The sequence below is a fragment of the Hyperoodon ampullatus genome (genome assembly GCF_949752795.1).
Source record: "Hyperoodon ampullatus genome assembly, chromosome: 2".
NCBI classification, from domain to species: domain Eukaryota; kingdom Metazoa; phylum Chordata; class Mammalia; order Artiodactyla; family Ziphiidae; genus Hyperoodon; species Hyperoodon ampullatus.
The window spans coordinates 148,361,670-148,499,597 of NC_136915.1; the positions used below are offsets into that span (position 1 = coordinate 148,361,670).

The following is a 137,928-nucleotide window of genomic DNA, read 5'->3' on the forward strand; positions in this document are numbered from 1 at the left end:
GCCTGTGTCATGGCCCCTGAGCCTGCACGTCCGGAGCCTGTGCTCCGCAACGGGAGAGGCCACAGCAGTGAGAGGCCCGCATACCGCAAAAAAAAAAAAAAAAAAAAAAAGTTTTAAATAACAGATTTGAAGATCATTTGTATAGTTTTTTCCTCTTAACAGGAGGTCAAACCTCGGACTAAAGTGGATTCCCTGTTATTGTTATTATCACCTCATGTAAATTAAAAAACAGGAAGGAGAAAATCTCGGAAAGAATTCTAGCTGAGGCCCCAAGTGTGCAATAAAATGTAAAGATCTTAATAAACAAAAGCCCTGAAGAAAAGCATTCAAGAGGCCTGCAAGTTTAATAAAACACGAGTTCAATTAATTTTGTGCAGCTGAACTAAACTGAATGGAATGAGAGCTGGCAGAGCTCCTACTCAACACACTAGAACGCTGATGGAGTAAAAATGAACGGAATCGCTGTTGGCCCCAGAGATACTACAGACACGCCCGCTCAAGCCACTCGCCTAGGCGCAGAGCCGGGCAGAAGGGGTGAGGCGAAAGGGTGCACCGCTCCGCGCAGGGATCCGCCCCGCCTTCTCCGGCCCCGCCTTCTCCGGCCCCGCCCCCCATGCTTCAGTTCACAGCCTTGCCACGAGGGCCGGCCGCGAAGCTGCGCGGCCCCGGTTTCCAGCCGGGCCCTTTTCCCAGCCGGGCCCAAGCATGGCTGCCCCCAGGACTGCGCGTTGGGAAGCTGCCGTGCTCGCGCTTTCCTGACAGTCCCTGGCTGCTGTGGTCTCCTTCTCTTCCCCAGGCCAGTCCAGCAGACATGTTTGCCAAGGCCTTTCGGGTCAAGTCCAACACGGCCATCAAGGGGTCGGACAGGTGAGGGAAAGAAGAGCCTGCTCTGCCCACCAGGGCACCCAGACATCTCTCAAGCTCGGCTGGCTCACAGCCTTCTCTGGGCTGGGTCATCCGACTTGGGGTGGAGGCCGAGGGGTACAGCCGGAGAAGGGACCCCGGGAGGCGGGCAAGGGTGAGTTAGACGTGTTTTGAGAGTGAAGATGGAGAGGAGGCCTGATTTACCTCCCAGGCTGTCTTTTGGATATTTTAGTGAGTTTACGAGAAAGCGTATAATTCAATCAGCGCGTATTGACTGCAGTCTGTTTAAGGTGTCGTGGAGGATGCCAAAATGAAGGAAAACGGGGTCCCTGCCCTACCAAGAGCTTTGAGTCCCTTGGGAGAGATTAGATGGGGCACAGAGAACTACAAGTATACGAGAAGAAGTGTCTAGTGATTACCACTGGCAGGAGAGACAGGTGGAGGGTGAGGTGAGAGAGGATAAGGCATATGTGGTAAGAACTGTATCTGTTCAGTTTTGCAAATGAAGGTGTCACCTTGGGAATTTTGGAGGCAGTGTTGTATAGTTGTCATTCTTGGTGCCCTAGCAGAGCTGTTTAATCATAAGTTGACAGATTTGGCAAGCATAGATGAGAAAGGAGTGGGTCCAGGAGCTCTGTGTGGAGTCAGGAAGGCAGGGCTTAGTTTCTAGTGGTAGGCTAACTTGGGTTGCTTACCGGATCTCAGTTTTTTCCTCTCTTTGTAAAATGGAAAGACATGCCCCAGGAACATGTGAAAATAGATGAGACATTGGATGAGAAAGAGAATGGGATGTTTTGGAAGAGTGAGAATAAGGCATCATCAACCAGTCTTTTTCTTGGGCCTCGTGATTTTATAGTAAGTCTTGAGTCCTCAATATTTATTAAAATCCATCCAGGCAGCATACATACGAGGTATGTGTGCTCTCTGCAGGAGAAAGCTTCGGGCCGATGTGACAGCTGTTTTCCCCACTCTTGGAACGGATCAGATCTCTGAGTTAGTACCTGGAAAGGAAGAACTCAACATTGTGAAGTTGTATGCTCACAGAGGGGATGCAGTGACTGTGTACGTGAGTGGTGGTAACCCCATCCTATTTGAACTAGAGAAAAATCTATATCCGACAGGTATGGCAATGGGATGGAGATGGCCATTACTATGGTCCTTGCCTAACATCTGTTTCTTCCATTAATCTGTCTTCCTTAAAACCAATAAATGCAAAATCTCCCTAAGAATCTTTTTGGATTTAGTGTCCCTAGAATTGGGCCTTTCAAGATCAGAAACTGCTATAGAAGTGAGGGAAAACAAGGGTTAACACAAAAAGAGGGTGTTTGCGAAGGGAAATTATGAGGTGCAGAAACACTGGTTTCTAGTGGGTTAAGTAGGGATTGGAGCCGAGGTCGTGAAAAGGGTGGAGTTTCAGGGCATGTAAAAAATGCTTCTTAAAACTTTCACCAGTGGAATTTTCTTAAGATACTGAAGAGATACTGTGATGGGAAAGAAGCTGGGTTAGTTAAACTCCATACCCAGCTGTCTTAGTGGTGAACTTTGGTTGAGATGTCTCACAGGGATTCTTTCTTAGGCTCTTGTCTGGCTCTCAGGATACTTTGCTTGCTTTCTTTGTCACAGATCTCAGAGAGGCAGTGTCCTTTTCTCTTTTCCATGGCTGCTGACACCTACTTTGTCATTTGGGGGCTTTTCTTCCTCCCAGCTTGGCTGCAGCAGTGCAGTGCAGTCTCCTACCCCAGGCCACCCCTACCCCCACCCTGCTTTGCTGCTGTACACATACAAGCCCTTTTTGATCTAAGGGTTTTACTGCTAATCCGTGTGGAAACAGAGAGAATAAAAATAATAAACATGGGAAAGTTTCAGAATTTCTTACAGGCTGGTGCCCTGGTTTTGGATTACTTGCTTCTGAGGACATAAAAGGAATCCTCGTTGGGGCTCTGTCCCTACTTTTATCCACTGTGGCCATTTTTGGCTGCTGCAGTGCAGGTGGAACAATAGGTGCCTCCAAGTCTCAAGTGACACCCAGTTTCTTAAGTCTCCGCCTTCTTCCAGACTGCAGCCTCTTTGAGAAGGGAGTCAGCCTGATGTAAACTATATGGAATGTGTTTCCCACAGGAAAAGGGGCACTCAGTTCCCAGAGAGGGGAAAAGGGATACTGGACAGGAAAAGCAGATGTTCACTTCATCACTAGTTTTAGCCTTACAGATAAATATCCAACTTTGGCAACTAAACAGACTCTTAGAGCTGTAGCTCACTTCATGTGTCTTCCGACCAGTAAAAGTGATAACTTCTCAAGATCATAGATTGAGAGAAACTACTGCAAAGAGCTCAGTATAAATATGTAAAGAATGCAGGTCTCTAAGGCTAAAGGAAGCAAGGATTCTCAAGTAAATAGCATATAACATATAAACCGCTTCACAAACTTGGGGTAACCTAATAAAAAAAAAAAGAATGCTACTTCTTTGGGCATCCCCTTACAACCTTCTCTCTAGCTTTGACTTGAGTTTCTTTTCTACATCCTGATTAATGTGGCCTTAGTGTTTGGCTTTGCCATTCCCCAGGGGGTTGACTTTTGGGCAGTAAGTGTTTTCTGGCTCTCTTCTTGGACAGTGTACACCCTGTGGTCTTATCCTGATCTTCTAGCAACATTTACAACATGGCCCCTGGTGCTTGAAAAACTGGTGGGGGGAGCAGGTAAGAGTATTTTCCTATATTCTGGATAGTGGCTGAAACCTACTTAGTAAAGGCCAACTACTTTAATAAATGTACCCATTTTGTGCATTCATATGATTGAAAAATAGAATTTTTCCCTCATGTCTGTTGCATCTCTTACTTGGCTGCTTCCATAAGCTCTCTGACCCTGCTGTAAGGCTTAAATAAGATAAGTGACATGAAAGTGCTTTGTGAACTGCCATATGCTATAGTTTAGATTAATAAACTGAATTTAGGAAACCAGAACAAGATAGATCATGGAACTGGACCCTCAGCTTGGTGCTTCAGTTTGACCACTAGTCTCCCAGAAGGAACAGGTCTGATCCTCAGTTTGCCACTTTTTATTTTCATTATGAATAATGTAGTTGATGCTTAACAAATGTATGTTTGTTGAGCACATGAATAAATGATGAAGTAAACTGTGGAGTTAGTTGCAATGCTTTTGTTTCCTACAGATTTGATGCTGCCAGGGCTAGTGGTGCCCCCTGCTGGTCTGCCTCAGGTACAGAAGGGTGACCTCTGTGCCATTGCCTTGGTGGGGAACAGGTACTGTGCCAGTCAGCTGTGCCTATGGGGAAAAAACTTAGGGAAAACTTGGGAGGGGTGGGAATGACAACTTCACAGCATATGGATAAAGGATTAAAAGAAAAAACATATTCTTCCTGAACAATCAGAGAGTGGGGAATGGCAGTGAGCCTGTGGGGTGTCCATACATCTGGGCCAAGTGTATTTGCTCCTGCTGCTGCTGCTGCTTTTTTAAAATTTATTTGTTTTTTTTCTCCTTTAAAAATCTTTTTCTTAGATTTACAGAAGAGTTGCAAGTATAGTACAGAGTCCTGAAATACTCCTTACCCAGCTTCCTGTAATGATAACATCTTGTATAACCACAGTACAGTTATCAACACTAAGGAATTAACATTGGTACAGTCCTTTTGACACTATTACAGACTTTATGCATATTTCCCCAGTTTTCCCACGATGTCTTTTTTTTCTTTTTTTGTGTTCAAGAATCCAGTCCAGGGTACCACATTGCATTTAGTTGTCATGTCTTATTAGTCTCCTGTCTGTGACATTTTCTTGGTCTTTCCTGCCTTGCATGACTTCAACATTATTTTTGTCGAACATCCACATCATCATCCTCATCTTTTAATTATTTTTAATAGATTTATTGAGATATAGTTTTCATACTATAAAATTCACCTGTTTCAAATGTACGATTCAGTGATTTTTTTTTAGTATATTTACAGGGTTGTTCAGCCATCACCACAGTGTCTCTTTTTTAAAATAAATTAGGAAGTAATGGTATGAACAGTTCTGAAAAATCAAAACCCTCTCACCCCATAATCCTTTTGTCCTAGAAGTAACCATTATCATTCTGATGCATGTCCTTGTCAGCCTTCTTCAATGCATATATACACGTGCATATAAAATGTATGGTTTGGGGTGTGTATGTTTAAAAATACAAATGAACAAACTTTATCCCTATTACTTTTTCACTTCAGGTAGTGGGGACATTTTCCATGTCAGCAAGCACAGATAAGCTGAATCTTTTTACCCACTGTGGGGTGATGGGAAAAGTCCTCTTCTAGTGGACATTGTGGTTGCCTCTACTTCGTCTCTATCACAAACAAGATCTTCCTGAGGCCTCTAGGGACACTAGTGCCAATATTTTTCTAAAGTTGATACTAGGAAGCAGAACTGTTTGGCTGAAGATCGTACATATTTTCTGTTGCCCTATAAAAATGCTGTGTCAGTTTTCCCTCCTACCTACAGGGTATATGGAGCCTGTTTCCTTACATGCTCACCGACACTGGATATGATGGGTCATTTTCATTTGTATCATCCTGAATGAAAAATGACATCTTATTATTTTACTCATTGGTTCTTTGCGAGGGAAACATGGTAGGCATGGGAGGGGTCAGTGTTTAAAGATCTTATTTTTGTTGCTCATATTCTCCCATTTTCCTTGAACCTTTGGGAACCAAGCACCTAGAAATGTTTCCTTCCTTGTTTACCTGTAGCAAAACTTGAAGTTGAAAAGAATGGTGAAATTATTGTTTTTCCCCCCAGTATTCTATCCAAGATAGGAGAAAACTACATAAATGTGTATATGGCCTCTCAGTTTGGCATTTAGAATGTATGTGGGAATGAATCCTAGGTGGTTTATGGAAGGGGGTGAGGGTACAAAGGAGTTTACTAAAACTACAAGACAGGTTCGAGACCGAAGTTCTTGAGCCATTGACGATTCCAAGGGTGGAAGACAAAGACCCGTCTTTTAGGAACTGGGAAAGAAGGCAAATTCAAAGATTCTGTGGCAGGAACTGACCCATGGGCACAGGAAGTGGAGCCACCGGATTAGCAAACGTTTTTTTGAAGTTCAGGTGTTGGGAAATCTGCCCTTGAATCGTCTCCCTTGGGTCCAGGCAACGTTGCCAGGCTTGTATATTCCCCTCCTGTTAGCCAGCTGGACACCGATCCTTACAGGCAAGGTGTGTGCATTGCTGAGTAACAGTGGGCTGACAGAGATTTCCCATTTGGGCTTTGGAAGTTTTTTGTAGTTATTGTAAATGTGGTTGTTTCTGATATTTTGGACACATCCAGTTCTTAGATAGATGTTATACAGAGCAAGCCCTGTTATAAAGAACCAACTCAGAAGGAACCTTTCGTTGGTACCACTGTATCTCTCTTCTCTCTTCCCTCTGGCATCCCTCAGCCTAATTTATGGCATATGAATGGCCTCCCTTCTGAATTTCCATATAGGATGGCTATGCCTTTTTTAAGATAGGGGAGATAATTTATATTTTTGAAATTAAAGAAAGGGAACTTTAAATATCCTTCTGAGTCCTGCCTGGGTTTGGTTCATAATAAGAATATAACAATGATAACATCAGTAGAGGAGTTACCTACACAGAAAGGAATATTTGGTCAAGGAATTTTTGAAAGTCATATGTGTAGGTAATTTGAATAAGATTGAGACTGCACCGAGTTTTAGCTCTGTGATACAAGTGGATGCATCAGATTTGCAACCGTGGTGCTTTGAACACATGTGTGGAAACCTGGTCCTGACATGTGCCCTCCTGGAAGACTTTCCCTGACCCTCGTCTCTGACTTCCTCCTTCTCAGAGCCCCCGTTGCCATCGGAGTTGCTGCCATGTCCACAGCCGAGATGCTGACCTCAGGTCTGAAGGGAAGGGGCTTCTCTGTGCTCCACACCTACCAGGACCACTTGTGGTGGGTTCCATGCTTTTTCTGTTTTATAGGGAGCTGGGTGGGTGGAGGGAGCACAGGGTCTGGATTGAGAAGCGAGAGTTTTGATCCCTGCTGTGTCCTTAGTCAAGTTGCTGACCCTAGACATTAATTTCCTTGCAAAATGTGGAGAAAAGATTTTTTTTTGGCCTGTTTAGAAAAGAAATTACAGAGAACTTTATTTCCTAGGTGAATTGTAGAATCCTAGGGCTGGAAGAAGGCCTTGGGGATGGTCTTCTCTGCCTCTCAGTACAGTGATGTTCTTTATTTTTATGGCACTGGTCGATCTGGCCTTTTCTGCCATGTACATTTAGGCATTTTCTGACCCCATGATGAGTGCTCGGCAATTCTCACATCTGAATCCAAATCAAAGCAGAGTACATCCTCAGGCACCACGGTGACAACCTGATGACTTTCATGTTCAAGTTCCACATTTCGGGTCTCCTCCTCATTACGGAACTGGCACTTTCTCACTGTGACGGTTGCTCCCTGGAGCTGTATGTGAGTTTATTTTCTGGGTATTTTCTTGTCATTTAACCAAAATAGTAAGTAGTGCTTTTCTCGAAAGCAGTATACCTGGTCTTCTGGCCAAGTGTTGTGGCCTGTTGGTATAGATTTACCCTTACCTTTTTAGTCAGTCTTGGAGTTACTTATTTTACAAGTATTGGCCAAGCCCTGCTTTGCTGGAGGTACAGCCTCATCAGTGTGGGTTTCAGCAGGCATTTGAGGGCTGCTTACTCACGTACTCCCAGCACCTTGTTGTCTGACTGTTAGTCTGGGCAGTTAAGGTCCTGTTGTCTAAATTGTTTTATCAGTGGCTGCCTCAGTCTCCCCTCCTCCCGCCCTTTGAAAACACTTATGGTATTTACCTGATCAGAGTAGCCTAAACATACGCTCTGGCCTCACTAGTAGCCATACTTAATAAGCCTTGCTGCGGCTGTTAGTAAAACTTTGTTGGACTTGCATAATGTTAGTTAACATAAAGCTTTTTGTTTTTACCGCTCTGCTATGTGGCATCCTTTTTTTTCCTGTCTTCATAAGGCTTAGTGGCATAAAGCCATTGTAATCTCTACTCTGCAGGTTAGATTGCATTCTTTTTTTTCAGTTGAGGTATAGTTGATGTACAATGTTGTGTTACTTTCAGGTGAACAGCCAAGTGATTCTAGTGACCATTAGTATATCTAGTGATTCTAGATATAGATATATACATATATGTTTTCTACGATTCTTTTCCATTAAAGGTTATTACAAGGTATTGAATATAGTTCCCTGTGCTATACAGTTGGTCCTTGTCATTTATCTATTTTAGATTGCATTCTGATTTAACACAGAAGCAGTCTTGAGCAGTCTTGAGCAGTCCAGGTGTTTGTAATTTGTTCCATACGCTCAACCTTGGGTTTGTATTTCACCAAACTGGCACTACAGATGCGTTTGCAATCTTCATTTGGTTATTTAATTCAAAATGGTTTTATTTTTAATTTATATGAAGGGAATACTTTGGAAGGGGAGCTCCACTTTAACTATGTTGTCTTTAATTTTTCTCTGTCCCTGAGTTTCTGTTTGGGTTAAGGAGGAGGCAAGAATTACTCTCCCCATTTCAAAGATGAGGAAACTGAGGCATGGGACTTCTCTGGGCCCAGAATTGGAAACAGAGTTGAGAGGCACACCCAGGTTCTCTGGCCTCTCCTGGACACCCCTGCCTGTGGGTCTTACTCTCTCTGGACCCCTGCTGACCCCCTGACCGGGGCTGGAGAGTGTTGTGGCTGCTGCTCAGTGTTTCTGACATGAGGTTTTTGCAGGCGATCTGGAGACAAGTCCTCTCCACCATCCATTGCTCCACTGGCCCTGGATCCCTCAGATCTCAGTGAAGAGAAGGGGTCTGTCCAGGCAGACACCACCTTGCAGGGAGACATGAGGCGCCTGACCCTGGAGGGAGAGGAGGAGGAGGAGGGGGAGGTTCAGCAGAGGTGTGGGGAGAAGTCCCCGTCGGAAGCTACCGAAGACCCCAGTGTCGGGGGCCTGAGTCCAGGCCCCACGGACAGCAAGACCCTTCAAGGTACAGCTCTGGCAGGAGCAGGGCGCTCGCCTCTCAGTGTAGGGACTGAAGCGCTCTGCTCTGCTTCCGACCAGAGCGGCGCCAGGGCTCCGGGAGGGGCGGGGAAAGGCCTTAGTTTTGGTGAGGGTGGTGCCACAGCCCTTTGCCATCTTACCTGGGAGTCTTGCGCATGTCGCGTTTCCCTGGATACCCGTCGACTCTGCTATTTGGACTGTTCCCAGCTACACGGCCCTCTTAGTTTTCTTCTGGCTCTGACTTCTCTATCAGAGAAGCATCTGCGCCTGGCTGGGTGGGACTTTGTGGCCTGACCCCTTCTGTGGGGTCAGACCTCGGTGAAGGCTCAGTGTTCTAGAGAGTCTGGGAGCTTTGGTGCCTGGGAATGGGCTCCTTCAGAGCTGAGGGGTGAGGTACGGATGTCACCGTGCGGGGAGTTATCTTGTGCTGCGCGGGCCTTCTGCGGCCTTCAGGAAGGATGTGGTTCTTGTCTTCTCCTTGCAGAGCAAATGGATGAACTGTTGCAGAGATGCTTCTTGCGTGCTTTGAAGTACCGCGTCAAAAAGGCTGACCTCCCTTTACTCACCAGCACTCTCCTGGGCAGCCGCATGTTCTCCTGCTGGTATGGAAGGCATGGTGTGGGCTGGGGGCCGGGCGGTGGGTCTGTTTCCTGCTCTTTGGTGGTAGGATAGGACAAGGCTGATGGGGGAATTGTTTTAGGGACATGATGTGGAAAGAGCGAAGTGGAGGGTTGATCTAGCAAATACTGAGTTTTAAAGACTTAAGTTTTAGCCAGTGAAAGGATGTCGAGGATATGAAGGTTAAAATGCGCAAGGCGCTTTGAGCACTACCTCTGCTGTGGTGATTCTGGGCTCTTTTACGGATTGGGCAGCATGTCCGGCCCCGGAAGGGCCCTGGGGCAGCCTGTTTGTTCTGGAGGCTTCAGTCCCCTCACACCTTTCTGAAGAGTAGGTGGGCCAGATTAGGTTGTGTCAGCAGGAAGAATCGGTGTGAACCCCCCCACCCGACCCGCACACACAGCCACCAGCAGAGGGAGTGTTACATGTGGGTTGAACCTGGACTTTGAAGACTGAGCCATCTGGGCTCAAAAGCCAGCTCCCCAGGGTGTTGGAGCAAAGGTGTATTTGAGCCCATTACCAGGCTTCTCTGAGCCCTGATTTCTAACACTTGTAAGATTGCTGTCAAGATCGAATAACCTGACATTTAATAAGCACCCAGTAAATATTATCATGTCAGGAGATTTGCTTATTGATTTTCACCTCAAGTCTGAACTTCTTTCTTTTTGAGAATTTTGCTCTGTTTTTTAAAAAAGTGGTTTTAATGTAATTCTCTTCCTCTACATGTGAGCTTCTTTAAGGCATTCTATACACATGTGGGGTCTGGAGTGCGCGGCAGATCTAGTTTTCAGTCTCATCTATAACTACGGCCATGTCCCAAATTAAGCCTCTGGAACTGATGCCGAGGGAGACTAGAAGTGAATGTTCAGGATATACTTTCTGGTATATCGTCTACCTTGAGAGAAAAGGATTTAAACCCACAGAATAATACACAGGTTGGTGAACACCTGACAATAATAACAAAAGATGCACTGACTTATAAAAAGTCTTTTACTATGTATCCCAGGATGGCCAATACAAGCTGGTTAGGTAATTAGCCCTTCAAGAGTTCTTTTTTTGTTTGTTTTTTTGTTTGTTTTTTTGCGGTACGTGGGCTTCTCACTGCTGTGGCCTCTCCCGTTGCGGAGCACGGGCTCCAGACGTGCAGGCTCAGCGGCCTTGGCTTACGGGCCCAGCCGCTCCGTGGCACGTGGGATCCTCCCGAACCGGGGCACGAACCCGTGTCCCCTGCATCGGCAGGCGGACTCTCAACCACTGCGCCACCAGGGAAGCCCCAAGAGTTCTTTTACAGTCATATAAAAATGCTTTGCCTTGTTAAAAAAAGATATCTAGTCTACCAAAAACATATCCATGAATGGGCTTGGTGTTGTTTCTTTTTTTCCATTTTCAGGTTTGCAAGATAATTAAAAATACCTACATATCATCTCTGAGCACACCAGCTGTCCATTAGTTAATCAGTTTTGGCAATACAGTGCACAGAGGTATACCACCACTGGTTTCTGACGTTAAGTTAGCTTTAAGCTTATTGGCTATTCGTACAATTGGAGGCAGCTTGCAACCCAGGCCCTGGAAAGCATTTGCAGGGTTTACTACCCTTTTGCCTGACACCTTTTCAATGGTGACAGGTCTGGGCACAGACTTGCTAATCCAAGGGTGTCTTAGTGCTTGAGCTGCGGTCAGGCGGGCAGAGGGGTCCCAGGTAAGACACCTTTTCAAAAAGTCTATGAAGAGGTAATCATCACACCCCTTCAGTGCTGTCCGCCAGTCTTTGCTGCCTGGGGGACCCCGCTTCTTACCCCTCCGTGAACGACCTCCCACAAACACAACCCTCCCATCTGCCTGACTGGTCGCAAAACAGTAGCGAGGTAGGCCCCTGGAGTTAATAAAGTACTTGGCACGTTTGGATTGCTCCAGGAGTTTTGGTGGTGGCATCCCTAGAAGCTCCATCATACAGGCCAGCTGGTCTCCTTCATCCTCTCCAGGGAAGAGAGGATGTCCTGTTAAAAGTTCTGCAAGGATGCAGCCAAAACTCCACATGTCAATGGACGTGCTGTAGCGGCTTCCTAAGATGATCTCTGGAGCTCTGTAGAACCGAGACTGGATATAGGTGTAAAGCTTCCGGTACTCAAAACAGCTGGACCCAAAGTCAATGACCTTAGTCGCACTGTGCCCATAGTGTTTCAGGAGAATGTTTTCTGGCTTCAGGTCACAGTGAATGATCTTGTTTCTGTGGAGAGCATCCAAGGATTGCAAGATGGATTGAGCAAACTTGCGAACCAACTGGATACTAAAACCCTGGAACTTGTTTTTTTTCATGAGCTCATAAAGGTCTACGCTCAGTAACTCAAAGGCCATGCAAACATGGTTCCGGAACGTGAAACTTTCCAGCATATGAATAACGTTCATGCTACCGGTTTTATCCAGCTTTTTAAGATGCTCCAAAATCCGGATCTCCTTGGCTGCTTGGCGATGGAAGTGCTTTTCATTGCGTACCATCTTCAGGGCCACGTACTGTCGAAGTTTGTGATCATAGACCCGGGCTACCTGCCCAAAACTGCCCTTGCCAATAATTTTCAGCACCTCATATCGATAAGCTAGATGGTCTCGAGGCACGTGAATGTAGGCCCCATCTGCATCATCATAACCCCCATTATTGGGACCACCGATAACTCCATGTCTTTTTTTGGCATTTGGACCCACAAAGTAAATTTCTGGATAATTGATGATTTCCAGCTTCTCATAAGCAGTGAGGTAGTGTTTATACTGCTTCAGTGCTTGTTCTGGGGTCAGAGGCAACACTTTGGATGCTTTGGATGAACTGCTGGATTTTACTGTATTCAAACGATCTGAACTTTTACCCTGAGAAACTGTAGGAGAGCATTTTTCAGAGTCGTTGATGCCATCTGACTGAAAAGTATCAGATCTCCTGTTGCCAGATTCTTGAAATAGTTGTTCTACCTTCATCTCACCTCCATTCAGGAAGCACTGAGTTGGACCTCTTGTTAAATGCTCAGTGGTGATCTACGGCAAAGAGAAGTGAATCTATGTTAAAGTCACTAAAAACGGTGGAAGAATGAAAGAATCGTCCCCCTGACTGAACAAAACAACAAAACATGCCAGTTGTGTAGTTAAAAGGCCCAAAAGTGAGATAAGAAAAGCAGGAGTCTCTAGAAACTCGTGTTATGTTAATCCTTAGGTTCCCTGACTGCTGTGGCCACCCCAGCCCCACTACATAGGCCTCCCTTTGTTCAAAACAAGACGGTCATCTTACCATACCCGAAACATGCTAGATTCCTTCTAACTGGTATGTCTTCCTACCGAGAAGCTTTTCACCCCATCCACTCAAATCCTACGCTCTTTCAAAGCCCAATGCTAGTCCTCCCTCTTCCACTTAGAAGTACTCCAAGCCCATACTAACTATGGCTCCACTCACATCTTAAGTGCAGCTTTTCGAGTCTACCACGTAATCTGGCCCTTGTTATATATATACTGTCCTATATTGTTCACAAACTGTTTCAAGTATCTTCCCAAATCTTAAGGGCATGTACCAGGAGCAAATGAATACACATTAAAGTGTTCTGTAAATGATAAAGGGACAGAGGCAGGATGTGATCCCCAGGTCTTCTGAATCTTGGTCCAGAACATTAACATAACCTGGTACCAGCTTCTCCTAGTGCCTGTACTATTCTCCAGTAGGGCTTAATGTTGACCTTGGCCTGGAATCAACCAAGGCCTCATCATCTACTCCTGGGTCCCCAAATAAATGATCACATCTTTCTATCTCTGTTCATTGAATCACAAAATTTCTAATGCAGAGAGAACTCTTGAGATCACCAAGGCCAATTCTTTAAGTATCTGATGAATAGCAGTGAGAATCTAAGGCCCCAGGGTGCTTCTTGTAAAACTCTCCGAAAGACAAAGAGTCTCCTTTTTCTCTCCTTCCCTTGCTCATAGACACATACACTAGTCTCCCTCAGCAAACGCCTACGTGACAAAGGCATACAACTCTTTTTACTTGATTTGGCATCACCTTTTCCTGCAAGGAACCATAACCTACAGAAGAAAACTCTACTTATTAAATACCTCTGAAATGAAATAAGATTCTTTGAAACTCGATGGAGGGAAAGACAATGAAAAAGCCAAACGCTAAAAAATATACTAAGAAAAATATAAGAATGTGCTAGAAGGAAAGAAGAAAAAAAGTGCTAAATCTGTTGTTTAAAAAAAAAGTCTGGGATACTTCAAAGAACAACTGTTTTTCTTAACAGACCCTGAAGAACTTTACCCCCGATCTGTATGATTGAGAGCCTCTATGATCAGGGGTAGATAATTCCAGAGAAGCTCTGAGCTATATTTATGATCTCTTAAAATATAACGCAAATTATAAGGTAATGATCCAAAGTGGCCAACCATTTAAAAAAGAGAATTTTAATATAACCTAAGCAAACAACACCTGACCCATCACCTATATAAATAAAAATATAAAAGATGTAAATATAAAAAACAAAAAAGGGATGACAAAAAAATTAAGTGTTGGCATACTTTAGACAGCCCCTAATTTAGTTATAAAAGCACGACATTACTTCCTGCCTGCTTCTTTTAGGTCATTTAATCAATTTACACATTTATATAGTACTACAGTTACAAAAATGAGGCACTGCACCATCTTACATATAAGCAAAGCAGCCAGTACAACGGTAGCCATACTTTGCCATTGAGTTCCTAAATAAAGAGGCAAGATACGGACCAGGAGAGATCTCTGATACCAAAATAGAGAACTATCACTAGTCAAGAAAATAAAACAGGCTGGCAGACAGAACCTAAATACCTTGCTAAGATGTAAATATAATGCAACATTTTGTTTATCAGCAATTAAGTCAAATAACCATTCCTGTTTTTAGGGATGGAAAAAAAAGGTCTCATCCATCCATCTAACATTCACATGAGCACTAATTGTTCACAATTATAAAAGTGCCAAAAACCAGGTTACCTCAAGGCACTACAATCTATTAGGAGATAGGTTTGGCTGAAGTAGGGAATTATAATTATTTGGGTTTAGGTAGATTTACATAACAAAACCAAATATTTGCATGCATCTAAACCAGTTTTCCTTAAATTTTTACTACCTAACCTAAATGCATCTAAATATTTACTGCTAAAATCTTGGGGACACATTCTGAAGAAATGTGAAGTCAGAAGGCCTAGGTTGGGGTCCTGGCTACACTGCTCAAAAACTGTAGGTCCCAGGGTAGGCTTAACCTTTAGCCCAGTTTCTTAGCCTCAATTTCTTTATCTTTAAAATGTGGATAATAATACCTCCTTGCAGGATGTTGTGTGAATCAAATTATAATTAATAATATATGTGAAAGACCCTCAGAAACTAAAACATGTTAAAAACACTGGTAACAATTAGGCAAAATTCTCAATATATTGTTTAAACTCCAATACACCCTCCCTTTCCCCTTTCAGCTTATCTTTTCTCTCTGTGGTGCCTTCCTCTGCAGTTCCAGACTCCCTCCACCAGACATCTGGCATTAACTATGCCTTCTGCTCCGTGAAGGCCTGCACAATCAGCCTTCCCTTAGGATGCATGGAAACACCTCACCCACTTTCTCCCCCACGTAAGACCTCCTTTCAACTTGCCATGCAATTTAATGGGTTATCTCTCCAGACATATTTGACCTTTAAAAAGATCAATGCTTTAACCCAAGGGAATGACTCTCTAGGACCCGCGGTCATCAATGACAAGCTGGTAGGAAAGGTATTTGTGGTCCAGGGTCCACCCCTGGGCATTTCACCTACTCTACCTACATGTAAGGCTGTGCTGGCTCTGGAGGTATTCATTTCTGTTTGTGGTAAAGAGAGGGTCTCAGGTACAGAATGTTAATAAGAACAGAAATTTAACTTCCACAGAACTATTACAGTAAGATTAAGGATGTCATTTGGATTTCCTGACTCATGGTTTTTCCTTAAAGTGAGCCTAAATCTCTCTCTCTGCAAATTAAGTCTTATTTTGCCCTCCGGAACTACACAGGAGTGTCCAAATTTCCATGTTAAAGCCCTTCAGATACCTAAAAGGGGCTGTCCTGCCTTCACCATTTTTTCTCGAGGCTCATCATCCCCATCACATCCTCCACCTCACACAGCCTGGGTCAGGCTGCCTTACTATATCCTATTCACGTTCTCAACACGTTATGGGCTGCACGGTATATCTCTCTGCAAGTGTGGCTTCCAGAACAGAACAAGACACTTCAGGTCTAGTCCCCTGTGGACTGTCAAGGTTTGAACCTCCAATGAATCTGAAGAATTCCAGAAAGAAATTTTTCCACACAGGGAGGGGTTCTCGCCTTAGCTTTCTTTCCTTTCCTGTAATAACTCAAATACTGGTCTGAATCAATTATGTATCAAGTCTGCTGTGCTATAAATAAAATTTTCCTTCCGTTGTTCTAGGAGAATCTAGAATTTTCACACATGTTAAAGTAGTTACAAAACACTATATATTTCTAGTCTAGGGTTATAATCACAATAACTGACCAATGTCTGCTATCGACTTCAAATATTTTAACTATGTAATTATATCCAGAGAGACAAATAATGCCAGATTAATCATGTTTTATTTAAGAATGCTTCATGTACATTGTTAATTTGGAGCACTCTTTTTTTTTTTTTTTTAACACCCCTGTATTGGAGTACAATTGCTTTACAATGGCGTGTTAGTTTCTGCTTTATAACAAAGCGAATCAGCCATACATATACATATGTCCCCATATCTCCTCCCTCTTGCGTCTCCCATCCTCCCTATCCCACCCCTTTGGATGGTCACAAAGCACCGAGCTGATCAATTTGGAGCACTCTTGACATTTCAAATAGAATCTTCAACTGCGTTAATCAAGTCTTAAAGATCTTGTTGAGAAATTCAGAAAAGGAATATCCTTCTCGTCCAGATATAAAACACCACCCCCTCCCTCGTTCTCGACCCTAAATCTCTGCAACACAAAGCTAACCCAATAAAAGCCTATGAGCAGATGATTTATAGTTTACAACAAGAATGTAAGGGCATCTTGGATAAACAATGAAGCCAAAGCACTTTGTGAAATGAGCAATAGCGTCTCGCAATGGAGTCATGGCATAATGAACTATAAGTGTTACTAAGAGGTCAAAAGCACTTTTTTCAGCAAAATTTGCAAAGACAGCATTGTTTTAGAATCTAAAGTCTTGTGTTTTGCAAGCTGTGTTACTCTGAATACCACGCAGTAAAAAAATTCATTTTGATCCTGAAACATACAATTTAATTGCCCTACTATATGGTGATTAGCACTGGCCAACTCTGAAGTAAAGTTAAAATGGACTTTAAGTCACATGATGACGGACTGTAAATAGTTTCCCAGAGAGATGTGCTAATTGTCAGCAAGTAACCACGAAATCTGATAGTCAACACACGAGTATATAGGTGGTTCTGGAGCTCTTAGAGGTTTTTACATATTAAAAACAATAAGCTTGTGGAGAATGGAAACTTACTGCACTTTAGAAAGGAGATTAAAAATAGGGTGACCAGCCTTCCAAATATATGTAGCCCGTATTTTGTAATATTATTAGCCTTGAAAGTAGTGAAGGGGTTGATTTTTAATGGCAAAAGCTGACAAACCGTTGGGAAGGACTATGAAAAATGCAAGCAGTGTTTTACATAGAAATAATTTTACGTCTTAAACAGAAATATGAAGGAGAATTATTGATAAATTAGTCTACTCAATTATTCAGCTTGTTCGTTGATGATATATGCAGCAAATTTTAAAGTCACAGGATAGATTCTCCCTGTCATGGAACTTGTCCAAAACCCTGCTCTCCCTACCACTCTATGAGTGCCGAGGGAATGGGAATTAATTTATTCTCTTAAACATAAAACGGTGTCAAAAGCTAAATGTCTGCAAGCTCCAAAATGATTAAATGCATCGAAACCAAAATGTATTGCTAAGTTTCATTTATGATCTATAAAATGGTTCTCTTAAGCATACTAATAAGCTAGGACTGCATTTCTACCGTGCAGGAAAAATCTGCAGATCTGTAAGTTCAGAGGTGTTTTCTGTTTCTTGTTCTTGTTAAAATGAGCCATCATAATATACTGTACATACCATTCTATCAAAAAAAAAAATAACCACTATCTAGGGCTTCCCTGGTGGCGCAGTGGTTGAGAGTCCGCCTGCCGATGCAGGGGACACTGGTTCGTGTCCCGGTCCGGGAAGATCCCACATGCCGCGGAGTGGCTGGGCCCGTCAGCCATGGCCGCTGAGCCTGCGCGTCCGGAGCCTGTGCTCCGCAACGGGAGAGGCCACAACGGTGAGAGGCCCGCGTACCGCAAAAAAACAAACAAACAAACACTATCTAGATAAAAGTAGCATGTCGTTTTTTTCCCTATTTACCCCAGTGATTGAAAGGAAGAGGTGGGCTCCAAATCAAAATCATTCTGAAAAGCTGAACTTGGACCACAGAAATTGTTATTTCAAAGTCAAGAGAAACCAAAAGTGAATAAAAAAGAGCCTGGGTTACCAGTGACATGTAACTGTACCTTGACCATTTAAAGTAGCACTTCCTCCTTTCCAGGCCCATTAGAGCTCAAAGAATTACTTCATTTACTTACATTTAGTCTTCTGGGTAGAGGTGGTTCAGAAGGATTGCGGAGTGCATTTGAACAGGGTGAGCCTTTGGTTTCATCTATTATCACGACGGTATCATTGACAAAATCATCCAATCTAGTTGAAAGGATTACAGATAAAATCTGTCAGTAACTGAAGTATATAAATTTGTATTTCCAAAACACCCTTTAACTGCTTCATATCTGCTACAAAGAATAATTAATACAAACAAATGTCCACACTGCATTTTGGCACTGAATACACACCACAGGGGTATTTGGCAGAGGAAGGGAGGAAACCCAACTTTTCCTCCGTTTTTTATTTTTAAAGAAAGGACAGCATTTCTAGGTTTATAGTTTGAAATTGTTAAAATAAGTCGTACTTTCTGAATGTTGTTAACAATAGGGACCATCAAAAGAATCTCATTTAACTTACTACTTGAAAACGAAGGCTAGTTGAAATCTGAAGCCTAAAAGCTAACCAGAACAAACAAACAAGACAGAGAACTGTATTTTCAAGTCGGAGACTTGGATTCTAATCTCAGCTCTACCACTGGCTACTCTACCTTCCTCTCTGAGCCGTTGGCCACATGTTGTAAAGGGAAGAATAGTTCCAGTCTACGCACTTCTGGGTCTCACAAGCAAGAAATAAAAGGCCTTCTTAGGGCTTTCTCTTTATTTATTTATTTACTTTCCTACTTAACATCTATCTAACTTGTAGAAAAATACAGTGAATTCTACAGCAAATACTATGGGGATTCTCTAAATTACAAAACGTACTGGATTTCACATCTTTACCCACTTAATTTTCGGGTGGATGGTGGAAGCTAAATGCCAAATGATAATTTCTCTGCTCTTTAACACTGTGCCTCCCTCCACCGCTGTAAGGGAACACAAAAGACGGAGAGGATTTATTTAATCCACAGGATGGCGCTGAATAATGTATTTCATCTGCCACCAAGAACATGGATTTCCCAGTAACACACATCAGCATTTCATTGTATCATTTTTACATGATATACTATGAATACAATGATAATGAGCCAGCTGCAAGGGAAGAATTTTTTTTAATCTTTAAAACTATGCTGGAATATTTTAGTGGCTTATGAAAACTGTTTTGTAAAATTCTAGAGCTTTCTTAATCGATGTGTTATAGGAATACAAAGAGAAAAAAAACCGAAAAACAAAAACCAAACAGAAAACCCACTACAAATTATTTTTGGAATGTTCTCTTTTTAAAAACCATGCTTACATTCTGATAAAATTATACCTTTAACGGGAACTGCTTCATTGACAAGAACCAAAAATTCTGGATGTGACTGATTCTTTGCCAACAGTACGAATAAAACAAAATGGGACAGACGTCCACATTTACAAAGAAAAAGACAGACTGAGGACCTACAAGATTTCCTAGAAATAGCCAAAGGAAATTACCCAAAGGTAGTCTCCATACAAATGAAGTGGGCAGGTGGTCCCTACTCTCCATTAAGGTGTAAAATCCTATGAAAGGTGGAGAATCTCTCAAAACACGATCCACAAAAAGTCCTACTCGGCAGAGCCCCTCACCTACACCCCTCACGGCAAAGCCCTTGGTTATCTGCTCTGAGCAACAGGGCTTATTTGAAAAGGTATTGCTCCCTGTCTCCCCCAGCTTGCTAAAAAGCCCCACCAAAAAAATCCCAGCTTCTCAAGAGTTCCTACCATATACCCGCGATGTAGGACTTCAGAAATAATCCCCAGGGTGGGAATTCTTCTTTCCCTAACTCCTTTCTAGCCCACTCCCGCGCTGGGCTGGGGGCAGGGGAGCTGATGGAGAGGAAGAGGGTGGGCCAGTCCCGGAGAGGGAGTCAGACCCCTTCCCTCGTCCTTACTGCTTGGGGGCTCGCTCAACCTCCAGCCCAGTCCATCCACGCCCCCCGACCTCGCCTGCCAGCTGCAGCGGCTCCTTCGGGAGCCCCAGCGCGTTATCCCCCGGCGCCGTTACCTCCGCGGCTGGGTCGGCAGTCCGTCTCCTGGCGGCCCCGCATCTTTCCGCCCGGACCCGCGAGCTGTGCCTCCCATCCGTTAGCTCCGGACCCCCCGGAGGGAGGGGCGGCGTTTGGACGGTCAGGCGAGCAGCGTCCACCTGAGCTGGGGCGGCTGCCTCCCGGGCCGCGACGTTTCCTCGGTAACTCTCTTCCACACAGTGCAGCTCCCAGCGCGTCCGCTCGGGACTGGCTGGGGTCGACAACTGCCAGAGGAGCAGCAGGGGCGGGAAGGGGAGTGGTGTGGTCGCCTAGCAACCGCGGCACGCCCCTTGAAACGCCTCGGCGCAACAATGTGGCCACGCACAGGGGCGGGGCCGCGGCCACTCCCCACTGAGCGGCGCGTGTCTCGGAAGCTCTCGCTGGCCCCGGAAGGTGGGAGGCGGGAGGCTGGGAACCCGCCGCCTGAGGTTGTCTGGTCGCTGGCTGAGGCCTGAGGGCCGCGGCTGGGGAGGTAGAAGGGCCCTGACGGAGGGTTTGTGAAATAGCAGCCCCCGATTTCTGCCTCAGAAGTGGCAGCCGGCACCTCACGGTCAGCTAGCTATCTCTTAGCAAGTTGCAGCCTAGAGTTCTAAAACCTCCCTTGAATATGAATAAACTAAGGACGAAAGACATGGGTAATTTCTCAGGCTTCTCCACTGAGGGGCGTCCCTCCGGAGGGTAATGAGTTAACAAAGGAAACCAATAATAATAAACCCATTTTGTGACACCACCGGCGCCACGAATCTTTTCATTTAACCTCGGTAACCATACTAGATGACATCCCTCTTTTATCTAGATTTAAGTAGGATCCGGAATTTAAGCTGAGGTATGTCTGACTCCCCTGCAATGGGATGCCACGGATGGTAGGGCTCAGAGCCATTTTAAGGATGAGGAAAGTGAGGCCAGAGGAGATCTGTGGTTGGCAAAGCCTGAACTAAATGTCTCCAAATTCCCAGCCTTCGTCCTGCTGCACCAGACCCCCTGGAAAGAAGGCTCTTCCTGTCTTCTTCCTTGGAATGGGTGGGGGTTTTCCCTTTACTTTTCTGAAAAGTTAAGATGCCTCGGCAACACCAAGGGTAAGCGGATTTGGATAGTTGGAACGAAAGTGAAAGGGAAGGAGGTTAAAACAGAAGAACACAAGTGTTGTTTTCTTGAGCGTAACGGCCAGTCGGATTATCTAAACCTACAAAACTCGAGGCAGGCTGTCTGACCCTTGAGGAGAGAACTAAACGTTATGGAAATGCCGAACACGGGCGCCACCTGGTGGGGCTTGGGGACTCATTGCCCCAAGCCTGCAGAGCATAGTCCAGAAACCTGAACATTTGCATCCAAGGCTCATTTCCGTGAGACTAAAAGTCAGAGTCCCTGTTCTCATGTCTTTAGTAAAAACGCCCTTAAAATCCAAAGGCTCTTCACTTTATAAATTACTAATGTGTCAGTTTGGGGAACTTTACAATCAATGTTTTCTTTAGCCTATGATAAAAATATAAATTCAAAGATTTTCTCCCATGATGATTTAAAATTTTTTTCTAATCTTATGAATAAGCTTTTTTTTCCTAACCTCGCCCAGCCCCTCCCCCACCCTTCCCCAACCAGAACAATCCTGCTTTCATGTGGGTTTGTATTTAGACTCCTATGGAAGATTTTGTTTGAAGGAAGAGTTCCATGGCAGCGAAAGGTTTGGACTAGATTGTTGCTGAGGTCCTTTCCAGCTCTAAGGTTGCAAAATTGTATGAAATAATCATTGTTCTTAGTACTTATGTGGACCCCTCAGAGCACTTTACTGCACTAAACGTTTCGATAGGACTTGCCCCCCCAAGTTTTCTTACCTCCTTCTGAATCACTGCTCTCTCCAAGTCTGCTTTAAGACATAGCTATGTAAGCCACCTTGAAGCATTCTGCTCCCCTTCCTGCCCCTGAGATAGGAAGCACAGAGGCCTCCTTTGTCTTTAGGCTATTGATCCCAAGGTCACGGGAGGGAGGATTACACGAGGATGCTGGCACTTCATGAGTCTCCGACCTTAGTGACCCAAGTAATTTCTTCAATGAGCCCCTGTTTCCTAACAGTGTGGCTGGATTAAAGCCCAATGAGGGATCTAGCAGGAGCCCCCACACCCCAGCTGAACCGCTGCCCTGTGCGCTCCAGCTCCTGAGCAGCTTCTACATCATTTACGCCCTTTCTTCCCTTCCCGTTACCAAAAAACTGGGTTTGCCTCTTGGTGGGTGTTGAGCCAAAAGATGCAATGAAATCAAAGAGTGAGAGAAGGAAGGATTTATTACTTGCAGCAAGTAAGGAGAACCCTGAGGATCTTGCCCAAAACAGTGTCTCCCAGAACTGTCAAACTGGAGAAGTTTTAAGCATAGTCATGATTGACAGAGCTCAAGCTTCAGTTGACTGAAGTCATGAAGTTCATAAAACGTCAACATCATTATCCCTTAGGTTCCAGTTGATCTGGTAGCTGAGCACTTGAGGCTAATCTTTGCCATTGAAAGAGAACTGGGACTCTTTAGAACTTCTCTTGCCTAATAACAGGTAATGTTTCTGCATTCTTTTCTTCCCTTAAGATCATTAATTACTGAGACCTGTGCAAGGGCAAGCATTGTGGCCAGGCTTAGATAACAAAATGGCTTCTGTCAAGAAAGCCATGCCTGGTTCTTTTTCTCCAAGGCTCCCCTACCCTATCTGCTCATGCTCCCTAGCCCCACTCAAGAGTAGTTCAAAATTTCCATTGTCTCTCTCAGTGCAGCTAAAGCCAGATTTACCTATCGTGGATTAGCCAAATATCCTGTAAGATACCTGCTTGCTTGTTGAAGCCAGTTCTAATAGATCTGCAAAATAAGGAACCCCTAAAAAATAAACAAGAAAAATGGAACTATTCCAGCCTCTTCAAAAATCATCAGAACATTCAGAATGTGATTATAACAGTTTCAAATGTAAAGGTGAAGAAAATATTCCTATGGCCACATGCACCTGGAATTTTGTGATGAAACACCTGTTGGTGGGTTAAGTTTCAATTCTTTTCAATAACTATAAATTATTCTTTGCAGCATGATGTGCCATAATGCATAGTATACCATATTAATCACAAAATTGGAATGCACTTTAAAAAATCATTTATAGAGAACCTATGAAACTCACCATTTTCCCCAAGCTATGTCGACCTCAAGTTCACCTGAGCTCCAGAAACATGTATAGCTATTTTCAGAAACAGAGATTTAACTCACTGAAACACTAAAACCAGGTCATTTTTCTGAAGTTTCAGAAAGCTGTCTCTCTTCTGAACCTCATGGACTTCTGTTACCAAACTCAGGTTCAGCTGTTCACCACTCAAAAACCCATAGTTGAGAGGCAAGTGTTGCTTGGAAAGGAAAGGTTGCTTTATTCAGGAGGCTGGCAACCTGGGGAGAAGGCAGACTTGTGTCCAAAAACCAACTCCAGAGATTCTGCTGGACCATGAAAGTTTTCAAAAGGAGAATCATTTGGGGAGGGAGTCAGAGTCTTCATTATCTTCTACCTTGTACAGACTTCTGATTGGTTGGTGGTGAGGTAAGAGGGTGGTGTTCCCAGAATCTAGTGCTTAGCCTGAAGTTACCATCCTCCACCTGGGAGGGTGCCTTAGTTCCTGCAGAAGAACTCAAACATATATTGTTATGTATATTCCTTGAAGAGGAACCAGGAACCTGCCCCATGCTGCACTACTGTTTCTTGATTGCTCCTCCTTTCTTTCTGCAATCCCTCCCTTCCCTGATAAGCAACTGTTTGAATCTGCCCTTTGGAACTCAGGAAAGGTCAAGGAGGCTGAATGAAGACTATTTCCTACAGAGAAGAAACAGGGGACATGGAAAGGATTTATACCTTGGAGGGCCCCACAGGGTCCTGCAAGGTTTCACTTCCTGTACTTCTTCCCTCTCTCTCTCTTCCCCAAGCTATGAAAGTTGCCCCATTAATGCTTCAGAATCTTGAAAACAACAACAACAGCAACAAATAAAATCCCTATGCTTCTTCCAATACTGTAGACACTTGGTTCTATGTCTCCTAAATCGTGAAGTTTGACCTTATTAATCCCTAACCCCAGAAAGATTTATCTTTTCCCAAAATATCTGTCACCTCTTCTCACTCTTCCCAAGTCAACATGACCAGTTCCACCGACAGACCTGAGGGGCCATGTGAAACTATGTTTCTGAAGTTTGAAAACCTAACCAGGACTCTTTCTAATAGAATTACCGTTTTTAAAAAATATATCCATTTATTTATTTTGGCCGCACTGGGTCTTAGCTGCGGCACGCAGGATCTTCGTTGAGGCATGTGGGATCTTTAGTTACGGCATGCAGACTTTTAGTTGCAGCATGCATGCAGGGTCTAGTTCCCTGACCAGGGATAGAAGCCGGCCCCCTGAATTGGGAGCGCAGAGTCTTACCCACTGGACCACTAGGGAAATTCCTAATTACCATTTATTAAGTCTATTATGTTCCAGGTACCATCAGAAGTGCTTTACATATATTTTCTCATTTAAAACTTATAACAGTCCTGTGAGACAGGTATTATCCCTATTTTACAATTCAGAAAACATTCTCAAAGATTACCAACTTGTCCAAGTTCACCCAGCTGGTGTGTGGTTCCAACTAAAAATGGTCACTTGCCATCTGGCACGACAAAAATGAAGTCTCAAGCCACTGCAGTTGCTGACCTTCAACACACCCTGAAAGGAGTTTAGGGTAGAGATCAGGAATGAGGCCTTCTGTGCTCTGGGAAACATTGGCAGAACAGGCCTTCAGATAGTTGGATATTTTCAGAAGGTTTTATGAGCCCAGTTTCTTGCATCTTCTCATATCTAGAGAATCACTAAAATCATAAATGGAGACATCTGCTCCTCATGAGTAGCAACAAGCTTCTGCCAAAATGTGTGCTTGACTGCATGTATCCCTCTTCACCAAAATCACATATATACTGACTTCCGCCCTTACCTCTTCAGAGCAGTTTATCAGAGTTATCTGAGAGGCTGTCTTCTGGGCTATAGTCCTCATTCGCCCCAAATAAAACTTAACTCACAACTCTCATGTTGTGCATATTTTTCCAGTCGACAGTTTTGGCGACCATGAAGGGACGCAGAGCAGACTTCTCTCCTTTACCCGAACTCTAGGAGAAACTGGAACATTGATACCAGCAGAGACCTCTTGTGCCCATCCACCTCCTTGGAGAGTCCAGACGAATTTGGGTGAATCTCTCCTGGTTCTTGGATCTCCTGTATTGGTTGATGATCCTGAGTTTTATTTGGCAGTGTATAACAGGTACCTGGCCCCCAGTTGAAACATTCCGGGGTGTGCGGGGGTGGGCTGGCTGAAAAACAATGGGGTTTGCTCAGTTTAAAGACACTGAGCGGTCTGGGCTGAGTAGTTTGGTAAGAAGCTGCTCTGACTGTTTTCCTCAATTTGGCTGCCTTCATAGAATTTGTCAGGATAAAAGTGAAGATGTTACATGAGAGCTTTGCTCCAAAGAAGAGGGACAAGACTCCTCCTGGTCAGTTAGAGCTTTCTCAGGCAACTGAGATATGTATGGGAGTGGTGGAGGAAGAGTCCTCATACCGTGCAATGGTCCCACAGGGCAATCCACACATTAATTAAAAGACTTGCTCATCCAGGAATCATGTATAAGAATTGGCCATTCAGTGATCCGAGCACTCACAGTGGTCTTAGACCACTGAAGGGTGAAACTGAGCCACATAAGAGGGCTGAAACGACTCTAGGGTGATGCCTGGAGGAGTTAAGCTCACAAGCCGCACACTGGCCCATCACACAATTTCATTAGTAAGTTTTACCCCTGACAAATTCAACTTTAAAATGGGAAATAGAGCCTCTCAAACAGAGGAATGAGGAGCATCAGAAAGCCAGCCTCTGACTAACACCCCTGCCAGGTTTATGTATGTACAAAACTTATATTTACAAGTACTTACTTATTTGGAATTAAAGGGAAACTTTGCCCTGAAAATAGCCAATATGGGCTCTTTTATTTTGTATGCAGTTGTTAGAGAAAGCTGGCTTAATAAAACATCTTTTCAGAATTCTGACCCTTGAGGGAACAGGTCCTTCTAGGAGAACACGCTTTTCTCTCCCTGTGCCTTGAGACCAGGGCTCTCAGCAACAGTTATCTAGACCATCTCTAATTCCAGAGACTGAGGACAAAATCAGGGAGGAAAGAGACCTTTTGAAATTTGACTTATTCTCACTGTTACAAAGTAGTGAGTTTTATATTGTAACACCTGATTCATGACTAAGTTTTAAAATAAAACTATGAGATCTCTGATTGTGTCTGTCTATATGTCCATGTGTGCACATATGTCTTTACCTTTGGATGGTATTATCAAAATTAATTTGTAAATGAGCTCTACTTAATTGGCTTAAAGTAAATTAAGCATTTATAAAAATTCTCAGAAATAAAAAAGGAAACTATCCAGAATGAATTTCAAGTTCATGTCAACTGGGAAATATTCAGCATTAAATTAATACCTGGTATTAAGGTTTGTCTGTAGATTTAATTAATACAGACATGTCTTAGAGTCATCAACATTAAGTATACTTTTATTGTACCTAGGTTTAATAAAAGTCAAATAAGATCTTATTATATCTGTTGCAAATTTGTCCACAAGAAAAATAACTTGGTATAATGAAATTTTTTATTAGTAAATTAAATGTAAATGAGAAAAGAGGTTTTGGGTGAACTCTTTAGGAAAATTGTTTTAGGAATATCTACTTAAAAATATTCTCTCCAGATACTTGGCAACTTTAAATTTTAGAGTTGTACTAAATTAAGCTAAATGATGGAAGTTTATTGAATGACTAGGTCATTCCCAAATAAAATAAGATAATGAAACCTTAGGTACTGAACACTGGCCTCCTTTTACAGGGAAACTAAAGGCATTAAGTACTATTAATAAACATGCCTGGGGCCACACTGAGATATTTTCTATAAAAAAACAAGTTTTTTAGAAATTATTACTGGTATTTATGTTTGCCAATCTACAGAATGAAAATGTAAACAACAGTTCATAATTGCATACTTCTTAGTCTTCACTAGAAGGTAAGGTTTTAAGAGTTGTGAATTCTAATTTAAATATGTAATTAAAGCTACTAGAAATAATAAAGGAAACATTTCAGCATACAGTAGCAAAGTAGGATGTGTGTCTTCAGTAAAAGAAGGTATGAGGAATGGAATTGCATTTCGTTAAGGGAAAAAAAGTAATTTTGTTCTAGAGCTGGTTGTTTATGGATGGTAAGAAATAAGGGACAAACTAGTATGGATACAGAAAGTTACAGAAGGTTTATGGAAAAGGAATCCTGAGAAAAGAGTTCTGTGCATGGTCAGGATTGGCAAAGTATAGAATAAATTTAATTGAGTAAATGAATTTTAGAAATAAGCTGGTGCAAAACCTGAATTTGGTTTTTCTCTCTGTTAAGATGACACAGTTTTCTTAGAATATTGATCCACTTTTGATAACAGATTATAAAGTTTCTTTTCCCTTTACCTGGTAACATGTTATAACTGTGTGTAATTGCCTTTGAAATCTTTTTGTCACTTTGGTTAAGTGGATAAGCATTGTTTCACAGTGACCTATGATCCTATTTGACCAAGAGTTTTAAAAACTTTTCGATATTTTTTGACAAAGTTCCCAAATCAAATTCTAAAGAAGTTCCTTTGACCTCTAGCTAACTTTGACCTCTAGCTAGCTTCAAAGGGCTCCCTGAAACATCCCAAAGAGAGGTATTAAACTAATTAGGTTCATTTGGTATGTTAAATTACATGGGAACTATTGTCAAATGAGTAATAAATCTTCTTAGGTTGTATTGCATGGGTAAATATCATTAATATACATAGTCTAGAAATTATCTAAAATTCCTAAAAATCTGGTATGTCCTGGTAAAATTTATCCGTCATAATTCTGGTTATTATCCTAAAATGTCACAGCAGTAACCAAGTTTCTTTGTCAATAACATTGTAATCAGGTCTTTAACTGTGCCTTCTTAAGTCTTTTGTCATTCATAGACAGTTATTGTCTTACACCTATGCCTTTGCAAAAATGCTTCCTCTTCAAGAAGATTCATAGCAAGGACTTTTGGACAAGTACAGATTTCTGATAACTTTTAGATCATTTTTCTGAACTGGGTAAGAAATTTAAAAATTCTAGTGGAAAACCGGATGGCTTCATGAAACTATTAACAGAAACGATTAGTTACATAGGACTGAGTGAACTGATGAATATGGTTATAATTTTTATGGTTTCTGTCTAAAACATTACTGGCTTTTAATCTGTGTTTTCCAGACATAAGCAGACCCTTCCCTCAAGCTAGTTATGACTTACAGCAATTTGGTAAGTTATACCTCTGTAAACAGAATTGAAACATTTATCTTTTCTGTCTACCTGATTCCTTCAGAAATTGGAAACTCATAGGTTCCCAGTAGCCTTATCAGGTAAATAAGGAAGGCAACCTCCTGGCTGGTGATATTGTGGGGATCTTGAAAAGGGAGTAATTCACCCAAGTCTGTAAGGCAAAATTTGTGACAAGCCTTTGGCATTGCTTTCCTTGACCTTGAGGCCCTTTTTTTTCTTAATATTCATTTACTTTATTTTATTTATTTATTTTCTTCATTTTTTTGGCTGTGCTGGGTCTTCGTTGCAGCACGCAGGCTTCTCTCTAGTTGTGGTGCGTGGGCTTTCTCTCTCTAGTTGTGGCGCTCAGGCTCAGTAGTTGTGGTGCACAGGCTTAGTTGCCCTGTGGCATGTGGGATCTTAGTTCCCCAACCAGGGATCAAACCCGTGTCCCCTGCATTGGAAGGCAGATTTCGTACCACTGCACCACCAGGGAAGTCCCTGAGAGGGCTTTTTTAAAGAAAACTGCAGTCCGAGACTCCTAATGAAAAGTTCCCCACGGCCAATATAAAAGAGCCTATATGATCAATTACACTTACCTAAGGAATCAGGCCAAGGTTATTGAAATGCAAACAAATTAATCTTAATTTGTCTATATTTGGTAAAAATGAGGGTAATTTTAGAGAGAAAAATGTATGTTTTAGTGGATATCAAATTCTAGTTTTGTTAATTGAGGTCTGTATTTACTGCTTAAGCCTCACTTCCGATTCAGCTCCTTCCTATTATGTTATATTATTGTAAACTTTAACTGAATTATTAAAAGGACACTCTAATTTGTTTCTGAAGATTATCTCATTAATCTATCTTTGGATGAAGATCAGATGCCTCATGACCTGTAGCCAGGGATTATGCATACTGGAAAAAACATCATTTAAAGGACTATCTCCAAGCTAGATGGAAAGACCCTTATCAGGTACTCTTAACTAGCTCATGCACAGCGAAACTGAAAGGAATTGACTCTTGGATTAATGTTTCCAAAAGGGTCCCTGCACTGGACTGGCCTAGAGAGAGGATTGCTGACCTTAAAATCACCTTAAAACAAGACTCAAACAGAGGAGAAACTTCCAGACTAGGATGAGAAGATGACATCTGAAATAGACATCTGACCCAAGATGCTGGACCAGGCCTGTCTACCAATTACTTTGATAATTGCTCACAACTTTGCTTATGAACCGAATGTATTTCACAATCTCATACTGCGTTTAAAGTTAATCCAATTGTTGGCATTATGGCTATTTACCTATATCCAGTTCTTCTGGACTACTTTGGTGGAGTTCTCCACTCCAAGGCTCTAATTGGATAGCCCTTAGGAAATTTATTCTAGAAGAAAGAAATTATAGTTCTCTTTAGGCCACTATTGATATTACTAGGTGATATCCCTCACCTGGCCAATTAATAATACCTGCTCCGACTCTGACCATAAATATGAATTTTCTTTTAGGGTCACTCAAGCTCAATCAGAGCACCAAGCTGAATCTCAGTCAAAAACCATAACCTCCTGTTTATGACAAGGAAACCTCACACAGTTCTGGTATGTATCTATGTGGCTAACACCAGGCTATGCTCAAGTTTAAAGGCTCCTTTAGTATATTAAATCATACGAAGGATAACCAGCTAATAACAGTAGGAAATTGGGTCGGGTGCCTTATAAACAATACCAATATATAATTTCCTTTAAAGATAAGAACTGGTATAGAACAGGCTAAGTCAGATGACCTGGGGATATACTGGGCTGCACCTAATAGAAGTTCTAGGCTTCAATTCTTATTTATAACCTTACTAATACTACTAGCTATATCATTTGTATTTTGCCTGTTTTACAAAATCTTTTTTTTAATAAATTTATTTATTTTTGGCTGTGTTGGGTCTACGTCACTGCTCGCAGGCTTTCTCTAGTTGCGGCGAGCGGGCGCTACTCTTCGTTGCGGTGCACAGGCTTCTCATTGCAGTGGCTTCTCTTGTTGAGGTGCACAGGCTTTAGTAGCTGTGGCACGTGGGCTCAGTAGTTGTGGCTAGCGGGCTCTAGAGTGCAGGCTCAGTAGTTGTGGTGCACAGGCTTAGGTGCTCCGTGGCATGGGGGATCTTCCCAGACCCGGGCTCAAACCCATGTCCCCTGCATTGGCAGGCGGATTCTTAACCACTGTGCCACTAGGGAAGACCTAAAATTGTTGTTTTTTGCATTATCAAATGTGTGACTGAGACTTTGATAAAATGATGACTAGGTGAACTTGAAACAGTTGACCAGATACATAGTTCTATATCACATCAATGACCATAATAGTGTAACTCTATATATGGGAAAAGGCAACAAGAGGGAATCATTTCCTGTACCATAACAGACTAGTGAGACTGTCTTGTGGTCCAGAGACTTTGGCTACTGTTAATAGGGCCTAGTCCAGTAACAGCACATTGAGTTGCCTATCGAGGAAATCCTCACCTGGCGCAGGAATGTCTTAGCACTCTGGGACAAAATGGTCATGAGGTGCCTCCCAAACCATGGTCGAATTTATGACCATGATCGGGCACTGCCAACTAAAAATTGTCACTTGCCATCTGGCACCACAAGAATGAAGTCACTGACCACTGCAGTGGCTGACCTTCAACACACCCTGAAAGGAGTTCGGGGCAGAGATCAGGGATGAGGCATTCTGTGCTCTGGGAAAAACTGGCAGAACAGGCCTTCAGAAAGATATTTTTAGGGTAAGATTTTACGAGCCCCATTTCTTGCATCTTCTCCTATCTAGAAAAACACTAAAATCATTAATGGAGACATTTGTTCCTTGTGACTAGCAGCAACCCTCTACCAAAATGTGTGCTTGATTGCACATATCCTCCTTCACCAAAATCACATATATACTGACCTCCCCCCTTACTTCTTCAGAGCAGTTCCTCAGAGTTCTCTCAGAGGCTGTCTCTTGGGATATAGTCTTCATTTTGCCCCCAATAAAACTTAATCACAACTCTCACGTTGTGTACTTTTCTTCAGTTGACAGTGGTGAACTGGAATTCAAACCTTGGTCTGCTTGAATCTAAAGCCCAGTCCTGGGGCTTCCCTGGTGGTCCAGTGGTTAAGACTCCATGCTCCCAATGCAGGGGCCTGGGTTCAATCCCTGGTCAGGGAACTAGATCCCACATGCTGCAACTAAAAGATCCTGCACACCACAATGAAGATCCTGCATGCGGCAACGAAGATCCCACGTGTCACAACAAGGACCTGGTGCAGCCAAATAAACAAATAAATATTAAAAAAAAAAATAGAGCCCAGTCCTTTGACTGCCTGTATGCTGCCTGAGCATGCAGAGCCTGTCAGGGTAACCCAGACTAGATCACTGGATCCTTTGAATTATGTGACAGTTTCCCTTGATCTAAGATTCCCAAATGTGGTAACAGAATAATCATCCTCCAAAGATGTCCGTGTCCTAATCTCCAGAACCTGTCAGTATGTCACCTTAAATGGCGAAAGGGACTTTGCACCGTGATTAAGGATCTTAAATTTGGGAGATTATCTTAAATTATCAGGATGGGCCCAGTGTAACCATAAGCGTCTTTATTAAATGGAAGAGGGAGGCAGGAGGGTCAGAGAAGAAGATGTGACAATGGAAGCAGAAGTCGGGGAGGTGGGGAGATCTGATGCTTGGTTTTGGTCTTAAAGCTTGAGGAGGGGGCTGCAAAACAAGGAATGAAGGTGGCTTCTAGAAGCTGAAAAAAGTAAGGAAACAGATTCTCCCCTAGCGCCTCCAGAAAGAACACAGCTCTGCCAACAAATTGATTTTAGGACTTCTGACTTCCAGAATTGTAAGATATTAAATCTGTGTTGTTTTAATCCATTAAGTTTGTGGTATTTGTTACATTAAAGCTTAAGAAGCTTGGGTACTATGGTAGATTAGACACGGCCACATATTCTTTGCAGCTACTCCTATTAGGTGGTGGAGATTAGTTTCCCAGTTCCTGACTTTGGCTAGCCATGTGACTTGCTTTGACCAATAGAATGGGATGGAATAGGTCTTGTGTGATCATGAGTTTAGGCCTCAGAGACCTTACAGTTTCTCTCTCTCTCTCTCTCTCTCTTATCTGTTGCCACCATATGGACAAGTTGCAGCTAGATTGGTGGAGAATCCTCAGCCAACATCAACTGCTAGCACTTGAGACAGGAGATGAGTTGCCACATGACAGCAGCCACATGAGGATCCCAAGCAAATCTAACAGAAGAACCAAGTCAGCAGCCCCTTGAGAACTGTGAGCAAATAGGTATTGTTATTTTAAGCCATTAAGTTTTGGGGTGCTGCAATAGATAAATGATATGGGTGCTTTTGAAAAATATCAATTTCTGCCTATCCTCCATTTCACCAGATATAGTGATCAAGAATTTCTTGGTAAGGAGCTCCACTGATATTTTTGTTGTGTCTGTTGGTCATCAATAAGGTTTGGAACTCACTAGTGTGGACCTTGGAGACTAAGTTCTACTGGGTCACCTGTACTTTGGAAGCCTACTAAGTCTGCTCTACTCATGGCACGTGGGCCAAGGAAACCAATTCTCTATCACCTAGTGTACAGGTCAGGACTTTTTCTATTGCAAGTATCAAAAAACCCAACTAAAACTGCTTAAAGAAGATGTATTATAAACTTTTTTCTTTTTTTTTTTTACAATTTTTAAAAGCAGTAGGGCTTAATTCAGGTATGGTATATGTTCTGTTCTCTCCCCATTGCTTGTCTCACACTGGCTTCATTCTCAGGCTTCTTCTGTGCAAACAAGATGCGTACCAGCGGTTCCAGGATCAACTCCGTGGAAAAGCTCTCTCAGTGGTTTCCACAAAGTCTCGCTATATATTGTGGGCTTTGATTGGGTCCATCCTTGAAACAAATCTCTGGCCAGGAAAATGCAGTACTCTGATTGGTCAGGCTAGAGCCACCTGGAGCAAAAAGCAGTGTCATCTGAAGTACATTAGACAAGGAGTTAGGGAGACAGCAATTCTCCAGAGAAAAATTGCTATAGTAGATTCCAGAAAAGGGATGAATGGATGTTGGGCAGCAAAACTCGCTGATACTTACTAGCTGGACGTTGGAGATTAGCTTTACTGGTGTCACTTAAATCCTGATAATCCACATTGAGTCACCTGGCTACTGGAAATCTTCACCTTCCCAATCTCAAATGCCTGGACACCAGGCTTTGAAATGCATCTCACCTGTCACCTGAATGAGGGAAGCAGGTTGCCCTCTCCATCAAAAATGCCCCCTATGCTCTGTAAAACAACTCGTGAAGTACTTCTCATGTGAGATAAATTAATCCCAACTCTAAGGGCCCTACCAATATGTCTCAATGTTCATAACCCTCTAATTTCATGTACCTCTTTGTATTACAGTAAAAGCTGCATTAAGGGATATTGTAGTCAAACATTTTCCCAGGGAGTTAGTCCATTAGGAGGGTTAAAATTAACCAGAAATGTACAAAGATGGAGAATATTTATCTTATCTGGATTTCTCTTATGGAGACAACCATACGTGCCTGGAAGAGATTCTTGGATAAGTGCCTTGTGGGGACAGTTGGGGGACAAAGGTAGGACTCCCAAGAGACCTTCAGGAAAACATGATGTCGAAACTGCCTTCTGTGGAGGGTGGGTTCAGTTGTCTGCAGGGATTTTAGGTCTGAAAGCTGTTCTTCTCTGCCCTTTTCCCTGACCAGCTCAGTCCCTCTCTCCTCTAAACAAATAAGCACATATCTGGGTTTGAGGAAAATCTGGGTATTTCCACTGGCCCCGATTATAATGATGTGTGCATGGGTCTGTCTCACTCCCTGAGACGGGAACTTTGTTTTATTGATAATCTTCATATTCCCCACATCAAGTACAGTGCCTGGCATATAGCAGGCTCTCAGCAAAGATGTCAATGTCACCAGAATTTTAGAAACCACTCCCTGAAAGATGGAAATCTGTCTTAATATCCACTACTCCCTTCAAAATAGTACTTGCTGGTCACCCTGATGCTGGGGAGTCTTCACTTTTGTTTGTTTGCTTGCTTTTTTTTTTAAAATTAATTAATTTATTTTTGGCTGTGTTGGGTCTTCGAATCTGTGCAAGGGCTTTCTCAAGTTGCAGCAGGCGGGGGCCACTCTTCATCGCGGTGCGCAGGCCTCTCACTGTCGCGGCCTGTCTTGTTGCGGAGCACAGGCTCCAGACGCACAGGCTCAGTAGTTTTGGCTCACGGGACCAGTTGTACCACGACATGTGGGATCTTCACAGACCAGGGCTCAAACCCGTGTCCCCTGCATCGGCAGGCAGACTCTCAACCACTGCGCCACCAGGGAAGCCCCTGTGTTCGGATCTTTTTGTGAGCATATGTTTTTACTCCTCTTGTATTAGTTTCACAGGGCTTGTATTAGTTTCTCTTGTATTTGTTTGCGGTTAACAAATTACCACAAATTGGGTGGCTGAAAACAACAGAAATTTATTCTCTCACAGTTCAGGAGGCCAGAAGTCTAAAATCAAAGTGTCAGCAGGGTTGGTTCCTTCTGGAGGCTCTGAGGGAGGCTATGTTCCATGTCTCTCTCCTAGCTTCTGGTGGCTGCTGGCAACCCTTGACATTCCTTGGCTGGTGGCTGCATTCCTCCAGTCTCTGCCTCCATTGTCACACGGTGTTCTTCCCTGTCATTAGTCCTGTGTAGCCTGAGGGACAGTGGAGTTGGTAGATAAGCAGGGCAATGGGGCATTGTGACTAGTTGTAACGGATACTTTTGGGTCAAATCCTGTCCCCACCCTTAATTTACAGGCTCTCTGAAGGCTGGACCTGAACCCTAGGCTGGGCTGACATCACTGACCCGAGCAAAGATGTTCATCTGCTTCTTTCCAAAGCAAAGGAAGCAGACATCAGCGCTTGCAGACGTGAAGCCCATGTTCCTGCCCTTCTTCCCCAGAGTTTCCCCTCTCTGGATATCCACCCCTAAACATCCAGCCTTCCCATACTCCAGAAGTGTTGCCCAATCCCAGATTCTAGAAATTCTCTTGCCTTCAAGTCCTCTAGAAATGAAATGATAGACAAAACCCAGCCTGTCTGGGCTTGGCTTTGCTGTGGACAGCACAAAACCAGAGGAACTGTGACATTCAGCAATATACCTGCAGCACTTGTCCCCTGAGCCTCTTTCATCTACAGCCTCTGCTGTGTGATCTGGGCAGTTCTAGCTCTAGGTTTGATCACAGGATCCAGAAGTTCATTAGGCATCGGTTACAAAGGAACATTTCTCTAAGGGTCTGGTACTATGTGAAATCCTGACTTTGAAGTTAAGGAAGCATCTTGACTCAGCCCCAGGGCTTTGCATCTAGACTTTGCCTGTGCCCTGCCTGGTCTTCCCTCTTACAGCCACAATAAGAAGCCCACAGCTGGCTGCAGGGCTTGCATTCCTCCTCAGTCACCCCATGCCCTTGGCTTTTCCTTCCTCCTCACCACAGACATCCAGCTCCGAGCTCAAAGGTCCCTGGGAATGCAGGTCATCTGTGGTGTTTTCCCAGAGTCTATTAGGTTCTGAGAGTTTCCAACGACAGGTTTCTGCAACAGAAACCTTAGATCAGTCCCTTCCAGATCTATCCCAGGCAAGGAAGTAACTGTAACTTTCTGAGATGTAAAAGATTTTACTTCTGAACAGCTATACAACTCTTGTTTTTGCCCAATTGCCAGTGTCTGAGGGTTCCTACAGGCCTCACCTGGGATCGCGCAGGTTCATTAGCTTTTGGGTGTGTGAGTTTGGGGGAGGCAATGAAGAGGAAAGGGGATTTTCAAAAGCCCAGCGGAATATCTAGTTTGAGCAGTCCCAAGAAAAGAGAACGGACAGGGGGGCATCAAACTCACAAAGAAAGTCCTCACCCTGCTGAAGCAGGGGGCAGCTCAGGGCTCCCAGGGCATGTGTGGCAGGCTGGCTGGGAAGTGGATGCAGCTGTTCTCAGACTGGGTGCTCTGGTCTTGGCTGGCACCCACCTATCCTGAATACCAGGCAACATATCAGTGCTGAGCTGGGCATAGTGGAACTCTGCCTTCTTCAAATTTGCCTTGTGGTTTTATTTTGCAAGTGCAAGCATCCGATGCGCGTACCTTTGCCTCCTGTGTCCCCCTTTTATATTGTGAGTTCAACATCTTAGGCTTTTAGGTTTTCAATTTCCACATCGTAAGCAAAAGAGCCAGTGGAGGATGATTTCCTGGGAGAACAGCTGGACTGTACACAGTTGTGGCTTCAATCACAGTGACATGGACCAACTGGCTATCTCAGGATGCACTGGGAGTGAGAAATGCTTGGGTTCCTGTATTAGTTATCCAGTGCATCATAACAAACCATCCCCAAGCTTAATAACTTAAAACAGTAATTATTTACCACCTCGTGACTTCTGTGGATCAGGACTTGAGACAGGGCATAGTGGAATGGCTAGTCTCTGATCCCTGGTGGCTGGGGCCTCAGCTGGGAGGCTTGAAAGCATGTGGGATGGGACGACTTGCCCAGGGCTGGAGGCTGTGCTTCCAAGGTGGCTCAATCACATGGCTGGCAAGTTGGTGCTAGGAGATGGGTTCCTCTCCACACGGACCTTTTGACAGGGCTTCCTGAGTGTCCTTTCAAGATGGTGGGGGGTTTCCCCCAGAGCAAGAAATCTAGGAGACCAAGGTAGAAATGGCAATGACTTAGCCATAAGGAGTCACACAATATCACTTTGGCCATATGCTAATGGTCACAGAAGTCAGCCCTGGTCTCATGTGGGAGGGGACCACATAAGCACATGAAGACCACTGAGAGCCCTCTTGGAGTCTGGCTACCAACATCTACCCTCTGCCCTTCAATGACACATGTGCCTCTGAAATGCAAAACATATTAACTTCTTCCCCAGGTCCCCTCAAATTTCACTCCTTTATCTGTTCAAAATTAAGGATCTCATCATCTAAATCAGGTCCAGCTGTGGATAATGAGCCTCAGGTGTATTTCCTTGAGTATAGCTGCTTGAGTACAGTTCTTGATCTGAAGATCTGTGGACAAAAGACACAAGCTTTCTGCCCCAAACAAATTCGACATACAGTGTTGGGACAGGCATATTATAACCACCTATAACCATTGTAGACACTCCTCAAAGGGGAGAAAAATGGGAGGCACACAGGAGTCACTGATTATAGCTAATACGAAATCCATCAAGGCATGTGTTGCCAGTTCCTTGATTATGGCTGAAGTCTTGTGAATGACAGTTCTTGGCTCTACCCTCTGGACTCTTAACTTCTACCTTTCCTTTTATACAAATCATAAATCAAAGAGAGCCTGTGTTTGCAGCTTACCCAAGAGTGGGCAGCAGGTTGGTAGCCCTGTGGGGCTGTACTGGAGCCACAAAGGGAAAGTTAAAGAATCTAGGCTTGCTGGACTCAGGGTTCAGCCAGCTTGCCTAGCAACAGGGCCACCGGCAGGGAGCACACAGGTCCCTGATGCAGGCAGAGAAGTTGGGATGGCACCCTCCTGGGGAAAGGGAGATCTTGCTCTGCCAATAGGGAGGCAGGATGCTGTGTACAGAATCCCCTTGGGTCTTGGCTCCTACTTGTCAACCATGAATTAATTTTTAGGCTGCTAATCTGTGCCTTCTTAGCCAGGACATATGGTGTGTACAATAGTTTTCACAGCTTGAAATTTCTAGTATGCCCTTGAATAACCTTCCTCGGCTCCTTGGTCAGAGACTGCTTCCATGGCTGTACTGCAATAGGCCTGGTCAACAGCACAGAGTCTGGCATCACCCCCCCCCCCCCGAGTGTGGCTGGGTGGGGGCCCAAGCGGACAAGGATCTGTGGCACTCTCCTCCTCTGGGCTCCTCTGACGTTGGCTTTATGGCTGGGGTGGTTCAGAATAAAGGCATGGTGGGTCAGAAGTGCAGGAGGAGATGGAGCTGTGGCTGACCCCAGATTAAGGGCAGAGATGGTGGTGGACAGAGACTGTGCAAGGCCTCATCTTTGTTATAGCCCAGATGGACTTCTCCTCTGTGTGACTGTATCACCAAATTAAAGCAATTAGGATATCTTTTCCTGGTGGATGGACACTCTGCTCTGAAATTTTCATTAGCAAAATTAAGTTTAGTAGGGGCCAGGACCCCAGGTGATTAAATCCTTGTCTCCAGGGTACACAGCAGTCCCTTTCAGGGAAACCCAATCCCTCACCCCTGCCTGAGACTGTTTTTTGTTTGTTTGTTTTGGACTAATATCTACCATTTATGGGAAAATTTCAAAGCACCCTGCAATATATCACATGCGTTATCTCAGTGGTTTCTCACAGAAGCCCAGTGAAGTAGGTATTACCTCCACATCTTACAGAGAATGTAAGAGTTTCAGAAAGGATAAGCCATTGGCCCAAGATCAAACTGCTAGGGAGAAGCCAAACCATAATTTGATTTTACTATGCCTCAAAATTATTTTTTTATAAGCACTCTGAGTTTTTAAAATTGCTTTGGAAACAAAATCCCCCCAAATAATGCCTGCATGCAAAAGGTACCTAAAAAGGTCTAAAAATGTGGGGTTTTTTAACCAAAAATGTTTTAGGGCTTCCCTGGTGGCGCAGTGGTTGAGCGTCTGCTTACTGATGCAGAGGACACAGGTTCGCGCCCCGGTCCGGGAAGATCCCACATGCCGCGGAGCGGCTGGGCCGCTGAGCCTGAGTCATGGCCGCTGAGCCTGCGCGTCCGGAGCCTGTGCTCCGAAACGGGAGAGGCCACAGCAGTGAGAGGCCCGCATACCGCAAAAAAAAAAAAAAAAAAAAAAAAAAGTTTTAAATAACAGATTTGAAGATCATTTGTATAGTTTTTTCCTCTTAACAGGAGGTCAAACCTCGGACTAAAGTGGATTCCCTGTTATTGTTATTATCACCTCATGTAAATTAAAAAACAGGAAGGAGAAAATCTCGGAAAGAATTCTAGCTGAGGCCCCAAGTGTGCAATAAAATGTAAAGATCTTAATAAACAAAAGCCCTGAAGAAAAGCATTCAAGAGGCCTGCAAGTTTAATAAAACACGAGTTCAATTAATTTTGTGCAGCTGAACTAAACTGAATGGAATGAGAGCTGGCAGAGCTCCTACTCAACACACTAGAACGCTGATGGAGTAAAAATGAACGGAATCGCTGTTGGCCCCAGAGATACTACAGACGCGCAGGCTCAAGCCACTCGCCTAGGCGCAGAGCCTGGCAGAAGGGGTGAGGCGAAAGGGTGCACCGCTCCGCGCAGGGATCCGCCCCGCCTTCTCCGGCCCCGCCTTCTCCGGCCCCGCCTTCTCCGGCCCCGCCTTCTCCGGCCCCGCCTTCTCCGGCCCCGCCTTCTCCGGCCCCGCCTTCTCCGGCCCCGCCTTCTCCGGCCCCGCCCCCCATGCTTCAGTTCCCAGCCTTGCCACGAGGGCCGGCCGCGAAGCTGCGCGGCCCCGGTTTCCAGCCGGGCCCTTTTCCCAGCCGGGCCCAAGCATGGCTGCCCCCAGGACTGCGCGTTGGGAAGCTGCCGTGCTCGCGCTTTCCTGACAGTCCCTGGCTGCTGTGGTCTCCTTCTCTTCCCCAGGCCAGTCCAGCAGACATGTTTGCCAAGGCCTTTCGGGTCAAGTCCAACACGGCCATCAAGGGGTCGGACAGGTGAGGGAAAGAAGAGCCTGCTCTGCCCACCAGGGCACCCAGACATCTCTCAAGCTCGGCTGGCTCACAGCCTTTTCTGGGCTGGGTCATCCGACTTGGGGTGGAGGCCGAGGGGTACAGCCGGAGAAGGGACCCCGGGGGGCGGGCAAGGGTGAGTTAGACGTGCTTTGAGAGTGAAGATGGAGAGGAGGCCTGATTTATCTCCCAGGCTGTCTTTTGGATATTTTAGTGAGTTTACGAGAAAGCGTATAATTCAATCAGCGCGTATTGACTGCAGTCTGTTTAAGGTGTCGTGGAGGATGCCAAAATGAAGGAAAACGGGGTCCCTGCCCTACCAAGAGCTTTGAGTCCCTTGGGAGAGATTAGATGGGGCACAGAGAACTACAAGTATACGAGAAGAAGTGTGTAGTGATTACCACTGGCAGGAGAGACAGGTGGAGGGTGAGGTGAGAGAGGATTAGGCATATGTGGTAAGAACTGTATCTGTTCAGTTTTGCAAATGAAGGTGTCACCTTGGGAATTTTGGAGGCAGTGTTGTATAGTTGTCATTCTTGGTGCCCTAGCAGAGCTGTTTAATCATAAGTTGACAGATTTGGCAAGCATAGATGAGAAAGGAGTGGGTCCAGGAGCTCTGTGTGGAGTCAGGAAGGCAGGGCTTAGTTTCTAGTGGTAGGCTAACTTGGGTTGCTTACCGGATCTCAGTTTTTTCCTCTCTTTGTAAAATGGAAAGACATGCCCCAGGAACATGTGAAAATAGATGAGACATTGGATGAGAAAGAGAATGGGATGTTTTGGAAGAGTGAGAATAAGGCATCATCAACCAGTCTTTTTCTTGGGCCTCGTGATTTTATAGTAAGTCTTGAGTCCTCAATATTTATTAAAATCCATCCAGGCAGCATACATACGAGGTATGTGTGCTCTCTGCAGGAGAAAGCTTCGGGCCGATGTGACAGCTGTTTTCCCCACTCTTGGAACGGATCAGATCTCTGAGTTAGTACCTGGAAAGGAAGAACTCGACATTGTGAAGTTGTATGCTCACAGAGGGGATGCAGTGACTGTGTACGTGAGTGGTGGTAACCCCATCCTATTTGAACTAGAGAAAAATCTATATCCGACAGGTATGGCAATGGGATGGAGATGGCCATTACTATGGTCCTTGCCTAACATCTGTTTCTTCCATTAATCTGTCTTCCTTAAAACAAATAAATGCAAAATCTCCCTAAGAATCTTTTTGGATTTAGTGTCCGTAGAATTGGGTCTTTCAAGATCAGAAACTGCTATAGAAGTGAGGGAAAAAAAGGGTTAACACAAAAAGAGGGTGGTTGCCAAGGGAATTCTGAGGTGCAGAAACACTGGTTTCTAGTGGGTTAAGTAGGGATTGGAGCCGAGGTCGTGAAAAGGGTGGAGTTTCAGGGCATGTAAAAAATGCTTCTTAAAACTTTCACTAGTGGAATTTTCTTAAGATACTGAAGAGATACTGTGATGGGAAAGAAGCTGGGTTAGTTAAACTCCATACCCAGCTGTCTTAGTGGTGGACTTTGGTTGAGATGTCTCACAGGGATTCTTTCTTAGGCTCTTGTCTGGCTCTCAGGATACTTTGCTTGCTTTCTTTGTCACAGATCTCAGAGAGGCAGTGTCCTTTTCTCTTTTCCATGGCTGCTGACACCTACTTTGTCATTGGGGGGCTTTTCTTCCTCCCAGCTTGGCTGCAGCAGTGCAGTGCAGTCTCCTACCCCAGGCCACCCCTACCCCCACCCTGCTTTGCTGCTGTACACATACAAGCCCTTTTTGATCTAAGGGTTTTACTGCTAATCCCTGTGGAAACAGAGAGAATAAAAATAATAAACATGGGAAAGTTTCAGAATTTCTTACAGGCTGGTGCCCTGGTTTCGGATTACTTGCTTCTGAGGACATAAAAGGAATCCTCGTTGGGGCTCTGTCCCTACTTTTATCCACTGTGGCCATTTTTGGCTGCTGCAGTGCAGGTGGAACAATAGGTGCCTCCAAGTCTCAAGTGACACCCAGTTTCTTAAGTCTCCGCCTTCTTCCAGACTGCAGCCTCTTTGAGAAGGGAGTCAGCCTGATGTAAACTATATGAAATGTGTTTCCCACAGGAAAAGGGGCACTCATTTCCCAGAGAGGGGAAAAGGGATACTGGACAGGAAAAGCAGATGTTCACTTCATCACTAGTTTTAGCCTTACACATAAATATCCAACTTTGGCAACTAAGCAGACTCTTAGAGCTGTAGCTCACTTCATGTGTCTTCCGACCAGTAAAAGTGATAACTTCTCAAGATCATAGATTGAGAGAAACTACTGCAAAGAGCTCAGTATAAATATGTAAAGAATGCAGGTCTCTAAGGCTAAAGGAAGCAAGGATTCTCAAGTAAATAGCATGTAACATATAAACCGCTTTACAAACTTGGGGTAACCTAATAAAAAAAAAAGAATGCAACTTCTTTGGGCATCCCCTTACAACCTTCTCTCTAGCTTTGACTTGAGTTTCTTTTCTACATCCTGATTAATGTGGCCTTAGTGTTTGGCTTTGCCATTCCCCAGGGGGTTGACTTTTGGGCAGTAAGTGTTTTCTGGCTCTCTTCTTGGACAGTGTACACCCTGTGGTCTTATCCTGATCTTCTAGCAACATTTACAACATGGCCCCTGGTGCTTGAAAAACTGGTGGGGGGAGCAGGTAAGAGTATTTTCCTATATTCTGGATAGTGGCTGAAACCTACTTAGTAAAGGCCAACTACTTTAATAAATGTACCCATTTTGTGCATTCATATGATTGAAAAATAGAATTTTTCCCTCATATCTGTTGCATCTCTTACTTGGCTGCTTCCATAAGCTCTCTGACCCTGCTGTAAGGCTTAAATAAGATAAGTGACATGAAAGTGCTTTGTGAACTGCCATATGCTATACTTTAGATTAATAAACTGAATTTAGGAAACCAGAACAAGATAGATCATGGAACTGGACCCTCAGCTTGGTGCTTCAGTTTGACCACTAGTCTCCCAGAAGGAACAGGTCTGATCCTCAGTTTGCCACTTTTTATTTTCATTATGAATAATGTAGTTGATGCTTAACAAATGTATGTTTGTTGAGCAAATGAATAAATGATGAAGTAAACTGTGGAGTTAGTTGCAATGCTTTTGTTTCCTACAGATTTGATGCTGCCAGGGCTAGTGGTGCCTCCTGCTGGTCTGCCTCAGGTACAGAAGGGTGACCTCTGTGCCATTGCCTTGGTGGGGAACAGGTACTGTGCCAGTCAGCTGTGCCTATGGGGAAAAAACTTAGGGAAAACTTGGGAGGGGTGGGAATGACAACTTCACAGCATATGGATAAAGGATTAAAAGAAAAAACATATTCTTCCTGAGCAATCAGAGAGTCGGGAATGGCAGTGAGCCTGTGGGGTGTCCATACATCTGGGCCAAGTGTATTTGCTCCTGCTGCTGCTGCTGCTTTTTTAAAATTTATTTGTTTTTTTTCTCCTTTAAAAATTTTTTTCTTAGATTTACAGAAGAGTTGCAAGTATAGTACAGAGTCCTGAAATACTCCTTACCCAGCTTCCTGTAACGATAACATCTTGTATAACCACAGTACAGTTATCAACACTAAGGAATTAACATTGGTACAGTCCTTTTGACACTATTACAGACTTTATGCATATTTCCCCAGTTTTCCCACGATGTCTTTTTTTTCTTTTTTTGTGTTCAAGAATCCAGTCCAGGGTACCACATTGCATTTAGTTGTCGTGTCTTCTTAGTCTCCTGTCTGTGATATTTTCTTGGTCTTTCCTGCCTTGCATGACTTCAACATTATTTTTGTCGAACATCCACATCATCATCCTCATCTTTTAATTATTTTTAATACATTTATAGAGAGATATAGTTTTCATACTATAAAATTCACCTGTTTCAAATGTACGATTCAGTGATTTTTTTAAGTATATTTACAGGGTTGTTCAGCCATCACCACAGTGTCTCTTTTTTAAAATAAATTAGGAAGTAATGGTATGAACAGTTCTGAAAAATCAAAACCCTCTCACCCCATAATCCTTTTCTCCTAGAAGTAACCATTATCATTCTGATGCATGTCCTTGTCAGCCTTCTTCAATGCATATATACACGTGCATATAAAATGTATGGTTTGTGAGGTGTATGTTTAAAAATACAAATACACAAACTTTATCCCTATTACTTTTTCACTTCAGGTAGTGGGGACATTTTCCATGTCAGCAAGCACAGATAAGCTGAATCTTTTTACCCACTGTGGGGTGATGGGAAAAGTCCTCTTCTAGTGGACATTGTGGTTGCCTCTACTTCGTCTCTATCACAAACAAGATCTTCCTGATGCCTCTAGGGACACTAGTGCCAATATTTTTCTAAAGTAGATACTAGGAAGCAGAACTGTTTGGCTGAAGATCGTGCATATTTTCTGTTGCCCTATAAAAATGCTGTGTCAGTTTTCCCTCCTACCTACAGGGTATATGGAGCCTGTTTCCTTACATGCTCACCGACACTGGATATGATGGGTCATTTTCATTTGTATCATCCTGAATGAAAAATGACATCTTATTATTTTACTCATTGGTTCTTTGCGAGGGAAACATGGTAGGCATGGGAGGGGTCAGTGTTTAAAGATCTTATTTTTGTTGCTCATATTCTCCCATTTTCCTTGAACCTTTGGGAACCAAGCACCTAGAAATGTTTCCTTCCTTGTTTACCTGTAGCAAAACTTGAAGTTGAAAAGAATGGTGAAATTATTGTTTTTTCCCCCCAGTATTCTATCCAAGATAGGAGAAAACTACATAAATGTGTATTTGGCCTCTCAGTTTGGCATTTAGAATGTATGTGGGAATGAATCCTAGGTGGTTTATGGAAGGGGGTGAGGGTACAAGGGAGTTTACTGAAACTACAAGACAGGTTCGAGACCGAAGTTCTTGAGCCATTGACGATTCCAAGGGTGGAAGACAAAGACCCGTCTTTTAGGAACTGGGAAAGAAGCCAAATTCAAAGATTCTGTGGCAGGAACTGACCCATGGGCACAGGAAGTGGAGCCACCAGATTAGCAAACTTTTTTTTTGAAGTTCAGGTGTTGGGAAATCTGCCCTTGAATCGTCTCCCTTGGGTCCAGGCAACGTTGCCAGGCTTGTATATTCCCCTCCTGTTAGCCAGCTGGACACCGATCCTTACAGGCAATGTGTGAGCATTGCTGAGTAACAGTGGGCTGACAGAGATTTCCCATTTGGGCTTTGGAAGTTTTCTGTAGTTATTGTAAATGTGGTTGTTTCTGATATTTTGGACACATCCAGTTCTTAGATAGATGTTATACAGAGCAAGCCCTGTTATAAAGAACCAACTCAGAAGGAACCTTTCGTTGGTACCACTGTATCTCTCTTCTCTCTTCCTTCTGGCATCCCTCAGCCTAATTTATGGCATATGAATGGCCTCCCTTCTGAATTTCCATATAGGATGGCTATGCCTTTTTTAAGATAGGGGAGATAATTTATATTTTTGAAATTAAAGAAAGGGAACTTTAAATATCCTTCTGAGTCCTGCCTGGGTTTGGTTCATAATAAGAATATAACAATGATAACATCAGTAGAGGAGTTACCTACACAGAAGGGAATATTTGGTCAAGGAATTTTTGAAAGTCATATGTGTAGGTAATTTGAATAAGATTGAGACTGCACCGAGTTTTAGCTCTGTGATACAAGTGGATGCATCAGATTTGCAACCGTGGTGCTTTGAACACACGTGTGGAAACCTGGTCCTGACATGTGCCCTCCTGGAAGACTTTCCCTGACCCTCGTCTCTGACCTCCTTCTCAGAGCCCCCGTTGCCATCGGAGTTGCTGCCATGTCCACAGCCGAGATGCTGACCTCAGGTCTGAAGGGAAGGGGCTTCTCTGTGCTCCGCACCTACCAGGACCACTTGTGGTGGGTTCCATGCTTTTTCTGTTTTATAGGGAGCTGGGTGGGTGGAGGGAGCACAGGGCCTGGATTGAGAAGCGAGAGTTTTGATCCCTGCTGTGTCCTTAGTCAAGTTGCTGACCCTAGACATTAATTTCCTTGCAAAATGTGGAGAAAAGATTTTTTTTTTGGCCTGTTTAGAAAAGAAATTACAGAGAACTTTATTTCCTAGGTGAATTATATAATCCTAGGGCTGGAAGAAGGCCTTGGGAATCGTCTTCTCTGCCTCTCAGTACAGTGATGTTCTTTATTTTTATGGCACTGGTCGATCTGGCCTTTTCTGCCGTGTACATTTAGGCATTTTCTGACCCCATGATGAGTGCTCGGGAATTCTCACCTCTGAATCCAAATCAAAGCAGAGTCGATCCTCAGGCACCAGGGTGACAACCTGATGACTTTCCTGTTGTTCAAGTTCCACATTTTGGATCTCCTCCTCATTACGGAACTGGCACTTTCTCACTGTGACGGTTGCTCTCTGGAGCTGTATGTGAGTTTATTTTCTGGTTATTTTTGTGTCATTTAACCAAAATAGTAAGCAGTGCTTTTCTCGAAAGCAGTATACCTGGTCTTCTGGCCAAGTGTTGTGTGGCCTCTTGGTATAGATTTACCCTTACCTTTTTAGTCAGTCTTGGAGTTACTTATTTTACAAGTATTGGCCAAGCCCTGCTTTGCTGGAGGTACAGCCTCATCAGTGTGGGTTTCAGCAGGCATTTGAGGGCTGCTTACTCACGTACTCCCAGCACCTTGTTGTCTGACTGTTAGTCTGGGCAGTTAAGGTCCTGTTGTCTAAATTGTTTTATCAGTGGCTGCCTCAGTCTCCCCTCCTGCCGCCCTTTGAAAACACTTATGGTATTTACCTGATCAGAATAGCCTAAACATACGCTCTGGCCTCACTAGTAGCCATACTTAATAAGCCTTGCTGCGGCTGTAGTAAGACTTGGTTTGACTTGCATAATGTTACTTAACATAAAGCTTTTTGTTTTTACCGCTCTGCTATGTGGCATCCCTTTTTTTCCTGTCTTCATAAGGCTTAGTGGCATAAAGCCATTGTAATCTCTACTCTGCAGGTTAAATTGCATTCTTTTTTTTCAGTTGAGGTATAGTTGATGTACAGTGTTGTGTTAGTTTCAGGTGAACAGCCAAGTGATTCTAGTGACCATTACTATATCTAGTGATTCTAGATATAGATATATACATATATGTTCTTTCTCAGATTCTTTTCCATTTAAGGTTATTACAAGGTATTGAATATAGTTCCCTGTGCTATACAGTTGGTCCTTGTCATTTATCTATTTTAGATTGCATTCTGATTTAACACAGAAGCAGTCTTGAGCAGTCTTGAGCAGTCCAGGTGTTTGTAATTTGTTCCATACGCTCAACCTTGGGTTTGTATTTCACCAAACTGGCACTACAGATGCGTTTGCAATCTTCATTTGGTTATTTAATTCAAAATGGTTTTATTTTTAATTTATATGAAGGGAATACTTTGGAAGAGGAGCTCCACCTTAACTATGTTGTCTTTAATTTTTCTCTGTCCCTGAGTTTCTGTTTGGGTTAAGGAGGAGGCAAGAATTACTCTCCCCATTTCAAAGATGAGGAAACTGAGGCATGGGACTTCTCTGGGCCCAGAATTGGAAACAGAGTTGAGAGGCACACCCAGGTTCTCTGGCCTCTCCTGGACACCCCTGCCTGTGGGTCTTACTCTCTCTGGACCCCTGCTGACCCCCTGACCGGGGCTGGAGAATGTTGTGGCTGCTGTTCAGTATTTCTGACATGAGGTTTTTGCAGGCGATCTGGAGACAAGTCCTCTCCACCATCCATTGCTCCACTGGCCCTGGATCCCCCAGATCTCAGTGAAGAGAAGGGGTCTGTCCAGGCAGACACCACCTTGCAGGGAGACATGAGGCGCCTGACCCTGGAGGGAGAGGAGGAGGAGGAGGGGGAGGTTCAGCAGAGGTGTGGGGAGAAGTCCCCGTCGGAAGCTACGGAAGACCCCAGTGTCGGGGACCTGAGCCCAGGCCCCACGGACAGCTAGACCCTTCAAGGTACAGCTCTGGCAGGAGCAGGGCGCTCGCCTCTCAGTGTAGGGACTGAAGCGCTCTGCTCTGCTTCCGACCAGAGCGGCGCCAGGGCTCCGGGAGGGGCGGGGAAAGGCCTTAGTTTTGGTGAGGGTGGTGCCACAGCCCTTTGCCATCTTACCTGGGAGTCTTGCGCATATGTCGCGTTTCCCTGGATACCCGTTGACTCTGCTATTTGGACTGTTCCCAGCTACACGGCCCTCTTAGTTTTCTTCTGGCTCTGACTTCTCTATCAGAGAAGCATCTGCGCCTGGCTGGGTGGGACTTTGTGGCCTGACCCCTTCTGTGGGGTCAGACCTCGGTGAAGGCTCAGTGTTCTAGAGAGTCTGGGAGCTTTGGTGCCTGGGAATGGGCTCCTTCAGAGCTGAGGGGTGAGGTACGGATGTCACCGTGCGGGGAGTTATCTTGTGCTGCGCGGGCCTTCTGCGGCCTTCAGGAAGGATGTGGTTCTTGTCTTCTCCTTGCAGAGCAAATGGATGAACTGTTGCAGAGATGCTTCTTGCGTGCTTTGAAGTACCGCGTCAAAAAGGCTGACCTCCCTTTACTCACCAGCACTCTCCTGGGCAGCCGCATGTTCTCCTGCTGGTATGGAAGGCATGGTGTGGGCTGGGGGCCGGGCGGTGGGTCTGTTTCCTGCTCTTTGGTGGTAGGATGGGACAAGGCTGATGGGGGAATTGTTTTAGGGACATGATGTGGAAAGAGCGAAGTGGAGGGTTGATCTAGCAAATACTGAGTTTTAAAGACTTAAGTTTTAGCCAGTGAAAGGATGTCGAGGAAATGAAGGTTAAAATGCGCAAGGCGCTTTGAGCACTACCTCTGCTGTGGTGATTCTGGGCTCTTTTACGGATTGGGCAGCATGTCCGGCCCCGGAAGGGCCCTGGGGCAGCCTGTTTGTTCTGGAGGCTTCAGTCCCCTCACACCTTTCTGAAGAGTAGGTGGGCCAGATTAGGTTGTGTCAGCAGGAAGAATCGTTGTGAACCCCCCCACCCGACCCGCACACACAGCCACCAGCAGAGGGAGTGTTACATGTGGGTTGAACCTGGACTTTGAAGACTGAGCCATCTGGGCTCAAAAGCCAGCTCCCCAGGGTGTTGGAGCAAAGGTGTATTTGAGCCCATTACCAGGCTTCTCTGAGCCCTGATTTCTAACACTTGTAAGATTGCTGTCAAGATCGGATAACCTGACATTTAATAAGCACCCAGTAAATATTATCATGTCAGGAGATTTGCTTATTGATTTTCACCTCAAGTCTGAACTTATTTCTTTTTGAGAATTTTGCTCTGTTGTTTAAAAAAGTGGTTTTAATGTAATTCTCTTCCTCTACATGTGAGCTTCTTTAAGGCATTCTATACACATGTGGGGTCTGGAGTGCGCGGCAGATCTAGTTTTCAGTCTCATCTATAACTACGGCCATGTCCCAAATTAAGCCTCTGGAACAGATGCCAAGGGAGACTAGAAGTGAATGTTCAGGATATACTTTCTGGTATATCGTCTACCTTGAGAGAAAAGGATTTAAACCCACAGAATAATACACAGGTTGGTGAACACCTGACAATAATAACAAAAGATGCACTGACTTATAAAAAGTCTTTTACTATGTATCCCAGGATGGCCAATACAAGCTGGTTAGGTAATTAGCCCTTCAAGAGTTCTTTTACAGTCATATAAAAATGCTTTGCCTTGTTAAAAAAAGATATCTAGTCTACCAAAAACATATCCATGAATGGGCTTGGTGTTGTTTCTTTTTTTCCATTTTCAGGTTTGCAAGATAATTAAAAATACCTACATATCATCTCTGAGCACACCAGCTGTCCATTAGTTAATCAGTTTTGGCAATACAGTGCACAGAGGTATACCACCACTGGTTTCTGACGTTAAGTTAGCTTTAAGCTTATTGGCTATTCGTACAATTGGAGGCAGCTTGCAACCCAGGCCCTGGAAAGCATTTGCAGGATTTACTGCCCTTTTGCCTGACACCTTTTCAATGGTGAGAGGTCTGGGCACAGACTTGCTAATCCAAGGGTGTCTTAGTGCTTGAGCTGCGGTCAGGCGGGCAGAGGGGTCCCAGGTAAGACACCTTTTCAAAAAGTCTATGAAGAGGTAATCATCACACCCCTTCAGTGCTGTCCGCCAGTCTTTGCTGCCTGGGGCACCCCGCTTCTTACCCCTCCGTGAACGACCTCCCACAAACACAACCCTCCCATCTGCCTGACTGGTCGCAAAACAGTAGCGAGGTAGGCCCCTGGAGTTAATAAAGTACTTGGCACGTTTGGATTGCTCCAGGAGTTTTGGTGGTGGCATCCCTAGAAGCTCCATCATACAGGCCAGCTGGTCTCCTTCATCCTCTCCAGGGAAGAGAGGATGTCCTGTTAAAAGTTCTGCAAGGATGCAGCCAAAACTCCACATGTCAATGGACGTGCTGTAGCGGCTTCCTAAGATGATCTCTGGAGCTCTGTAGAACCGAGACTGGATATAGGTGTAAAGCTTCCGGTACTCAAAACAGCTGGACCCAAAGTCAATGACCTTAGTCGCACTGTGCCCATAGTGTTTCAGGAGAATGTTTTCTGGCTTCAGGTCACAGTGAATGATCTTGTTTCTGTGGAGAGCATCCAAGGATTGCAAGATGGATTGAGCAAACTTGCGAACCAACTGGATACTAAAACCCTGGAACTTGTTTTTTTTCATGAGCTCATAAAGGTCTACGCTCAGTAACTCAAAGGCCATGCAAACATGGTTCCGGAACGTGAAACTTTCCAGCATATGAATAACGTTCATGCTACCGGTTTTATCCAGCTTTTTAAGATGCTCCAAAATCCGGATCTCCTTGGCTGCTTGGCGATGGAAGTGCTTTTCATTGCGTACCATCTTCAGGGCCACGTACTGTCGAAGTTTGTGATCATAGACCCGGGCTACCTGCCCAAAACTGCCCTTGCCAATAATTTTCAGCACCTCATATCGATAAGCTAGATGGTCTCGAGGCACATAAATGTAGGCCCCATCTGCATCATCATAACCCCCATTATTGGGACCACCGATAACTCCATGTCTTTTTTTGGCATTTGGACCCACAAAGTAAATTTCTGGATAATTGATGATTTCCAGCTTCTCATAAGCAGTGAGGTGGTGTTTATACTGCTTCAGTGCTTGTTCTGGGGTCAGAGGCAACACTTTGGATGCTTTGGATGAACTGCTGGATTTTACTGTATTCAAACGATCTGAACTTTTACCCTGAGAAACTGTAGGAGAGCATTTTTCAGAGTCGTTGATGCCATCTGACTGAAAAGTATCAGATCTCCTGTTGCCAGATTCTTGAAATAGTTGTTCTACCTTCATCTCACCTCCATTCAGGAAGCACTGAGTAGGATCTCTTGTTAAATGCTCAGTGGTGATCTACGGCAAAGAGAAGTGAATCTATGTTAAAGTCACTAAAAACGGTGGAAGAATGAAAGAATCGTCCCCCTGACTGAACAAAACAACAAAACATGCCAGTTGTGTAGTTAAAAGGCCCAAAAGTGAGATAAGAAAAGCAGGAGTCTCTAGAAACTCGTGTTATGTTAATCCTTAGGTTCCCTGACTGCTGTGGCCACCCCAGCCCCACTACATAGGCCTCCCTTTGTTCAAAACAAGACGGTCATCTTACCATACCCGAAACATGCTAGATTCCTTCTAACTGGTATGTCTTCCTACCGAGAAGCTTTTCACCCCATCCACTCAAATCCTACGCTCTTTCAAAGCCCAATGCTAGTCCTCCCTCTTCCACTTCGAAGTACTCCAAACCCATACTAACTATGGCTCCACTCACATCTTAAGTGCAGCTTTTCGAGTCTACCACGTAATCTGGCCCTTGTTATATATATACTGTCCTATATTGTTCACAAACTGTTTCAAGTATCTTCCCAAATCTTAAGGGCATGTACCAGGAGCAAATGAATAGACATTAAAGTGTTCTGTAAATGATAAAGGGACAGAGGCAGGATGTGATCCCCAGGTCTTCTGAATCTTGGTCCAGAACATTAACATAACCTGGTACCAGCTTCTCGTAGTGCCTGTACTATTCTCCAGTAGGGCTGAATGTTGACCTTGGCCTGGAATCAACCAAGGCCTCATCATCTACTCCTGGGTCCCCAAATAAATGATCACATCTTTCTATCTCTGTTCATTGAATCACAAAATTTCTAATCCAGAGAGAACTCTTGAGATCACCAAGGCCAATTCTTTATGTATCTGATGAATAGCAGTGAGAATCTAAGGCCCCAGGGTGCTTCTTGTAAAACTCTCCTAAAGAGAAAGAATCTCCTTTCTCTCTCCTTCCCTTGCTCATAGACACATACACTAGTCTCCCTCAGCAAACGCCTACGTGACAAAGGCATACAACTCTTTTGACTTGATTTGGCATCACCTTTTCCTGCAAGGAACAATAACCTACAGAAGAAAACTCTACTTATTAAATACCTCTGAAATGAAATAAGATTCTTTGAAACTCGATGGAGGGAAAGACAATGAAAAAGCCAAACGCTAAAAAAAATACTAAGAAAAATATAAGAATGTGCTAGAAGGAAAGAAGAAAAAAAGTGCTAAATCTGTTGTTTAAAAAAAAAGTTTGGGATACTTCAAAGAACAACTATTTTTCTTAACAGACCCTGAAGAACTTTACCCCCGATCTGTATGATTGAGAGCCTCTATGATCAGGGGTAGATAATTCCAGAGAAGCTCTGAGCTATATTTGTGATCTCTTAAAATATAACGCAAATTATAAGGTAATGATCCAAAGTGGCCAACCATTTAAAAAAGAGAATTTTAATATAACCTAAGCAAACAACACCTGACCCATCACCTATATAAATAAAAATATAAAAGATGTAAATATAAAAAACAAAAAAGGGATGACAAAAAAATTAAGTGTTGGCATACTTTAGACAGCCCCTAATTTAGTTATAAAAGCACGACATTAGTTCCTGCCTGCTTCTTTTAGGTCATTTAATCAATTTAAACATTTATATAGTACTACAGTTACAAAAATGAGGCACTGCACCATCTTACATATAAGCAAAGCAGCCAGTACAACGGTAGCCATACTTTGGCATTGGGTTTCTACATAAAGAGGCAAGATACGGACCAGGAGAGATCTCTGATACCAAAATAGAGAACTATCACTAGTCAAGAAAATAAAACAGGCTGGCAGACAGAACCTAAATACCTTGCTAAGATGTAAATATAATGCAACATTTTGTTTATCAGCAATTAAGTCAAATAACCATTCCTGTTTTTAGGGATGGAAAAAAAAGGTCTCATCCATCCATCTAACATTCACATGAGCACTAATTGTTCACAATTATAAAAGTGCCAAAAACCAGGTTACCTCAAGGCACTACAATCTATTAGGAGATAGGTTTGGCTGAAGTAGGGAATTATAATTATTTGGTTTTAGGTAGATTTACATAACAAAACCAAATATTTGCATGCATCTAAACCAGTTTTCCTTAAATTTTTACTACCTAACCTAAATGCATCTAAATATCTACTGCTAAAATCTTGGGGACACATTCTGAAGAAATGTGAAGTCAGAAGGCCTAGGTTGGGGTCCTGGCTACACTGCTCAAAAACTGTAGGTCCCAGGGTAGGCTTAACCTTTAGCCCAGTTTCTTAGCCTCAATTTCTTTATCTTTAAAATGTGGATAATAATACCTCCTTGCAGGCTGTTGTGTGAATCAAATTATAATTAATAATATATGTGAAAGACCCTCAGAAACTATAAAACATGTTAAAAACACTGGTAACAATTAGGCAAAATTCTCAATATATTGTTTAAACTCCAATACACCCTCCCTTTCCCCTTTCAGCTTATCTTTTCTCTCTGTGGTGCCTTCCTCTGCAGTTCCAGACTCCCTCCACCAGACATCTGGCATTAACTATGTCTTCTGCTCCGTGAAGGCCTGCACAATCAGCCTTCCCTTAGGATGCATGGAAACACCTCACCCACTTTCTCCCCCCATAAGACCTCCTTTCAACTTGCCATGCAATTTAATGGGTTATCTCTCCAGACATATTTGACCTTTAAAAAGATCAATGCTTTAACCCAAGGGAATGACTCTCTAGGACCCGTGGTCATCAATGACAAGCTGGTAGGAAAAGTATTTGTGGTCCAGGGTCCACCCCTGGGCATTTCACCTACTCTACCTACATGTAAGGCTGTGCTGGCTCTGGAGGTATTCATTTCTGTTTGTGGTAAAGAGAGGGTCTCAGGTACAGAATGTTAATAAGAACAGAAATTTAACTTCCACAGAACTATTACAATAAGATTAAGGATGTCATTTGGATTTCCTGACTCATGGTTTTTCCTTAAAGTGAGCCTAAATCTCTCTCTCTGCAAATTACGTCTTATTTGGTCCTCCGGAACTACACAGGAGTGTCCAAATTTCCATGTTAAAGCCCTTCAGATACCTAAAAGGGGCTGTCCTGCCTTCACCATTTTTTCTCGAGGCTCATCATCCCCATCACATCCTCCACCTCACACAGCCTGGGTCAGGCTGCCTTACTATATCCTATTCACGTTCTCAACACGTTATGGGCTGCACGGTATATCTCTCTGCAAGTGTGGCTTCCAGAACAGAACAAGACACTTCAGGTCTAGTCCCCTGTGGACTGTCAAGCTTTGAACCTCCAATGAATCTGAAGAATTCCAGAAAGAAATTTTTCCACACAGGGAGGGGTTCTCGCCTTAGCTTTCTTTCCTTTCCTGTAATAACTCAAATACTGGTCTGAATCAATTATGTATCAAGTCTGCTGTGCTATAAATAAAATTTTCCTTCCGTTGTTCTAGGAGAATCTAGAATTTTCACACATGTTAAAGTAGTTACAAAACACTATATATTTCTAGTCTAGGGTTATAATCACAATAACTGACCAATGTCTGCTATCGACTTCAAATATTTTAACTATGTAATTATATCCAGAGAGACAAATAATGCCAGATTAATCATGTTTTATTTAAGAATGCTTCATGTACATTGTTAATTTGGAGCGCTCTTTTTTTTTTTAACACCCCTGTATTGGAGTACAGTTGCTTTACAATGGCGTGTTAGTTTCTGCTTTATAACAAAGCGAATCAGCCATACATATACATATGTCCCCATATCTCCTCCCTCTTGCGTCTCCCATCCTCCCTATCCCACCCCTCTAGGTGGTCACAAAGCACCGAGCTGATCAATTTGGAGCACTCTTGACATTTCAAATAGAATCTTCAACTGCGTTAATCAAGTCTTAAAGATCTTGTTGAGAAATTCAGAAAAGGAATATCCTTCTCGTCCAGATATAAAACACCACCCCCTCCCTCGTTCTCGACCCTAAATCTCTGCAACACAAAGCTAACCCAATAAAAGCCTATGAGCAGATGATTTATAGTTTACAACAAGAATGTAAGGGCATCTTGGATAAACAATGAAGCCAAAGCACTTTGTGAAATGAGCAATAGCATCTCGCAATGGAGTCATGGCATAATGAAGTATAAGTGTTACTAAGAGGTCAAAAGCACTTTTTTCAGCAAAATTTGCAAAGACAGCATTGTTTTAGAATCTAAAATCTTGTGTTTTGCAAGCTGTGTTACTCTGAATACCACACAGTAAAAAAATTCATTTTGATCCTGAAACATACAATTTAATTGCCCTACTATATGGTGATTAGCACTGGCCAACTCTGAAGTAAAGTTAAAATGGACTTTAAGTCACATGATGACGGACTGTAAATAGTTTCCCAGAGAGATGTGCTAATTGTCAGCAAGTAACCACGGAATCTGATAGTCAACACACGAGTATATAGGTGGTTCTGGAGCTCTTAGAGGTTGTTACATATTAAAAACTATAAGCTTGTGGAGAATGGAAACTTACTGCACTTTAGAAAGGAGATTAAAAATAGGGTGACCAGCCTTCCAAATATATGTAGCCCGTATTTTGTAATATTATTAGCCTTGAAAGTAGTGAAGGGGTTGATTTTTAATGGCAAAAGCTGACAAACCGTTGGGAAGGACTATGAAAAATGCAAGCAGTGTTTTACATAGAAATAATTTTAGGTCTTAAACAGAAATATGAAGGAGAATTATTGATAAATTAGTCTACTCAATTATTCAGTTTGTTCGTTGATGATATATGCAGCAAATTTTAAAGTCACAGGATAGATTCTCCCTGTCATGGAACTTGTCCAAAACCCTGCTCTCCCTACCACTCTATGAGTGCCGAGGGAATGGGAATTAATTTATTCTCTTAAACATAAAACGGTGTCAAAAGCTAAATATCTGCAAGCTCCAAAATGATTAAATGCATCGAAACCAAAATGTATTGCTAAGTTTCATTTATGATCTATAAAATGGTTCTCTTAAGCATACTAATAAGCTAGGACTGCATTTCTACCGTGCAGGAAAAATCTGCAGATCTGTAAGTTCAGAGGTATTTTCTTTTTTTTTTTTTTTTTTTTTTTTTTGCGGTAGGCGGGCCTCTCACTGCCGTGGCCTCTCCCCTTCCGGAGCACAGGCTCCGGAGCACAGGCTCAGCGGCCACGGCTCACGGGCCCAGCCGCTCCGCGGCATGTGGGATCCTCCCAGACCGGGGCACGAACCCGCGTCCCCTGCATCGGCAGGCGGACTCTCAACCACTGCGCCACCAGGGAAGCCCCAGAGGTATTTTCTGTTTCTTGTTCTTGTTAAAATGAGCCATCATAATATACTGTACATACCATTCTATCAAAAAAAAAAATAACCACTATCTAGGGCTTCCCTGGTGGCGCAGTGGTTGAGAGTCCGCCTGCCGATGCAGGGGACACTGGTTCGTGTCCCGGTCCGGGAAGATCCCACATGCCGCGGAGTGGCTGGGCCCGTCAGCCATGGCCCCTGAGCCTGTGCGTCTGGAGCCTGTGCTCCGCAACGGGAGAGGCCACAACGGTGAGAGGCCCGCGAGGCCCGCGTACCGCAAAAAAACAAACAAATAAACACTATCTAGATAAAAGTAGCATGTCGTTTTTTTCCCTATTTACCCCAGTGATTGAAAGGAAGAGGTGGGCTCCAAATCAAAATCATTCTGAAAAGCTGAACTTGGACCACAGAAATTGTTATTTCAAAGTCAAGAGAAACCAAAAGTGAATAAAAAAGAGCCTGGGTTACCAGTGACATGTAACTGTACCTTGACCATTTAAAGTAGCACTTCCTCCTTTCCAGGCCCATTAGAGCTCAAAGAATTACTTCATTTACTTACATTTAGTCTTCTGGGTAGAGGTGGTTCAGAAGGATTGCGGAGTGCATTTGAACAGGGTGAGCCTTTGGTTTCATCTATTATCACCACGGTATCATTGACAAAATCATCCAATCTAGTTGAAAGGATTACAGATAAAATCTGTCAGTAACTGAAGTATATAAATTTGTATTTCCAAAACACCCTTTAACTGCTTCATATCTGCTACAAAGAATAATTAATACAAACAAATGTCCACACTGCATTTTGGCACTGAATACACACCACAGGGGTATTTGGCAGAGGAAGGGAGGAAACCCAACTTTTCCTCCGTTTTTTATTTTTAAAGAAAGGACAGCATTTCTAGGTTTATAGTTTGAAATTGTTAAAATAAGTCGTACTTTCTGAATGTTGTTAACAATAGGGACCATCAAAAGAATCTCATTTAACTTACTACTTGAAAACGAAGGCTAGTTGAAATCTGAAGCCTAAAAGCTAACCAGAACAAACAAACAAGACAGAGAACTGTATTTTCAAGTCGGAGACTTGGATTCTAATCTCAGCTCTACCACTGGCTACTCTACCTTCCTCTCTGAGCCGTTGGCCACATGTTGTAAAGGGAAGAATAGTTCCAGTCTACGCACTTCTGGGTCTCACAAGCAAGAAATAAAAGGCCTTCTTAGGGCTTTCTCTTTATTTATTTATTTACTTTCCTACTTAACATCTATCTAACTTGTAGAAAAATACAGTGAATTCTACAGCAAATACTATGGGGATTCTCTAAATTACAAAACGTACTGGATTTCACATCTTTACCCACTTAATTTTCGGGTGGATGGTGGAAGCTAAATGCCAAATGATAATTTCTCTGCGCTTTAACACTGTGCCTCCCTCCACCGCTGTAAGGGAACACAAAAGACGGAGAGGATTTATTTAATCCACAGGATGGCGCTGAATAATGTATTTCATCTGCCACCAAGAACATGGATTTCCCAGTAACACACATCAGCATTTCATTGTATCATTTTTACATGATATACTATGAATACAATGATAATGAGCCAGCTGCAAGGGAAGAATTTTTTTTAATCTTTAAAACTATGCTGGAATATTTTAGTGGCTTATGAAAACTGTTTTGTAAAATTCTAGAGCTTTCTTAATCGATGTGTTATAGGAATACAAAGAGAAAAAAAACCGAAAAACAAAAACCAAACAGAAAACCCACTACAAATTATTTTTGGAATGTTCTCTTTTTAAAAAACATGCTTACATTCTGATAAAATTATACCTTTAACGGGAACTGCTTCATTGACAAGAACCAAAAATTCTGGATGTGACTGATTCTTTGCCAACAGTACGAATAAAACAAAATGGGACAGACGTCCACATTTACAAAGAAAAAGACAGACTGAGGACCTACAAGATTTCCTAGAAATAGCCAAAGGAAATTACCCAAAGGTAGTCTCCATACAAATGAAGTGGGCAGGTGGTCCCTACTCTCCATTAAGGTGTAAAATCCTATGAAAGGTGGAGAATCTCTCAAAACACGATCCACAAAAAGTCCTACTCGGCAGAGCCCCTCACCTACACCCCTCACGGCAAAGCCCTTGGTTATCTGCTCTGAGCAACAGGGCTTATTTGAAAAGGTATTGCTCCCTGTCTCCCCCAGCTTGCTAAAAAGCCCCACCAAAAAAATCCCAGCTTCTCAGAGTTCCTACCATATACCCGCGATGTAGGACTTCAGAAATAATCCCCAGGGTGGGAATTCTTCTTTCCCTAACTCCTTTCTAGCCCACTCCCGCGCTGGGCTGGGGGCAGGGGAGCTGATGGAGAGGAAGAGGGTGGGCCAGTCCCGGAGAGGGAGTCAGACCCCTTCCCTCGTCCTTACTGCTTGGGGGCTCGCTCAACCTCCAGCCCAGTCCATCCACGCCCCCCGACCTCGCCTGCCAGCTGCAGCGGCTCCTTCGGGAGCCCCAGCGCGTTATCCCCCGGCGCCGTTACCTCCGCGGCTGGGTCGGCAGTCCGTCTCCTGGCGGCCCCGCATCTTTCCGCCCGGACCCGCGAGCTGTGCCTCCCATCCGTTAGCTCCGGACCCCCCGGAGGGAGGGGCGGCGTTTGGACGGTCAGGCGAGCAGCGTCCACCTGAGCTGGGGCGGCTGCCTCCCGGGCCGCGACGTTTCCTCGGTAACTCTCTTCCACACAGTGCAGCTCCCAGCGCGTCCGCTCGGGACTGGCTGGGGTCGACAACTGCCAGAGGAGCAGCAGGGGCGGGAAGGGGAGTGGTGTGGTCGCCTAGCAACCGCGGCACGCCCCTTGAAACGCCTCGGCGCAACAATGTGGCCACGCACAGGGGCGGGGCCGCGGCCACTCCCCACTGAGCGGCGCGTGTCTCGGAAGCTCTCGCTGGCCCCGGAAGGTGGGAGGCGGGAGGCTGGGAACCCGCCGCCTGAGGTTGTCTGGTCGCTGGCTGAGGCCTGAGGGCCGCGGCTGGGGAGGTAGAAGGGCCCTGACGGAGGGTTTGTGAAATAGCAGCCCCCGATTTCTGCCTCAGAAGTGGCAGCCGGCACCTCACGGTCAGCTAGCTATCTCTTAGCAAGTTGCAGCCTAGAGTTCTAAAACCTCCCTTGAATATGAATAAACTAAGGACGAAAGACATGGGTAATTTCTCAGGCTTCTCCACTGAGGGGCGTCCCTCCGGAGGGTAATGAGTTAACAAAGGAAACCAATAATAATAAACCCATTTTGTGACACCACCGGCGCCACGAATCTTTTCATTTAACCTCGGTAACCATACTAGATGACATCCCTCTTTTATCTAGATTTAAGTAGGATCCGGAATTTAAGCTGAGGTATGTCTGACTCCCCTGCAATGGGATGCCACGGATGGTAGGGCTCAGAGCCATTTTAAGGATGAGGAAAGTGAGGCCAGAGGAGATCTGTGGTTGGCAAAGCCTGAACTAAATGTCTCCAAATTCCCAGCCTTCGTCCTGCTGCACCAGACCCCCTGGAAAGAAGGCTCTTCCTGTCTTCTTCCTTGGAATGGGTGGGGGTTTTCCCTTTACTTTTCTGAAAAGTTAAGATGCCTCGGCAACACCAAGGGTAAGCGGATTTGGATAGTTGGAACGAAAGTGAAAGGGAAGGAGGTTAAAACAGAAGAACACAAGTGTTGTTTTCTTGAGCGTAACGGCCAGTCGGATTATCTAAACCTACAAAACTCGAGGCAGGCTGTCTGACCCTTGAGGAGAGAACTAAACGTTATGGAAATGCCGAACACGGGCGCCACCTGGTGGGGCTTGGGGACTCCTTGCCCCAAGCCTGCAGAGCATAGTCCAGAAACCTGAACATTTGCATCCAAGGCTCATTTCCGTGAGACTAAAAGTCAGAGTCCCTGTTCTCATGTCTTTAGTAAAAACGCCCTTAAAATCCAAAGGCTCTTCACTTTATAAATTACTAATGTGTCAGTTTGGGGAACTTTACAATCAATGTTTTCTTTAGCCTATGATAAAAATATAAATTCAAAGATTTTCTCCCATGATGATTTAAAATTTTTTTCTAATCTTATGAATAAGCTTTTTTTTCCTAACCTCGCCCAGCCCCTCCCCCACCCTTCCCCAACCAGAACAATCCTGCTTTCATGTGGGTTTGTATTTAGACTCCTATGGAAGATTTTGTTTGAAGGAAGAGTTCCATGGCAGCGAAAGGTTTGGACTAGATTGTTGCTGAGGTCCTTTCCAGCTCTAAGGTTGCAAAATTGTATGAAATAATCATTGTTCTTAGTACTTATGTGGACCCCTCAGAGCACTTTACTGCACTAAACGTTTCGATAGGACTTGCCCCCCCAAGTTTTCTTACCTCCTTCTGAATCACTGCTCTCTCCAAGTCTGCTTTAAGACATAGCTATGTAAGCCACCTTGAAGCATTCTGCTCCCCTTCCTGCCCCTGAGATAGGAAGCACAGAGGCCTCCTTTGTCTTTAGGCTATTGATCCCAAGGTCACGGGAGGGAGGATTACACGAGGATGCTGGCACTTCATGAGTCTCCGACCTTAGTGACCCAAGTAATTTCTTCAAAGAGCCCCTGTTTCCTAACAGTGTGGCTGGATTAAAGCCCAATGAGGGATCTAGCAGGAGCCCCCACACCCCAGCTGAACCGCTGCCCTGTGCGCTCCAGCTCCTGAGCAGCTTCTACATCATTTACGCCCTTTCTTCCCTTCCCGTTACCAAAAAACTGGGTTTGCCTCTTGGTGGGTGTTGAGCCAAAAGATGCAATGAAATCAAAGAGCGAGAGAAGGAAGGATTTATTACTTGCAGCAAGTAAGGAGAACCCTGAGGATCTTGCCCAAAACAGTGTCTCCCAGAACTGTCAAACTGGAGAAGTTTTAAGCATAGTCATGATTGACAGAGCTCAAGCTTCAGTTGATTGAAGTCATGAAGTTCATAAAACGTCAACATCATTATCCCTTAGGTTCCAGTTGATCTGGTAGCTGAGCACTTGAGGCTAATCTTTGCCATTGAAAGAGAACTGGGACTCTTTAGAACTTCTCTTGCCTAATAACAGGTAATGTTTCTGCATTCTTTTCTTCCCTTAAGATCATTAATTACTGAGACCTGTGCAAGGGCAAGCATTGTGGCCAGGCTTAGATAACAAAATGGCTTCTGTCAAGAAAGCCATGCCTGGTTCTTTTTCTCCAAGGCTCCCCTACCCTATCTGCTCATGCTCCCTAGCCCCACTCAAGAGTAGTTCAAAATTTCCATTGTCTCTCTCAGTGCAGCTAAAGCCAGATTTACCTATCGTGGATTAGCCAAATATCCTGTAAGATACCTGCTTGCTTGTTGAAGCCAGTTCTAATAGATCTGCAAAATAAGGAACCCCTAAAAAATAAACAAGAAAAATGGAACTATTCCAGCCTCTTCAAAAATCATCAGAACATTCAGAATGTGATTATAACAGTTTCAAATGTAAAGGTGAAGAAAATATTCCTATGGCCACATGCACCTGGAATTTTGTGATGAAACACCTGTTGGTGGGTTAAGTTTCAATTCTTTTCAATAACTATAAATTATTCTTTGCAGCATGATGTGCCATAATGCATAGTATACCATATTAATCACAAAATTGGAATGCACTTTAAAAAATCATTTATAGAGAACCTATGAAACTCACCATTTTCCCCAAGCTATGTCGACCTCAAGTTCACCTGAGCTCCAGAAACATGTATAGCTATTTTCAGAAACAGAGATTTAACTCACTGAAACACTAAAACCAGGTCATTTTTCTGAAGTTTCAGAAAGCTGTCTCTCTTCTGAACCTCATGGACTTCTGTTACCAAACTCAGGTTCAGCTGTTCACCACTCAAAAACCCATAGTTGAGAGGCAAGTGTTGCTTGGAAAGGAAAGGTTGCTTTATTCAGGAGGCTGGCAACCTGGGGAGAAGGCAGACTTGTGTCCAAAAACCAACTCCAGAGATTCTGCTGGACCATGAAAGTTTTCAAAAGGAGAATCATTTGGGGAGGGGGTCAGAGTCTTCATTATCTTCTACCTTGTACAGACTTCTGATTGGTTGGTGGTGAGGTAAGAGGGTGGTGTTCCCAGAATCTAGTGCTTAGCCTGAAGTTACCATCCTCCACCTGGGAGTGGGCCTTAGTTCCTGCAGAAGAACTCAAACATATATTGCTATGTATATTCCTTGAAGAGGAACCAGGAACCTGCCCCATGCTGCACTACTGTTTCTTGATTGCTCCTCCTTTCTTTCTGCAATCCCTCCCTTCCCTGATAAGCAACTGTTTGAATCTGCCCTTTGGAACTCAGGAAAGGTCAAGGAGGCTGAATGAAGACTATTTCCTACAGAGAAGAAACAGGGGACATGGAAAGCATTTATACCTTGGAGGGCCCCACAGGGTCCTGCAAGGTTTCACTTCCTGTACTTCTTCCCTCTCTCTCTCTTCCCCAAGCTTTGAAAGTTGCCCCATTAATGCTTCAGAATCTTGAAAACAACAACAACAGCAACAAATAAAATCCCTATGCTTCTTCCAATACTGTAGACACTTGGTTCTGTGTCTCCTAAATCGGGAAGTTTGACCTTATTAATCCCTAACCCCAGAAAGATTTATCTTTTCCCAAAATATCTGTCACCTCTTCTCAAGTCAACATGACCAGTTCCACCGACAGACCTGAGGGGCCATGTGAAACTATGTTTCTGACGTTTGAAAACCTAACCAGGACTCTTTCTAATAGAATTACCGTTTTTAAAAAATATATCCATTTATTTATTTTGGCCGCACTGGGTCTTAGCTGCGGCACGCAGGATCTTCGTTGAGGCATGTGGGATCTTTAGTTACGGCATGCAGACTTTTAGTTGCAGCATGCATGCAGGGTCTAGTTCCCTGACCAGGGATAGAAGCCGGCCCCCTGAATTGGGAGCGCAGAGTCTTACCCACTGGACCACTAGGGAAATTCCTAATTACCATTTATTAAGTCTATTATGTTCCAGGTACCATCAGAAGTGCTTTACATATATTTTCTCATTTAAAACTTATAACAGTCCTGTGAGACAGGTATTATCCCTATTTTACAATTCAGAAAACATTCTCAAAGATTACCAACTTGTCCAAGTTCACCCAGCTGGTGTGTGGTTCCAACTAAAAATGGTCACTTGCCATCTGGCACGACAAAAATGAAGTCTCAAGCCACTGCAGTTGCTGACCTTCAACACACCCTGAAAGGAGTTTAGGGTAGAGATCAGGAATGAGGCCTTCTGTGCTCTGGGAAACATTGGCAGAACAGGCCTTCAGATAGTTGGATATTTTCAGAAGGTTTTATGAGCCCAGTTTCTTGCATCTTCTCATATCTAGAGAATCACTAAAATCATAAATGGAGACATCTGCTCCTCATGAGTAGCAACAAGCTTCTGCCAAAATGTGTGCTTGACTGCATGTATCCCTCTTCACCAAAATCACATATATACTGACTTCCGCCCTTACCTCTTCAGAGCAGTTTATCAGAGTTATCTGAGAGGCTGTCTTCTGGGCTATAGTCCTCATTCGCCCCAAATAAAACTTAACTCACAACTCTCATGTTGTGCATATTTTTCCAGTCGACAGTTTTGGCGACCATGAAGGGACGCAGAGCAGACTTCTCTCCTTTACCCGAACTCTAGGAGAAACTGGAACATTGATACCAGCAGAGACCTCTTGTGCCCATCCACCTCCTTGGAGAGTCCAGACGAATTTGGGTGAATCTCTCCTGGTTCTTGGATCTCCTGTATTGGTTGATGATCCTGAGTTTTATTTGGCAGTGTATAACAGGTACCTGGCCCCCAGTTGAAACATTCCAGGGTGTGCGGGGGTGGGCTGGCTGAAAAACAATGGGGTTTGCTCAGTTTAAAGACACTGAGCGGTCTGGGCTGAGTAGTTTGGTAAGAAGCTGCTCTGAGTCTTTTCCTCAATTTGGCTGCCTTCATAGAATTTGTCAGGATAAAAGTGAAGATGTTACATGAGAGCTTTGCTCCAAAGAAGAGGGACAAGACTCCTCCTGGTCAGTTAGAGCTTTCTCAGGCAACTGAGATATGTATGGGAGTGGTGGAGGCAGAGTCCTCATACCGTGCAATGGTCCCACAGGGCAATCCACACATTAATTAAAAGACTTGCTCATCCAGGAATCATGTATAAGAATTGGCCATTCAGTGATCCGAGCACTCACAGTGGTCTTAGACCACTGAAGGGTGAAACTGAGCCACATAAAAGGGCTGAAACGACTCTAGGGTGATGCCTGGAGGAGTTAAGCTCACAAGCCGCACACTGGCCCATCACACAATTTCATTAGTAAGTTTTACCCCTGACAAATTCAACTTGAAAATGGGAAATAGAGCCTCTCAAACAGAGGAATGAGGAGCATCAGAAAGCCAGCCTCTGACTAACACCCCTGCCAGGTTTATGTATTTACAAAACTTATATTTACAAGTACTTACTTATTTGGAATTAAAGGGAAACTTTGCCCTGAAAATAGCCAATATGGGCTCTTTTATTTTGTATGCAGTTGTTAGAGAAAGCTGGCTTAATAAAACATCTTTTCAGAATTCTGACCCTTGAGGGAACAGGTCCTTCTAAGAGAACACGCTTTTCTCTCCCTGTGCCTTGAGACCAGGGCTCTCAGCAACAGTTATCTAGACCATCTCTAATTCCAGAGACTGAGGAGAAAAACAGGGAGGAAAGAGGCCTTTTGAAATTTGACTTATTCTCACTGTTACAAAGTAGTGAGTTTTATATTGTAACACCTGATTCATGACTAAGTTTTAAAATAAAACTATGAGATCTCTGATTGTGTCTGTCTATATGTCCATGTGTGCACATATGTCTTTACCTTTGGATGGTATTATCAAAATTAATTTGTAAATGAGCTCTACTTAATTGGCTTAAAGTAAATTAAGCATTTATAAAAATTCTCAGAAATAAAAAAGGAAACTATCCAGAATGAATTTCAAGTTCATGGCAACTGGGAAATATTCAGCATTAAATTAATACCTGGTATTAAGGTTTGTCTGTAGATTTAATTAATACAGACATGTCTTAGAGTCATCAACATTAAGTATACTTTTATTGTACCTAGGTTTAATAAAAGTCAAATAAGATCTTATTATATCTGTTGCAAATTTGTCCACAAGAAAAATAACTTGGTATAATGAAATTTTTTATTAGTAAATTAAATGTAAATGAGAAAAGAGGTTTTGGGTGAACTCTTTAGGAAAATTGTTTTAGGAATATCTACTTAAAAATATTCTCTCCAGATACTTGGCAACTTTAAAATTTAGAGTTGTACTAAATTAAGCTAAATGATGGAAGTTTATTGAATGACTAGGTCATTCCCAAATAAAATAAGATAATGAAACCTTAGGTACTGAACACTGGCCTCCTTTTACAGGGAAACAAAAGGCATTAAGTACTATTAATAAACATGCCTGGGGCCACACTGAGATATTTTCTATTAAAAAACAAGTTTTTAAGAAATTATTACTGCTATTTATGTTTGCCAATCTACAGAATGAAAATGTAAACAACAGTTCATAATTGCATACTTCTTAGTCTTCACTAGAAAGTAAGGTTTTAAGAGTTGTGAATTCTAATTTAAATATGTAATTAAAGCTACTAGAAATAATAAAGGAAACATTTCAGCATATAGTAGCAAAGTAGGATGTGTGTCTTCAGTAAAAGAAGGTATGAGGAATGGAATTGCATTTCGTTAAGGGAAAAAAAGTAATTTTGTTCTAGAGCTGGTTGTTTATGGATGGTAAGAAATAAGGGACAAACTAGTATGGATACAGAAAGTTACAGAAGGTTTATGGAAAAGGAATCCTGAGAAAAGAGTTCTGTGCATGGTCAGGATTGGCAAAGTATAGAATAAATTTAATTGAGTAAATGAATTTTAGAAATAAGCTGGTGCAAAACCTGAATTTGGTTTTTCTCTCTGTTAAGATGACACAGTTTTCTTAGAATATTGATCCACTTTTGATAACAGATTATAAAGTTTCTTTTCCCTTTAACTGGTAACATGTTATAACTGTGTGTAATTGCCTTTGAAATCTTTTTGTCACTTTGGTTAAGTGGATAAGCATTGTTTCACAGTGACCTATGATCCTATTTGACCAAGAGTTTTAAAAACTTTTCGATATTTTTTGACAAAGTTCCCAAATCAATTTCTAAAGAAGTTCCTTTGACCTGTAGCTAACCTTGACCTCTAGCTAGCTTCAAAGGGCTCCCTGAAACATCCCAAAGAGAGGTATTAAACTAATTAGGTTCATTTGGTATGTTAAATTACATGGGAACTATTGTCAAATGGGTAATAAATCTTCCTAGGTTGTATTGCATGGGTAAATATCATTAATATACATAGCCTAGAAATTATCTAAAATTCCTAAAAATCTGGTATGTCCTGGTAAAATTTATCAGTCATAATTCTGGTTATTATCCTAAAATGTCACAGCAGTAACCAAGTTTCTTTGTCAATAACATTGTAATCAGGTCTTTAACTGTGCCTTCTTAAGTCTTTTGTCATTCATAGACAGTTATTGTCTTACACTTATGCCTTTGCAAAAATGCTTCCTCTTCAAGAAGATTCATAGCAAGGACTTTTGGACAAGTACAGATTTCTGATAACTTTTAGATCATTTTTCTGAACTGGGTAAGACATTTAAAAATTCTAGAGGAAAACCGGATGGCTTCATGAAACTATTAACAGAAACGATTAGTTACATAGGACTGAGTGAACTGATGAATGTGGTTATAATTTTTATGGTTTCTGTCTAAAACATTACTGGCTTTTAATCTGTGTTTTCCAGACATAAGCAGACCCTTCCCTCAAGCTAGTTATGACTTACAGCAATTTGGTAAGTTATACCTCTGTAAACAGAATTGAAACATTTATCTTTTCTGTCTACCTGATTCCTTCAGAAATTGGAAACTCATAGGTTCCCAGTAGCCTTATCAGGTAAATAAGGAAGGCAACCTCCTGGCTGGTGATATTGTGGGGATCTTGAAAAGGGAGTAATTCACCCAAGTCTGTAAGGCAAAATCTGTGACAAGCCTTTGGCATTGCTTTCCTTGACCTTGAGGCCCTTTTTTTTTTAAATATTCATTTACTTTATTTTATTTACTTATTTTCTTCATTTTTTTGGCTGTGCTGGGTCTTCGTTGCAGCACGCAGGCTTCTCTCTAGTTGTGGTGCGTGGGCTTTCTCTCTCTAGTTGTGGCGCTCAGGCTCAGTAGTTGTGGTGCACAGGCTTAGTTGCCCTGTGGCATGTGGGATCTTAGTTCCCCAACCAGGGATCAAACCCGTGTCCCCTGCATTGGAAGGCAGATTTCGTACCACTGCACCACCAGGGAAGTCCCTGAGAGGGCTTTTTTAAAGAAAACTGCAGTCCGAGACTCCTAATGAAAAGTTCCCCACGGCCAATATAAAAGAGCCTATATGATCAATTACACTTACCTAAGGAATCAGGCCAAGGTTATTGAAATGCAAACAAATTAATCTTAATTTGTCTATATTTGGTAAAAATGAGGGTAATTTTAGAGAGAAAAATGTATGTTTTAGTGGATATCAAATTCTAGTTTTGTTAATTGAGGTCTGTATTTACTGCTTAAGCCTCACTTCCGATTCAGCTCCTTCCTATTATGTTATATTATTGTAAACTTTAACTGAATTATTAAAAGGACACTCTAATTTGTTTCTGAAGATTATCTCAGTAATCTATCTTTGGATGAAGATCAGATGCCTCATGACCTGTAGCCAGGGATTATGCATACAGGAAAAAACATCATTTAAAGGACTATCTCCAAGCTAGATGGAAAGACCCTTATCAGGTACTCTTAACTAGCTCATGCACAGCGAAACTGAAAGGAATTGACTCTTGGATTAATGTTTCCAAAAGGGTCCCTGCACTGGACTGGCCTAGAGAGAGGATTGCTGACCTTAAAATCACCTTAAAACAAGACTCAAACAGAGGAGAAACTTCCAGACTAGGATGAGAAGATGACATCTGAAATAGACATCTGACCCAAGATGCTGGACCAGGCCTGTCTACCAATTACTTTGATAATTGCTCACAACTTTGCTTATGAACCGAATGTATTTCACAATCTTATACTGCGTTTAAAGTTAATCCAATTGTTGGCATTATGGCTATTTACCTATATCCAGTTCTTCTGGACTACTTTGGTGGAGTTCTCCACTCCAAGGCTCTAATTGGATAGCCCTTAGGAAATTTATTCTAGAAGAAAGAAATTATAGTTCTCTTTAGGCCACTATTGATATTACTAGGTGATATCCCTCACCTGGCCAATTAATAATACCTGCTCCGACTCTGACCATAAATATGAATTTTCTTTTAGGGTCACTCAAGCTCAATCAGAGCACCAAGCTGAATCTCAGTCAAAAACCATAACCTCCTGTTTATGACAAGGAAACCTCACACAGTTCTGGTATGTATCTATGTGGCTAACACCAGGCTATGCTCAAGTTTAAAGGCTCCTTTAGTATATTAAATCATACGAAGGATAACCAGCTAATAACAGTAGGAAATTGGGTCGGGTGCCTTATAAACAATACCAATATATAATTTCCTTTAAAGATAAGAACTGGTATAGAACAGGCTAAGTCAGATGACCTGGGGATATACTGGGCTGCACCTAATAGAAGTTCTAGGCTTCAATTCTTATTTATAACCTTACTAATACTACTAGCTATATCATTTGTATTTTGCCTGTTTTACAAAATCTTTTTTTTAATAAATTTATTTATTTTTGGCTGTGTTGGGTCTTCGTCACTGCTCGCACGTTTTCTCTAGTTGCGGCGAGCGGGCGCTACTCTTCGTTGCGGTGCACAGGCTTCTCATTGCAGTGGCTTCTCTTGTTGAGGTGCACAGGCTTTAGTAGCTGTGGCACGTGGGCTCAGTAGTTGTGGCTAGCGGGCTCTAGAGTGCAGGCTCAGTAGTTGTGGTGCACAGGCTTAGGTGCTCCGTGGCATGGGGGATCTTCCCAGACCCGGGCTCAAACCCATGTCCCCTGCATTGGCAGGCGGATTCTTAACCACTGTGCCACTAGGGAAGACCTAAAATTGTTGTTTTTTGCATTATCAAATGTGTGACTGAGACTTTGATAAAATGATGACTAGGTGAACTTGAAACAGTTGACCAGATACATAGTTCTATATCACATCAATGACCATAATAGTGTAACTCTAGATATGGGAAAAGGCAACAAGAGGGAATCATTTCCTGTACCATAACAGACTAGTGAGACCGTCTTGTGGTCCAGAGACTTTGGCTACTGTTAATAGGGCCTAGTCCAGTAACAGCACATTGAGTTGCCTATCGAGGAAATCCTCACCTGGCGCAGGAATGTCTTAGCACTCTGGGACAAAATGGTCATGAGGTGCCTCCCAAACCATGGTCGAATTTATGACCATGATCGGGCACTGCCAACTAAAAATTGTCACTTGCCATCTGGCACCACAAGAATGAAGTCACTGGCCACTGCAGTGGCTGACCTTCAACACACCCTGAAAGGAGTTCGGGGCAGAGATCAGGGATGAGGCATTCTGTGCTCTGGGAAAAACTGGCAGAACAGGCCTTCAGAAAGATCTGTTTGGGGTAAGATTTTACGAGCCCCATTTCTTGCATCTTCTCCTATCTAGAAAAACACTAAAATCATTAATGGAGACATTTGTTCCTTGTGACTAGCAGCAACCCTCTACCAAAATGTATGCTTGATTGCACATATCCTCCTTCACCAAAATCACATATATACTGACCTCCCCCCTTACTTCTTCAGAGCAGTTCCTCAGAGTTATCTCAGAGGCTGTCTCTTGGGATATAGTCTTCATTTTGCCCCAAATAAAACTTAATCACAACTCTCACGTTGTGTACTTTTCTTCAGTTGACAGTGGTGAACTGGAATTCAAACCTTGGTCTGCTTGAATCTAAAGCCCAGTCCTGGGGCTTCCCTGGTGGTCCAGTGGTTAAGACTCCATGCTCCCAATGCAGGGGCCTGGGTTCAATCCCTGGTCAGGGAACTAGATCCCACATGCTGCAACTAAAAGATCCTGCACACCACAATGAAGATCCTGCATGCGGCAACGAAGATCCCACGTGTCACAACAAGGACCTGGTGCAGCCAAATAAACAAATAAATATTAAAAAAAAAAAATAGAGCCCAGTCCTTTGACTGCCTGTATGCTGCCTGAGCATGCAGAGCCTGTCAGGGTAACCCAGACTAGGTCACTGGATCCTTTGAATTATGTGACAGTTTCCCTTGATCTAAGATTCCCAAATGTGGTAACAGAATAATCATCCTCCAAAGATGTCCGTGTCCTAATCTCCAGAACCTGTCAGTATGTCACCTTAAATGGCGAAAGGGACTTTGCAGTGTGATTAAGGATCTTAAATTCGGGAGATTATCTTAAATTATCAGGATGGGCCCAGTGTAACCATAAGCGTCTTTATAAAATGGAAGAGGGAGGCAGGAGGGTCAGAGAAGAAGATGTGACAATGGAAGCAGAAGTCGGGGAGGTGGGGAGATCTGATGCTTGGTTTTGGTCTTAAAGCTTGAGGAGGGGGCTGCAAAACAAGGAATGAAGGTGGCTTCTAGAAGCTGAAAAAAGTAAGGAAACAGATTCTCCCCTAGCGCCTCCAGAAAGAACACAGCTCTGCCAACAAATTGATTTTAGGACTTCTGACTTCCAGAATTGTAAGATATTAAATCTGTGTTGTTTTAATCCATTAAGTTTGTGGTATTTGTTACATTAAAGCTTAAGAAGCTTGGGTACTATGGTAGATTAGACACGGCCACATATTCTTTGCAGCTACTCCTATTAGGTGGTGGAGATTAGTTTCCCAGTTCCTGACTTTGGCTAGCCATGTGACTTGCTTTGACCAATAGAATGGGATGGAATAGGTCTTGTGTGATCATGAGTTTAGGCCTCAGAGACCTTACAGTTTCTCTCTCTCTCTCTCTCTCTCTTATCTGCTGCCACCATATGGACAAGTTGCAGCTAGATTGGTGGAGAATCCTCAGCCAACATCAACTGCTAGCACTTGAGACAGGAGATGAGTTGCCACATGACAGCAGCCACATGAGGATCCCAAGCAAATCTAGCAGAAGAACCAAGTCAGCAGCCCCTTGAGAACTGTGAGCAAATAGGTATTGTTATTTTAAGCCATTAAGTTTTGGGGTGCTGCAATAGATAAATGATATGGGTGCTTTTGAAAAATATCAATTTCTGCCTATCCTCCATTTCACCAGATATAGTGATCAAGAATTTCTTGGTAAGGAGCTCCACTGATATTTTTGTTGTGTCTGTTGGTCATCAATAAGGTTTGGAACTCACTAGTGTGGACCTTGGAGACTAAGTTCTACTGGGTCACCTGTACTTTGGAAGCCTACTAAGTCTGCTCTACTCATGGCACGTGGGCCAAGGAAACCAATTCTCTATCACCTAGTGTACAGGTCAGGACTTTTTCTATTGCAAGTATCAAAAAACCCAACTAAAACTGCTTAAAGAAGATGTATTATAAACTTTTTTCTTTTTTTTACAATTTTTAAAAGCAGTAGGGCTTAATTCAGGTATGGTGTATGTTCTGTTCTCTCCCCATTGCTTGTCTCACACTGGCTTCATTCTCAGGCTTCTTCTGTGCAAACAAGATGCGTACCAGCGGTTCCAGGATCAACTCCGTGGAAAAGCTCTCTCAGTGGTTTCCACAAAGTCTCGCTATATATTGTGGGCTTTGATTGGGTCCATCCTTGAAACAAATCTCTGGCCAGGAAAATGCAGTACTCTGATTGGTCAGGCTAGAGCCACCTGGAGCATAAAGCAGTGTCATCTGAAGTACATTAGACAAGGAGTTAGGGAGACAGCAATTCTCCAGAGAAAAATTGCTATAGTAGATTCCAGAAAAGGGATGAATGGATGTTGGGCAGCAAAACTCGCTGATATTTACTAGCTGGACGTTGGAGATTAGCTTTACTGGTGTCACTTAAATCCTGATAATCCACATTGAGTCACCTGGCTACTGGAAATCTTCACCTTCCCAATCTCAAATGCCTGGACACCAGGCTTTGAAATGCATCTCACCTGTCACCTGAATGAGGGAAGCAGGTTGCCCTCTCCATCAAAAATGCCCCCTATGCTCTGTAAAACAACTCGTGAAGTACTTCTCATGTGAGATAATTTAATCCCAACTCTAAGGGCCCTACCAATATGTCTCAATGTTCATAACCCTCTAATTTCATGTACCTCTTTGTATTAGAGTAAAAGCTGCATTAAGGGATATTGTAGTCAAACATTTTCCCAGGGAGTTAGTCCATTAGGATGGTTAAAATTAACCAGAAATGTACAAAGATGGAGAATATTGTTTTTATCTGGATTTCTCTTATGGAGACAACCATACGTGCCTGGAAGAGATTCTTGGATAAGTGCCTTGTGGGGACAGTTGGGGGACAAAGGTAGGACTCCCAAGAGACCTTCAGGAAAACATGATGTCGAAACTGCCTTCTGTGGAGGGTGGGTTCAGTTGTCTGCAGGGATTTTAGGTCTGAAAGCTGTTCTTCTCTGCCCTTTTCCCTGACCAGCTCAGTCCCTCTCTCCTCTAAACAAATAAGCACATATGTGGGTTTGAGGAAAATCCGGGTATTTCCACTGGCCCCGATTATAATGATGTGTGCATGGGTCTGTCTCACTCCCTGAGACGGGAACTTTGTTTTATTGATAATCTTCATATTCCCCACATCAAGTACAGTGCCTGGCATATAGCAGGCTCTCAGCAAAGATGTCAATGTCACCAGAATTTTAGAAACCACTCCCTGAAAGATGGAAATCTGTCTTAATATCCACTACTCCCTTCAAAATAGTACTTGCTGGTCACCCTGATGCTGGGGAGTCTTCACTTTTGTTTGTTTGCTTGCTTTTTTTTTTAAATTAATTAATTTATTTTTGGCTGTGTTGGGTCTTCGAATCTGTGCAAGGGCTTTCTCAAGTTGCAGCAGGCGGGGGCCACTCTTCATCGCGGTGCGCAGGCCTCTCACTGTCGCGCCCTGTCTTGTTGCGGAGCACAGGCTCCAGACGCACAGGCTCAGTAGTTGTGGCTCACGGGACCAGTTGTACCACGACATGTGGGATCTTCACAGACCAGGGCTAAAACCCGTGTCCCCTGCATCAGCAGGCAGTCTCTCAACCACTGCGCCACCAGGGAAGCCCCTGTGTTCGGATCTTTTTGTGAGCTTATGCTTTTACTCCTCTTGTATTAGTTTCACAGGGCTTGTGTTAGTTTCTCTTGTATTTGTTTGCCGTTAACAAATTACCACAAATTGGGTGGCTGAAAACAACAGAAATTTATTCTCTCACAGTTCAGGAGGCCAGAAGTGTAAAATCAAAGTGTCAGCAGGGTTGGTTCCTTCTGGAGGCTCTGAGGGAGGCTATGTTCCATGTCTCTCTCCTAGCTTCTGGTGGCTGCTGGCAACCCTTGACATTCCTTGGCTGGTGGCTGCATTCCTCCAGTCTCTGCCTCCATTGTCACACGGTGTTCTTCCCTGTCATTAGTCCTGTGTAGCCTGAGGGACAGTGGAGTTGGTAGATAAGCAGGGCAATGGGGCATTGTGACTAGTTGTAACGGATACTTTTGGGTCAAATCCTGTCCCCACCCTTAATTTACAGGCTCTCTGAAGGCTGGACCTGAACCCTAGGCTGGGCTGACATCACTGACCCGAGCAAAGATGTTCATCTGCTTCTTTCCAAAGCAAAGGAAGCAGACATCAGCGCTTGCAGACGTGAAGCCCATGTTCCTGCCCTTCTTCCCCAGAGTTTCCCCTCTCTGGATATCCACCCCTAAACATCCAGCCTTCCCATACTCCAGAAGTGTTGCCCAATCCCAGATTCTAGAAATTCTCTTGCCTTCAAGTCCTCTAGAAATGAAATGATAGACAAAACCCAGCCTGTCTGGGCTTGGCTTTGCTGTGGACAGCACAAAACCAGAGGAACTGTGACATTCAGCAATATACCTGCAGCACTTGTCCCCTGAGCCTCTTTCATCTACAGCCTCTGCTGTGTGATCTGGGCAGTTCTAGCTCTAGGTTTGATCACAGGATCCAGAAGTTCATTAGGCATCGGTTACAAAGGAACATTTCTCTAAGGGTCTGGTACTATGTGAAATCCTGACTTTGAAGTTAAGGAAGCATCTTGACTCAGCCCCAGGGCTTTGCATCTAGACTTTGCCTGTGCCCTGCCTGGTCTTCCCTCTTACAGCCACAATAAGAAGCCCACAGCTGGCTGCAGGGCTTGCATTCCTCCTCAGTCACCCCATGCCCTTGGCTTTTCCTTCCTCCTCACCACAGACATCCAGCTCCGAGCTCAAAGGTCCCTGGGAATGCAGGTCATCTGTGGTGTTTTCCCAGAGTCTATTAGGTTCTGAGAGTTTCCAACGACAGGTTTCTGCAACAGAAACCTTAGATCAGTCCCTTCCAGATCTATCCCAGGCAAGGAAATAACTGTAACTTTCTGAGATGTAAAAGATTTTACTTCTGAACAGCTATACAACTCTTGTTTTTGCCCAATTGCCAGTGTCTGAGGGTTCCTACAGGCCTCACCTGGGATCGCGCAGGTTCATTAGCTTTTGGGTGTGTGAGTTTGGGGGAGGCAATGAAGAGGAAAGGGGATTTTCAAAAGCCCAGCTGAATATCTAGTTTGAGCAGTCCCAAGCAAAGAGCAAGGACAGGTGGGCATCAAACTCACAAAGAAAGTCCTCACCCTGCTGAAGCAGGGGGCAGCTCAGGACTCCCAGGGCATGTGTGGCAGGCTGGCTGGGAAGTGGATGCAGCTGTTCTCAGACTGGGTGCTCTGGTCTTGGCTGGCACCCACCTATCCTGAATACCAGGCAACATATCAGTGCTGAGCTGGGCATAGTGGAACTCTGCCTTCTTCAAATTTGCCTTGTGGTTTTATTTTGCAAGTGCAAGCATCCGATGCGCGTACCTTTGCCTCCTGTGTCCCCCTTTTATATTGTGAGTTCAACATCTTAGGCTTTTAGGTTTTCAATTTCCACATCGTAAGCAAAAGAGCCAGTGGAGGATGATTTCCTGGGAGAACAGCTGGACTGTACACAGTTGTGGCTTCAATCACAGTGACATGGACCAACTGGCTATCTCAGGATGCACTGGGAGTGAGAAATGCTTGGGTTCCTGTATTAGTTATCCAGTGCATCATAACAAACCATCCCCAAGCTTAATAACTTAAAACAGTAATTATTTACCACCTCGTGACTTCTGTGGATCAGGACTTGAGACAGGGCATAGTGGAATGGCTAGTCTCTGATCCCTGGTGGCTGGGGCCTCAGCTGGGAGGCTTGAAAGCATGTGGGATGGGACGACTTGCCCAGGGCTGGAGGCTGTGCTTCCAAGGTGGCTCAATCACATGGCTGGCAAGTTGGTGCTAGGAGATGGGTTCCTCTCCACACGGACCTTTTGACAGGGCTTCCTGAGTGTCCTTTCAAGATGGTGGGGGGTTTCCCCCAGAGCAAGAAATCTAGGAGACCAAGGTAGAAATGGCAATGACTTAGCCATAAGGAGTCACACAATATCACTTTGGCCATATGCTAATGGTCACAGAAGTCAGCCCTGGTCTCATGTGGGAGGGGACCACATAAGCACATGAAGACCACTGAGAGCCCTCTTGGAGTCTGGCTACCAACATCTACCCTCTGCCCTTCAATGACACATGTGCCTCTGAAATGCAAAACATATTAACTTCTTCCCCAGGTCCCCTCAAATTTCACTCCTTTATCTGTTCAAAATTAAGGATCTCATCATCTAAATCAGGTCCAGCTGTGGATAATGAGCCTCAGGTGTATTTCCTTGAGTATAGCTGCTTGAGTACAGTTCTTGATCTGAAGATCTGTGGACAAAAGACACAAGCTTTCTGCCCCAAACAAATTCGACATACAGTGTTGGGACAGGCATATTATAACCACCTATAACCATTGTAGACACTCCTCAAAGGGGAGAAAAATGGGAGGCACACAGGAGTCACTGATTATAGCTAATACGAAATGCATCAAGGCATGTGTTGCCAGTTCCTTGATTGTGGCTGAAGTCTTGTGAATGACAGTTCTTGGCGCTACCCTCTGGACTCTAACTTCTACCTTTCCTTTTATACAAATCATAAATCAAAGAGAGCCTGTGTTTGCAGCTTACCCAAGAGTGGGCAGCAGGTTGGTAGCCCTGTGGGGCTGTACTGGAGCCACAAAGGGAAAGTTAAAGAATCTAGGCTTGCTGGACTCAGGGTTCAGCCAGCTTGCCTAGCAACAGGGCCACCGGCAGGGAGCACACAGGTCCCTGATGCAGGCAGAGAAGTTGGGATGGCACCCTCCTGGGGAAAGGGAGATCTTGCTCTGCCAATAGGGAGGCAGGATGCTGTGTACAGAATCCCCTTGGGTCTTGGCTCCTACTTGTCAACCATGAATTAGTTTTTAGGCTGCTAATCTGTGCCTTCTTAGCCAGGACATATGGTGTGTACAATAGTTTTCACAGCTTGAAATTTCTAGTATGCCCTTGAATAACCTTCCTCGGCTCCTTGGTCAGAGACTGCTTCCATGGCTGTACTGCAATAGGCCTGGTCAACAGCACAGAGTCTGGCATCACACCCGCCCCGAGTGTGGCTGGGTGGGGGCCCAAGCGGACAAGGATCTGTGGCACTCTCCTCCTCTGGGCTCCTCTGACGTTGGCTTTATGGCTGGGGTGGTTCAGAATAAAGGCATGGTGGGTCAGAAGTGCAGGAGGAGATGGAGCTGTGGCTGACCCCAGATTAAGGGCAGAGATGGTGGTGGACAGAGACTGTGCAAGGCCTCATCTTTGTTATAGCCCAGATGGACTTCTCCTCTGTGTGACTGTATCACCAAATTAAAGCAATTAGGATATTTTTTTCCTGGTGGATGGACACTCTGCTCTGAAATTTTCATTAGCAAAATTAAGTTTAGTAGGGGCCAGGACCCCAGGTGATTAAATCCTTGTCTCCAGGGTACACAGCAGTCCCTTTCAGGGAAACCCAATCCCTCACCCCTGCCTGAGACTGTTTTTTGTTTGTTTGTTTTGGACTAATATCTACCATTTATGGGAAAATTTCAAAGCACCCTGCAATATATCACATGCGTTATCTCAGTGGTTTCTCACAGAAGCCCAGTGAAGTAGGTATTACCTCCACATCTTACAGAGAATGTAAGAGTTTCAGAAAGGATAAGCCATTGGCCCAAGATCAAACTGCTAGGGAGAAGCCAAACCATAATTTGATTTTACTATGCCTCAAAATTATTTTTTTATAAGCGCTCTGAGTTTTTAAAATTGCTTTGGAAACAAAATCCCCCCAAATAATGCCTGAATGCAAAAGGTACCTGAAAAGGTCCAAAAATGTGGGGGTTTTTAACCAAAAATGTTTTAGGGCTTCCCTGGTGGCGCAGTGGTTGAGCGTCTGCTTGCCGATGCAGAAGACACAGGTTCGCGCCCTGGTCCGGGAAGATCCCACATGCCGCGGAGCGGCTGGGCCGCTGAGCCTGAGTCATGGCCCCTGAGCCTGCACGTCCGGAGCCTGTGGTCCGAAACGGGAGAGGCCACAGCAGTGAGAGGCCCGCATACCGCAAAAAAAAAAAAAAAAAAAAGCTTTAAATAACAGATTTGAAGATCATTTGTATAGTTTTTTCCTCTTAACAGGAGGTCAAACCTCGGACTAAAGTGGATTCCCTGTTATTGTTATTATCACCTCATGTAAATTAAAAAACAGGAAGGAGAAAATCTCGGAAAGAATTCTAGCTGAGGCCCCAAGTGTGCAATAAAATGTAAAGATCTTAATAAACAAAAGCCCTGAAGAAAAGCATTCAAGAGGCCTGCAAGTTTAATAAAACACGAGCTCAATTAATTTTGTGCAGCTGAACTAAACTGAATGGAATGAGAGCTGGCAGAGCTCCTACTCAACACACTAGAACGCTGATGGAGTAAAAATGAACGGAATCGCTGTTGGCCCCAGAGATACTACAGACACGCCCGCTCAAGCCACTCGCCTAGGCGCAGAGCCGGGCCGAAGGGGTGAGGCGAAAGGGTGCACCGCTCCGCGCAGGGATCCGCCCCGCCTTCTCCGGCCCCGCCCCCCATGCTTCAGTTCCCAGCCTTGCCACTAGGGCCGGCCGCGAAGCTGCGCGGCCCCGGTTTCCAGCCGGGCCCAAGCATGGCTGCCCCCAGGACTGCGGGTTGGGAAGCCGCCGTGCTCGCGCTTTCCTGACAGTCCCTGGCTGCTGTGGTCTGCTTCTCTTCCCCAGGCCACTCCAGCCGACATGTTTCCAAGGCCCTTCGGGTCAAGTCTAACACGGCCATCAAGGGGTCGGACAGGTGAGGGAAAGAAGAGCCTGCTCTGCCCACCAGGGCACCCAGACGTCTCTGAAGCTCGGCTGGCTCACAGCCTTTTCTGGGCTGGGTCATCCGACTTGGGGTGGAGGCCGAGGGGTACAGCCGGAGAAGGGACCCCGTGGGGCGGGCAAGGGTGAGTTAGACGTGTTTTGAGAGTGAAGATGGAGAGGAGGCCTGATTTATCTCCCAGGCTGTCTTTTGGATATTTTAGTGAGTTTACGAGAAAGCGTATAATTCAATCAGCGCGTATTGACTGCAGTCTGTTTAAGGTGTCGTGGAGGATGCCAAAATGAAGGAAAACGGGGTCCCTGCCCTACCAAGAGCTTTGAGTCCCTTGGGAGAGATTAGATGGGGCACAGAGAACTACAAAGTATACGAGAAGAAGTGTCTAGTGATTACCACTGGCAGGAAAGAAAGGTGGAGGGTGAGGTGAGAGGGGATAAGGCACATGTGGTAAGAACTGTATCTGTTCAGTTTTGCAAATGAAGGTGTCACCTTGGGAATTTTGGAGGCAGTGTTGTATAGTTGTCATTCTTGGTGCCCTAGCAGAGCTGTTTAATCATAAGTTGACAGATTTGGCAAGCATAGATGAGAAAGGAGTGGGTCCAGGAGCTCTGTGTGGAGTCAGGAAGGCAGGGCTTAGTTTCTAGTGGTAGGCTAACTTGGGTTGCTTACCGGATCTCAGTTTTTTCCTCTCTTTGTAAAATGGAAAGACATGCCCCAGGAACATGTGAAAATAGATGAGACATTGGATGAGAAAGAGAATGGGATGTTTTGGAAGAGTGAGAATAAGGCATCATCAACCAGTCTTTTTCTTGGGCCTCGTGATTTTATAGTAAGTCTTGAGTCCTCAATATTTATTAAAATCCATCCAGGCAGCATACATACGAGGTATGTGTGCTCTCTGCAGGAGAAAGCTTCGGGCCGATGTGACAGCTGTTTTCCCCACTCTTGGAACGGATCAGATCTCTGAGTTAGTACCTGGAAAGGAAGAACTCAACTTTGTGAAGTTGTATGCTCACAGAGGGGATGCAGTGACTGTGTACGTGAGTGGTGGTAACCCCATCCTATTTGAACTAGAGAAAAATCTATATCCGACAGGTATGGCAATGGGATGGAGATGGCCATTACTATGGTCCTTGCCTAACATCTGTTTCTTCCATTAATCTGTCTTCCTTAAAACCAATAAATGCAAAATCTCCCTAAGAATCTTTTTGGATTTAGTGTCCCTAGAATTGGGTCTTTCAAGATCAGAAACTGCTATAGAAGTGAGGGAAAAAAAGGGTTAACACAAAAAGAGGGTGGTTGCCAAGGGAATTCTGAGGTGCAGAAACACTGGTTTCTAGTGGGTTAAGTAGGGATTGGAGCCGAGGTCGTGAAAAGGGTGGAGTTTCAGGGCATGTAAAAAATGCTTCTTAAAACTTTCACTAGTGGAATTTTCTTAAGATACTGAAGAGATACTGTGATGGGAAAGAAGCTGGGTTAGTTAAACTCCATACCCAGCTGTCTTAGTGGTGGACTTTGGTTGAGATGTCTCACAGGGATTCTTTCTTAGGCTCTTGTCTGGCTCTCAGGATACTTTGCTTGCTTTCTTTGTCACAGATCTCAGAGAGGCAGTGTCCTTTTCTCTTTTCCATGGCTGCTGACACCTACTTTGTCATTTGGGGGCTTTTCTTCCAGCTTGGCTGCAGCAGTGCAGTGCAGTCTCCTACCCCAGGCCACCCCTACCCCCACCCTGCTTTGCTGCTGTACACATACAAGCCCTTTTTGATCTAAGGGTTTTACTGCTAATCCCTGTGGAAACAGAGAGAATAAAAATAATACACATGGGAAAGTTTCAGAATTTCTTACAGGCTGGTGCCCTGGTTGTCGATTACTTGCTTCTGAGAACATAAAAGGAATCCTCGTTGGGGCTCTGTCCCTACTTTTATCCACTGTGGCCATTTTTGGCTGCTGCAGTGCAGGTGGAACAATAGGTGCCTCCAAGTCTCAAGTGACACCCAGTTTCTTAAGTCTCCGCCTTCTTCAAGACTGCAGCCTCTTTGAGAAGGGAGTCAGCCTGATGTAAACTATATGGAATGTGTTTCCCACAGGAAAAGGGGCACTCAGTTCCCAGAGAGGGGAAAAGGGATACTGGACAGGAAGAGCAGATGTTCACTTCATCACTAGTTTTAGCCTTACAGATAAATATCCAACTTTGGCAACTAAACAGACTCTTAGAGCTGTAGCTCACTTCATGTGTCTTCCGACCAGTAAAAGTGATAACTTCTCAAGATCATAGATTGAGAGAAACTACTGCAAAGAGCTCAGTATAAATATGTAAAGAATGCAGGTCTCTAAGGCTAAAGGAAGCAAGGATTCTCATGTAAATAGCATATAACATATAAACCGCTTCACAAACTTGGGGTAACCTAATAGAAAAAAAAAGAATGCAACTTCTTTGGGCATCCCCTTACAACCTTCTCTCTAGCTTTGACTTGAGTTTCTTTTCTACATCCTGATTAATGTGGCCTTAGTGTTTGGCTTTGCCATTCCCCAGGGGGTTGACTTTTGGGCAGTAAGTGTTTTCTGGCTCTCTTCTTGGACAGTGTACACCCTGTGGTCTTATCCTGATCTTCTAGCAACATTTACAACATGGCCCCTGGTGCTTGAAAAACTGGTGGGGGGAGCAGGTAAGAGTATTTTCCTATATTCTGGATAGTGGCTGAAACCTACTTAGTAAAGGCCAACTACTTTAATAAATGTACCCATTTTGTGCATTCATATGATTGAAAAATAGAATTTTTCCCTCATGTCTGTTGCATCTCTTACTTGGCTGCTTCCATAAGCTCTCTGACCCTGCTGTAAGGCTTAAATAAGATAAGTGACATGAAAGTGCTCTGTGAACTGCCATATGCTATACTTTAGATTAATAAACTGAATTTAGGAAACCAGAACAAGATAGATCATGGAACTGGACCCTCAGCTTGGTGCTTCAGTTTGACCACTAGTCTCCCAGAAGGAAAAGGTCTGATCCTCAGTTTGCCACTTTTTATTTTCATTATGAATAATGTAGTTGATGCTTAACAAATGTATGTTTGTTGAGCAAATGAATAAATGATGAAGTAAACTGTGGAGTTAGTTGCCATGCTTTTGTTTCCTACAGATTTGATGCTGCCAGGGCTAGTGGTGCCCCCTGCTGGTCTGCCTCAGGTACAGAAGGGTGACCTCTGTGCCATTGCCTTGGTGGGGAACAGGTACTGTGCCAGTCAGCTGTGCCTATGGGGAAAAAACCTAGGGAAAACTTGGGAGGGGTGGGAATGACAACTTCACAGCATATGGATAAAGGATTAAAAGAAAAAACATATTCTTCCTGAGCAATCAGAGAGTGGGGAATGGCAGTGAGCCTGTGGGGTGTCCATACATCTGGGCCAAGTGTATTTGCTCCTGTTGCTGCTTCTTCTTTTTTAAAATTTATTTGTTTTTTTTCTCCTTTAAAAAGTTTTTTTCTTAGATTTACAGAAGAGTTGCAAGTATAGTACAGAGTCCTGAAATACTCCTTACCCAGCTTCCTGTCATGATAACATCTTGTATAACCACAGTACAGTTATCAACACTAAGGAATTAACATTGGTACAATCCTTTTGACACTATTACAGACTTTATGCATATTTCCCCAGTTTTCCCACGATGTCTTTTTTTTCTTTTTTTGTGTTCAAGAATCCAGTCCAGGGTACCACATTGCATTTAGTTGTCATGTCTTCTTAGTCTCCTGTCTGTGACATTTTCTTGGTCTTTCCTGCCTTGCATGACTTCAACATTATTTTTGTCGAACATCCACATCATCATCCTCATCTTTTAATTATTTTTAATAGATTTATTGAGATATAGTTTTCATACTATAAAATTCACCTGTTTCAAATGTACGATTCAGTGGTTCTTTTTAGTATATTTACAGGGTTGTTCAGCCATCACCACAGTGTCTCTTTTTTAAAATAAATTAGGAAGTAATGGTATGAACAGTTCTGAAAAATCAAAACCCTCTCACCCCATAATCCTTTTGTCCTAGAAGTAACCATTATCATTCTGATGCATGTCCTTGTCAGCCTTCTTCAATGCATATATACACGTGCATATAAAATGTATGGTTTGGGGTGTGTAGGTTTAAAAATACAAATGAACAAACTTTATCCCTATTACTTTTTCACTTCAGGTAGTGGGGACATTTTCCATGTCAGCAAGCACAGATAAGCTAAATCCTTTTACCCACTGTGGGGTGATGGGAAAAGTCCTCTTCTAGTGGACATTGTGGTTGCCTCTACTTCGTCTCTCTCACAAACAAGATCTTCCTGAGGCCTCTAGGGACACTAGTGCCAATATTTTTCTAAAGTAGATACTAGGAAGCAGAACTGTTTGGCTGAAGATCGTGCATATTTTCTGTTGCCCTATAAAAATGCTGTGTCAGTTTTCCCTCCTACCTACAGGGTATATGGAGCCTGTTTCCTTACATGCTCACCGACACTGGATATGATGGGTCATTTTCATTTGTATCATCCTGAATGAAAAATGACATCTTATTATTTTACTCATTGGTTCTTTGCGAGGGAAACATGGTAGGCATGGGAGGGGTCAGTGTTTAAAGATCTTATTTTTGTTGCTCATATTCTCCCATTTTCCTTGAACCTTTGGGAACCAAGCACCTAGAAATGTTTCCTTCCTTGTTTACCTGTAGCAAAACTTGAAGTTGAAAAGAATGGTGAAATTATTGTTTTTCCCCCCAGTATTCTATCCAAGATAGGAGAAAACTACATAAATGTGTATTTGGCCTCTCAGTTTGGCATTTAGAATGTATGTGGGAATGAATCCTAGGTGGTTTGTGGAAGGGGGTGAGGGTACAAAGGAGTTTACTAAAACTACAAGACAGGTTCGAGACCGAAGTTCTTGAGCCATTGACGATTCCAAGGGTGGAAGACAAAGACCTGTCTTTTAGGAACTGGGAAAGAAGCCAAATTCAAAGATTCTGTGGCAGGAACTGACCCATGGGCACAGGAAGTGGAGCCACCGGATTAGCAAACGTTTTTCTGAAGTTCAGGTGTTGGGAAATCTGCCCTTGAATCGTCTCCCTTGGGTCCAGGCAACGTTGCCAGGCTTGTATATTCCCCTCCTGTTAGCCAGCTGGACACTGATCCTTACAGGCAAGGTGTGAGCATTGCTGAGTAACAGTGGGCTGACAGAGATTTCCCATTTGGGCTTTGGAAGTTTTTTGTAGTTATTGTAAATGTGGTTGTTTCTGATATTTTGGACACATCCGTTCTTAGATAGATGTTATACACAGCAAGCCCTGTTATAAAGAACCAACTCAGAAGGAACCTTTCGTTGGTACCACTGTATCTCTCTTCTCTCTTCCCTCTGGCATCCCTCAGCCTAATTTATGGCATATGAATGGCCTCCCTTCTGAATTTCCATATAGGATGGCTATGCCTTTTTTAAGATAGGGGAGATAATTTATATTTTTGAAATTAAAGAAAGGGAACCTTAAATATCCTTCTGAGTCCTGCCTGGGTTTGGTTCATAATAAGAATATAACAATGATAACATCAGTAGAGGAGTTACCTACACAGAAAGGAATATTTGTTCAAGGAATTTTTGAAAGTCATATGTGTAGGTAATTTGAATAAGATTGAGACTGCACCGAGTTTTAGCTCTGTGATACAAGTGGATGCATCAGATTTGCAACCGTGGTGCTTTGAACACACGTGTGGAAACCTGGTCCTGACATGTGCCCTCCTGGAAGACTTTCCCTGACCCTCGTCTCTGACCTCCTCCTTCTCAGAGCCCCCGTTGCCATCGGAGTTGCTGCCATGTCCACAGCCGAGATGCTGACCTCAGGTCTGAAGGGAAGGGGCTTCTCTGTGCTCCACACCTACCAGGACCACTTGTGGTGGGTTCCATGCTTTTTCTGTTTTATAGGGAGCTGGGTGGGTGGAGGGAGCACAGGGCCTGGATTGAGAAGCGAGAGTTTTGATCCCTGCTGTGTCCTTAGTCAAGTTGCTGACCCTAGACATTAATTTCCTTGCAAAATGTGGAGAAAAGATTTTTTTTTTGGCCTGTTTAGAAAAGAAATTACAGAGAACTTTATTTCCTAGGTGAATTGTAGAATCCTAGGGCTGGAAGAAGGCCTTGGGGATGGTCTTCTCTGCCTCTCAGTACAGTGATGTTCTTTATTTTTATGGCACTGGTCGATCTGGCCTTTTCTGCCGTGTACATTTAGGCATTTTCTGACCCCATGATGAGTGCTCGGGAATTCTCACATCTGAATCCAAATCAAAGCAGAGTACATCCTCAGGCACCAGGGTGACAACCTGATGACTTTTCTGTTGTTCAAGTTCCACATTTCGGATCTCCTCCTCATTACGGAACTGGCACTTTCTCACTGTGACGGTTGCTCCCTGGAGCTGTATGTGAGTTTATTTTCTGGTTATTTTCTTGTCACTTAACCAAAATAGTAAGTAGTGCTTTTCTCGAAAGCAGTATACCTGGTCTTCTGGCCAAGTGTTGTGGCCTGTTGGTATAGATTTACCCTTACGTTTTTAGTCAGTCTTGGAGTTACTTATTTTACAAGTATTGGCCAAGCCCTGCTTTGCTGGAGGTACAGCCTCATCAGTGTGGGTTTCAGCAGGCATTTGAGGGCTGCTTACTCACGTACTCCCAGCATCTTGTTGTCTGACTGTTAGTCTGGGCAGTTAAGGTCCTGTTGTCTAAATTGTTTTATCAGTGGCTGCCTCAGTCTCCCCTCCTCCCGCCCTTTGAAAACACTTATGGTATTTACCTGATCAGAATAGCCTAAACATACGCTCTGGCCTCACTAGTAGCCATACTTAATAAGCCTTGCTGCGGCTGTTAGTAAAACTTTGTTGGACTTGCATAATGTTAGTTAACATAAAGCTTTTTGTTTTTCCCGCTCTGCTATGTGGCATCCCTTTTTTTCCTGTCTTCATAAGGCTTAGTGGCATAAAGCCATTGTAATCTCTACTCTGCAGGTTAGATTGCATTCTTTTTTTTCAGTTGAGGTATAGTTGATGTACAATGTTGTGTTAGTTTCAGGTGAACAGCCAAGTGATTCTAGTGACCATTACTATATCTAGTGATTCTAGATATAGATATATACATATATGTTCTTTCTCAGATTCTTTTCCATTAAAGGTTATTACAAGGTATTGAATATAGTTCCCTGTGCTATACAGTTGGTCCTTGTCATTTATCTATTTTAGATTGCATTCTGATTTAACACAGAAGCAGTCTTGAGCAGTCTTGAGCAGTCCACGTGTTTGTAATTTGTTCCATACGCTCAACCTTGGGTTTGTATTTCACCAAACTGGCACTACAGATGCGTTTGCAATCTTCATTTGGTTATTTAATTCAAAATGGTTTTATTTTTAATTTATATGAAGGGAATATTTTGGAAGGGGAGCTCCACTTTAACTATGTTGTCTTTAATTTTTCTCTGTCCCTGAATTTCTGTTTGAGTTAAGGAGGAGGCAAGAATTACTCTCCCCATTTCAAAGATGAGGAAACTGAGGCATGGGACTTCTCTGGGCCCAGAATTGGAAACAGAGTTGAGAGGCACACCCAGGTTCTCTGGCCTCTCCTGGACACCCCTGCCTGTGGGTCTTACTCTCTCTGGACCCCTGCTGACCCCCTGACCGGGGCTGGAGAGTGTTGTGGCTGCTGCTCAGTGTTTCTGACATGAGGTTTTTGCAGGCGATCTGGAGACAAGTCCTCTCCACCATCCATTGCTCCACTGGCCCTGGATCCGCCAGATCTCAGTGAAGAGAAGGGGTCTGTCCAGGCAGACACCACCTTGCAGGGAGACATGAGGTGCCTGACCCTGGAAGGAGAGGAGGAGGAGGAGGGGGAGGTTCAGCAGAGGTGTGGGGAGAAGTCCCCGTCGGAAGCTACGGAAGACCCCAGTGTCGGGGGCCTGAGCCCAGGCCCCACGGACAGCAAGACCCTTCAAGGTACAGCTCTGGCAGGAGCAGGGCGCTCGCCTCTCAGTGTAGGGACTGAAGCGCTCTGCTCTGCTTCCGACCAGAGCGGCGCCAGGGCTCCGGGAGGGGCGGGGAAAGGCCTTAGTTTTGGTGAGGGTGGTGCCACAGCCCTTTGCCATCTTACCTGGGAGTCTTGCGCATATGTCGCGTTTCCCTGGATACCCGTTGACTCTGCTATTTGGACTGTTCCCAGCTACACGGCCCTCTTAGTTTTCTTCTGGCTCTGACTTCTCTATCAGAGAAGCATCTGCGCCTGGCTGGGTGGGACTTTGTGGCCTGACCCCTTCTGAGGGGTCAGACCTCGGTGAAGGCTCAGTGTTCTAGAGAGTCTGGGAGCTTTGGTGCCTGGGAATGGGCTCCTTCAGAGCTGAGGGGTGAGGTACGGATGTCACCGTGCGGGGAGTTATCTTGTGCTGCGCGGGCCTTCTGCGGCCTTCAGGAAGGATGTGGTTCTTGTCTTCTCCTTGCAGAGCAAATGGACGAACTGTTGCAGAGATGCTTCTTGCGTGCTTTGAAGTACCGCGTCAAAAAGGCTGACCTCCCTTTACTCACCAGCACTCTCCTGGGCAGCCGCATGTTCTCCTGCTGGTATGGAAGGCATGGTGTGGGCTGGGGGCCGGGCGGTGGGTCTGTTTCCTGCTCTTTGGTGGTAGGATGGGACAAGGCTGATGGGGGAATTGTTTTAGGGACATGATGTGGAAAGAGCGAAGTGGAGGGTTGATCTAGCAAATACTGAGTTTTAAAGACTTAAGTTTTAGCCAGTGAAAGGATGTCGAGGAAATGAACGTTAAAAATGCACAAGGCGCTTTGAGCACTGCCTCTGCTGTGGTGATTCTGGGCTCTTTTACGGATTGGGCAGCATATCCGGCCCCGGAAGGGCCCTGGGGCAGCCTGTTTGTTCTGGAGGCTTCAGTCCCCTCACACCTTTCTGAAGAGTAGGTGGGCCAGATTAGGTTGTGTCAGCAGGAAGAATCGGTGTGAACCCCCCCACCCGACCCGCACACACAGCCACCAGCAGAGGGAGTGTTACATGTGGGTTGAACCTGGACTTTGAAGACTGAGCCATCTGGGCTCAAAAGCCAGCTCCCCAGGGTGTTGGAGCAAAGGTGTATTTGAGCCCATTACCAGGCTTCTCTGAGCCCTGATTTCTAACACTTGTAAGATTGCTGTCAAGATCGAATAACCTGACATTTAATAAGCACCCAGTAAATATTATCATGTCAGGAGATTTGCTTATTGATTTTCACCTCAAGTCTGAACTTCTTTCTTTTTGAGAATTTTGCTCTGTTGTTTAAAAAAGTGGTTTTAATGTAATTCTCTTCCTCTACATGTGAGCTTCTTTAAGGCGTTCTATACACATGTGGGGTCTGGAGTGCGCGGCAGATCTAGTTTTCAGTCTCATCTATAACTACAGCCATGTCCCAAATTAAGCCTCTGGAACAGATGCCGAGGGAGACTAGAAGTGAATGTTCAGGATATACTTTCTGGTATATCGTCTACCTTGAGAGAAAAGGATTTAAACCCACAGAATAATACACAGGTTGGTGAACACCTGACAATAATAACAAAAGATGCACTGACTTATAAAAAGTCTTTTACTGTGTATCCCAGGATGGCCAATACAAGCTGGTTAGGTAATTAGCCCTTCAAGAGTTCTTTTACAGTCATATAAAAATGCTTTGCCTTGTTAAAAAAAGATATCTAGTCTACCAAAAACATATCCATGAATGGGCTTGGTGTTGTTTCTTTTTTTCCATTTTCAGGTTTGCAAGATAATTAAAAATACCTACATATCATCTCTGAGCACACCAGCTGTCCATTAGTTAATCAGTTTTGGCAATACAGTGCACAGAGGTATACCACCACTGGTTTCTGACGTTAAGTTAGCTTTAAGCTTATTGGCTATTCGTACAATTGGAGGCAGCTTGCAACCCAGGCCCTGGAAAGCATTTGCAGGGTTTACTACCCTTTTGCCTGACACCTTTTCAATGGTGAGAGGTCTGGGCACAGACTTGCTAATCCAAGGGTGTCTTAGTGCTTGAGCTGCGGTCAGGCGGGCAGAGGGGTCCCAGGTAAGACACCTTTTCAAAAAGTCTATGAAGAGGTAATCATCACACCCCTTCAGTGCTGTCCGCCAGTCTTTGCTGCCTGGGGCACCCCGCTTCTTACCCCTCCGTGAACGACCTCCCACAAACACAACCCTCCCATCTGCCTGACTGGTCGCAAAACAGTAGCGAGGTAGGCCCCTGGAGTTAATAAAGTACTTGGCACGTTTGGATTGCTCCAGGAGTTTTGGTGGTGGCATCCCTAGAAGCTCCATCATACAGGCCAGCTGGTCTCCTTCATCCTCTCCAGGGAAGAGAGGATGTCCTGTTAAAAGTTCTGCAAGGATGCAGCCAAAACTCCACATGTCAATGGACGTGCTGTAGCGGCTTCCTAAGATGATCTCTGGAGCTCTGTAGAACCGAGACTGGATATAGGTGTAAAGCTTCCGGTACTCAAAACAGCTGGACCCAAAGTCAATGACCTTAGTCGCACTGTGCCCATAGTGTTTCAGGAGAATGTTTTCTGGCTTCAGGTCACAGTGAATGATCTTGTTTCTGTGGAGAGCATCCAAGGATTGCAAGATGGATTGAGCAAACTTGCGAACCAACTGGATACTAAAACCCTGGAACTTGTTTTTTTTCATGAGCTCATAAAGGTCTACGCTCAGTAACTCAAAGGCCATGCAAACATGGTTCCGGAACGTGAAACTTTCCAGCATATGAATAACGTTCATGCTACCGGTTTTATCCGGCTTTTTAAGATGCTCCAAAATCCGGATCTCCTTGGCTGCTTGGCGATGGAAGTGCTTTTCATTGTGTACCATCTTCAGGGCCACGTACTGTCGAAGTTTGTGATCATAGACCCGGGCTACCTGCCCAAAACTGCCCTTGCCAATAATTTTCAGCACCTCATATCGATAAGCTAGATGGTCTCGAGGCACATAAATGTAGGCCCCATCTGCATCATCATAACCCCCATTATTGGGACCACCGATAACTCCATGTCTTTTTTTGGCATTTGGACCCACAAAGTAAATTTCTGGATAATTGATGATTTCCAGCTTCTCATAAGCAGTGAGGTGGTGTTTATACTGCTTCAGTGCTTGTTCTGGGGTCAGAGGCAACACTTTGGATGCTTTGGATGAACTGCTGGATTTTACTGTATTCAAACGATCTGAACTTTTACCCTGAGAAACTGTAGGAGAGCATTTTTCAGAGTCGTTGATGCCATCTGACTGAAAAGTATCAGATCTCCTGTTGCCAGATTCTTGAAATAGTTGTTCTACCTTCATCTCACCTCCATTCAGGAAGCACTGAGTAGGATCTCTTGTTAAATGCTCAGTGGTGATCTACGGCAAAGAGAAGTGAATCTATGTTAAAGTCACTAAAAACGGTGGAAGAATGAAAGAATCGTCCCCCTGACTGAACAAAACAACAAAACATGCCAGTTGTGTAGTTAAAAGGCCCAAAAGTGAGATAAGAAAAGCAGGAGTCTCTAGAAACTCGTGTTATGTTAATCCTTAGGTTCCCTGACTGCTGTGGCCACCCCAGCCCCACTACATAGGCCTCCCTTTGTTCAAAACAAGACGGTCATCTTACCATACCCGAAACATGCTAGATTCCTTCTAACTGGTATGTCTTCCTACCGAGAAGCTTTTCACCCCATCCACTCAAATCCTACGCTCTTTCAAAGCCCAATGCTAGTCCTCCCTCTTCCACTTCGAACTACTCCAAGCCCATACTAACTATGGCTCCACTCACATCTTAAGTGCAGCTTTTCGAGTCTACCACGTAATCTGGCCCTTGTTATATATATACTGTCCTATATTGTTCACAAACTGTTTCAAGTATCTTCCCAAATCTTAAGGGCATGTACCAGGAGCAAATGAATAGACATTAAAGTGTTCTGTAAATGATAAAGGGACAGAGGCAGGATGTGATCCCCAGGTCTTCTGAATCTTGGTCCAGAACATTAACATAACCTGGTACCAGCTTCTCCTAGTGCCTGTACTATTCTCCAGTAGGGCTGAATGTTGACCTTGGCCTGGAATCAACCAAGGCCTCATCATCTACTCCTGGGTCCCCAAATAAAGGATCACATCTTTCTATCTCTGTTCATTGAATCACAAAATTTCTAATCCAGAGAGAACTCTTGAGATCACCAAGGCCAATTCTTTATGTATCTGATGAATAGCAGTGAGAATCTAAGGCCCCAGGGTGCTTCTTGTAAAACTCTCCTAAAGACAAAGAATCTCCTTTCTCTCTCCTTCCCTTGCTCATAGACACATACACTAGTCTCCCTCAGCAAACGCCTACGTGACAAAGGCATACAACTCTTTTTACTTGATTTGGCATCACCTTTTCCTGCAAGGAGCAATAACCTACAGAAGAAAACTCTACTTATTAAATACCTCTGAAATGAAATAAGATTCTTTGAAACTTGATGGAGGGAAAGACAATGAAAAAGCCAAACGCTAAAAAAAATACTAAGAAAAATATAAGAATGTGCTAGAAGGAAAGAAGAAAAAAAGTGCTAAATCTGTTGTTTAAAAAAAAAGTCTGGGATACTTCAAAGAACAACTATTTTTCTTAACAGACCCTGAAGAACTTTACCCCCGATCTGTATGATTGAGAGCCTCTATGATCAGGGGTAGATAATTCCAGAGAAGCTCTGAGCTATATTTGTGATCTCTTAAAATATAACGCAAATTATAAGGTAATGATCCAAAGTGGCCAACCATTTAAAAAAGAGAATTTTAATATAACCTAAGCAAACAACACCTGACCCATCACCTATATAAATAAAAATATAAAAGATGTAAATATAAAAAACAAAAAAGGGATGACAATAAAATTAAGTGTTGGCATACTTTAGACAGCCCCTAATTTAGTTATAAAAGCACGACATTAGTTCCTGCCTGCTTCTTTTAGGTCATTTAATCAATTTAAGCGTTTATATAGTACTACAGTTACAAAAATGAGGCACTGCACCATCTTACATATAAGCAAAGCAGCCAGTACAACGGTAGCCATACTTTGGCATTGAGTTTCTAAATAAAGAGGCAAGATACGGACCAGGAGAGATCTCTGATACCAAAATAGAGAACTATCACTAGTCAAGAAAATAAAACAGGCTGGCAGACAGAACCTAAATACCTTGCTAAGATGTAAATATAATGCAACATTTTGTTTATCAGCAATTAAGTCAAATAACCATTCCTGTTTTTAGGGATGGAAAAAAATGGTCTCATCCATCCATCTAACATTCACATGAGCACTAATTGTTCACAATTATAAAAGTGCCAAAAACCAGGTTACCTCAAGGCACTACAATCTATTAGGAGATAGGTTTGGCTGAAGTAGGGAATTATAATTATTTGGGTTTAGGTAGATTTACATAACAAAACCAAATATTTGCATGCATCTAAACCAGTTTTCCTTAAATTTTTACTACCTAACCTAAATGCATCTAAATATTTACTGCTAAAATCTTGGGGACACATTCTGAAGAAATGTGAAGTCAGAAGGCCTAGGTTGGGGTCCTGGCTACACTGCTCAAAAACTGTAGGTCCCAGGGTAGGCTTAACCTTTAGCCCAGTTTCTTAGCCTCAATTTCTTTATCTTTAAAATGTGGATAATAATACCTCCTTGCAGGATGTTGTGTGAATCAAATTATAATTAATAATATATGTGAAAGACCCTCAGAAACTATAAAACATGTTAAAAACACTGGTAACAATTAGGCAAAATTCTCAATATATTGTTTAAACTCCAATACACCCTCCCTTTCCCCTTTCAGCTTATCTTTTCTCTCTGTGGTGCCTTCCTCTGCAGTTCCAGACTCCCTCCACCAGACATCTGGCATTAACTATGCCTTCTGCTCCGTGAAGGCCTGCACAATCAGCCTTCCCTTAGGATGCATGGAAACACCTCACCCACTTTCTCCCCCACATAAAATCTCCTTTCAACTTGCCATGCAATTTAATGGCAATTTAATTTAATATCTCCAGACATATTTGACCTTTAAAAAGATCAATGCTTTAACCCAAGGGAATGACTCTCTAGGACCCACGGTCATCAATGACAAGCTGGTAGGAAAGGTATTTGTGGTCCAGGGTCCACCCCTGGGCATTTCACCTACTCTACCTACATGTAAGGCTGTGCTGGCTCTGGAGGTATTCATTTCTGTTTGTGGTAAAGAGAGGGTCTCAGGTACAGAATGTTAATAAGAACAGAAATTTAACTTCCACAGAACTGTTACAGTAAGATTAAGGATGTCATTTGGATTTCCTGACTCATGGTTTTTCCTTAAAGTGAGCCTAAATCTCTCTCTCTGCAAATTAAGTCTTATTTTGCCCTCCGGAACTACACAGGAGTGTCCAAATTTCCATGTTAAAGCCCTTCAGATACCTAAAAGGGGCTGTCCTGCCTTCACCATTTTTTCTTGAGGCTCATCATCCCCATCACATCCTCCACCTCACACAGCCTGGGTCAGGCTGCCTTACTATATCCTATTCACGTTCTCAACACGTTATGGGCTGCACGGTATATCTCTCTGCAAGTGTGGCTTCCAGAACAGAACAAGACACTTCAGGTCTAGTCCCCTGTGGACTGTCAAGGTTTGAACCTCCAATGAATCTGAAGAATTCCAGAAAGAAATTTTTCCACACAGGGAGGGGTTCTCGCCTTAGCTTTCTTTCCTTTCCTGTAATAACTCAAATACTGGTCTGAATCAATTATGTATCAAGTCTGCTGTGCTATAAATAAAATCTTCCTTCCGTTGTTCTAGGAGAATCTAGAATTTTCACACATGTTAAAGTAGTTACAAAACACTATATATTTCTAGTCTAGGGTTATAATCACAATAACTGACCAATGTCTGCTATCGACTTCAAATATTTTAACTATGTAATTATATCCAGAGAGACAAATAATGCCAGATTAATCATGTTTTATTTAAGAATGCTTCATGTACATTGTTAATTTGGAGCGCTCTTTTTTTTTTTTTAACACCCCTGTATTGGAGTACAATTGCTTTACAATGGCGTGTTAGTTTCTGCTTTATAACAAAGCGAATCAGCCATACATATACATATGTCCCCATATCTCCTCCCTCTTGCGTCTCCCATCCTCCCTATCCCACCCCTCTAGGTGGTCACAAAGCACCGAGCTGATCAATTTGGAGCACTCTTGACATTTCAAATAGAATCTTCAACTGCGTTAATCAAGTCTTAAAGATCTTGTTGAGAAATTCAGAAAAGGAATATCCTTCTCGTCCAGATATAAAACACCACCCCCTCCCTCGTTCTCGACCCTAAATCTCTGCAACACAAAGCTAACCCAATAAAAGCCTATGAGCAGATGATTTATAGTTTACAACAAGAATCTAAGGGCATCTTGGATAAACAATGAAGCCAAAGCACTTTGTGAAATGAGCAATAGCGTCTGGCAATGGAGTCATGGCATAATGAACTATAAGTGTTACTAAGAGGTCAAAAGCACTTTTTTTCAGCAAAATTTGCAAAGACAGCATTGTTTTAGAATCTAAAATCTTGTGTTTTGCAAGCTGTGTTACTCTGAATACCACACAGTAAAAAAATTCATTTTGATCCTGAAACGTACAATTTAATTGCCCTACTATATGGTGATTAGCACTGGCCAACTCTGAAGTAAAGTTAAAATGGACTTTAAGTCACATGATGACGGACTGTAAAAGTTTCCCAGAGAGATGTGCTAATTGTCAGCAAGTAACCACGAAATCTGATAGTCAACACACGAGTATATAGGTGGTTCTGGAGCTCTTAGAGGTTTTTACATATTAAAAACAATAAGCTTGTGGAGAATGGAAACTTACTGCACTTTAGCAAGGAGATTAAAAATAGGGTGACCAGCCTTCCAAATATATGTAGCCCGTATTTTGTAATATTATTAGCCTTGAAAGTAGTGAAGGGGTTGATTTTTAATGGCAAAAGCTGACAAACCGTTGGGAAGGACTATGAAAAATGCAAGCAGTGTTTTACATAGAAATAATTTTAGGTCTTAAACAGAAATATGAAGGAGAATTATTGATAAATTAGTCTACTCAATTATTCAGTTTGTTCGTTGATGATATATGCAGCAAATTTTAAAGTCACAGGATAGATTCTCCCTGTCATGGAACTTGTCCAAAACCCTGCTCTCCCTACCACTCTGTGAGTGCCGAGGGAATGGGAATTAATTTATTCTCTTAAACATAAAACGGTGTCAAAAGCTAAATGTCTGCAAGCTCCAAAATGATTAAATGCATCGAAACCAAAATGTATTGCTCAAGTTTCATTTATGATCTATAAAATGGTTCTCAAGCATACTAATAAGCTAGGACTGCATTTCTACCGTGCAGGAAAAATCTGCAGATCTGTAAGTTCAGAGGTATTTTCTGTTTCTTGTTCTTGTTAAAATGAGCCATCATAATATACTGTACATACCATTCTATCAAAAAAAAAAATAACCACTATCTAGGGCTTCCCTGGTGGTGCAGTGGTTGAGAGTCCGCCTGCCGATGCAGGGGACACTGGTTCGTGTCCCGGTCCGGGAAGATCCCACATGCCGCGGAGTGGCTGGGCCCGTCAGCCATGGCCCCTGAGCCTGTGCGTCTGGAGCCTGTACTCCGCAACGGGAGAGGCCACAACGGTGAGAGGCCCGCGTACCGCAAAAAAACAAACAAATAAACACTATCTAGATAAAAGTAGCATGTCGTTTTTTTCCCTATTTACCCCAGTGATTGAAAGGAAGAGGTGGGCTCCAAATCAAAATCATTCTGAAAAGCTGAACTTGGACCACAGAAATAGTTATTTCAAAGTCAAGAGAAACCAAAAGTGAATAAAAAAGAGCCTGGGTTACCAGTGACATGTAACTGTACCTTGACCATTTAAAGTAGCACTTCCTCCTTTCCAGGCCCATTAGAGCTCAAAGAATTACTTCATTTACTTACATTTAGTCTTCTGGGTAGAGGTGGTTCAGAAGGATTGCAGAGTGCATTTGAACAGGGTGAGCCTTTGGTTTCATCTATTATCATGACGGTATCATTGACAAAATCATCCAATCTAGTTGAAAGGATTACAGATAAAATCTGTCAGTAACTGAAGTATATAAATTTGTATTTCCAAAACACCCTTTAACTGCTTCATATCTGCTACAAAGAATAATTAATACAAACAAATGTGCACACTGCATTTTGGCACTGAATACACACCACAGGGGTATTTGGCAGAGGAAGGGAGGAAACCCAACTTTTCCTCCTTTTTTTATTTTTAAAGAAAGGACAGCATTTCTAGGTTTATAGTTTGAAATTGTTAAAATAAGTCATACTTTCTGAATGTTGTTAACAATAGGGACCATCAAAAGAATCTCATTTAACTTACTACTTGAAAACGAAGGCTAGTTGAAATCTGAAGCCTAAAAGCTAACCAGAACAAACAAACAAGACAGAGAACTGTATTTTCAAGTCGGAGACTTGGATTCTAATCTCAGCTCTACCACTGGCTACTCTACCTTCCTCTCTGAGCCGTTGGCCACATGTTGTAAAGGGAAGAATAGTTCCAGTCTACGCACTTCTGGGTCTCACAAGCAAGAAATAAAAGGCCTTCTTAGGGCTTTCTCTTTATTTATTTATTTACTTTCCTACTTAACATCTATCTAACTTGTAGAAAAATACAGTGAATTCTACAGCAAATACTATGGGGATTCTCTAAATTACAAAACGTACTGGATTTCACATCTTTACCCACTTAATTTTCGGGTGGATGGTGGAAGCTAAATGCCAAATGATAATTTCTCTGCTCTTTAACACTGTGCCTCCCTCCACCGCTGTAAGGGAACACAAAAGACGGAGAGGATTTATTTAATCCACAGGATGGCGCTGAATAATGTATTTCATCTGCCACCAAGAACATGGATTTCCCAGTAACACACATCAGCATTTCATTGTATCATTTTTACATGATATACTATGAATACAATGATAATGAGCCAGCTGCAAGGGAAGAATTTTTTTTAATCTTTAAAACTATGCTGGAATATTTTAGTGGCTTATGAAAACTGTTTTGTAAAATTCTAGAGCTTTCTTAATCGATGTGTTATAGGAATACAAAGAGAAAAAAAACCGAAAAACAAAAACCAAACAGAAAACCCACTACAAAATTATTTTTGGAATGTTCTCTTTTTAAAAAACATGCTTACATTCTGATAAAATTATACCTTTAACGGGAACTGCTTCATTGACAAGAACCAAAAATTCTGGATGTGACTGATTCTTTGCCAACAGCACGAATAAAACAAACAAAATGGGACAGACGTCCACATTTACAAAGAAAAAGACAGACTGAGGACCTACAAGATTTCCTAGAAATAGCCAAAGGAAATTACCCAAAGGTAGTCTCCATACAAATGAAGTGGGCAGGTGGTCCCTACTCTCCATTAAGGTGTAAAATCCTATGAAAGGTGGAGAATCTCTCAAAACACGATCCACAAAAAGTCCTACTCGGCAGAGCCCCTCACCTACACCCCTCACGGCAAAGCCCTTGGTTATCTGCTCTGAGCAACAGGGCTTATTTGAAAAGGTATTGCTCCCTGTCTCCCCCAGCTTGCTAAAAAGCCCCACCAAAAAAATCCCAGCTTCTCAGAGTTCCTACCATATACCCGCGATGTAGGACTTCAGAAATAATCCCCAGGGTGGGAATTCTTCTTTCCCTAACTCCTTTCTAGCCCACTCCCGCGCTGGGCTGGGGGCAGGGGAGCTGATGGAGAGGAAGAGGGTGGGCCAGTCCCGGAGAGGGAGTCAGACCCCTTCCCTCGTCCTTACTGCTTGGGGGCTCGCTCAACCTCCAGCCCAGTCCATCCACGCCCCCCGGCCTCGCCTGCCAGCTGCAGCGGCTCCTTCGGGAGCCCCAGCGCGTTATCCCCCGGCGCCGTTACCTCCGCGGCTGGGTCGGCAGTCCGTCTCCTGGCGGCCCCGCATCTTTCCGCCCGGACCCGCGAGCTGTGCCTCCCATCCGTTAGCTCCGGACCCCCCGGAGGGAGGGGCGGCGTTTGGACGGTCAGGCGAGCAGCGTCCACCTGAGCTGGGGCGGCTGCCTCCCGGGCCGCGACGTTTCCTCGGTAACTCTCTTCCACACAGTGCAGCTCCCAGCGCGTCCGCTCGGGACTGGCTGGGGTCGACAGCTGCCAGAGGAGCAGCAGGGGCGGGAAGGGGAGTGGTGTGGTCGCCTAGCAACCGCGGCACGCCCCTTGAAACGCCTCGGCGCAACAATGTGGCCACGCACAGGGGCGGGGCCGCGGCCACTCCCCACTGAGCGGCGCGTGTCTCGGAAGCTCTCGCTGGCCCCGGAAGGTGGGAGGCGGGAGGCTGGGAACCCGCCGCCTGAGGTTGTCTGGTCGCTGGCTGAGGCCTGAGGGCCGCGGCTGGGGAGGTAGAAGGGCCCTGACGGAGGGTTTGTGAAATAGCAGCCCCCGATTTCTGCCTCAGAAGTGGCAGCCGGCACCTCACGGTCAGCTAGCTATCTCTTAGCAAGTTGCAGCCTAGAGTTCTAAAACCTCCCTTGAATATGAATAAACTAAGGACGAAAGACATGGGTAATTTCTCAGACTTCTCCACTGAGGGGCGTCCCTCCGGAGGGTAATGAGTTAACAAAGGAAACCAATAATAATAAACCCATTTTGTGACACCACCGGCGCCACGAATCTTTTCATTTAACCTCGGTAACCATACTAGATGACATCCCTCTTTTATCTAGATTTAAGTAGGATCCGGAATTTAAGCTGAGGTATGTCTGACTCCCCTGCAATGGGATGCCACGGATGGTAGGGCTCAGAGCCAAATTTTAAGGATGAGGAAAGTGAGGCCAGAGGAGATCTGTGGTTGGCAAAGCCTGAACTAAATGTCTCCAAATTCCCAGCCTTCGTCCTGCTGCACCAGACCCCCTGGAAAGAAGGCTCTTCCTGTCTTCTTCCTTGGAATGGGTGGGGGTTTTCCCTTTACTTTTCTGAAAAGTTAAGATGCCTCGGCAACACCAAGGGTAAGCGGATTTGGATAGTTGGAACGAAAGTGAAAGGGAAGGAGGTTAAAACAGAAGAACACAAGTGTTGTTTTCTTGAGCGTAACGGCCAGTCGGATTATCTAAACCTACAAAACTCGAGGCAGGCTGTCTGACCCTTGAGGAGAGAACTAAACGTTATGGAAATGCCGAACACGGGCGCCACCTGGTGGGGCTTGGGGACTCATTGCCCCAAGCCTGCAGAGCATAGTCCAGAAACCTGAACATTTGCATCCAAGGCTCATTTCCGTGAGACTAAAAGTCAGAGTCCCTGTTCTCATGTCTTTAGTAAAAACGCCCTTAAAATCCAAAGGCTCTTCACTTTATAAATTACTAATGTGTCAGTTTGGGGAACTTTACAATCAATGTTTTCTTTAGCCTATGATAAAAATATAAATTCAAAGATTTTCTCCCATGATGATTTAAAATTTTTTTCTAATCTTATGAATAAGCTTTTTTTTCCTAACCTCGCCCAGCCCCTCCCCCACCCTTCCCCAACCAGAACAATCCTGCTTTCATGTGGGTTTGTATTTAGACTCCTATGGAAGATTTTGTTTGAAGGAAGAGTTCCATGGCAGCGAAAGGTTTGGACTAGATTGTTGCTGAGGTCCTTTCCAGCTCTAAGGTTGCAAAATTGTATTAAATAATCATTGTTCTTAGTACTTATGTGGACCCCTCAGACCACTTTACTGTACTAAACGTTTCGACAGGACTTGCCCCCCCAAGTTTTCTTACCTCCTTCTGAATCACTGCTCTCTCCAAGTCTGCTTTAAGACATAGCTATGTAAGCCACCTTGAAGCATTCTGCTCCCCTTCCTGCCCCTGAGATAGGAAGCACAGAGGCCTCCTTTGTCTTTAGGCTATTGATCCCAAGGTCACGGGAGGGAGGATTACACGAGGATGCTGGCACTTCATGAGTCTCCGACCTTAGTGACCCAAGTAATTTGTTCAATGAGCCCCTGTTTCCTAACAGTGTGGCTGGATTAAAGCCCAATGAGGGATCTAGCAGGAGCCCCCACACCCCAGCTGAACTGCTGCCCTGTGCGCTCCAGCTCCTGAGCAGCTTCTACATCATTTACGCCCTTTCTTCCCTTCCCGTTACCAAAAAACTGGGTTTGCCTCTTGGTGGGTGTTGAGCCAAAAGATGCAATGAAATCAAAGAGTGAGAGAAGGAAGGATTTATTACTTGCAGCAAGTAAGGAGAACCCTGAGGATCTTGCCCAAAACAGTGTCTCCCAGAACTGTCAAACTGGAGAAGTTTTAAGCATAGTCATGATTGACAGAGCTCAAGCTTCAGTTGATTGAAGTCATGAAGTTCATAAAACGTCAACATCATTATCCCTTAGGTTCCAGTTGATCTGGTAGCTGAGCACTTGAGGCTAATCTTTGCCATTGAAAGAGAACTGGGACTCTTTAGAACTTCTCTTGCCTAATAACAGGTAATGTTTCTGCATTCTTTTCTTCCCTTAAGATCATTAATTACTGAGACCTGTGCAAGGGCAAGCATTGTGGCCAGGCTTAGATAACAGAAGCCATGCCTGGTTCTTTTTCTCCAAGGCTCCCCTACCCTATCTGCTTATGCTCCCTAGCCCCACTCAAGAGTAGTTCAAAATTTCCATTGTCTCTCTCAGTGCAGCTAAAGCCAGATTTACCTATCGTGGATTAGCCAAATATCCTGTAAGATACCTGCTTGCTTGTTGAAGCCAGTTCTAATAGATCTGCAAAATAAGGAACCCCTAAAAAATAAACAAGAAAAATGGAACTATTCCAGCCTCTTCAAAAATCATCAGAACATTCAGAATGTGATTATAACAGTTTCAAATGTAAAGATGAAGAAAATATTCCTATGGCCACATGCACCTGGAATTTTGTGATGAAACACCTGTTGGTGGGATAAGTTTCAATTCTTTTCAATAACTATAAATTATTCTTTGCAGCATGATGTGCCATAATGCATAGTATACCATATTAATCACAAAATTGGAATGCACTTTAAAAAATCATTTATAGAGAACCTATGAAACTCACCATTTTCCCCAAGCTATGTCGACCTCAAGTTCACCTGAGCTCCAGAAACATGTATAGCTATTTTCAGAAACAGAGATTTAACTCACTGAAACACTAAAACCAGGTCATTTTTCTGAAGTTTCAGAAAGCTGTCTCTCTTCTGAACCTCATGGACTTCTGTTACCAAACTCAGGTTCAGCTGTTCACCACTCAAAAACCCATAGTTGAGAGGCAAGTGTTGCTTGGAAAGGAAAGGTTGCTTTATTCAGGAGGCTGGCAACCTGGGGAGAAGGCAGACTTGTGTCCAAAAACCAACTCCAGAGATTCTGCTGGACCATGAAAGTTTTCAAAAGGAGAATCATTTGGGGAGGGAGTCAGAGTCTTCATTATCTTCTACCTTGTACAGACTTCTGATTGGTTGGTGGTGAGGTAAGAGGGTGGTGTTCCCAGAATCTAGTGCTTAGCCTGAAGTTACCATCCTCCACCTGGGAGGGTGCCTTAGTTCCTGCAGAAGAACTCAAACATATATTGTTATGTATATTCCTTGAAGAGGAACCAGGAACCTGCCCCATGCTGCACTACTGTTTCTTGATTGCTCCTCCTTTCTTTCTGCAATCCCTCCCTTCCCTGATAAGCAACTGTTTGAATCTGCCCTTTGGAACTCAGGAAAGGTCAAGGAGGCTGAATGAAGACTATTTCCTACAGAGAAGAAACAGGGGACATGGAAAGGATTTATACCTTGGAGGGCCCCACAGGGTCCTGCAAGGTTTCACTTCCTGTACTTCTTCCCTCTCTCTCTCTTCCCCAAGCTTTGAAAGTTGCCCCATTAATGCTTCAGAATCTTGAAAACAACAACAACAGCAACAAATAAAATCCCTATGCTTCTTCCAATACTGTAGACACTTGGTTCCATGTCTCCTAAATCCTGAAGTTTGTCCTTATTAATCCCTAACCCCAGAAAGATTTATCTTTTCCCAAAATATCTGTCACGTCTTCTCACTCTTCCCAAGTCAACATGACCAGTTCCACCGACAGACCTGAGGGGCCATGTGAAACTATGTTTCTGAAGTTTGAAAACCTAACCAGGACTCTTTCTAATAGAATTACCGTTTTTAAAAAATATATCCATTTATTTATTTTGGCCGCACTGGGTCTTAGCTGCGGCACGCAGGATCTTCGTTGAGGCATGTGGGATCTTTAGTTACGGCATGCAGACTTTTAGTTGCAGCATGCATGCAGGGTCTAGTTCCCTGACCAGGGATAGAAGCCGGCCCCCTGCATTGGGAGCGCAGAGTCTTACCCACTGGACCACTAGGGAAATCCCTAATTACCATTTATTAAGTCTATTATGTTCCAGGTACCATCAGAAGTGCTTTACATATATTTTCTCATTTAAAACTTATAACAGTCCTGTGAGATAGGTATTATCCCTATTTTACAATTCAGAAAACATTCTCAAAGATTACCAACTTGTCCAAGTTCACCCAGCTGGTGTGTGGTTCCAACTAAAAATGGTCACTTGCCATCTGGCACTACAAAAATGAAGTCTCAAGCCACTGCAGTTGCTGACCTTCAACACACCCTGAAAGGAGTTTAGGGTAGAGATCAGGAATGAGGCCTTCTGTGCTCTGGGAAACATTGGCAGAACAGGCCTTCAGATAGTTGGATATTTTCAGAAGGTTTTATGAGCCCAGTTTCTTGCATCTTCTCATATCTAGAGAATCACTAAAATCATAAATGGAGACATCTGCTCCTCATGAGTGGCAACAAGCTTCTGCCAAAATGTGTGCTTGACTGCATGTATCCCTCTTCACCAAAATCACATATATACTGACTTCTGCCCTTACCTCTTCAGAGCAGTTTATCAGAGTTATCTGAGAGGCTGTCTTCTGGGCTATAGTCCTCATTCGCCCCAAATAAAACTTAACTCACAACTCTCATGTTGTGCATATTTTTCCAGTCGACAGTTTTGGCGACCATGAAGGGACGCAGAGCAGACTTCTCTCCTTTACCCGAACTCTAGGAGAAACTGGAACATTGATACCAGCAGAGACCTCTTGTGCCCATCCACCTCTTTGGAGAGTCCAGACGAATTTGGGTGAATCTCTCCTGGTTCTTGGATCTCCTGTATTGGTTGATGATCCTGAGTTTTATTTGGCAGTGTATAACAGGTACCTGGCCCCCGGTTGAAAGATTCCGGGGTGTGCGGGGGTGGGCTGGCTGAAAAACAATTGGGTTTGCTCAGTTTAAAGACACTGAGCGGTCTGGGCTGAGTAGTTTGGTAAGAAGCTGATCTGACTCTTTTCCTCAGTTTGGCTGCCTTCATAGAATTTGTCAGGATAAAAGTGAAGATGTTACATGAGAGCTTTGCTCCAAAGAAGAGGGACAAGACTCCTCCTGGTCAGTTAGAGCTTTCTCAGGCAACTGAGATATGTATGGGAGTGGTGGAGGCAGAGTCCTCATACCGTGCAATGGTCCCACAGGGCAATCCACACATTAATTAAAAGACTTGCTCATCCAGGAATCATGTATAAGAATTGGCCATTCAGTGATCCGAGCACTCACAGTGGTCTTAGACCACTGAAGGGTGAAACTGAGCCACATAAGAGGGCTGAAACGACTCTAGGGTGATGCCTGGAGGAGTTAAGCTCACAAGCCGCACACTGGCCCATCACACAATTTCATTAGTAAGTTTTACCCCTGACAAATTCAACTTGAAAATGGGAAATAGAGCCTCTCAAACAGAGGAATGAGGAGCATCAGAAAGCCAGCCTCTGACTAACACCCCTGCCAGGTTTATGTATGTACAAAACTTATATTTACAAGTACTTACTTATTTGGAATTAAAGGGAAACTTTGCCCTGAAAATAGCCAATATGGGCTCTTTTATTTTGTATGCAGTTGTTAGAGAAAGCTGGCTTAATAAAACATCTTTTCAGAATTCTGACCCTTGAGGGAACAGGTCCTTCTAGGAGAACATGCTTTTCTCTCCCTGTGCCTTGGGACCAGGGCTCTCAGCAACAGTTATCTAGACCATCTCTAATTCCAGAGTCTGAGGAGAAAAACAGGGAGGAAAGAGGCCTTTTGAAATTTGACTTATTCTAACTGTTACAAAGTAGTGAGTTTTATATTGTAGCACCTGATTCATGACTAAGTTTTAAAATAAAACTATGAGATCTCTGATTGTGTCTGTCTATGTATCCGTGTATGCACATATGTCTTTACCTTTGGATGGTATTATGAAAATTAATTTGTAAATGAAATCTACTTAATTGGCTTAAAGTAAATTAAGCATTTATAAAAATTCTCAGAAATAAAAAAGGAAACTATCCAGAATGAATTTCAAGTTCATGTCAACTGGGAAATATTCAGCATTAAATTAATACCTGGTATTAAGGTTTGTCTGTAGATTTAATTAATACAGACATGTCTTAGAGTCATCAACATTAAATATACTTTTATTGTACCTAGGTTTAATAAAAGTCAAATAAGATCTTATTATATCTGTTGCAAATTTGTCCACAAGAAAAATAACTTGGTATAATGAAATTTTTTATTAGTAAATTAAATGTAAATGAGAAAAGAGGTTTTGGGTGAACTCTTTAGGAAAATTGTTTTAGGAATATCTACTTAAAAATATTCTCTCCAGATACTTGGCAACTTTAAAATTTAGAGTTGTACTAAATTAAGCTAAATGATGGAAGTTTATTGAATGACTAGGTCATTCCCAAATAAAATAAGATAATGAAACCTTAGGTACTGAACACTGGCCTCCTTTTACAGGGAAACTAAAGGCATTAAGTACTATTAATAAACATGTCTGGTGCCACACTGAGATATTTTCTATAAAAAAACAAGTTTTTTAGAAATTATTACTGGTATTTATGTTTGCCAATCTACAGAATGAAAATGTAAACAACAGTTCATAATTGCATACTTCTTAGTCTTCACTAGAAAGTAAGGTTTTAAGAGTTGTGAATTCTAATTTAAATATGTAATTAAAGCTACTAGAAATAATAAAGGAAACATTTCAGCATACAGTAGCAAAGTAGGATGTGTGTCTTCAGTAAAAGAAGGTATGAGGAATGGAATTGCATTTCGTTAAGGGAAAAAAAGTAATTTTGTTCTAGAGCTGGTTGTTTATGGATGGTAAGAAATAAGGGACAAACTAGTATGGATACAGAAAGTTACAGAAGGTTTATGGAAAAGGAATCCTGAGAAAAGAGTTCTGTGCATGGTCAGGATTGGCAAAGTATAGAATAAATTTAATTGAGTAAATGAATTTTAGAAATAAGCTGGTGCAAAACCTGAATTTGGTTTTTCTCTCTGTTAAGATGACACAGTTTTCTTAGAATATTGATCCACTTTTGATAACAGATTATAAAGTTTCTTTTCCCTTTAACTGGTAACATGTTATAACTGTGTGTAATTGCCTTTGAAATCTTTTTGTCACTTTGGTTAAGTGGATAAGCATTGTTTCACAGTGACCTATGATCCTATTTGACCAAGAGTTTTAAAAACTTTTCGATATTTTTTGACAAAGTTCCCAAATCAAATTCTAAAGAAGTTCCTTTGACCTGTAGCTAACCTTGACCTCTAGCTAGCTTCAAAGGGCTCCCTGAAACATCCCAAAGAGAGGTATTAAACTAATTAGGTTCATTTGGTATGTTAAATTACATGGGAACTATTGTCAAATGAGTAATAAATCTTCTTAGGTTGTATTGCATGGGTAAATATCATTAATATACATAGTCTAGAAATTATCTAAAATTCCTAAAAATCTGGTATGTCCTGGTAAAATTTATCAGTCATAATTCTGGTTATTATCCTAAAATGTCACAGCAGTAACCAAGTTTCTTTGTCAATAACATTGTAATCAGGTCTTTAACTGTGCCTTCTTAAGTCTTTTGTCATTCATAGACAGTTATTGTCTTACACTTATGCCTTTGCAAAAATGCTTCCTCTTCAAGAAGATTCATAGCAAGGACTTTTGGACAAGTACAGATTTCTGATAACTTTTAGATCATTTTTCTGAACTGGGTAAGAAATTTAAAAATTCTAGTGGAAAACCGGATGGCTTCATGAAACTATTAACAGAAACGATTAGTTACATAGGACTGAGTGAACTGATGAATGTGGTTATAATTTTTATGGTTTCTGTCTAAAACATTACTGGCTTTTAATCTGTGTTTTCCAGACATAAGCAGACCCTTCCCTCAAGCTAGTTATGACTTACAGCAATTTGGTAAGTTATACCTCTGTAAACAGAATTGAAACATTTATCTTTTCTGTCTACCTGATTCCTTCAGAAATTGGAAACTCATAGGTTCCCAGTAGCCTTATCAGGTAAATAAGGAAGGCAACCTCCTGGCTGGTGATATTGTGGGGATGTTGAAAAGGGAGTAATTCACCCAAATCTGTAAGGCAAAATCTGTGACAAGCCTTTGGCATTGCTTTCCTTGACCTTGAGGCCTTTTTTTTTTTAATATTCATTTACTTTATTTTATTTATTCATTTAATTCATTTTTTTGGCTGTGCTGGGTCTTCGTTGCAGCACGCAGGCTTCTCTCTAGTTGTGGTGCGTGGGCTTTCTCTCTCTAGTTGTGGCGCTCAGGCTCAGTAGTTGTGGTGCACAGGCTTAGTTGCCCTGTGGCATGTGGGATCTTAGTTCCCCAACCAGGGATCAAACCCGTGTCCCCTGCATTGGAAGGCAGATTTCGTACCACTGCACCACCAGGGAAGTCCCTGAGAGGGCTTTTTTAAAGAAAACTGCAGTCTGAGACTCCTAATGAAAAGTTCCCCACGGCCAATATAAAAGACCCTATATGATCAATTACACTTACCTAAGTAATCACGCCAAGGTTATTGAAATTAGACTTAATATGCAAACAAATTAATCTTAATTTGTCTATATTTGGTAAAAATGAGGGTAATTTTAGAGAGAAAAATGTATGTTTTAGTGGATATCAAATTCTAGTTTTGTTAATTGAGGTCTGTATTTACTGCTTAAGCCTCACTTCCGATTTACCTCCTTGCTATTATGTTATATTATTGTAAACTTTAACTGAATTATTAAAAGGACACTCTAATTTGTTTCTGAAGATTATCTCAGTAATCTATCTTTGGATGAAGATCAGATGCCTCATGACCTGTAGCCAGGGATTATGCATACTGGAAAAAACATCATTTAAAGGACTATCTCCAAGCTAGATGGAAAGACCCTTATCAGGTACTCTTAACTAGCTCATGCACAGCGAAACTGAAAGGAATTGACTCTTGGATTAATGTTTCCAAAAGGGTCCCTGCACTGGACTGGCCTAGAGAGAGGATTGCTGACCTTAAAATCACCTTAAAACAAGACTCAAACAGAGGAGAAACTTCCAGACTAGGATGAGAAGATGACATCTGAAATAGACATCTGACCCAAGATGCTGGACCAGGCCTGTCTACCAATTACTTTAATAATTGCTCACAACTTTGCTTATGAACCGAATGTATTTCACAATCTTATACTGCGTTTAAAGTTAATCCAATTGTTGGCATTATGGCTATTTACCTATATCCAGTTCTTCTGGATTACTTTGGTGGATTTCTCCACTCCAAGGCTCTAATTGGATAGCCCTTAGGAAATTTATTCTAGAAGAAAGAAATTATAGTTCTCTTTAGGCCACTATTGATATTACTAGGTGATATCCCTTACCTGGCCAATTAATAATACCTGCTCCGACTCTGACCATAAATATGAATTTTCTTTTAGGGTCACTCAAGCTCAATCAGAACACCAAGCGGAATCTCAGTCAAAAACCATAACCTCCTGTTTATGACAAGGAAACCTCACACAGTTCTGGTATGTATCTATGTGGCTAACACCAGGCTATGCTCAAGTTTAAAGGCTCCTTTAGTATATTAAATCATACGAAGGATAACCAGCTAATAACAGTAGGAAATTGGGTCGGGTGCCTTATAAACAATACCAATATATAATTTCCTTTAAAGATAAGAACTGGTATAGAACAGGCTAAGTCAGATGACCTAGAGATATACTGGGCTGCACCTAATAGACGGTCTAGGCTTCAATTCTTATTTATAACCTTACTAATACTACTAGCAATATCATTTGTATTTTGCCTGTTTTACAAAATCTTTTTTTTAATAAATTTATTTATTTAATTTATTTATTTTTGGCTGTGTTGGGTCTTCGTCACTGCTCGCAGGCTTTCTCTAGTTGCGGCGAGTGGGGGCTACTCTTCGTTGCGATGCACAGGCTTCTCATTGCAGTGGCTTCTCTTGTTGAGGTGCACAGGCTTTAGTAGCTGTGGCACGTGGGCTCAGTAGTTTTGGCTAGCGGGCTCTAGAGTGCAGGCTCAGTAGTTGTGGTGCACAGGCTTAGGTGCTCCGTGGCATGGGGGATCTTCCCAGACCCGGGCTCAAACCCATGTCCCCTGCATTGGCAGGCGGATTCTTAACCACTGTGCCACCAGGGAAGCCCTAAAATTGTTGTTTTTTGCATTATCAAATGTGTGACTGAGACTTTGATAAAATGATGACTAGGTGAACTTGAAACAGTTGACCAGACGCAGAGTTCTATATCACATCAATGACCATAATAGTGTAACTCTAGATATGGGAAAAGGCAACAAGAGGGAATCATTTCCTGTACCATAACAGACTAGTGAGACTGTCTTGTGGTCCAGAGACTTTGGCTACTGTTAATAGGGCCTAGTCCAGTAACAGCACATTGAGTTGCCTATCGAGGAAATCCTCACCTGGCGCAGGAATGTCTTAGCACTCTGGGACAAAATGGTCATGAAGTGCCTCCCAAACCATGGTCGAATTTATGACCATGATCGGGCACTGCCAACTAAAAATTGTCACTTGCCATCTGGCACCACAAGAATGAAGTCACTGGCCACTGCAGTGGCTGACCTTCAACACACCCTGAAAGGAGTTCGGGGCAGAGATCAGGGATGAGGCATTCTGTGCTCTGGGAAAAACTGGCAGAACAGGCCTTCAGAAAGATCTGTTTGGGGTAAGATTTTACGAGCCCCATTTCTTGCATCTTCTCCTATCTAGAAAAACACTAAAATCATTAATGGAGACATTTGTTCCTTGTGACTAGCAGCAACCCTCTACCAAAATGTGTGCTTGATTGCACATATCCTCCTTCACCAAAATCACATATATACTGACCTCCCCCCTTACTTCTTCAGAGCAGTTCCTCAGAGTTATCTCAGAGGCTGTCTCTTGGGATATAGTCTTCATTTTGCCCCCAATAAAACTTAATCACAACTCTCACGTTGTGTACTTTTCTTCAGTTGACAGTGGTGAACTGGAATTCAAACCTTGGTCTGCTTGAATCTAAAGCCCAGTCCTGGGGCTTCCCTGGTGGTCCAGTGGTTAAGACTCCATGCTCCCAATGCAGGGGCCTGGGTTCAATCCCTGGTCAGGGAACTAGATCCCACATGCTGCAACTAAAAGATCCTGCACACTACAATGAAGATCCTGCATGCGGCAACGAAGATCCCACGTGTCACAACAAGGACCTGGTGCAGCCAAATAAACAAATAAATATTAAAAAAAAAAATAGAGCCCAGTCCTTTGACTGCCTGTATGCTGCCTGAGCATGCAGAGCCTGTCAGGGTAACCCAGACTAGATCACCGGATCCTTTGAATTATGTGACAGTTTCCCTTGATCTAAGATTCCCAAATGTGGTAACAGAATAATCATCCTCCAAAGATGTCCGTGTCCTAATCTCCAGAACCTGTCAGTATGTCACCTTAAATGGCGAAAGGGACTTTGCAGTGTGATTAAGGATCTTAAATTCGGGAGATTATCTTAAATTATCAGGATGGGCCCAGTGTAACCATAAGCGTCTTTATAAAATGGAAGAGGGAGGCAGGAGGGTCAGAGAAGAAGATGTGACAATGGAAGCAGAAGTCGGGGAGGTGGGGAGATCTGATGCTTGGTTTTGGTCTTAAAGCTTGAGGAGGGGGCTGCAAAACAAGGAATGAAGGTGGCTTCTAGAAGCTGAAAAAAGTAAGGAAACAGATTCTCCCCTAGCGCCTCCAGAAAGAACACAGCTCTGCCAACAAATTGATTTTAGGACTTCTGACTTCCAGAATTGTAAGATATTAAATCTGTGTTGTTTTAATCCATTAAGTTTGTGGTATTTGTTACATTAAAGCTTAAGAAGCTTGGGTACTATGGTAGATTAGACACGGCCACATATTCTTTGCAGCTACTCCTATTAGGTGGTGGAGATTAGTTTCCCAGTTCCTGACTTTGGCTAGCCATGTGACTTGCTTTGACCAATAGAATGGGATGGAATAGGTCTTGTGTGATCATGAGTTTAGGCGTCAGAGACCTTACAGTTTCTCTCTCTCTCTCTCTTATCTGCTGCCACCATATGGACAAGTTGCAGCTAGATTGGTGGAGAATCCTCAGCCAACATCAACTGCTAGCACTTGAGACAGGAGATGAGTTGCCACATGACAGCAGCCACATGAGGATCCCAAGCAAATCTAACAGAAGAACCAAGTCAGCAGCCCCTTGAGAACTGTGAGCAAATAGGTATTGTTATTTTAAGCCATTAAGTTTTGGGGTGCTGCAATAGATAAATGATATGGGTGCTTTTGAAAAATATCAATTTCTGCCTATCCTCCATTTCACCAGATATAGTGATCAAGAATTTCTTGGTAAGGAGCTCCACTGATATTTTTGTTGTGTCTGTTGGTCATCAATAAGGTTTGGAACTCACTAGTGTGGACCTTGGAGACTAAGTTCTACTGGGTCACCTGTACTTTGGAAGCCTACTAAGTCTGCTCTACTCATGGCACGTGGGCCAAGGAAACCAATTCTCTATCACCTAGTGTACAGGTCAGGACTTTTTCTATTGCAAGTATCAAAAAACCCAACTAAAACTGCTTAAAGAAGATGTATTATAAACTTTTTTCTTTTTTTTTTTACAATTTTTAAAAGCAGTAGGGCTTAATTCAGGTATGGTGTATGTTCTGTTCTCTCCCCATTGCTTGTCTCACACTGGCTTCACTCTCAGGCTTCTTCTGTGCAAACAAGATGCGTACCAGCGGTTCCAGGATCAACTCCGTGGAAAAGCTCTCTCAGTGGTTTCCACAAAGTCTCGCTATATATTGTGGGCTTTGATTGGGTCCATCCTTGAAACAAATCTCTGGCCAGGAAAATGCAGTACTCTGATTGGTCAGGCTAGAGCCACCTGGAGCAAAAAGCAGTGTCATCTGAAGTACATTAGACAAGGAGTTAGGGAGACAGCAATTCTCCAGAGAAAAATTGCTATAGTAGATTCCAGAAAAGGGATGAATGGATGTTGGGCAGCAAAACTCGCTGATACTTACTAGCTGGACGTTGGAGATTAGCTTTACTGGTGTCACTTAAATCCTGATAATCCACATTGAGTCACCTGGCTACTGGAAATCTTCACCTTCCCAATCTCAAATGCCTGGACACCAGGCTTTGAAATGCATCTCACCTGTCACCTGAATGAGGGAAGCAGGTTGCCCTCTCCATCAAAAATGCCCCCTATGCTCTGTAAAACAACTCGTGAAGTACTTCTCATGTGAGATAATTTAATCCCAACTCTAAGGGCCCTACCAATATGTCTCAATGTTCATAACCCTCTAATTTCATGTACCTCTTTGTATTACAGTAAAAGCTGCATTAAGGGATATTGTAGTCAAACATTTTCCCAGGGAGTTAGTCCATTAGGAGGGTTAAAATTAACCAGAAATGTACAAAGATGGAGAATATTGTTTTTATCTGGATTTCTCTTATGGAGACAACCATACGTGCCTGGAAGAGATTCTTGGATAAGTGCCTTGTGGGGACAGTTGGGGGACAAAGGTAGGACTCCCAAGAGACCTTCAGAAAAACATGATGTCGAAACTGCCTTCTGTGGAGGGTGGGTTCAGTTGTCTGCAGGGATTTTAGGTCTGAAAGCTGTTCTTCTCTGCCCTTTTCCCTGACCAGCTCAGTCCCTCTCTCCTCTAAACAAATAAGCACATATGTGGGTTTGAGGAAAATCCGGGTATTTCCACTGGCCCTGATTATAATGATGTGTGCATGGGTCTGTCTCACTCCCTGAGACGGGAACTTTGTTTTATTGATAATCTTCATATTCCCCACATCAAGTACAGTGCCTGGCATATAGCAGGCTCTCAGCAAAGATGTCAATGTCACCAGAATTTTAGAAACCACTCCCTGAAAGATGGAAATCTGTCTTAATATCCACTACTCCCTTCAAAATAGTACTTGCTGGTCACCCTGATGCTGGGGAGTCTTCACTTTTGTTTGCTTGCTTTTTTAAAAAAAGTTATTTATTTACTTTTGGCTGTGTTGGGTCTTCGAATCTGTGCAAGGGCTTTCTCAAGTTGCAGCAGGCGGGGGCCACTCTTCATCGCGGTGCGCAGGCCTCTCACTGTCGCGCCCTGTCTTGTTGCGGAGCACAGGCTCCAGACGCACAGGCTCAGTAGTTGTGGCTCACGGGACCAGTTGTACCACGACATGTGGGATCTTCACAGACCAGGGCTCAAACCCGTGTCCCCTGAATCAGCAGGCAGTCTCTCAACCACTGCGCCACCAGGGAAGCCCCTGTGTTCGGATCTTTTTGTGAGCATATGTTTTTACTCCTCTTGTATTAGTTTCTCAGGGCTTGTATTAGTTTCTCTTGTATTTGTTTGCGGTTAACAAATTACCACAAATTGGGTGGCTGAAAACAACAGAAATTTATTCTCTCACAGTTCAGGAGGCCAGAAGTCTAAAATCAAAGTGTCAGCAGGGTTGGTTCCTTCTGGAGGCTCTGAGGGAGGCTATGTTCCATGTCTCTCTCCTAGCTTCTGGTGGCTGCTGGCAACCCTTGACATTCCTTGGCTGGTGGCTGCATTCCTCCAGTCTCTGCCTCCATTGTCACACGGTGTTCTTCCCTGTCATTAATCCTGTGTAGCCTGAGGGACAGTGGAGTTGGTAGATAAGCAGGGCAATGGGGCATTGTGACTAGTTGTAACGGATACTTTTGGGTCAAATCCTGTCCCCACCCTTAATTTACAGGCTCTCTGAAGGCTGGACCTGAACCCTAGGCTGGGCTGACATCACTGACCCGAGCAAAGATGTTCATCTGCTTCTTTCCAAAGCAAAGGAAGCAGACATCAGCGCTTGCAGACGTGAAGCCCATGTTCCTGCCCTTCTTCCCCAGAGTTTCCCCTCTCTGGATATCCACCCCTAAACATCCAGCTTTCCCATACTCCAGAAGTGTTGCCCAATCCCAGATTCTAGAAATTCTCTTGCCTTCAAGTCCTCTAGAAATGAAATGATAGACAAAACCCAGCCTGTCTGGGCTTGGCTTTGCTGTGGACAGCACAAAACCAGAGGAACTGTGACATTCAGCAATATACCTGCAGCACTTGTCCCCTGAGCCTCTTTCATCTACAGCCTCTGCTGTGTGATCTGGGCAGTTCTAGCTCTAGGTTTGATCACAGGATCCAGAAGTACATTAGGCATCGGTTACAAAGGAACATTTCTCTAAGGGTCTGGTACTATGTGAAATCCTGACTTTGAAGTTAAGGAAGCATCTTGACTCAGCCCCAGGGCTTTGCATCTAGACTTTGCCTGTGCCCTGCCTGGTCTTCCCTCTTACAGCCACAATAAGAAGCCCACAGCTGGCTGCAGGGCTTGCATTCCTCCTCAGTCACCCCATGCCCTTGGCTTTTCCTTCCTCCTCACCACAGACATCCAGCTCCGAGCTCAAAGGTCCCTGGGAATGCAGGTCATCTGTGGTGTTTTCCCAGAGTCTATTAGGTTCTGAGAGTTTCCAACGACAGGTTTCTGCAACAGAAACCTTAGATCAGTCCCTTCCAGATCTATCCCAGGCAAGGAAGTAACTGTAACTTTCTGAGATGTAAAAGATTTTACTTCTGAACAGCTATACAACTCTTGTTTTTGCCCAATTGCCAGTGTCTGAGGGTTCCTACAGGCCTCACCTGGGATCGCGCAGGTTCATTAGCTTTTGGGTGTGTGAATTTGGGGGAGGCAATGAAGAGTAAAGGGGATGTTCAAAAGCCCAGCTGAATATCTAGTTTGAGCAGTCCCAAGAAAAGAGAAAGGACAGGGGGGCATCAAATTCACAAAGAAAGTCCTCACCCTGCTGAAGCAGGGGGCAGCTCAGGGCTCCCAGGGCATGTGTGGCAGGCTGGCTGGGAAGTGGATGCAGCTGTTCTCAGACTGGGTGCTCTGGTCTTGGCTGGCACCCACCTATCCTGAATACCAGGCAACATATCAGTGCTGAGCTGGGCATAGTGGAACTCTGCCTTCTTCAAATTTGCCTTGTGGTTTTATTTTGCAAGTGCAAGCATCCGATGCGCGTACCTTTGCCTCCTGTGTCCCCCTTTTATATTGTGAGTTCAACATCTTAGGCTTTTAGGTTTTCAATTTCCACATCGTAAGCAAAAGAGCCAGTGGAGGATGATTTCCTGGGAGAACAGCTGGACTGTACACAGTTGTGGCCTCAATCACAGTGACATGGACCAACTGGCTATCTCAGGATGCACTGGGAGTGAGAAATGCTTGGGTTCCTGTATTAGTTATCCAGTGCATCATAACAAACCATCCCCAAGCTTAATAACTTAAAACAATAATTATTTACCATCTCGTGACTTCTGTGGATCAGGACTTGAGACAGGGCATAGTGGAATGGCTAGTCTCTGATCCCTGGTGGCTGGGGCCTCAGCTGGGAGGCTTGAAAGCATGTGGGATGGGACGACTTGCCCAGGGCTGGAGGCTGTGCTTCCAAGGTGGCTCAATCACATGGCTGGCAAGTTGGTGCTAGGAGATGGGTTCCTGTCCACACGGACCTTTTGACAGGGCTTCCTGAGTGTCCTTTCAAGATGGTGGGGGGTTTCCCCCAGAGCAAGAAATCTAGGAGACCAAGGTAGAAATGGCAATGACTTAGCCATAAGGAGTCACACAATATCACTTTGGCCATATGCTAATGGTCACAGAAGTCAGCCCTGGTCTCATGTGGGAGGGGACCACATAAGCACATGAAGACCACTGAGAGCCCTCTTGGAGTCTGGCTACCAACATCTACCCTCTGCCCTTCAATGACACATGTGCCTCTGAAATGCAAAACATATTAACTTCTTCCCCAGGTCCCCTCAAATTTCACTCCTTTATCTGTTCAAAATTAAGGATCTCATCATCTAAATCAGGTCCAGCTGTGGATAATGAGCCTCAGGTGTATTTCCTTGAGTATAGCTGCTTGAGTACAGTTCTTGATCTGAAGATCTGTGGACAAAAGACACAAGCTTTCTGCCCCAAACAAATTCGACATACAGTGTTGGGACAGGCATATTATAACCACCTATAACCACTGTAGACACTCCTCAAAGGGGAGAAAAATGGGAGGCACACAGGAGTCACTGATTATAGCTAATACGAAATGCATCAAGGCATGTGTTGCCAGTTCCTTGATTATGGCTGAAGTCTTGTGAATGACAGTTCTTGGCTCTACCCTCTGGACTCTAACTTCTACTTTTCCTTTTATACAAATCATAAATCAAAGAGAGCCTGTGTTTGCAGCTTACCCAAGAGTGGGCAGCAGGTTGGTAGCCCTGTGGGGCTGTACTGGAGCCACAAAGGGAAAGTTAAAGAATCTAGGCTTGCTGGACTCAGGGTTCAGCCAGCTTGCCTAGCAACAGGGCCACCGGCAGGGAGCACACAGGTCCCTGATGCAGGCAGAGAAGTTGGGATGGCACCCTCCTGGGGAAAGGGAGATCTTGCTCTGCCAATAGGGAGGCAGGATGCTGTGTACAGAATCCCCTTGGGTCTTGGCTCCTACTTGTCAACATTAATTAGTTTTTAGGCTGCTAATCTGTGCCTTCTTAGCCAGGACATATGGTGTGTACAATAGTTTTCACAGCTTGAAATTTCTAGTATGCCCTTGAATAACCTTCCTCGGCTCCTTGGTCAGAGACTGCTTCCATGGCTGTACTGCAATAGGCCTGGTCAACAGCACAGAGTCTGGCATCACCCCCCCCCCCCGAGTGTGGCTGGGTGGGGGCCCAAGCGGACAAGGATCTGTGGCACTCTCCTCCTCTGGGCTCCTCTGACGTTGGCTTTATGGCTGGGGTGGTTCAGAATAAAGGCATGGTGGGTCAGAAGTGCAGGAGGAGATGGAGCTGTGGCTGACCCCAGATTAAGGGCAGAGATGGCGGTGGACAGAGACTGTGCAAGGCCCCATCTTTGTTATAGCCCAGATGGACTTCTCCTCTGTGTGACTGTATCACCAAATTAAAGCAATTAGGATTTTTTTTTCTTGGTGATGGACACTCTGCTCTGAAATTTTCATTAGCAAAATTAAGTTTAGTAGGGGCCAGGACCCCAGGTGATTAAATCCTTGTCTCCAGGGTACACAGAAGTCCCTTTCAGGAAAACCCAATCCCTCACCCCTGCCTGAGACTGTTTTTTGTTTGTTTGTTTGGGACTAATATCTACCATTTATGGGAAAATTTCAAAGCACCCTGCAATATATCACATGCGTTATCTCAGTGGTTTCTCACAGAAGCCCAGTGAAGTAGGTATTACCTCCACATCTTACAGAGAATGTAAGAGTTTCAGAAAGGATAAGCCATTGGCCCAAGATCAAACTGCTAGGGAGAAGCCAAACCATAATTTGATTTTACTATGCCTCAAAATTATTTTTTTATAAGCACTCTGAGTTTTTAAAATTGCTTTGGAAACAAAATCCCCCCAAATAATGCCTGAATGCAAAAGGTACCTAAAAAGGTCCAAAAATGTGGGGGTTTTTTAACCAAAAGTGTTTGAGGGCTTCCCTGGTGGCGCAGTGGTTCAGCGTCTGCTTGCCGATGCAGAGGACACAGGTTCGCGCCCCGGTCCGGGGAGATCCCACATGCCGCGGAGCGGCTGGGCCGCTGAGCCTGAGTCATGGCCCCTGAGCCTGCACGTCCGGAGCCTGTGGTCCGAAACGGGAGAGGCCACAGCAGTGAGAGGCCCGCATACCGGAAAAAAAAAAAAAAAAAAAAAAAAAAAAAGTTTTAAATAACAGATTTGAAGATCATTTGTATAGTTTTTTCCTCTTAACAGGAGGTCAAACCTCGGACTAAAGTGGATTCCCTGTTATTGTTATTATCACCTCATGTAAATTAAAAAACAGGAAGGAGAAAATCTCGGAAAGAATTCTAGCTGAGGCCCCAAGTGTGCAATAAAATGTAAAGATCTTAATAAACAAAAGCCCTGAAGAAAAGCATTCAAGAGGCCTGCAAGTTTAATAAAACACGAGTTCAATTAATTTTGTGCAGCTGAACTAAACTGCATGGAATGAGAGCTGGCAGAGCTCCTACTCAACACACTAGAACGCTGATGGAGTAAAAATGAACGGAATCGCTGTTGGCCCCAGAGATACTACAGACACGCCCGCTCAAGCCACTCGCCTAGGCGCAGAGCCGGGCAGAAGGGGTGAGGCGAAAGGGTGCACCGCTCCGCGCAGGGATCCGCCCCGCCTTCTCCGGCCCCGCCTTCTCCGGCCCCGCCCCCCATGCTTCAGTTCCCAGCCTTGCCACGAGGGCCGGCCGCGAAGCTGCGCGGCCCCGGTTTCCAGCCGGGCCCTTTTCCCAGCCGGGCCCAAGCATGGCTGCCCCCAGGACTGCGGGTTGGGAAGCTGCCGTGCTCGCGCTTTCCTGACAGTCCCTGGCTGCTGTGGTCTCCTTCTCTTCCCCAGGCCACTCCAGCAGACATGTTTGCCAAGGCCTTTCGGGTCAAGTCCAACACGGCCATCAAGGGGTCGGACAGGTGAGGGAAAGAAGAGCCTGCTCTGCCCACCAGGGCACCCAGACATCTCTGAAGCTCGGCTGGCTCACAGCCTTTTCTGGGCTGGGTCATCCGACTTGGGGTGGAGGCCGAGGGGTACAGCCGGAGAAGGGACCCCGGGGGGCGGGCAAGGGTGAGTTAGACGTGTTTTGAGAGTGAAGATGGAGAGGAGGCCTGATTTATCTCCCAGGCTGTCTTTTGGATATTTTAGTGAGTTTACGAGAAAGCGTATAATTCAATCAGCGCGTATTGACTGCAGTCTGTTTAAGGTGTCGTGGAGGATGCCAAAATGAAGGAAAACGGGGTCCCTGCCCTACCAAGAGCTTTGAGTCCCTTGGGAGAGATTAGATGGGGCACAGAGAACTACAAGTATACGAGAAGAAGTGTCTAGTGATTACCACTGGCAGGAGAGACAGGTGGAGGGTGAGGCGAGAGAGGATAAGGCATATGTGGTAAGAACTGTATCTGTTCAGTTTTGCAAATGAAGGTGTCACCTTGGGAATTTTGGAGGCAGTGTTGTATAGTTGTCATTCTTGGTGCCCTAGCAGAGCTGTTTAATCATAAGTTGACAGATTTGGCAAGCATAGATGAGAAAGGAGTGGGTCCAGGAGCTCTGTGTGGAGTCAGGAAGGCAGGGCTTAGTTTCTAGTGGTAGGCTAACTTGGGTTGCTTACCGGATCTCAGTTTTTTCCTCTCTTTGTAAAATGGAAAGACATGCCCCAGGAACATGTGAAAATAGATGAGACATTGGATGAGAAAGAGAATGGGATGTTTTGGAAGAGTGAGAATAAGGCATCATCAACCAGTCTTTTTCTTGGGCCTCGTGATTTTATAGTAAGTCTTGAGTCCTCAATATTTATTAAAATCCATCGAGGCAGCATACATACCAGGTATGTGTGCTCTCTGCAGGAGAAAGCTTCGGGCCGATGTGACAGCTGTTTTCCCCACTCTTGGAACGGATCAGATCTCTGAGTTAGTACCTGGAAAGGAAGAACTCAACATTGTGAAGTTGTATGCTCACAGAGGGGATGCAGTGACTGTGTACGTGAGTGGTGGTAACCCCATCCTATTTGAACTAGAGAAAAATCTATATCCGACAGGTATGGCAATGGGATGGAGATGGCCATTACTATGGTCCTTGCCTAACATCTGTTTCTTCCATTAATCTGTCTTCCTTAAAACCAATAAATGCAAAATCTCCCTAAGAATCTTTTTGGATTTAGTGTCCCTAGAATTGGGCCTTTCAAGATCAGAAACTGCTATAGAAGTGAGGGAAAACAAGGGTTAACACAAAAAGAGGGTGGTTGCCAAGGGAAATTCTGAGGTGCAGAAACACTGGTTTCTAGTGGGTTAAGTAGGGATTGGAGCCGAGGTCGTGAAAAGGGTGGAGTTTCAGGGCATGTAAAAAATGCTTCTTAAAACTTTCACTAGTGGAATTTTCTTAAGATACTGAAGAGATACTGTGATGGGAAAGAAGCTGGGTTAGTTAAACTCCATACCCAGCTGTCTTAGTGGTGGACTTTGGTTGAGATGTCTCACAGGGATTTTTTCTTAGGCTCTTGTCTGGCTCTCAGGATACTTTGCTTGCTTTCTTTGTCACAGATCTCAGAGAGGCAGTGTCCTTTTCTCTTTTCCATGGCTGCTGACACCTACTTTGTCATTTGGGGGCTTTTCTTCCAGCTTGGCTGCAGCAGTGCAGTGCAGTCTCCTACCCCAGGCCACCCCTACCCCCACCCTGCTTTGCTGCTGTACACATACAAGCCCTTTTTGATCTAAGGGTTTTACTGCTAATCCCTGTGGAAACAGAGAGAATAAAAATAATAAACATGGGAAAGTTTCAGAATTTCTTACAGGCTGGTGCCCTGGTTTCGGATTACTTGCTTCTGAGGACATAAAAGGAATCCTCGTTGGGGCTCTGTCCCTACTTTTATCCACTGTGGCCATTTTTGGCTGCTGCAGTGCAGGTGGAACAATAGGTGCCTCCAAGTCTCAAGTGACACCCAGTTTCTTAAGTCTCCGCCTTCTTCAAGACTGCAGCCTCTTTGAGAAGGGAGTCAGCCTGATGTAAACTATATGGAATGTGTTTCCCACAGGAAAAGGGGCACTCAGTTCCCAGAGAGGGGAAAAGGGATACTGGACAGGAAGAGCAGATGTTCACTTCATCACTAGTTTTAGCCTTACAGATAAATATCCAACTTTGGCAACTAAACAGACTCTTAGAGCTGTAGCTCACTTCATGTGTCTTCCGACCAGTAAAAGTGATAACTTCTCAAGATCATAGATTGAGAGAAACTACTGCAAAGAGCTCAGTATAAATATGTAAAGAATGCAGGTCTCTAAGGCTAAAGGAAGCAAGGATTCTCATGTAAATAGCATATAACATATAAACCGCTTCACAAACTTGGGGTAACCTAATAGAAAAAAAAAGAATGCAACTTCTTTGGGCATCCCCTTACAACCTTCTCTCTAGCTTTGACTTGAGTTTCTTTTCTACATCCTGATTAATGTGGCCTTAGTGTTTGGCTTTGCCATTCCCCAGGGGGTTGACTTTTGGGCAGTAAGTGTTTTCTGGCTCTCTTCTTGGACAGTGTACACCCTGTGGTCTTATCCTGATCTTCTAGCAACATTTACAACATGGCCCCTGGTGCTTGAAAAACTGGTGGGGGGAGCAGGTAAGAGTATTTTCCTATATTCTGGATAGTGGCTGAAACCTACTTAGTAAAGGCCAACTACTTTAATAAATGTACCCATTTTGTGCATTCATATGATTGAAAAATAGAATTTTTCCCTCATGTCTGTTGCATCTCTTACTTGGCTGCTTCCATAAGCTCTCTGACCCTGCTGTAAGGCTTAAATAAGATAAGTGACATGAAGGTGCTCTGTGAACTGCCATATGCTATACTTTAGATTAATAAACTGAATTTAGGAAACCAGAACAAGATAGATCATGGAACTGGACCCTCAGCTTGGTGCTTCAGTTTGACCACTAGTCTCCCAGAAGGAAAAGGTCTGATCCTCAGTTTGCCACTTTTTATTTTCATTATGAATAATGTAGTTGATGCTTAACAAATGTATGTTTGTTGAGCAAATGAATAAATGATGAAGTAAACTGTGGAGTTAGTTGCCATGCTTTTGTTTCCTACAGATTTGATGCTGCCAGGGCTAGTGGTGCCCCCTGCTGGTCTGCCTCAGGTACAGAAGGGTGACCTCTGTGCCATTGCCTTGGTGGGGAACAGGTACTGTGCCAGTCAGCTGTGCCTATGGGGAAAAAACTTAGGGAAAACTTGGGAGGGGTGGGAATGACAACTTCACAGCATATGGATAAAGGATTAAAAGAAAAAACATATTCTTCCTGAGCAATCAGAGAGTGGGGAATGGCAGTGAGCCTGTGGGGTGTCCATACATCTGGGCCAAGTGTATTTGCTCCTGCTGCTGCTTCTTCTTTTTAAAATTTTATTTGTTTTTTTCTCCTTTAACAATTTTTTTCTTAGATTTACAGAAGAGTTGCAAGTATAGTACAGAGTCCTGAAATACTTCTTACCCAGCTTCCTGTAATATAACATCTTGTATAACCACAGTACAGTTATCAACACTAAGGAATTAACATTGGTACAGTCCTTTTGACACTATTACAGACTTTATGCATATTTCCCCAGTTTTCCCACGATGTCTTTTTTTTCTTTTTTTGTGTTCAAGAATCCAGTCCAGGGTACCACATTGCATTTAGTTGTCGTGTCTTCTTAGTCTCCTGTCTGTGACATTTTCTTGGTCTTTCCTGCCTTGCATGACTTCAACATTATTTTTGTCGAACATCCACATCATCATCCTCATCTTTTAATTATTTTTAATAGATTTATTGAGATATAGTTTTCATACTATAAAATTCACCTGTTTCAAATGTACGATTCAGTGATTTTTTTAAGTATATTTACAGGGTTGTTCAGCCATCACCACAGTGTCTCTTTTTTAAAATAAATTAGGAAGTAATGGTATGAACAGTTCTGAAAAATCAAAACCCTCTCACCCCATAATCCTTTTGTCCTAGAAGTAACCATTATCATTCTGATGCATGTCCTTGTCAGCCTTCTTCAATGCATATATAAACGTGCATATAAAATGTATGGTTTGGGGTGTGTATGTTTAAAAATACAAATAAACAAACTTCATCCCTATTACTTTTTCACTTCAGGTAGTGGGGACATTTTCCATGTCAGCAAGCACAGATAAGCTGAATCTTTTTACCCACTGTGGGGTGATGGGAAAAGTCCTCTTCTAGTGGACATTGTGGTTGCCTCTACTTCGTCTCTCTCACAAACAAGATCTTCCTGATGCCTCTAGGGACACTAGTGCCAATATTTTTCTAAAGTAGATACTAGGAAGCAGAACTGTTTGGCTGAAGATCGTGCATATTTTCTGTTGCCCTATAAAAATGCTGTGTCAGTTTTCCCTCCTACCTACAGGGTATATGGAGCCTGTTTCCTTACATGCTCACCGACACTGGATATGATGGGTCATTTTCATTTGTATCATCCTGAATGAAAAATGACATCTTATTATTTTACTCATTGGTTCTTTGCGAGGGAAACATGGTAGGCATGGGAGGGGTCAGTGTTTAAAGATCTTATTTTTGTTGCTCATATTCTCCCATTTTCCTTGAACCTTTGGGAACCAAGCACCTAGAAATGTTTCCTTCCTTGTTTACCTGTAGCAAAACTTGAAGTTGAAAAGAATGGTGAAATTATTGTTTTTTCCCCCCAGTATTCTATCCAAGATAGGAGAAAACTACATAAATGTGTATTTGGCCTCTCAGTTTGGCATTTAGAATGTATGTGGGAATGAATCCTAGGTGGTTTATGGAAGGGGGTGAGGGTACAAGGGAGTTTACTAAAACTACAAGACAGCTTCGAGACCGAAGTTCTTGAGCCATTGACGATTCCAAGGGTGGAAGACAAAGACCTGTCTTTTAGGAACTGGGAAAGAAGCCAAATTCAAAGATTCTGTGGCAGGAACTGACCCATGGGCACAGGAAGTGGAGCCACCAGATTAGCAAACGTTCTTTTTGAAGTTCAGGTGTTGGGAAATCTGCCCTTGAATCGTCTCCCTTGGGTCCAGGCAACGTTGCCAGGCTTGTATATTCCCCTCCTGTTAGCCAGCTGGACACCGATCCTTACAGGCAATGTGTGAGCATTGCTGAGTAACAGTGGGCTGACAGAGATTTCCCATTTGGGCTTTGGAAGTTTTTTGTAGTTATTGTAAATGTGGTTGTTTCTGATATTTTGGACACATCCATTTCTTAGATAGATGTTATACAGAGCAAGCCCTGTTATAAAGAACCAACTCAGAAGGAACCTTTCGTTGGTACCACTGTATCTCTCTTCTCTCTTCCCTCTGGCATCCCTCAGCCTAATTTATGGCATATGAATGGCCTCCCTTCTGAATTTCCATATAGGATGGCTATGCCTTTTTTAAGATAGGGGAGATAATTTATGTTTTGAAATTAAAGAAAGGGAACTTTAAATATCCTTCTGAGTCCTGCCTGGGTTTGGTTCCTAATAAGAATATAACAATGATAACATCAGTAGAGGAGTTACTTACACAGAAGGGAATATTTGGTCCAGGAATTTTTGAAAGTCGTATGTGTAGGTAATTTGAATAAGATTGAGACTGCACCGAGTTTTAGCTCTGTGATACAAGTGGATGCTTCAGATTTGCAACCGTGGTGCTTTGAACACACGTGTGGAAACCTGGTCCTGACATGTGCCCTCCTGGAAGACTTTCCCTGACCCTCGTCTCTGACCTCCTCCTTCTCAGAGCCCCCGTTGCCATCGGAGTTGCTGCCATGTCCACAGCCGAGATGCTGACCTCAGGTCTGAAGGGAAGGGGCTTCTCTGTGCTCCACACCTACCAGGACCACTTGTGGTGGGTTCCATGCTTTTTCTGTTTTATAGGGAGCTGGGTGGGCGGAGGGAGCCCAGGGCCTGGATTGAGAAGCGAGAGTTTTGATCCCTGCTGTGTCCTTAGTCAAGTTGCTGACCCTAGACATTAATTTCCTTGCAAAATGTGGAGAAAAGATTTTTTTTTGGCCTGTTAAGAAAAGAAATTACAGAGAACTTTATTTCCTAGGTGAATTATATAATCCTAGGGCTGGAAGAAGGCCTTGGGGATCGTCTTCTCTGCCTCTCAGTACAGTGATGTTCTTTATTTTTATGGCACTGGTCGATCTGGCCTTTTCTGCCGTGTACATTTAGGCATTTTCTGACCCCATGATGAGTGCTCGGGAATTCTCACCTCTGAATCCAAATCAAAGCAGAGTAGATCCTCAGGCACCAGGGTGACAACCTGATGACTTTCATGTTCAAGTTCCACATTTCGGATCTCCTCCTCATTACGGAACTGGCACTTTCTCACTGTGACGGTTGCTCTCTGGAGCTGTATGTGAGTTTATTTTCTAGTTATTTTCGTGTCATTTAACCAAAATAGTAAGTAGTGCTTTTCTCGAAAGCAGTATACCTGGTCTTCTGGCCAAGTGTTGTGTGGCCTGTTGGTATAGATTTACCCTTACGTTTTTAGTCAGTCTTGGAGTTACTTATTTTACAAGTATTGGCCAAGCCCTGCTTTGCTGGAGGTACAGCCTCATCAGTGTGGATTTCAGCAGGCATTTGAGGGCTGCTTACTCACGTACTCCCAGCACCTTGTTGTCTGACTGTTAGTCTGGGCAGTTAAGGTCCTGTTGTCTAAATTGTTTTATCAGTGGCTGCCTCAGTCTCCCCTCCTCCCTCCCTTTGAAAACACTTATGGTATTTACCTGATCAGAATAGCCTAAACATACGCTCTGGCCTCACTAGTAGCCATACTTAATAAGCCTTGCTGCGGCTGTTAGTAAAACTTTGTTGGACTTGCATAATGTTAGTTAACATAAAGCTTTTTGTTTTTCCCGCTCTGCTATGTGGCATCCCTTTTTTTCCTGTCTTCATAAGGCTTAGTGGCATAAAGCCATTGTAATCTCTACTCTGCAGGTTAGATTGCATTCTTTTTTTTCAGTTGAGGTATAGTTGATGTACAATGTTGTGTTAGTTTCAGGTGAACAGCCAAGTGATTCTAGTGACCATTACTATATCTAGTGATTCTAGATATAGATATATACATATATGTTCTTTCTCGGATTCTTTTCCATTAAAGGTTATTACAAGGTATTGAATATAGTTCCCTGTGCTATACAGTTGGTCCTTGTCATTTATCTATTTTAGATTGCATTCTGATTTAACACAGAAGCAGTCTTGAGCAGTCTTGAGCAGTCCACGTGTTTGTAATTTGTTCCATACGCTCAACCTTGGGTTTGTATTTCACCAAACTGGCACTACAGATGCGTTTGCAATCTTCATTTGGTTATTTAATTCAAAATGGTTTTATTTTTAATTTATATGAAGGGAATATTTTGGAAGGGGAGCTCCACTTTAACTATATTGTCTTTTTCTCTGTCCCTGAATTTCTGTTTGAGTTAAGGAGGAGGCAAGAATTACTCTCCCCATTTCAAAGATGAGGAAACTGAGGCATGGGACTTCTCTGGGCCCAGAATTGGAAACAGAGTTGAGAGGCACACCCAGGTTCTCTGGCCTCTCCTGGACACCCCTGCCTGTGGGTCTTACTCTCTCTGGACCCCTGCTGACCCCCTGACCGGGGCTGGAGAGTGTTGTGGCTGCTGCTCAGTGTTTCTGACATGAGGTTTTTGCAGGCGATCTGGAGACAAGTCCTCTCCACCATCCATTGCTCCACTGGCCCTGGATCCCCCAGATCTCAGTGAAGAGAAGGGGTCTGTCCAGGCAGACACCACCTTGCAGGGAGACATGAGGCGCCTGACCCTGGAGGGAGAGGAGGAGGAGGAGGGGGAGGTTCAGCAGAGGTGTGGGGAGAAGTCCCCGTCGGAAGCTACGGAAGACCCCAGTGTCGGGGACCTGAGCCCAGGCCCCACGGACAGCTAGACCCTTCAAGGTACAGCTCTGGCAGGAGCAGGGCGCTCGCCTCTCAGTGTAGGGACTGAAGCGCTCTGCTCTGCTTCCGACCAGAGCGGCGCCAGGGCTCCGGGAGGGGCGGGGAAAGGCCTTAGTTTTGGTGAGGGTGGTGCCACAGCCCTTTGCCATCTTACCTGGGAGTCTTGCGCATATGTCGCGTTTCCCTGGATACCCGTTGACTCTGCTATTTGGACTGTTCCCAGCTACACGGCCCTCTTAGTTTTCTTCTGGCTCTGACTTCTCTATCAGAGAAGCATCTGCGCCTGGCTGGGCGGGACTTTGTGGCCTGACCCCTTCTGTGGGGTCAGACCTCGGTGAAGGCTCAGTGTTCTAGAGAGTCTGGGAGCTTTGGTGCCTGGGAATGGGCTCCTTCAGAGCTGAGGGGTGAGGTACGGATGTCACCGTGCGGGGAGTTATCTTGTGCTGCGCGGGCCTTCTGCGGCCTTCAGGAAGGATGTGGTTCTTGTCTTCTCCTTGCAGAGCAAATGGACGAACTGTTGCAGAGATGCTTCTTGCGTGCTTTGAAGTACCGCGTCAAAAAGGCTGACCTCCCTTTACTCACCAGCACTCTCCTGGGCAGCCGCATGTTCTCCTGCTGGTATGGAAGGCATGGTGTGGGCTGGGGGCCGGGCGGTGGGTCTGTTTCCTGCTCTTTGGTGGTAGGATGGGACAAGGCTGATGGGGGAATTGTTTTAGGGACATGATGTGGAAAGAGCGAAGTGGAGGGTTGATCTAGCAAATACTGAGTTTTAAAGACTTAAGTTTTAGCCAGTGAAAGGATGTCGAGGAAATGAAGGTTAAAATGCGCAAGGCGCTTTGAGCACTACCTCTGCTGTGGTGATTCTGGGCTCTTTTACGGATTGGGCAGCATGTCCGGCCCCGGAAGGGCCCTGGGGCAGCCTGTTTGTTCTGGAGGCTTCAGTCCCCTCACACCTTTCTGAAGAGTAGGTGGGCCAGATTAGGTTGTGTCAGCAGGAAGAATCGGTGTGAACCCCCCCACCCGACCCGCACACACAGCCACCAGCAGAGGGAGTGTTACATGTGGGTTGAACCTGGACTTTGAAGACTGAGCCATCTGGGCTCAAAAGCCAGCTCCCCAGGGTGTTGGAGCAAAGGTGTATTTGAGCCCATTACCAGGCTTCTCTGAGCCCTGATTTCTAACACTTGTAAGATTGCTGTCAAGATCGAATAACCTGACATTTAATAAGCACCCAGTAAATATTATCATGTCAGGAGATTTGCTTATTGATTTTCACCTCAAGTCTGAACTTCTTTCTTTTTGAGAATTTTGCTCTGTTGTTTAAAAAAGTGGTTTTAATGTAATTCTCTTCCTCTACATGTGAGCTTCTTTAAGGCATTCTATACACATGTGGGGTCTGGAGTGCGCGGCAGATCTAGTTTTCAGTCTCATCTATAACTACGGCCATGTCCCAAATTAAGCCTCTGGAACAGATGCCGAGGGAGACTAGAAGTGAATGTTCAGGATATACTTTGTGGTATATTGTCTACCTTGAGAGAAAAGGATTTAAACCCACAGAATAATACACAGGTTGGTGAACACCTGACAATAATAACAAAAGATGCACTGACTTATAAAAAGTCTTTTACTGTGTATCCCAGGATGGCCAATACAAGCTGGTTAGGTAATTAGCCCTTCAAGAGTTCTTTTACAGTCATATAAAAATGCTTTGCCTTGTTAAAAAAAGATATCTAGTCTACCAAAAACATATCCATGAATGGGCTTGGTGTTGTTTCTTTTTTTCCATTTTCAGGTTTGCAAGATAATTAAAAATACCTACATATCATCTCTGAGCACACCAGCTGTCCATTAGTTAATCAGTTTTGGCAATACAGTGCACAGAGGTATACCACCACTGGTTTCTGACGTTAAGTTAGCTTTAAGCTTATTGGCTATTCGTACAATTGGAGGCAGCTTGCAACCCAGGCCCTGGAAAGCATTTGCAGGGTTTACTACCCTTTTGCCTGACACCTTTTCAATGGTGAGAGGTCTGGGCACAGACTTGCTAATCCAAGGGTGTCTTAGTGCTTGAGCTGCGGTCAGGCGGGCAGAGGGGTCCCAGGTAAGACACCTTTTCAAAAAGTCTATGAAGAGGTAATCATCACACCCCTTCAGTGCTGTCCGCCAGTCTTTGCTGCCTGGGGGACCCCGCTTCTTACCCCTCCGTGAACGACCTCCCACAAACACAACCCTCCCATCTGCCTGACTGGTCGCAAAACAGTAGCGAGGTAGGCCCCTGGAGTTAATAAAGTACTTGGCACGTTTGGATTGCTCCAGGAGTTTTGGTGGTGGCATCCCTAGAAGCTCCATCATACAGGCCAGCTGGTCTCCTTCATCCTCTCCAGGGAAGAGAGGATGTCCTGTTAAAAGTTCTGCAAGGATGCAGCCAAAACTCCACATGTCAATGGACGTGCTGTAGCGGCTTCCTAAGATGATCTCTGGAGCTCTGTAGAACCGAGACTGGATATAGGTGTAAAGCTTCCGGTACTCAAAACAGCTGGACCCAAAGTCAATGACCTTAGTCGCACTGTGCCCATAGTGTTTCAGGAGAATGTTTTCTGGCTTCAGGTCACAGTGAATGATCTTGTTTCTGTGGAGAGCATCCAAGGATTGCAAGATGGATTGAGCAAACTTGCGAACCAACTGGATACTAAAACCCTGGAACTTGTTTTTTTTCATGAGCTCATAAAGGTCTACGCTCAGTAACTCAAAGGCCATGCAAACATGGTTCCGGAACGTGAAACTTTCCAGCATATGAATAACGTTCATGCTACCGGTTTTATCCAGCTTTTTAAGATGCTCCAAAATCCGGATCTCCTTGGCTGCTTGGCGATGGAAGTGCTTTTCATTGCGTACCATCTTCAGGGCCACGTACTGTCGAAGTTTGTGATCATAGACCCGGGCTACCTGCCCAAAACTGCCCTTGCCAATAATTTTCAGCACCTCATATCGATAAGCTAGATGGTCTCGAGGCACATAAATGTAGGCCCCATCTGCATCATCATAACCCCCATTATTGGGACCACCGATAACTCCATGTCTTTTTTTGGCATTTGGACCCACAAAGTAAATTTCTGGATAATTGATGATTTCCAGCTTCTCATAAGCAGTGAGGTGGTGTTTATACTGCTTCAGTGCTTGTTCTGGGGTCAGAGGCAACACTTTGGATGCTTTGGATGAACTGCTGGATTTTACTGTATTCAAACGATCTGAACTTTTACCCTGAGAAACTGTAGGAGAGCATTTTTCAGAGTCGTTGATGCCATCTGACTGAAAAGTATCAGATCTCCTGTTGCCAGATTCTTGAAATAGTTGTTCTACCTTCATCTCACCTCCATTCAGGAAGCACTGAGTAGGATCTCTTGTTAAATGCTCAGTGGTGATCTACGGCAAAGAGAAGTGAATCTATGTTAAAGTCACTAAAAACGGTGGAAGAATGAAAGAATCGTCCCCCTGACTGAACAAAACAACAAAATATGCCAGTTGTGTAGTTAAATGGCCCAAAAGTGAGATAAGAAAAGCAGGAGTCTCTAGAAACTCGTGTTATGTTAAACCTTGGGTTCCCTGACTGCTGTGGCCACCCCAGCCCCACTACATAGGCCTCCCTTTGTTCAAAACAAGACGGTCATCTTACCATACCCGAAACATGCTAGATTCCTTCTAACTGGTATGTCTTCCTACCGAGAAGCTTTTCACCCCATCCACTCAAATCCTACGCTCTTTCAAAGCCCAATGCTAGTCCTCCCTCTTCCACTTAGAAGTACTCCAAGCCCATACTAACTATGGCCCCACTCACATCTTAAGTGCAGCTTTTCGAGTCTACCACGTAATCTGGCCCTTGTTATATATATACTGTCCTATATTGTTCACAAACTGTTTCAAGTATCTTCCCAAATCTTAAGGGCATGTACCAGGAGCAAATGAATACACATTAAAGTGTTCTGTAAATGATAAAGGGACAGAGGCAGGATGTGATCCCCAGGTCTTCTGAATCTTGGTCCAGAACATTAACATAACCTGGTACCAGCTTCTCCTAGTGCCTGTACTATTCTCCAGTAGGGCTGAATGTTGACCTTGGCCTGGAATCAACCAAGGCCTCATCATCTACTCCTGGGTCCCCAAATAAATGATCACATCTTTCTATCTCTGTTCATTGAATCACAAAATTTCTAATCCAGAGAGAACTCTTGAGATCACCAAGGCCAATTCTTTATGTATCTGATGAATAGCAGTGAGAATCTAAGGCCCCAGGGTGCTTCTTGTAAAACTCTCCTAAAGACAAAGAATCTCCTTTCTCTCTCCTTCCCTTGCTCATAGACACATACACTAGTCTCCCTCAGCAAACGCCTACGTGATAAAGGCATACAACTCTTTTGACTTGATTTGGCATCACCTTTTCCTGCAAGGAACAATAACCTACAGAAGAAAACTCTACTTATTAAATACCTCTGAAATGAAATAAGATTCTTTGAAACTCGATGGAGGGAAAGACAATGAAAAAGCCAAACGCTAAAAAAAATACTAAGAAGAATATAAGAATGTGCTAGAAGGAAAGAAGAAAAAAAGTGCTAAATCTGTTGTTTAAAAAAAAAGTTTGGGATACTTCAAAGAACAACTATTTTTCTTAACAGACCCTGAAGAACTTTACCCCCGATCTGTATGATTGAGAGCCTCTATGATCAGGGGTAGATAATTCCAGAGAAGCTCTGAGCTATATTTGTGATCTCTTAAAATATAACGCAAATTATAAGGTAATGATCCAAAGTGGCCAACCATTTAAAAAAGAGAATTTTAATATAACCTAAGCAAACAACACCTGACCCATCACCTATATAAATAAAAATATAAAAGATGTAAATATAAAAAACAAAAAAGGGATGAAAAAAAAATTAAGTGTTGGCATACTTTAGACAGCCCCTAATTTAGTTATAAAAGCACATTAGTTCCTGCCTGCTTCTTTTAGGTCATTTAATCAATTTAAACATTTATATAGTACTACAGTTACAAAAATGAGGCACTGCACCATCTTACATATAAGCAAAGCAGCCAGTACAACGGTAGCCATACTTTGGCATTGAGTTTCTACATAAAGAGGCAAGATACGGACCAGGAGAGATCTCTGATACCAAAATAGAGAACTATCACTAGTCAAGAAAATAAAACAGGCTGGCAGACAGAACCTAAATACCTTGCTAAGATGTAAATATAATGCAACATTTTGTTTATCAGCAATTAAGTCAAATAACCATTCCTGTTTTTAGGGATGGAAAAAAAAGGTCTCATCCATCCATCTAACATTCACATGAGCACTAATTGTTCACAATTATAAAAGTGCCAAAAACCAGGTTACCTCAAGGCACTACAATCTATTAGGAGATAGGTTTGGCTGAACTAGGGAATTATAATTATTTGGTTTTAGGTAGATTTACATAACAAAACCAAATATTTGCATGCATCTAAACCAGTTTTCCTTAAATTTTTACTACCTAACCTAAATGCATCTAAATATTTACTGCTAAAATCTTGGGGACACATTCTGAAGAAATGTGAAGTCAGAAGGCCTAGGTTGGGGTCCTGGCTACACTGCTCAAAAACTGTAGGTCCCAGGGTAGGCTTAACCTTTAGCCCAGTTTCTTAGCCTCAATTTCTTTATCTTTAAAATGTGGATAATAATACCTCCTTGCAGGATGTTGTGTGAATCAAATTATAATTAATAATATATGTGAAAGACCCTCAGAAACTATAAAACATGTTAAAAACACTGGTAACAATTAGGCAAAATTCTCAATATATTGTTTAAACTCCAATACACCCTCCCTTTCCCCTTTCAGCTTATCTTTTCTCTCTGTGGTGCCTTCCTCTGCAGTTCCAGACTCCCTCCACCAGACATCTGGCATTAACTATGCCTTCTGTTCCGTGAAGGCCTGCACAATCAGCCTTCCCTTAGGATGCATGGAAACACCTCACCCACTTTCTCCCCCCATAAGACCTCCTTTCAACTTGCCATGCAATTTAATGGGTTATCTCTCCAGACATATTTGACCTTTAAAAAGATCAATGCTTTATCCCAAGGGAATGACTCTCTAGGACCCGCGGTCATCAATGACAAGCTGGTAGGAAAGGTATTTGTGGTCCAGGGTCCACCCCTGGGCATTTCACCTACTCTACCTACATGTAAGGCTGTGCTGGCTCTGGAGGTATTCATTTCTGTTTGTGGTAAAGAGAGGGTCTCAGGTACAGAATGTTAATAAGAACAGAAATTTAACTTCCACAGAACTATTACAATAAGATTAAGGATGTCATTTGGATTTCCTGACTCATGGTTTTTCCTTAAAGTGAGCCTAAATCTCTCTCTCTGCAAATTAAGTCTTATTTTGCCCTCCGGAACTACACAGGAGTGTCCAAATTTCCATGTTAAAGCCCTTCAGATACCTAAAAGGGGCTGTCCTGCCTTCACCATTTTTTCTCGAGGCTCATCATCCCCATCACATCCTCCACCTCACACAGCCTGGGTCAGGCTGCCTTACTATATCCTATTCACGTTCTCAACACGTTATGGGCTGCACGGTATATCTCTCTGCAAGTGTGGCTTCCAGAACAGAACAAGACACTTCAGGTCTAGTCCCCTGTGGACTGTCAAGGTTTGAACCTCCAATGAATCTGAAGAATTCCAGAAAGAAATTTTTCCACACAGGGAGGGGTTCTCGCCTTAGCTTTCTTTCCTTTCCTGTAATAACTCAAATACTGGTCTGAATCAATTATGTATCAAGTCTGCTGTGCTATAAATAAAACCTTCCTTCCGTTGTTCTAGGAGAATCTAGAATTTTCACACATGTTAAAGTAGTTACAAAACACTATATATTTCTAGTCTAGGGTTATAATCACAATAACTGACCAATGTCTGCTATCGACTTCAAATATTTTAACTATGTAATTATATCCAGAGAGACAAATAATGCCAGATTAATCATGTTTTATTTAAGAATGCTTCATGTACATTGTTAATTTGGAGCGCTCTTTTTTTTTTTTTACACCCCTGTATTGGAGTACAATTGCTTTACAATGGCGTGTTAGTTTCTGCTTTATAACAAAGCGAATCAGCCATACATATACATATGTCCCCATATCTCCTCCCTCTTGCGTCTCCCATCCTCCCTATCCCACCCCTCTAGGTGGTCACAAAGCACCGAGCTGATCAATTTGGAGCACTCTTGACATTTCAAATAGAATCTTCAACTGCGTTAATCAAGTCTTAAAGATCTTGTTGAGAAATTCAGAAAAGGAATATCCTTCTCGTCCAGATATAAAACACCACCCCCTCCCTCGTTCTCGACCCTAAATCTCTGCAACACAAAGCTAACCCAATAAAAGCCTATGAGCAGATGATTTATAGTTTACCACAAGAATGTAAGGGCATCTTGGATAAACAATGAAGCCAAAGCACTCTGTGAAATGAGCAATAGCGTCTCGCAATGGAGTCATGGCATAATGAACTATAAGTGTTACTAAGAGGTCAAAAGCACTTTTTTCAGCAAAATTTGCAAAGACAGCATTGTTTTAGAATCTAAAATCTTGTGTTTTGCAAGCTGTGTTACTCTGAATACCACACAGTAAAAAAATTCATTTTGATCCTGAAACATACAATTTAATTGCCCTACTATATGGTGATTAGCACTGGCCAACTCTGAAGTAAAGTTAAAATGGACTTTAAGTCACATGATGACGGACTGTAAAAGTTTCCCAGAGAGATGTGCTAATTGTCAGCAAGTAACCACGAAATCTGATAGTCAACACACGAGTATATAGGTGGTTCTGGAGCTCTTAGAGGTTTTTACATATTAAAAACTATAAGCTTGTGGAGAATGGAAACTTACTGCACTTTAGAAAGGAGATTAAAAATAGGGTGACCAGCCTTCCAAATATATGTAGCCCGTATTTTGTAATATTATTAGCCTTGAAAGTAGTGAAGGGGTTGATTTTTAATGGCAAAAGCTGACAAACCGTTGGGAAGGACTATGAAAAATGCAAGCAGTGTTTTACATAGAAATAATTTTAGGTCTTAAACAGAAATATGAAGGAGAATTATTGATAAATTAGTCTACTCAATTATTCAGTTTGTTCGTTGATGATATATGCAGCAAATTTTAAAGTCACAGGATAGATTCTCCCTGTCATGGAACTTGTCCAAAACCCTGCTCTCCCTACCACTCTGTGAGTGCCGAGGGAATGGGAATTAATTTATTCTCTTAAACATAAAACGGTGTCAAAAGCTAAATGTCTGCAAGCTCCAAAATGATTAAATGCATCGAAACCAAAATGTATTGCTAAGTTTCATTTATGATCTATAAAATGGTTCTCTTAAGCATACTAATAAGCTAGGACTGCATTTCTACCGTGCAGGAAAAATCTGCAGATCTGTAAGTTCAGAGGTATTTTCTGTTTCTTGTTCTTGTTAAAATGAGCCATCATAATATACTGTACATACCATTCTATCAAAAAAAAAAATAACCACTATCTAGGGCTTCCCTGGTGGCGCAGTGGTTGAGAGTCCGCCTGCCGATGCAGGGGACACTGGTTCGTGTCCCGGTCCGGGAAGATCCCACATGCTGCGGAGTGGCTGGGCCCGTCAGCCATGGCCACTGAGCCTGTGCGTCTGGAGCCTGTGCTCCGCAACGGGAGAGGCCACAACGGTGAGAGGCCCGCGTACCGCAAAAAAACAAACAAATAAACACTATCTAGATAAAAGTAGCATGTCGTTTTTTTCCCTATTTACCCCAGTGATTGAAAGGAAGAGGTGGGCTCCAAATCAAAATCATTCTGAAAAGCTGAACTTGGACCACAGAAATTGTTATTTCAAAGTCAAGAGAAACCAAAAGTGAATAAAAAAGAGCCTGGGTTACCAGTGACATGTAACTGTACCTTGACCATTTAAAGTAGCACTTCCTCCTTTCCAGGCCCATTAGAGCTCAAAGAATTACTTCATTTACTTACATTTAGTCTTCTGGGTAGAGGTGGTTCAGAAGGATTGCGGAGTGCATTTGAACAGGGTGAGCCTTTGGTTTCATCTGTTATCACGACGGTATCATTGACAAAATCATCCAATCTAGTTGAAAGGATTACAGATAAAATCTGTCAGTAACTGAAGTATATAAATTTGTATTTCCAAAACACCCTTTAACTGCTTCATATCTGCTACAAAGAATAATTAATACAAACAAATGTCCACACTGCATTTTGGCACTGAATACACACCACAGGGGTATTTGGCAGAGGAAGGGAGGAAACCCAACTTTTCCTCCGTTTTTTATTTTTAAAGAAAGGACAGCATTTCTAGGTTTATAGTTTGAAATTGTTAAAATAAGTCGTACTTTCTGAATGTTGTTAACAATAGGGACCATCAAAAGAATCTCATTTAACTTACTACTTGAAAACGAAGGCTAGTTGAAATCTGAAGCCTAAAAGCTAACCAGAACAAACAAGACAGAGAACTGTATTTTCAAGTCGGAGACTTGGATTCTAATCTCAGCTCTACCACTGGCTACTCTACCTTCCTCTCTGAGCCGTTGGCCACATGTTGTAAAGGGAAGAATAGTTCCAGTCTACGCACTTCTGGGTCTCACAAGCAAGAAATAAAAGGCCTTCTTAGGGCTTTCTCTTTATTTATTTATTTACTTTCCTACTTAACATCTATCTAACTTGTAGAAAAATACAGTGAATTCTACAGCAAATACTATGGGGATTCTCTAAATTACAAAACGTACTGGATTTCACATCTTTACCCACTTAATTTTCGGGTGGATGGTGGAAGCTAAATGCCAAATGATAATTTCTCTGCTCTTTAACACTGTGCCTCCCTCCACCGCTGTAAGGGAACACAAAAGACGGAGAGGATTTATTTAATCCACAGGATGGCGCTGAATAATGTATTTCATCTGCCACCAAGAACATGGATTTCCCAGTAACACACATCAGCATTTCATTGTATCATTTTTACATGATATACTATGAATACAATGATAATGAGCCAGCTGCAAGGGAAGAATTTTTTTTAATCTTTAAAACTATGCTGGAATATTTTAGTGGCTTATGAAAACTGTTTTGTAAAATTCTAGAGCTTTCTTAATCGATGTGTTATAGGAATACAAAGAGAAAAAAAACCGAAAAACAAAAACCAAACAGAAAACCCACTACAAATTATTTTTGGAATGTTCTCTTTTTAAAAAACATGCTTACATTCTGATAAAATTATACCTTTAACGGGAACTGCTTCATTGACAAGAACCAAAAATTCTGGATGTGACTGATTCTTTGCCAACAGTACGAATAAAACAAACAAAATGGGACAGACGTCCACATTTACAAAGAAAAAGACAGACTGAGGACCTACAAGATTTCCTAGAAATAGCCAAAGGAAATTACCCAAAGGTAGTCTCCATACAAATGAAGTGGGCAGGTGGTCCCTACTCTCCATTAAGGTGTAAAATCCTATGAAAGGTGGAGAATCTCTCAAAACACGATCCACAAAAAGTCCTACTCGGCAGAGCCCCTCACCTACACCCCTCACGGCAAAGCCCTTGGTTATCTGCTCTGAGCAACAGGGCTTATTTGAAAAGGTATTGCTCCCTGTCTCCCCCAGCTTGCTAAAAAGCCCCACCAAAAAAATCCCAGCTTCTCAGAGTTCCTACCATATACCCGCGATGTAGGACTTCAGAAATAATCCCCAGGGTGGGAATTCTTCTTTCCCTAACTCCTTTCTAGCCCACTCCCGCGCTGGGCTGGGGGCAGGGGAGCTGATGGAGAGGAAGAGGGTGGGCCAGTCCCGGAGAGGGAGTCAGACCCCTTCCCTCGTCCTTACTGCTTGGGGGCTCGCTCAACCTCCAGCCCAGTCCATCCACGCCCCCCGGCCTCGCCTGCCAGCTGCAGCGGCTCCTTCGGGAGCCCCAGCGCGTTATCCCCCGGCGCCGTTACCTCCGCGGCTGGGTCGGCAGTCCGTCTCCTGGCGGCCCCGCATCTTTCCGCCCGGACCCGCGAGCTGTGCCTCCCATCCGTTAGCTCCGGACCCCCCGGAGGGAGGGGCGGCGTTTGGACGGTCAGGCGAGCAGCGTCCACCTGAGCTGGGGCGGCTGCCTCCCGGGCCGCGACGTTTCCTCGGTAACTCTCTTCCACACAGTGCAGCTCCCAGCGCGTCCGCTCGGGACTGGCTGGGGTCGACAACTGCCAGAGGAGCAGCAGGGGCGGGAAGGGGAGTGGTGTGGTCGCCTAGCAACCGCGGCACGCCCCTTGAAACGCCTCGGCGCAACAATGTGGCCACGCACAGGGGCGGGGCCGCGGCCACTCCCCACTGAGCGGCGCGTGTCTCGGAAGCTCTCGCTGGCCCCGGAAGGTGGGAGGCGGGAGGCTGGGAACCCGCCGCCTGAGGTTGTCTGGTCGCTGGCTGAGGCCTGAGGGCCGCGGCTGGGGAGGTAGAAGGGCCCTGACGGAGGGTTTGTGAAATAGCAGCCCCCGATTTCTGCCTCAGAAGTGGCAGCCG

At 43.6% G+C, this 137,928-nt stretch overlaps 6 protein-coding genes, 1 long non-coding RNA gene and 1 pseudogene across 8 annotated transcripts; 4 read left to right on the forward strand and 4 right to left on the reverse strand.

Annotated features, from left to right (window-relative positions):
• Window positions 1-811: 811 nt before the first annotated feature.
• LOC307048343 (eukaryotic translation initiation factor 2D-like) lies at window positions 812-10,978 on the forward strand (the record flags this gene model as incomplete). Its single annotated transcript, XM_079697404.1, has 8 exons — window positions 812-867; window positions 1,795-1,985; window positions 3,478-3,561; window positions 4,035-4,125; window positions 6,703-6,810; window positions 8,625-8,881; window positions 9,380-9,497; window positions 10,904-10,978. The coding sequence occupies 8 exons, from the start codon at window positions 812-814 to the stop codon at window positions 10,914-10,916; spliced, it is 918 nt and encodes a 305-aa protein (XP_079553530.1). The 3' UTR covers window positions 10,917-10,978.
• On the reverse strand, window positions 10,960-20,203 carry LOC307066137 (dual specificity tyrosine-phosphorylation-regulated kinase 3-like; the record flags this gene model as incomplete). Its single annotated transcript, XM_079723230.1, has 3 exons — window positions 10,960-12,534; window positions 18,149-18,260; window positions 20,127-20,203. 3 exons carry the CDS (start codon window positions 20,201-20,203, stop codon window positions 10,960-10,962), a joined length of 1,764 nt encoding a protein of 587 aa, XP_079579356.1.
• A 19,918-nt stretch (window positions 20,204-40,121) lies between these two features.
• LOC307049141 (eukaryotic translation initiation factor 2D-like) lies at window positions 40,122-89,234 on the forward strand (the record flags this gene model as incomplete). The annotated part of the gene is made up of 8 exons (XM_079698532.1): window positions 40,122-40,177; window positions 80,280-80,470; window positions 81,958-82,041; window positions 82,515-82,605; window positions 85,182-85,289; window positions 87,110-87,366; window positions 87,867-87,984; window positions 89,160-89,234. 8 exons carry the CDS (start codon window positions 40,122-40,124, stop codon window positions 89,170-89,172), a joined length of 918 nt encoding a protein of 305 aa, XP_079554658.1. The 3' UTR covers window positions 89,173-89,234.
• LOC307049142 lies at window positions 43,340-50,063 on the forward strand. Its single transcript, XR_013810735.1, has 4 exons — window positions 43,340-43,433; window positions 46,011-46,118; window positions 48,697-48,814; window positions 49,989-50,063. It is a non-coding gene; the product is annotated as an uncharacterized lncRNA (long non-coding RNA).
• LOC307049135 (dual specificity tyrosine-phosphorylation-regulated kinase 3-like) lies at window positions 50,045-59,522 on the reverse strand (the record flags this gene model as incomplete). The annotated part of the gene is made up of 3 exons (XM_079698526.1): window positions 50,045-51,619; window positions 57,469-57,580; window positions 59,446-59,522. 3 exons carry the CDS (start codon window positions 59,520-59,522, stop codon window positions 50,045-50,047), a joined length of 1,764 nt encoding a protein of 587 aa, XP_079554652.1.
• LOC307049137 (dual specificity tyrosine-phosphorylation-regulated kinase 3-like) lies at window positions 89,031-98,470 on the reverse strand (the record flags this gene model as incomplete). Its single annotated transcript, XM_079698527.1, has 3 exons — window positions 89,031-90,790; window positions 96,412-96,523; window positions 98,394-98,470. 3 exons carry the CDS (start codon window positions 98,468-98,470, stop codon window positions 89,216-89,218), a joined length of 1,764 nt encoding a protein of 587 aa, XP_079554653.1. The 3' UTR covers window positions 89,031-89,215.
• Window positions 98,471-118,296: 19,826 nt separating this feature from the next.
• LOC307048220 (eukaryotic translation initiation factor 2D-like) lies at window positions 118,297-128,226 on the forward strand (annotated as a pseudogene). The gene is made up of 8 exons: window positions 118,297-118,352; window positions 119,280-119,470; window positions 120,959-121,042; window positions 121,516-121,606; window positions 124,182-124,289; window positions 126,103-126,359; window positions 126,860-126,977; window positions 128,152-128,226. The product of its transcript is annotated as a eukaryotic translation initiation factor 2D-like (transcript).
• LOC307048218 (dual specificity tyrosine-phosphorylation-regulated kinase 3-like) lies at window positions 127,993-137,443 on the reverse strand (the record flags this gene model as incomplete). Its single annotated transcript, XM_079697217.1, has 3 exons — window positions 127,993-129,782; window positions 135,390-135,501; window positions 137,367-137,443. 3 exons carry the CDS (start codon window positions 137,441-137,443, stop codon window positions 128,208-128,210), a joined length of 1,764 nt encoding a protein of 587 aa, XP_079553343.1. The 3' UTR covers window positions 127,993-128,207.
• Window positions 137,444-137,928: the final 485 nt, after the last annotated feature.